General features: G+C 34.6%; 11 protein-coding genes across 15 annotated transcripts; 3 read left to right on the top strand and 8 right to left on the bottom strand.

Annotated features, from left to right (window-relative positions):
• Positions 1 to 5076: 5076 nt before the first annotated feature.
• LOC125057818 (protein singed) lies at positions 5077 to 29149 on the top strand. Its single transcript, XM_047661729.1, has 11 exons — positions 5077 to 5313; positions 15249 to 15473; positions 18140 to 18248; positions 20848 to 20995; positions 24940 to 25125; positions 25377 to 25605; positions 27270 to 27426; positions 27558 to 27719; positions 27802 to 27929; positions 28013 to 28077; positions 28158 to 29149. The coding sequence occupies exons 2-11, from the start codon at positions 15254 to 15256 to the stop codon at positions 28296 to 28298; spliced, it is 1545 nt and encodes a 514-aa protein (XP_047517685.1). The 5' UTR covers positions 5077 to 5313; positions 15249 to 15253; the 3' UTR covers positions 28299 to 29149.
• Positions 29150 to 29730: 581 nt separating this feature from the next.
• LOC125057815 (epsin-1) lies at positions 29731 to 46812 on the bottom strand. 3 transcript variants are annotated; one of them, XM_047661723.1, is made up of 14 exons: positions 46452 to 46812; positions 46040 to 46378; positions 39657 to 39746; positions 39056 to 39347; positions 37734 to 37906; positions 37453 to 37661; positions 36109 to 36247; positions 35964 to 36002; positions 35020 to 35118; positions 34155 to 34278; positions 33849 to 34066; positions 33441 to 33672; positions 32766 to 32866; positions 29731 to 31313 (listed from the first exon to the last, which is right to left on the bottom strand). In XM_047661723.1, exons 3-13 carry the CDS (start codon positions 39723 to 39725, stop codon positions 32772 to 32774), a joined length of 1689 nt encoding a protein of 562 aa, XP_047517679.1. In that variant the 5' UTR covers positions 39726 to 39746; positions 46040 to 46378; positions 46452 to 46812; the 3' UTR covers positions 29731 to 31313; positions 32766 to 32771. The 3 variants fall into 3 exon arrangements, with proteins under 3 accessions (XP_047517679.1, XP_047517678.1, XP_047517680.1); XM_047661722.1 differs by lacking the exon at positions 46040 to 46378; XM_047661724.1 differs by lacking the exons at positions 35964 to 36002; positions 46040 to 46378 and having other exon boundaries at positions 46452 to 46810.
• A 277-nt stretch (positions 46813 to 47089) lies between these two features.
• LOC125057811 (nuclear pore complex protein Nup85) lies at positions 47090 to 51924 on the top strand. The gene is made up of 9 exons (XM_047661718.1): positions 47090 to 47261; positions 47340 to 48029; positions 48649 to 48771; positions 48901 to 49113; positions 49194 to 49300; positions 49404 to 49621; positions 50513 to 50707; positions 50930 to 51029; positions 51261 to 51924. The coding sequence occupies exons 1-9, from the start codon at positions 47190 to 47192 to the stop codon at positions 51463 to 51465; spliced, it is 1923 nt and encodes a 640-aa protein (XP_047517674.1). The 5' UTR covers positions 47090 to 47189; the 3' UTR covers positions 51466 to 51924.
• A 312-nt stretch (positions 51925 to 52236) lies between these two features.
• On the bottom strand, positions 52237 to 53119 carry LOC125057836 (oxidized purine nucleoside triphosphate hydrolase-like). The gene has a single exon (XM_047661751.1). The coding sequence runs from the start codon at positions 52801 to 52803 to the stop codon at positions 52300 to 52302; it is 504 nt and encodes a 167-aa protein (XP_047517707.1). The 5' UTR covers positions 52804 to 53119; the 3' UTR covers positions 52237 to 52299.
• Positions 53120 to 54162: 1043 nt separating this feature from the next.
• Positions 54163 to 59426, top strand: LOC125057812 (ecdysone oxidase-like). Its single transcript, XM_047661719.1, has 4 exons — positions 54163 to 54484; positions 54780 to 54927; positions 55662 to 55795; positions 56124 to 59426. The coding sequence occupies exons 2-4, from the start codon at positions 54801 to 54803 to the stop codon at positions 57717 to 57719; spliced, it is 1857 nt and encodes a 618-aa protein (XP_047517675.1). The 5' UTR covers positions 54163 to 54484; positions 54780 to 54800; the 3' UTR covers positions 57720 to 59426.
• Positions 59427 to 59437: 11 nt separating this feature from the next.
• On the bottom strand, positions 59438 to 64399 carry LOC125057823. Its single transcript, XM_047661735.1, has 8 exons — positions 63732 to 64399; positions 63303 to 63439; positions 62849 to 63209; positions 62042 to 62195; positions 61798 to 61897; positions 61476 to 61571; positions 60638 to 60736; positions 59438 to 60232 (listed from the first exon to the last, which is right to left on the bottom strand). Exons 1-8 carry the CDS (start codon positions 63892 to 63894, stop codon positions 60188 to 60190), a joined length of 1155 nt encoding a protein of 384 aa, XP_047517691.1. The 5' UTR covers positions 63895 to 64399; the 3' UTR covers positions 59438 to 60187.
• A 3686-nt stretch (positions 64400 to 68085) lies between these two features.
• LOC125057829 (macrophage mannose receptor 1-like) lies at positions 68086 to 78329 on the bottom strand. Of its 2 annotated transcripts, XM_047661743.1 has the most exons (7): positions 77570 to 78323; positions 76748 to 76946; positions 76091 to 76204; positions 75530 to 75670; positions 71528 to 71722; positions 71192 to 71446; positions 68086 to 68313 (listed from the first exon to the last, which is right to left on the bottom strand). In XM_047661743.1, the coding sequence occupies exons 2-7, from the start codon at positions 76800 to 76802 to the stop codon at positions 68135 to 68137; spliced, it is 939 nt and encodes a 312-aa protein (XP_047517699.1). In that variant the 5' UTR covers positions 76803 to 76946; positions 77570 to 78323; the 3' UTR covers positions 68086 to 68134. The 2 variants fall into 2 exon arrangements, with proteins under 2 accessions (XP_047517699.1, XP_047517700.1); XM_047661744.1 differs by lacking the exon at positions 76091 to 76204 and having other exon boundaries at positions 77570 to 78329.
• A 1568-nt stretch (positions 78330 to 79897) lies between these two features.
• LOC125057828 (macrophage mannose receptor 1-like) lies at positions 79898 to 88053 on the bottom strand. The gene is made up of 6 exons (XM_047661742.1): positions 87909 to 88053; positions 85976 to 86089; positions 85615 to 85755; positions 81656 to 81850; positions 81315 to 81569; positions 79898 to 80137 (listed from the first exon to the last, which is right to left on the bottom strand). The coding sequence occupies exons 1-6, from the start codon at positions 87961 to 87963 to the stop codon at positions 79959 to 79961; spliced, it is 939 nt and encodes a 312-aa protein (XP_047517698.1). The 5' UTR covers positions 87964 to 88053; the 3' UTR covers positions 79898 to 79958.
• Positions 88054 to 97557: 9504 nt separating this feature from the next.
• LOC125057827 (lymphocyte antigen 75-like) lies at positions 97558 to 99721 on the bottom strand. The gene is made up of 6 exons (XM_047661741.1): positions 99582 to 99721; positions 99209 to 99322; positions 98725 to 98865; positions 98344 to 98538; positions 98009 to 98263; positions 97558 to 97793 (listed from the first exon to the last, which is right to left on the bottom strand). The coding sequence occupies exons 1-6, from the start codon at positions 99634 to 99636 to the stop codon at positions 97612 to 97614; spliced, it is 942 nt and encodes a 313-aa protein (XP_047517697.1). The 5' UTR covers positions 99637 to 99721; the 3' UTR covers positions 97558 to 97611.
• A 2883-nt stretch (positions 99722 to 102604) lies between these two features.
• LOC125057826 (C-type mannose receptor 2-like) lies at positions 102605 to 104767 on the bottom strand. Its single transcript, XM_047661740.1, has 6 exons — positions 104640 to 104767; positions 104283 to 104396; positions 103781 to 103921; positions 103356 to 103550; positions 103013 to 103267; positions 102605 to 102839 (listed from the first exon to the last, which is right to left on the bottom strand). The coding sequence occupies exons 1-6, from the start codon at positions 104692 to 104694 to the stop codon at positions 102658 to 102660; spliced, it is 942 nt and encodes a 313-aa protein (XP_047517696.1). The 5' UTR covers positions 104695 to 104767; the 3' UTR covers positions 102605 to 102657.
• Positions 104768 to 117146: 12379 nt separating this feature from the next.
• Positions 117147 to 119255, bottom strand: LOC125057819 (protein ALP1-like). 2 transcript variants are annotated; one of them, XM_047661731.1, is made up of 3 exons: positions 119080 to 119255; positions 118564 to 118994; positions 117147 to 118006 (listed from the first exon to the last, which is right to left on the bottom strand). In XM_047661731.1, the coding sequence occupies exons 2-3, from the start codon at positions 118972 to 118974 to the stop codon at positions 117194 to 117196; spliced, it is 1224 nt and encodes a 407-aa protein (XP_047517687.1). In that variant the 5' UTR covers positions 118975 to 118994; positions 119080 to 119255; the 3' UTR covers positions 117147 to 117193. The 2 variants fall into 2 exon arrangements, with proteins under 2 accessions (XP_047517687.1, XP_047517686.1); XM_047661730.1 differs by having other exon boundaries at positions 118564 to 119255.
• Positions 119256 to 123124: the final 3869 nt, after the last annotated feature.

The raw sequence follows: 123124 nt of genomic DNA, 5'->3' as shown, positions 1-123124 counted from the left end.
GGCATAAACACCTCTTTGACCAATAATCGATGTGTATGTGTCGAATAACTAAACGATCCTTATTTATTGTTACCCTGGCAACCCGCCGTGTTTGTTTGACAATAATTGATCTTGTGTTTTTTTGTGTTGTCGAAACCTCTAATTATTAAATGAGTACAGAAAATAAAGTATAAAGGGTGCGAGCCCCTAGAAGCGTTCTGCAGTACAAAACTAAGCCACGATTAATGTCAACCCTCAACAATCATAATTAAATTTTTAAGGCATCTGAAATAGTGGAAAGTGCCAAACTCCGCAATACGGCAGAGTTCCAGTGTTTGCAGGAAGACCATGAAACAAAACTTATGCAGATGGCTGAAACACAAGAGCTCATAATCAAGCAACTTGCCGAAGCTCACGAACGGGCTAGACAGGAGCATTTACTGAGGCTCAAATTATTAGAGCAGGAATTAAAAACTTATAAAAAAATAAAATCCCTGTTTTAAATGAAATATAAATTTTTATTTATTTCAGGTCCTTAACTATCCTCGCCTATGTAAATAAACAGCCTTAAAAATATGTTTCTATTTGACCAATAATCGATGTGTATGTGTCGAATAACTAAGCCGTAAAAATATGTATTGCTAGTACTGGTACTATATATAATTTGGCATTTTCTAATGAAACTTAGAAGTCATGAAGAAGACATCTAAATCGTTGCTTCCAAATGCCAAAAAACCGTTCTATTGTATTCCTTGTTCTTATATGGGAATGATTGTATGCCTCCTCTAGTGGTAAACTCGGTTTTAAATTGGTGTGAATAAATATGGAGTCAATGCATGGCCTGAATCGCCAAGAAGCCGTCCTTGGACCTCTCCACTGTCCATTCTTTGTCTGAGTTGACTTTCTCTAAAGATACGGCTGTCGTGAGTACTGCCTCTCCACCGTGCCACGACATCCAGCATTTTGCATCATAGCAGCAGTTGCATCAAACACACACTGTACAGTGTACATTCAGGGATACACATCCTTTAATGTTTATGTAGAATTGCCCACTTTCACCGCCAATTCTTTTAATTCTAACATGTGTGCAGTCGATAGCCCCTACCACGCCTCTAAATCCACTTATGGTCTGCTTTCAATTTGTTCAGTCAAGACATATCACCAAAAAACGCCAATAGTAATAATTTGTCTTTACTCAATTTCTGATTGCTTATATCTTAATTAAAATCGTCTCTATAAATAATCAAAAGTAATTTAAGTTATACTTCCTACCAGACATCTTACTAGCGTATCGAAAACTGAGCTATGCTTCAATAACAATATTTTTAAACGAATATTTCTTTCATAATAATCAATATTTTACCGATAAACAGTAAAATTACAGTTTATCCGAATATCACCCAAACAGCTCTGCAAGCGATACTGATGAAGTTTTTAATTAGACACATAATATATCGCTTAAGAATTATGATTCCGAAGGTTTCAAGATTTTTACTGAGGTGATCCATGCTTCATATCCCGAATATCTTCATTTGAAGATATTCATTGACATTTATATACCTATTGCATCTAAGTGTCCAGCGTGTACTATGAGTACAGCATTTTCAGCTTTCAACAATTATGTTAATGTGACGGCCGGCGCACGCGACGTGCAACTACTTTCCGAATTCCGTGCGATCATGTCATAATCTCATTAAACAAAATTGGAATAGCTCTTGGTTGCCAGCCGCAATTAAAAGCATCCATCATTTTTCCTTCGACTTCGGTTTTATTAAAAAAATTAAAAAGTGCGTGCGTACAAAGTACACATACAAATCTAAAAATTTCCAAAACTAGAGGGAGGGAAAAAGGAAGATATGTTAGAAGTTTTTTCCAATTTTTAATACAAATAATAAATTTAATTTTTTAATTTATTTCTTCCATAATAAAAACATTTTAATTTACAATTCGTCATTTGAGATTTCAATAAATTATATTTATAAGAATATTAAAAGAATTTCTATAAGGTAATTCACCCTTCTCACTCTCTTTTAATCGGTCTCAATCGCTCTCTCCCTTTTCTTCGACAAAAACGCTGCACATCTTCGTGACGATACGTAAAAATTTTACCCTTATGGACCTAAAGAAGTTTCACTTCAAAAATAGCCTTTATTCGAGTACAACTTTAGATTACATTAAGTCCATTTCATTAAGTTTTACATTAGTAGGTACTCAACCTCCAACCGAGTGAAGGCCTCTTCTTCCTCTCAGGCCTCTCTACTTGTCTCTATTCCTTGCCAGAATTCTCCTGCCCCGTTATCCCTTTTATTCCATCTTCCCAAGATTCTGGTGCGCGTCCTATCTTTGGGCCAATTCACGTAAGGGTCTTTTTGACCCAATTCTTATTAATAGCATTTAAAATACTTAGGACAAATAATAAACAGATAATCGTCAATGGCTTTATCAGGATAATTAGAAACGGCAGGCCCGTCATTATAGCCTCAACAATCACTTGACATTCAACAAGTGCAAGTCTTCAACTCGATGGCTTTATATTGATCAACCTTTGTTTTTGCCGACGCTTCATGTTAAGCAGCGAATCAAAGATAATTTCCTGTTAATAAGCTTCATATTTGTCGCATTTACATTAAATAACATATACTAACTACCTTATTAAATAGTAGTATCTTTTAAAACTTGCAAACAAGCTGCTGTGGTCTCTGGCATAATGACCAGCGCCGTGGAACAGTCTGCTCCTCAGCATAATGCTGAGCCAGGACCAATTACAACCACAGCACACACACACATTACATAATTAAAACGTACCTTGTTCTGTAAAAGAAAAAAAAAAATATATTTTTTATATAAAAAAGAATGAAAGTTAACAATAATTACTTACTGATTACTGTTATTTTGTGTGTGTGTTTTGTTTTGTTCGTAATAAATGTAATATCTATATCAAATTAAAAAGGCCACTAACGCAACCGCAACTTCCCAGCGCAACAGTTTAACAATGGCTATTTCATTTTTGTCCCAGCTGAAGCAGACAAAGTAAGCAATAAAAAGATGCAAAGACAATTAGCTCGTTGATAGTCCTCGCTTTTTGTAAGCCGTCACTAGGGATTGCAATCCGGCGTCATTTTCAGTCCGGCCGGCTACGACCGGATTCCCATCAATCCGGCCGGATCCGGTCGGATCCGACCGGATTGATTAAATCAAGATGATTTTCGCTTTTTAGTACAAAATAAGTGAGTTCTCAAGTATCACTGCACTTATATGTAGGTAGTTTATAAAAAATAAATCAGAAATATATAAAATCGACTTTATTTCCTAACCAATGTTAAGACAAATAGACAACAAGAAAACAATTAAAATTCAGTAGTGTAGGTAACTAGTAATAATTTTACGACGTAACGAGTAGCTCAGTCTTTCTAGATTTCACTTTCACAGATAGATCAATTTATAAGTAACAATATTAATTATCAAGTAACTATTATATCTACTAGATACAATTAACCTTACGTAATTAACTGAAATGCGATCAAAATCATTATTAAAGTATTTGAGAATGCTAACAAACAAGTCTTATAGGTATTTATGATTATGACAGATACCATCATGATTTGATGAATCTGTCGAACGAATGAATGGCAAAAATTATCACAATAATGAGTTTAGAACTCTTTAGTTTAATCAACTTACGATAAATAATTATTTTAAGTAATAATTGTAAAAAAATATACGTATTAAAAGAAAATCAATATTGATTTTGAAAATAAGATCGTAGAAAACAAATATTGTTAATTGTGTCATCAGCTAAACGACTTCTAATAGAGCTGCAAATATAGCCTGCGGCCGAAAAGGCCACATTTTCCCATAACCGCTAGCACCGGATCCGGTCTTCGGATACGGTATATTGGTACCGGATCCGGTAACCATTAAATTATGCCGGATCCGCCGGATTACCGGATCCGTTTTTCCGGATTGCAATCCCTAGCCGTCACCCTGCAGTTCATAGACAATTAAGTTTTTGAAATCAAGTCAAATATAAGATCCACTCTAATGACAATAAAAACGTTAATAATAGATGTGATTGCGAATGTTCAGAAAAGTCAATTAATATAAATTAATATTTTTAGGTAAGAAACGAGTTGAATAACACAAAAAAATCTTAACTAAGATTTATATGACAATAAAAATGAGCCAACAATGATATAAATAATGAGTAGCATAAACGTGCCTGCTTCTGGGATGAAAATTGAAAAGCGTTGCATTCACAGCATTCATTGAGGCTAGCTTTTGGAGTCGAGCCAAATCTGTCCGATTGTCTACTTCGACCGTCTGGCTGCGGATTCGATCGATATCATCAGCGTTTATTAAATTCACTTTGTAGTTAATATAACCATGTAAAATAAAGAACCTTGCAGTTTTTTGTGATGAGCACTTTACCTAGATTAAAACATTTAAAATGTACTTAGTAAGGGGAATTTTTAGTGAAATGTTTTAGTAGTTAACCAAATAATATATTGTGAACAAAAATGCTCTAGAATTAAAAAAAAAATTGGTTCAATCTTGTTCGACTAAAAAGCTACTCTACAGCGACTGATTATAGTAATGTGTATACAATATAACATATGTATAATATTATGTACTATAATATACATGTATAAGATATATAGATAAATTATCACATTATACAAAATATTTCGGATGTTACCTTTTTATTGTATTAATTGCTATAATTTAAAAAACAAGGATACAATAAGTCTAAATAAAAATCTGAGGAACGATAAGTTATAAGTTTTTCGGCAGGAATGATAATGATATTTACAAGAAATCTAAAAAGAGTAGGTTCGGCATCTTGTAGAGGTAATGACCGTATGTTACTGTTATTTTTAATCTCTATATACTGTATACAGTAAACCACAATTTATTTTTATTACATCGCGTAAAATAAAAAATGAATGAAGACATTTCCCTTCAACTTTCACGTTGTAGTCGGTATTCAACTTGCGTTTTAATTGGTCTGCCAAAATGTCGGGCGTTTTGATTGGATGAAATTATTTAAGTGTATCGTGGCTATGTTCACTCCAGTCAGCAGGAGCGAAAAGCTTACTAAGTTCAACTCGTTCAGTCCGCCGCGAGCAGTTGTAGGGGATACATTGTTGCTTGATACGCGCTATCGCAACGACAGTTTTTTAAATACTATTTTAATAATTGAATAATAATAATTGTATCTATAAAACGTGCTACTGTAAATTTAGATAAGTGCTTTGTAAATTAATTATAAGTGTAATAAGTGGTCTTCGCGTTGCCCGCGACTCTTCCTTGGTAAAATCGCTGAAGTGTAAAGAGGTGAGTTTTTATGTATGAATTTAGCGAGACTGCGTGTTTCTCGGGACTGTCGGCTAGCACGGCCGGTACACGTCAACCGGCAGGGGAGCCATCAGCCAGGATCGATTGACCCGGGCGCGGCGTGCGCTGCACTCACCACCCTCATTTTCCTTCTCATTCGTCACTTCAAATGTTTAAATTCAATAACTTTTGTGGTTAAAAGTAAACAACAGTGAATTTCCTTATAAAACTATAAGTAGGTTCATGAAGTTGTACTCGTTCTATTACTAGACACGTACAGATTTGCATTCCTGGCTGGTGTTGCATTTGCAGGGTGAACGTACCCGCTTAGCCTCAAGGACAACAAAATACACTCCAGACCTGCAATCTGACCCAAGGGACTTTATTTATATAAACAAAAGATTAACCGACGACCGAATTAACAACTGCAAATAGCTGGGCTGTCGGAATTCTTTATTAATAATAAGGCATAATAACTTCTATATACCTTCCTAGCTACCGATATGAAAAAAAATACGGATTTCAATTCGTTATTTTGTATGCTTCCACGTTCTAGCCATTGGGAAGATATAATCTTGAATGAGTTTTGGTAACTTCACCTGTTAAAACTTTAACCCGGCTAAAGCACAATAGTTTGTATGAATCTTTTTAAGAAATAGGATTTTTAGTTTAAAAACTTTGATTTACGTGAATCGGTTGCTGGGGGTATGTTTTTATTATTATCGGACTGCTAGCTGACCCGGCAAACGTTGTTTTGCCATGTACATTGTACATATATATTATTTCTAGGAAACAATTTTTTTAGTTCAATAAAAATAAATAAAAAATAGGGGTTGATCGTAGAGGGGTGAAAATTAGTTGTATGTTATATCATAAAAAAATAAAAACAAAAAAATTTGCCAGAATTTAAAAATAATTTTTTTGGGGTGGGTTTGAAATATAGGTAGTAGCCGATTCTCAAACTTACTGAATTTGCATAAAAAATTTCATAAGAATCGGTCGAGTCGTTTCGGAGACGTATTTATAGAGATATTATGTATAGAGATGTGTCGCAAGATGTTGTCATGGGTTTGATGTACCGGTAGGTATCGCAAGCTAAAGAAGCTTTCAATATAAAAGTATTTGAAAAATTATTTGTTTTCAAATACCAGTTAAAACTGAAAAGGAAAAATATTGCGTAAACCCTTTTTGATTAAGTAGACGTTAAGAAGGAAAGTATACATTAATTCACCACTAAATACACACGGGTACAAATCGTCATGAATAGGTATATTAGATCTCAAACAACGAGGCTTGACATGTATGTATTATTGTAAATGGATAATATTTAAATTTGATGAACTATATAGGTCAGTCCATTTGTCTACAAATTTCTCTGAGACTCAATCTTATGTTTGTCTAATTTTATTTAGATCAGTTAAAATAAAGTTGTAAGGAACAATTCATACACTCAGTAGTTTTTGAAATATGGCTTTCTTCGCATTTCTGGATGGGATACATTTAATATATAGATCGATCTCCTGGTGAATACCTACTGTTGAATATATCTGTCGTAGTCGATTTAAGTTTTCTAAATTAATTTTATTCGTATTTGATACATACACAAGACAGGAGGGTACAAGACTAGACTTCTAGACAGATATACCGATTCAATATTTGTCATATTCTTAAGGAATATTTACTAGTGTTTCATTCCATATCAGCACCGATAGAGAAATTTTCCTTTTAACTTTCGCCATAGAGCAGGAGGTAACTTACCTACTAATCAGGCCATAAACAAAAAAATCTACTTTTAAAATAAAAAAGTGCCTGTGACATGACAGCAATTGCCTCACTATACTGCGATCGCTGATGTGCGTGAAAAGCGCCACTTCAGAACGGTCTTCCTATATATTTTTTAAATACCTTTGAGCTATAATGGCCTGTTACAATTAATGACTGCATGGAAGATATATGAAATAATTATCGAAGTGAAAGGCGTTGCTTTCAAAAAGTGCCACAGAATATCACAATTAAAGTGCGCCGTGATGCGTTGCTTTACACTTGATAATACATATTTTAATTGCAATGCATGTCTCTTGAGTGAACACTCATTTCGTTACTAAAGGGTTTTTAAAACCTTATAGAATGTTAGCAAAGGTTTCTTCTTTTAAAATGGAATGTTCTGCAATGAGAGGTGAAAGTGATATGTTGTATGGGAGTCTATAGAAAGAGTTATTGAGTGTGTAAACTTCTCAATTAGATGTATCAGCAGATAGCATATCGGATATCACGCGTATCGATATGCTTATTAACATTTCGAGTGCTCGAATACAGACAGTTTTACTTATTTTTTCACTTATCATATGTTGTAATATCTCTTTACAAATCATCATACATACAAAAGCCACTTCCTGCGAATTCGTTTTTGTGAAATAATATAACAAAATCATCTAAATATAATTTATTCATATAGTTAAAACAATGTAACGTTATAAGCGCAAATAAATAAAAGCGGACGAAAATAACTGAATAAGCAATCAGCCACTGTGCAACAATGATCCACTATTATCCTTCAATCCATCGGACGGAATTTTTGATGTATAATTTAATATGTAAGGGGCAAGGTTTTCATTTGTTAAATTTTAATACAGCATCCCTCATTAGCTGTTCTATTACAACATAACATAATATAAGGTGGAAGGGAATATTATAGTGGCGGACTAGGTTGCTTTGTATCTTCAACCTCTTTGCAGTTTATGAAAATAAATATAGTTTAAGCTTATCGTGAAACCTAACAACCTCTAGTAAAAGCTATATCAAATAATAAAATTTTATATAATTAATAGAAAATAATATCTACCGTACTAACGGTTCTTACCGGCCATATGGTTTTGCTAGAATTTTCTCGAATAAAATTTAGAAAGTATTCGGATTATAGAGCAATTTATCAAAACATTTTTTGAAGTTAATGAGCACATTAGCAATTCATATCGGTTAAGGTACGTTAATTCGCGAATAACATTTTAAGATATATATATTTTTTATCGTAGATATATAGAATTATTTCACGGTAGACAATGTGCCAATTGTTGGTGAGTATTGACACAAGTGTCTTTTTCACACGAACATATATAATAATTCGATTTTGAAGTAGGCAATAATGGCACCGACAGAAATAGAGCAATGGTTTTCCAAATACAGATAAAAGAAATAAATAAATCACGGGTACTTCCGCTTGGAGGTAGACCGAATACAGCGTGACCTTAACATTGATATTCCCTTATTGGGTGATGATTCACGCAAGAGATAACTGCCGAGTATGGTGAGACCTTCGCCAATCGCCTTTTAGAGGAACAGTCTTCGGAGTGATGCATTCCTACATTCCTACATTTCCTACACAAGAACACATAAATTAGGTAAAAGGTATCTGTTATGGAATACGCTCCCCATACTTCATATGATTGGCGACCTGTCATACGTCTTTTAAAAGTCTTCTACATAAACACTTCTTAACCATATCCTATCATGCTCAATCGTGACTTTGTAATTCATAGACATAACATTTATTACTAACAAAACACACAAAATAACCATACTAAAAAATATAAAAAAGAATGAAAGAATACATTTTTTTTTCTTTTAAAGAACAAGGTACGTTTTAAATGTGTAATGCGTGTGTGCTGTGGTTGTAATTGACCCTGGCTCAGAATTATGCTGAGGAGCAGACTGTTCCACAGCGCTGGTTATTCTGCCAGAGACCACAGCAGCTAGTTTGCGCCTCAGTCGCAAAAAAAATGTAATAATAATAATACTTTGTAGAAAAAAATAATATTAGTAAAAGTTAGCAGTGTACGTAATGAAGACTTGTGTAAAAGTATATAGTAAATAAAATAAAATTAAAAATAAGATTTATTGTTAAGAAATTGATAAATAAATATTTTTGGGCGGATTCAAAACTAGATTTCGTGGGATTTGTGAGATTAGGGTTTTAGTTTATTTTATTATTATTTTTTACATTAAGTTTGGTAATTGTATAACTGTTCAGTCTTACTTTTAATTTTATTTTTATTGATTTGGTTGTGTAGTTCTTGCACTTTACCCTTAATATTTCTTTTTTAGTTTTTTCCTTACTAGAATAGCCGGAAGAGATAGCTTATCCGAGTTTAAATAAATAAAATAAAATATTTGGATTTTAAATTTAGTTTTAGAGACAAACATTGCTATTCTGTGATATTACTACCGCGTGTACTCTGCGTTGTTTATAACACTAGATTTAGTTTAAATTAGAACGGTCAGATCGCTTGCGGTTTTCCTTCTACAAATACCGCTTTTAGTCTGCCTCATTTCGACGAACTAATACTTTAGGCACACATTTAGCGGTCTACGTGCATATAAATGTTTTAAATGTGCTCTTTTGGTCGGGAATATCGTCTTAATGTGTTTAAAGCGTCTGTCGCCATGTCCTCCACAGTCTGTTGTATGAATGCACTTCATTTACGATGCGGCGCACATCGCCTTGTGCCTTTTGAAGGGAAATTATAGGGTTGTGCACGTTTCATTGGGAACTATTAGCCTATGTAATTTATCTGCGTAATACAGGCCTTTTGGGTAAATGCCGTCTTCAAGTGGCTATTAATTTGAATAAAAAAAGTGAAATACAAAACTAAATTGTAATATAAACTAAATCAATAAATAAATACTGATTACTACTTCTAGTTACAATAATGATGTTTATAATTTCAGTAAACTTATTTTTTTTTGTAATTTCTCGTTACTTATAAGGAAGTAAAATTACTTATAATAATATGTTTAATAGAAAGCTGTTATTCCATATTTACGATTATTTTAGTTAATACAAAAATAAAAACTGAGGCAGCCCTAGGCTCAAGTCCCTGGTAATGTCATTTTAAATGCCGTGCTGTGCGTTGACTGTCATTTGATATGATTTACTTGTAGCTCGTAGACAATGCCTCATTGACTTTAACGTAATGTATGGTACGACAATATATACAAGTACCGACTGAGATTATCTCAGAAAGGGCAAATTGTTACTACGATATGTGGAAAACTAAAAGCTATACGACTTTCCCATTTTACAACTTTTACGATGTTGAAATATAATCAGATATATAGAAATGCAGTTGCCGACACGTACTAAGGAGGAGCAGGGCCGTGAGCCCTATAAGGGAATCGTAACAAAGTAAAAATAGAAATAAATCAATGAGTCAGCGATGGTGGTGTCGCGATGCAGCTGCGATTCGATTAAAAATAAAAAAGTCAACGCACTCGGCGCGCATCGCCGTGACCTTGACACTGACGCCTGCGCGCTTCCATTTTCGTATAATAGGGTTTCACCAAAACTTGATTTCAATGTTGTTGTCTCGATAATAATGTTGATTTGTATCATGTGTATTACGTACCAAATAGGTACTTGATAATTCTTGACAAGAATAATGTTTGTTTTATCGATCGAATCGATAATTCAGTCTCATAAGATATATTCATATTCGCAGAAACTTGTGACTTAAACTTGTGACAGTAAACTTGTCGTGTAAGTATAGCTTTATAAATAATTAAAAGCCTTATCCATTAAGCTAACATATTTTCTTTATAAGTCGTTTCCACGATATTCTTATACATTAGGATTTGTTAATTACCTGTAAAGCGTAAACAATTTTTGTGAAAGCCATGTCTATTTGTTGGCCTAGTGGTTTCAGCGTGCGACTCTCATACCTGACGTCGTAGGTTCGATCCCTGGCTCAGCACCAATGGACTTTCTTTCTATCTGCGCATAAACCATTCGCTCGAACGGTGATAGAAAATATCGTGAGGAAACCGGCTTGCCATAGACCCAAAAAGTGGACAGCACTGGAGGCTGACAATCTACTTGCCTATTAGATTGACAAATTATCATGAAACAGATTCAGAAATCTGAAGAACAGACCTAAAAAGGTTGTAACGTCACTGATTCATTTATTTTTCATGTCTGTTTATTATGGTATTGTATTGCTTTCATGGATACCACAATGTCGTGTACTAAATAGACAATGTGGGCCTATTTATACTCGTCCCATCAAATAGCAATGCGGCGAAACGTCTGGATGCCGGCAAAACAAACATTATGTTTTAAATATAGCAGCGCACGCCGAGATAAATGCACTTTTTATATTCAAAGCTACGTTTCATTGTTTTATTTATATAGCTTTTAATAGGCCCGCTCAGTTATAACATAGCAATGTTTAATTATGGAAGTAGGCTTTCGGATGAAGACGGAGTAACGTTTACGTGCGAGATTTCGTTTCGCGTACCAATTAGTGTTTACGAGGATAAGCATAAACTTTCCCTGACTCCGTATCTCATATTAAGAGACACAAATCTGATGCGAGAAGACGAGTTAATTAAATTTCGGAATAATATAGCCGTAATTACGCTTATCCGAGGTAATTAGCGCCTTTTCCGCGACGCGGTGGTGTGCATCCATCCGACTGCGTCACGGCCCGCTTCCGCTGCCATTTGGTGCTTTTTGCTTAAATTCAGGTGCCATCTGCATGCTGATGGATGGCACATACGCTAGAAAGTGTCGTGCTCCATTTTATTACTATTTTAGTTTGGCGTTTTCTATAAACGCTTCTTTCATGGGTGAGTTTTAGTGATGACTTTTGGTTTATCACAATAATATTCAAATGTGTTCAACAAACAAAAAATAATTTTATTATTAACTAGAAATAATATATTAAAAATAATAACAAAAAAATTGATTTATTCCTTTAACTTTGTCCTCTTCGGTTTAAGTCAGGGCCATAACCTAACACCGAAGTAACCTTTAATAGAAATATGAATTGATAAGGTATCAGAGCAATGTCTGAGGCTGCGGTCGGCGACCCCGTGTAACGGCGCAGGCGCATGTTTCGCGTGAGGGCGATACTGCGCACGCGATATCTAGCCCACTCTATCCCATATGACGCTGACATGATTTATATTTTCAACATTAATCATATAACATACTTAACGTAAACAGCGCAGTAGAAAAGAGTCATATTTTTAACTATTTGATACGACATCTGCAGGCAAATTCATCTCATATAAGCCTGTCTAAACGACACTAGAGTCATGTCAAGTCAGACTTGATGCAATCAACGCGTTATTCCTTCTTTGGTTTGAGTAAAAACAAAAAGCTCGCGCTTGGCTGTTTGTGTTTGGAATCTCGCTGTGAGCATTATTTAAAAGCAGATCCAATTCGCTAATACGAATCCCGTTCGGTACACTCGACCGGTTTAACGACATTAGCTTCCTACAAATTTCCTACATTCGTCACGTATATGCGTTTGCATTGATATCTCTGTTAGATTTAGCCTTGTTAACATTTAAATACTCTTTAAAAGACGCTTTTGGACATAACATTCTCAAAACAAGAAATTTATTCCGAGTCAAAGAACTCAGCCACGATCTCTAACGCATTCGATAAATTTATAAATAACTTATCGTTGCGATTCTGATTCAGTCGGTTATATTTAACATTAACTTGAACAAAACATTGTCAAGTTTTAAACGAACCGTCGTGTTTGTAAATAATATTGAAAAATTGAGAATTTTTGAATTTCATGCAAAAAGAACCTATTTTAGTTTTATTGTATTAACACATTTACTAGATATAATTGATATATGCGTATTGACGTGAAATTTAGCAGGGCTTGCGATTCGGTGCGGTGGGGGGGTCGCGGTCAACGCTCTGACCCCCCACTTTGCCCCCAGGCGTCTGTCAAAATCTGTGCATCTGCTGAATCACTGAGCCATGTGCGTTTTGTTTGAACCGATTTACAAAATACACCTGCCGCTCCTTACAAATGCTAAGCGAACTTTAATATAAACTGAGTCCGAGATAATGTAGGAAATCACTTCTTAGCTATTATAAACAATGTCGACACAAAGAAGTTTAGAATAGAAAAGAGAGGTAGGTAGCATTTAACTGTTTCACACAGAAACCAATAAATTTGTCCCAGTTCTGCGACACCGTTACTCCGTCTTCTTATAACAATGGCTAAGCGCACCTCCTTTTTAACCATTTATCCAAGAATATTCGTAGATTCGTGCGTAATCCTCAATAAATTTATTTAAAACACATTATTACTACACAAAGCGAGACTGTCACGCTCGACGGAACGGGTCAAAGACATATTTACTAGTGTTAATTTTCAAGCACTGTACATGTTTATAGAACCCTGTTTTTAGAGATTGTTTAAAAGCGCTTTGCTCAGCGTTACAGGAAGGTAGCATCAGTGCTCTGATATATTTATCATGATGGGTTAGGTGTGTCTAGGCCGCAGACGAAATAAAGCCGCAATTGACCTTCCGAATAACAATGGTGAAACCCCACCTGGGCTCGTTTGATAGATCATCTCTTGTTCTATTATAAACACGTAAATAGGCAAAGCCGAGGGTAAATTTGGTTTGATAAAATACCTTATTCGGTAAAACTCGGGAGTTTACGGTTAGACTTGGGTAAAACATTAGATACTAAAATTGTATTTAAATCCTGCGGGTAATAATCATAGATTCAGTCCTGCCTAATCAAAATAAAAATGTTCACCCCGATTAAGTAGACATAAATACAAATTGTAGTGTAGAAATAAATGTTCTTAAGTGCAGATACTAATAAAAGAAAAGACATGACAACGTGAATGGCACATCGGCGGATATTGCGTGCGTTTAACTCTTTCTCTGTGTTATATTTCATAACAAGACGACTCCAATATAAAATTAATACATGTTTTGTCTGACCAACTTGCCCATGATATCGACTACTAAAAGATTCATTTTTACGCTACCATAAGAAGTGGAACACACAGATTTGATTTTAGGTTTAAAAGTTTAGTTGTTGTTTAGTTTGATACATCAACATATTGAAAGAGAGAGAAAGAAGTCTTGATTTATATTTTCTTGAGAGAATGATTCTTCTTCCAACTATTAAGCGCAATGGACCACCACAAAATCGATTGATTGCAGTATCTGTAGCGTTGTTGAGATAAACGTTATTTGAAAGTAGCCGTAACTGAGGAAAGAGCCGTTACAAGTCGGGATGACGAATCGTTTTCTGTTCACCTTTAGTACTTTCTAGGTTACCTAAATAAGCGTTTGAAACTATTGGTACTAGACATTATACAGTTATGTTTGTCGCAACAAATAGCACCTTAAACGGGTGTTAAATCTCTAAAAACTCAGTTGTATAAAGTTTATAAATCTAGATTACCTACGCCTTGAACTGAAGCACGTCGTCTTTAACCAGAATCTCCGGTTTGAATCTAGCGATTATCTAAGCGCCTATTAACTCTAACTGGCGAACTGCTTCCGCATACGGTCTTATACGAAAGTGGTATATTTACGTTTAGTGGCGTTAGTTGGAACCGTTACGAGTTAGTAATAACACCAATTAGTAGTTAACATTCCTCGTAATGTCAGTTATATGGTAATTCAGAAGATTGCAGTTCACTCGAGCATCCGTCGATACATTTAACTGTATCAGTCGTCTCGTATTGATCAATCTGTTTATAATAAGAGTATTATTTCATTGCAAAGCGAAATCGCATCTTAAATCACATGAGTCCTTGTAAGTTTACCGGAATGCAGTACAAAGACCAAATGAACCGTAAAATGTCAGGCCTTTGTCTAGGCCCCGTCGACCGAGTCTAATTACACATTTGCATATGTTATAATTTAGCCGTTTGGCAAAAGTTTACTCGTTACTTCGCTTCATAGAGTTATTATGGGACGAATATTCGTGCTCCTTTGAATTATCTGCGTTGCGGAGAAACAACGGCACGGGGCAGAAACATTTGCGTCTATTTCATTATATTCTTTAATATTTTACGTGTACGTTAACCACTAAGCCACGGTGACTTAACTATCCAAATATACGACAGGTGTATGCCCAGTATTAATAGCTAACGCTTTTGCAGACAAAATGAACGGCTTAAACGGTCACACAAACGGCGAGATGAACGGCGCCGGCGACATCATCACACAGAACCAACAGCGTGGCTGGTGGACTATCGGCCTGATCAACTCGCGATACCGGTACCTCACCGCGGAGACCTTTGGCTTCAAGATCAACGCCAACGGCACCAGCTTGAAGAAGAAGCAGATTTGGACCTTGGAGCCCGCCTCGGGGAGCGCTAACGACAGTGAGTTCATTTGTTTATTTATAAGTGATATGTCTTGTTTGTAATTGAAATGTCTACAAGCAAAAAGTTTTAAATATAGTTATTGTTAATTACTCGCAGTAGCGACACTAATTGGGGCAAAAACTCAGCCCACCCTTTATTGGGGCTGTAATTGGATTATTTCGCTTGTTCCGCACTTTATTTACGAGTGACATCGTTCGAATATCTGAAATATTTTACAATTTTATTACAGTTTTGCGTTAAATCGCATTGTAGCATTATTGTTGTAGTATTGTAGAGTTATCCCCCAGGCATTAGACCCGGACCGCGTCATAGGTAATCGCGTTGAAGGAGTATTCTCGTAAAACCGTTTTTTTTAAGAATTCTAATACTAAGAACACAAATTGAATAAATATTTTTTATAACAAAAAGCTACGCAAAACTAATTTGACAAATCATTATAAATTTCACACTACAAAAATGTAAATTGAGAAATCTCCGCGTAGGTATATGGGAAGCGGAAATCGCGTTATACGAAAACGTGTTATAGGAGTACCGCGTTATACGGGGATTTACTGTACTGTATAAGGGAACAAATAAAACGATTAACTCATTTGAGAAAAGTGACGAACATTAGGTGCTAAATCCAAAAAGCTAATTAAATTGTTAAATTAAAGAAAACAGTCGAATTGCATCCAAAAACAAAACACGACATCGTAATTAAAACACCTTCAATTCAAAGGAAAGCCGAACAGAACATTTACGCGCATATGTAAAGTACCCTCGCGTAAAGCTGCGGTGCTAGAGGGAAGCACCCCACGGCCAAGGTCTAGCCAGACCCTCACCTGATCGATACGGACCTCCCTCCGACCCCCGCCTACCACCGCCCGGGTCCCTGACAACCGATCGACTCTTGTTTATTTGTTGAATTTAAGCTTTCTCTTTGACTTTTGCTCATTGGATGAACTACGTTTCAATTGAAAGCTCTCAGGGTGAAAAGGTTTTGTGTTGCTGTTTCGGAAATCGAACTTAGCACCTCCGGGTTTAATGCATTCAATGAACTTTTAACTCTTAGCCACGGCAAGACAAATTTGGTAAAACTAAAATTAATAGTTAAACACGTAAAAGTCAAAAACCATTTATTCATGTAACACAATGTACAGTTATGAACGTCAAAAAAAGAAATATACATTAAACGCTTCTAATTTTACATGTACTGCCAGTTCTCAAATCGTAAAATATAGAGAAACAAAGAGCTAGTACCATTTAGTTCTGGACACAGGTTAACAGAGATGAGGTAAAAGGTTTCAAGAATAAATGGTAAAGCAATTCAACCCATGAAATGTCCGATTGGTGAATGGAAATCCAGTGGGTTCCCACGCGAAAGTAATGTTTATACAATCATGAGAAGCATGTTTACCTACAATGACATACAATGTTCGCGTTTTCACTGAGATTTTTATATCACAAACAGTCTCATAGTGTGAGGCAATAGGACTAGGTTGGGAATTTGCGTATATTATTAACAATATATGGTAAACTTTGATAGCTTCAGAGTAACCAATGTCCGAAATGATATATGTCCGATAGTCACTCGAAAGCAACAGCCGTTTAAATCAATTATTTATGATAACAAAATCTAAAAGACGTACTAAAAACGCTACTTATTCAAAGCTCGATCGTGGGCTGATCAATTTAAAGGCCGATTTACATTATCTTAGTGTTTAGGAGAGTGCTTTAGTACAACTTGAAAGGCAAGTTCTTTAGCGTAGCGTTTACTAAAGCAAGTAGCGTTTACATGTTTCAACTAAAGTACTATCCTAAAGCACTCTCCTAAACACTAAGATAATGTAAATCGGCCTTTAGTGCTTAGGAGAGTGCTTTAGGATAGTACTTTAGTTGAAAGATGTAAACGCTACTTGCTTTAGTACGGTTCGACTTGACTTTCAAGTTGAATCAAAATAGAATCGCTTTTTATTTTTGTTTCAAGTGATACCCCTCCCGCGCCCGCGCACCCCCCGAGATCTTCCCTCGTTGTGTGTAAACACGTAATTTAGTAAAATCTTTAGGAAAGTGCCGTGAAACGCGTGCTTTTTTTTTTTTTTTTCAAAGATGGCTAAATGGTCGGAAGATACAACTATCAAATTTGTGTCTGAATATGATGTTATATGTACATATGTGTTGTTCACGAATGTTTGTGGAACGTTAAAAACAATTTATACAAAAACAAACAGGCTAGGCATTCGGCATACACTGCCTTAAAAGTTTATTATTTATATTTAGTTTATTTATTTCGAATAAAATCTCGTCTTCTATTTGTTCCATAACTACAGTTAGTATTTTGCGTAGAATAGAGCGTAATTGCCGACGTGGTTGCGCGTTCATTGTGGCGCTGTAATGATACTCTACTGGAAGAAATGTAAACGTTCACTCGCAACGCACTAAGGTACTAAAGAACTTGCCTTTCAACTTGTACTAAAATACTCTCCTAAACACTAAGATAATGTAAATCGGCCCTAAGAAAGCGTTGATAAGCGCCTATCTGGTCCCTAATCCGCATTGTAAAGGAGTCTTTATGTTCACCGTCACTGTCATGTATTTTAGAATAGATAGATTGTAACATATTCTGTAGATAATGCGTTATATATATGATGTGGTGTATTTTAATAAATAAATAAATGGTGCAGGCATGATCTACCTTCGCTCCCACCTGGACAAGTACCTTGCCGTGGACTCATTCGGGAACGTCACCTGTGAAGCTGATGAGAAGGAGCCCGGCAGCAAGTTTCAAATCAGGTAACAGCTTATTATTTAATTACTTGCCAATTAGGAAAATGATGACTGTCGTCTTTTGTGAATCGTGATCTGTCTTTAAAGCTTTAAACTTTTCGTTTTCTCTGGAATCGAAACTAGGACGTTTGGCTATACTGCTGTGCAGATTGAGTCCGTGACCAAATGAAAAATATTTTTGATGTAACAGACACTTTCCATTCCCAATCTAGTAAAGTTGAGAAGTATTTGGTTATTGTGTTAGGTTCAAAAAAAATGTGGAATGATGTGAAATAAAACAGGCGTGCGTATTAGGCTTTTGTTCACTAAGAACTGCCTGATGAATCAAATTTTTGTAATACAATTGGACAGTATCAAAACCTCAGAATGATCAATGCCAAAGCCAAAATAAAGTATGTCCCGTTTTATCGCGCCTCGCCCATTAATCGTCTGTTGACTGCTGACGCCAGGATACAGAAAATAAATCTCACGCGACTGTTTCGCGAATACTAATCGCTGACGCACAGGATGTCACTTCAGGCTTTTGGCTTCAAATATATTCTTTCGATATTACAAGCAAAAGCTTATATGTATAACAATGTTTATGTTTGTTCTGTTAAGAGCCAAATATACTTACTAAACAAAATATATTATATAACTTTTTAAGATAAATGTTTTGTCACTCGCATCAGCAAAAAGTGTAAAACAATTGTCGACTGTCCTCAATCTTACCATAAACAATAACGAGTGGCGACACAAATGAGATGTGCAGTTTGCACTTTGCTGAGCTCGTTAGTCCAAAACTAGGTCGAATCCTGGATATTTCATTAGATATTGTGAGTTAAAACATCGTTGAACAATTATAATATGTCTGCTTGAAGTTAGTCTGACCCAGAAGAACCATTTATATTAAGTAGCTTCCGCTGGCAGCATCGTAGCATAGATTTCGTGTATTTTGGCAAGACTTTTTATATCAATTTGCGTAAAAGCGTAATAGATTATACACCTAAACTCGGCATAGGATTCAGTTTCTTTGACGCGACGCGACGCGACCACGGGTCATTATTTTCTAGATATTATAAGGAAACGTTTACAGAAATTTATTATCTCGCAATTGTTATGCTGCATATGTAAACAGAGCAACATAAATAAACGGTATCGATCTGATTGACGCACACTTCCTTCAGACATCTTAGGTGACTCATCTGCTGCATTAAATGTTGGCTGACTCAAGTTATTGTGTTTTGTTTAAAGGCTTCTTAACGTATAGAACCGGGTACCCAACTAAATAAACAATTAGTTATTTAATATACTATTAAATACCAACAATAAATTAAGAAAACTAAATACTAACACAGCTAAAGTAATGTTATTTAAGGTTGGCAATAAAAGGCTTTTGAATTTTGAATTTAAATTTTGAACGTATAGAAAACTTAAACATCCATTTTATTGAATATAGCCACAAAAGCCTTTACAGGCAGAATATTGAGTACACATCGAAACTGTCACCCTAAGCAGGCATTTGCCTCCAGTATTTGTGTTTATCTAAGGCTATACGTGAAGTAGACAATGGAGGTACGGTAAAGGCAGGCAATCTACCTCTGCCTCATCAGAAGAGGGCTCCACGAAACAATCCCTTTTGTGCACAGGTCATTGACTTACACATTACAAAGCTCGTGTCATAATCAAACTGAGAGGGGCTAAAATAGAATATTAATGAGTGCTAACGCCGTCTTGAGGGATGCTCTTCATAATAATAGCTTAGAACAACAGGGGTGCGGCTATTTGCTTAGGCATTTTGTATATCAGTGTATGCGACATGTGAGAGAAATGTAATAACTAATACCGCGAATTATTTAAATAAAATAGTGAATAATTTTAATTCAAAAATAATTTATTCATAAAAAATAAATATATATGAAATGCTTCTAATTTTACATTTACTGCCAGTTTTCAAATCAAGGGCGTAGAACGGAAGAGACGAACTGGCAATAACCAAACCGCCACTCTTTTTAATCGCAAAGTTTTATGTTTTACACAATGTTTGTATGGAGCTGCAACCATTACACCATAATTGTATCTATACATCAAGGGCAAAACTCAAATTATTGTATACGAGTAGATAATTAACGTTACAATAAATCAGCTGACTCCCCGGCTAATATGGATTTCGCATTGCTCGATTCGTTTTCAAGCAATGACAGGTGGTCCATGGCCTATAGCGTTTCCGGTTCAGTGGCCGCGCGGTTACATCCGATACGAATCAATTCAATCGGCTAATTAGCGCGGTCAGTGCTTCAGAACGATAAACATCTTTACGTCGCCTGTGGTGGTCTGTCTCTTCCCCTATTGAGATGACGTGTGTAGACATTATTAGGAATATGCCTTAAAAAGGAATGCGGTGTCACCACGCTATCAGAGACTATATACTTGACTCGGCTTTTATCTGTATACCTTCCTATATTTTTATTATTAAACTTAGTCGAAGCGCAATTATAAGTTAATTTTGTAGAAGTGTTACACGCAGATTGCAATCTAAAATAATAGTAATTTCCTGGAAATAAGAGTTTTATTTATTTACGTAAACCACGTTGGAATTTATTGAATATTTGTTTAATTGTTGCAGTGTCTCTGACGATGCTTCTGGTCGTTGGGCGCTGCGCAACGTGGAGAGAGGCTATTTCCTCGGCTCCAGTTCAGACAAGTTGACCTGCACTGCGAAGGTTCCAGGAGATGCAGAACTTTGGCACGTACATTTGGCTGCCAGACCACAGGTTAGTTGTCCAACTATTGGTTATTCCCAGTGCAAATACAATTTATAAATTGTCATTGTGTAAAGACGAATACGGAAAAGTTTAGACATCTTTATAAAGAGTTTATTCGCTATGAAAAATAGTTTCACTTTCATTTAGAGAGGTGTTAAATTATGATTTATGATATTCGGAATTATATAAATATCAAATATTATGTTTTGCTATAAATAAACGCGATACCGTTTTTAGAAACGGGAAAATACTTTCTAAATTAATTATTTTCACTTGCTCAACTGCATATAATATGCGATCAAACATTATTCATAAATATCCACACTCCGCTGGCTCTGCCTAAAGAGCCTTGGACTCCGAAACGAGAATCTGATAAGTCCTTTACAGAATTTAATCTTTGATGTCATTGATCTTGTCAATGTTATCAAGAGTCTAATTAATTAAAAGACAATGATGCAGCACAGTTATATGTTAATAAATAAAATAATAAAATAAAAAAATAAAATAAAATTTAAAGAAAGGAAGGACATAGTGAGCCTCTCTGTGGAACGCCTTATAGAAGTATCTTGTGTGGAGCTGGAGCAATTTATCATTGTTAGTTTGTATAGCCCTCCTTCAGCTCAATATGATAGTTTAGAAAAAATATTGGAGCAGGTTCTGTACAAATTGCAAAAATCCAAGAAAAAATTAATCTTTAGTGGAGACTTTAATGTAAATTTGCTTGACAACTGTAGTTCAAGTAAACGTTTGCTAAATCTGTTTAAATCATATAATTTAATTAATACTTTTATTGTACCAACTAGGGTAACAGCCACCACGGCAACATGTATTGACAATATCTATAGTAATATAGTTCCTCTCAACGCCTGTATTATCAACAAACTTACATCTGACCACTCTGGTCAATTGTTTGAATTTGAAATACTAAAATGTAAAGATCAAAAAAAGAAAATATGCACAATTCCTATAACAGAGGATCGGTTAGATAGATTTAGGAAAAATTTGATATTTAAAATGCCATTTTTGCGTAGTAACCAATGCCCTAATAATTTATATAGCACATTCTTTGATTCATTTATTGGTGAATTCAAAAATGTGTTCACTCCAAAGACTTTTTTGGTCTCGGAGAAACCTACCTTTTGTGACTGGGCAACTCCGGAGCTACACAAAAAAAGGCTAAAATTGTATGAGTTGTATGATGAAAAACAGTATAATGACAGTGAAGAATTTAAAACTTATGTTAGGATATTCTCAAAAAGTTTTAGGCAAGAGTGTAGAATCGCTAAGGCGAAACACTTAAGTCTTAGAATAAACAACAGCTCTGATAAGATAAAGGCTACTTGGAAAATTATAAACGAGGAGACTGGAAGAACCTCCAGAAAGGATACTGAATTCAAAGTGAACATAAACGGCAAAGTAATTAGTTCCGACCTCGAAGTAGCCTCTGCATTTGAAGAGTTTTTTACTAACATTCCTTTAAATACAACCAGCGTTTTAAATTCTTCACCATCAGCCGCCCTTTTATTATTGAAAAAGAATGTTCCTGTATGCAATCATAAGTTTGTATTTAGCCGCATTAGCTGCAATGACATTATAAAAACATTTAAACAGCTAAAAATAAAAAAAACTAAAGATCTTTGGGGTGTATCTGTTTTCATTTTACAATCAGTAATCAATACTATCAGTTCAGAGTTGGCTATAATATTTAATGAATGTATAGATTATGGAGTCTTTCCAGACCAGATGAAGATAAGTAAAATCACACCGTTATTCAAAACGGGCAGCACTTCGGACCCCACAAATTTTAGACCCATATCTGTGCTGCCGGCTTTGAGTAAAATCTTTGAAAAAATCATTCTTGAACAATTATTGACACATTTTAATAATAATAAAATTATGCATAGCCAGCAGTTTGGTTTTACAAGAGGTCGCTCCACAGCAGATGCTGGCATTCAATTAATTTCCGAGATTTTAAATGCTTGGGAAAATTCTCATGATGCCATTGGAGTTTTTTGCGACTTATCAAAGGCTTTTGACTGTGTCCATCACGAAATCCTAATCAAGAAACTTCAACACTATGGAATTGGCGAAAGGGCGCTAAATCTTGTGGAATCATACCTGAGCGATAGAATTCAAAAGGTAAATGTAAATGGAGCTATATCACAGGGATCCTCTGTTACTATGGGAGTACCGCAGGGCTCCATACTTGGTCCCTTCTTATTCCTTGTCTATATAAATGACCTGCCATTTCTTGTAAAGGAGCTTCACGAGATAGTACTGTTTGCTGATGACACTTCGCTTTTATTTAAAGTGAAACGACAAAATCCATCACTTGATAACGTAAACAGTGCCATCTCCAGTGTAGTTCACTGGTTTAATACAAATAATCTTAAGTTAAACGAAAAGAAGACAAAATGTGTTAAATTTGTAACTACAAATGTAAAAAGTAGTCATTCTCAAATAATAATTAAAGACGAGGAAATAGACTTTGTTGATAATGCGGTGTTCTTGGGAATTACTTTAGATAGTAAACTCCAGTGGGGCCGACACATAGAAGGTCTTTCGAATAGGCTAAGTTCCGCAGCGTTCGCAGTTAAAAAGATACGCGATCTTACGGATGAGAACACAGCAAAGCTTGTTTATTTCAGCTATTTTCATAGTATAATGTCATATGGTGTTATTTTGTGGGGTAATGCAGCTGACATTAAATCGATATTTGTAGTGCAAAAGCGGGCTATAAGAGCGATCTGTGGGTTGTCCCCACGGGAGTCGGTCCGAAGCAAATTTAAGGAATTACATATTTTGACTCTGGCAAGTCAATACATTTATGAGAATATTTTGTATGTGCGGAAAAATATAGATATCTTTAAAAAGAATAGTAGCTTCCATAATTATAGTACTCGTAATAAAGACAAAATTAGCGCACCAACCAGAAGGCTGCATAAAACGAGTAATTCTTTCCAAGGCAATTGTATACGTTTTTTCAACAAAATCCCTAGTGAGATACAAGCGTTGTCAATAAATAAATTTAAATCGTACATTAAAGTAAAACTGCTTACTAAGGCTTATTATAATATAAATGAATATTTAAACGATCCTAGTGCTTGGATATGAGTTGCTCCAGTATATATTATAGGTAACACGACTGAATCTCTCGGCTGCATTTCCAGACTCTGGGGCGATCGTCAACATCCACGACTGTTTTAATGTAAAGTGGGAACAAACCGTGATCCATGTGGTATCCAATTATTTCAGTATTATTATTATTTTCTTATGTAGCCAAGTCCACATTTCAAGGATCGTCATGCTCGCTTAAATGTCATTGCTTGTGGCGGCGTCCATGCGTCGGGTTGTCTCTCTCCCTAAAATATGGCGAGGGGGCCGATGGCTGGCCATGCGTCATACTCGTGAACGGGTGCTGCTTGTGGTGACTGGTCGTACGTGAATTCGTGTATGCGGTGATGTTAATTATTTCGACTATGTGTTTGCGTGTTGTTCCCACGAGAATGTAAGTGCGTGCTCCTATTTCACCATGTCTCCTGCTGATAGGGGACAAGTCTTTGTTTTTATTTATGTTCTTATTATTAATTACTTAAAATGTCATGTGGAACATGGTGTAATGGTTGCAGCTCCTTACAACCTTTGTGTAAAAAAAAAAAAAAAAAAAAAAAAACATGGCGATTAAAAAGAGTGGCGGAGAGTTTATTGCCAGTTCTTCTCTTCCGTTCTACGCCCTTGATTTGAGAACTGGCAGTAAATGTAAAATTAGAAGCATTAATATTTATATCTTTAATGACGAATCACAAGTGTACATTGTGTTACCTACGTGAATAAATGATTTTTGAATTTGAATTTAAATGTTTTTTGAAATCACATTTTATTCCTATACATTGGTTTGAATACTTCAATCCAATCTTAGAAGGTGCAGGAAGATCATGTAAATGTGTTTGCAGGTAAACCTGCGGTCGATCGGCCGTAAGCGATTCGCTCATTTGTCCGAAAGCCTGGACGAGATTCACGTCGACGCCAATGTTCCATGGGGTGAAGACACCCTCTTCACATTGGAATTCCGCGCTGATGAGGGTGGCAAGTACGCCTTGCACACCTGCAACAACAAGTACCTCAGCGCACCTGGAAAGGTACGTTATGCATACTAACTTTTGATTTTATAGACTAGGGGTCAAACGGCAGGAAGCTCAGCTGATACCGTGTAGTGGTACCGCCGCCTATGGACACTTAATGCGAGTGGGCTCGCGAGTTCGTTGCCGGCTTTTAAACTGTTACTTAATTGAAATTAGTTGAAATTTCCAACATTACGCCATCAAACATTGATAATAACGACACAAGTTTTCTTATTTCGTGGTTCAATTGTACGAGTGTATCGTTCCAGCTGCTGGACTCGTGCAGTGCGTCGTGCCTGTTCAGCGCGGAGTACCACGCGGGAGCCCTGGCGCTCCGGGACGCCGAGGGGGCTTACTTGGCGCCCATCGGGTCCAAGGCCGTGCTCAAGACGCGCTCTACTGCCGTCACCCGCGACGAGCTCTTCTCGCTCGAAGACAGCCTGCCGCAGGCCGCCTTCGTGGCTGCCCTCAACGACAAATATGTCTCAGTTAAACAGGGTCAGTGTTCACTACTAGTACTACTCATAGACACTTTGTAATAATACCTATGGTGTACGAAGAATAGGAATCCTTTTATGTCGGTTCAAAGCACATGAACCACTAAGGCTAGATATAAATGGAAGTCAAGAGATCAAAATGCAACCAAGGAGTATCTAAAGCGAACCCGAGTGTAATTTAATATAGTGATAATAAACAGAGGTAGACTATACAGTATAATGTAGGCCTGAGCGAGAGCCTCGAAATTACTATCTTGAAGTGCGATGTAATCATTAAAGTTGCGTCAAAAGCGTAACCTTTAATCGAAACAACGCATCTCAAATGTTGCATGCATTAGAGCAGTAAGTCTTCCGTCGATCGGAAGTGAGTCGTCAATGAGATGCAACATCACGCATGCGCCAGCGCACACATTGTTCTCGACGCATTGTTCTTTTGACTAACGCATACATTTTATAGCGCCGTATACGAGAAAGTTCACCTATTTTGAATATCTTGAAACCGGATTATTTTTAACTGCATTTGTTAATAATATATCAGTTACAGTTAACTCTCGGCCGGTGTCGCCCAGCAATAACTGTAATATAATGAGATGCATTCATATGCTTCGAGAAAACTGACACAACATTACTATTCGAATTTATAATTGATGACTTTTCTAAATTCACATTCACGGACATATTTCAATATCATCGCCATACCGTTATTTATTAATGCGTCACGAATAGCTTCAGGTTTATCTCACGTATTAGTAACATCATTATCGGAAAAATATTTACACGCTTTCTTATGAATTATTTCGTCCGAGAAAATCTAATCAGGCCATGCTAAATTTAATGAGTACAGACGTAATCTCACTTAGCGAAGAGTAAAAACTTGTAAAATATAACCATTTCTTAAGATAATTAATCAAAGTTAAATGCGGCAATCAGAGCGTCAGCCTGTCAGTGGGGCGATGGGATCAATCGGCGCGGGCGCAGGCATCCGTGCGGAGAAACCGTAGAAAGCCAGACACAATAGCGACGTTTTTGCGCGAATAACTGCGCGAACGCTGCCCGGTGGGAATCCTCTACAACAGATTTGTGTTTATCATTAGAAGCCCACTGTGTTGAGACCCACTTTTCTCACAGAAAATTACACTATGTACTCAAAATCTATTTTTAATCTTAAATGACAGAACAATAACGAAATATCTAAAGAATTTTGCAGCTCGACGAAAGATATGGGGTAATACCCCATATCTTTGTGTAAGTTGAATGTTTAGCTTTCAATAACATTTACGGTTATTCTATTGACATCTTAACTGAATGGTATAAGTGATCCTAAATTAACGATTCTAATTTTAAGTAGGATTTACCTATACCTCAATATATACGTACGAAGAAAAGTTAAATTGAAAAACAAATCGCATCTGATCTCACCAAACGAATACTTGCAGTGAGGTCATTTAAGCGCGCCACGCCCGAGTGAATCGCTGACAGAACGATTATCTCTTCTCACAGCCACTGAATCATTAATCGGCAATTACAGTAAAACAAGCGAAGCAATACGAAATGTCCATTCAAGTATGAGATGACTGGGAGAAATAGCTTCCTAATAGTTGCGAGTCTCAGTTGGCGATTGGTGTATTTTCGTTCGCGGCAGGTAATATATCGGTTACGTTCCAGGCGTCGACGTGACGGCTAACCAAGACGAGATTTCCTCGCACGAGACCTTCCAGCTGGAGTTCGATTGGGCGACGAAGCGCTGGTACATCCGAACTATGCAGGACCGCTACTGGACTCTCGAGACCGGAGGCGGAATACAGGCCAGCGGAGACAACAAGTACGGACTTAGTAGTTTAATTATTGTGCCTAAACATTGTACATGATTATTCATCAATTCAGGTGTACTATATATCAGGTGCAAACGATTACATTAGACGTCTGGGTGATAAATAGGTGAACGGTTCGCAGGTCTTCGAACGCGCTGTTCGAGCTGGAGTGGCAAGGAGGTGGCTCCGTGGCCTTCCGCGCCAACAACGGCAAGTACATCACGACCAAGAGATCGGGACATCTCTACGCCAACACGGATACCGTCGAAGACAACTGCAAATATTACTTCTACCTCATCAACAGGTGGGTTTCATTATACTTTATTTCTTTCTTTCAAATCAATCGAACGGTCCGGGGAACTTGACTCAATAAATGTGTGGAACAGGCCGATCCTGGTGCTGAAGTGCGAGCAAGGCTTCGTGGGTCCGAAGGGAGTGCGCATGGAGTGCAACAAAGCCAACTACGAGACCATTCAGGTGGTGCGGGGACCCAAGGGAGCGGTCTACTTCAAAGGTGATCTCATCGCTAGTTACGTGAACTCTGAGAGATGTTCTACCGTTAATGTTACTATATACTAATATATGTTCATTCGACAGGTTCTAACAACAAGTACTGGCACGCGGACAGCGAGGCCGTCACCTGCGATGCGGACGCGCCACAGGTGAGGGCCGCCGTCTTTTAAAACATAGCGGGTGTGTCCGATGTACGAACATTTCATTTAAATCTTTTTTCAATTTGCAGGGCTTCCACCTCGAGCTGCGCGAGCCGACCCGTTTGGCGATCCGGTCCGCGGAAGACGGGCGCTACCTGGCGGCCGTTAAGAACGGCAACTTCCGCCTCGCCTCCGCCGAGCTCTCCTCCGCCACGCAGTGGGAGTACTAAGCGCCCGCCTGACTCCCGGCCCCCGCCGGGGGATCGCGAGGGATCCTTTTGCGGGAGCGACGAAACCTTATATTCTTGGAAGTGTTTTTATTCTTTGTCGATACTCGAAAACTGCGTGTAAAATATTAATTAACGTTTTCAAACGTCAAAATACTCTTCCGATAGCTATTTAAATCTAAATTATTGAATATTACGTTAACGCGAGGCGCGAAACTTAATTTAATTTCGAAGTACGGGTGCGCGGCCGAACGAGCCGAACGGCCGATTTGCAAAACAATCCGCTGTGTCTGGGGAAGTTAAGAGTGAAACGGGAATGGCGGCGATGCGGGCGGCATCGTCGTTTCGCATTTCTCTAAGAAGTAAACTGAGCGCCTCTGCCCGGATGCATTTAGTATGATTAAGGTATATTTATCGCAGATTTGCGAATGTGATCGTATGGAAATATCGCTTGTCTAATTTTATTATTATAATTATAGAATATTTTATCGCTAGATCTGCCTTCGGGATCGCTTACGAATTATTTTTGTTACGGGACGCTTAATTTATATTTGTGAATTCGGGATCACACATCCGAGAGTGGGCCCTCGTCTATCGGACGGTCCGAGCTGCTCCGGCGCACGAAGTCTGTCGTGACGTGTGTAATTAGTTAAGTTAACGTAAGCGACGTCGTAGATTAAGACAACCGCTCCGAGAGGAGAGGTCCATTCCAAATTTTTTACACGTATTTTAGCCGATGCGAGACGTTATGGAATCTGAATATACGATGTGAATTACACTGATCCTACATTTAAAATATTTGTACGATAATGTCTTTTGTAAACTATTAAGTGAATAATAAATTATAATCATTTTGTGAAGTCTATTATTATTTGCACCTGAACCCATTCCTCCTCGTTGTGTTCGAAGGACTACAGGCAAAGCGTGTATAAGTAATGTATAATTTGTCCAAAATAATATTAATCCAGAGGCGCTACAACTCTAAACTTTTATATCATAGACAAAGTAGGTGATCTGTCTTGTCTGACGTGTCGTCGATTTACGGATTTGAAACATACCGTTTTCTTCACGTTGTTTACCTTCACCGTCCGAGTGTCGAATGAGCACTTAGAAAAGTTCACTGTTGCAATCTGGGGTCGAACCACACTGATGAAAAGCTGCACGCTGAAACCACTAGGCCATCACTGCTTTTATCCACAATATCTCCTGATATCCCCAAAATTATGTTACGTTTCCGTAGGTCACGTCTCATTCGAAGTCGTTAGATAAAGAGACCACTCTGATTCAGTCCATTTTGCAATACTCAGTGGTCCTTTTTATAAAATGCCTGCTTAACCTATAATAGTAACGACATTGATTATCGACATACCTGTTTTTTTATAAAAGTCACACATGAATAATGCCTAATTCGTGGATAGGGACTAAAAAATAAGACTTTACTGAAAAACTTATATATTTTAATTAAATAGTTACAATAATCTTTACAGTTCCCCTAGCTAAATGACATTGGATTAGCGTCGATGCATTTTATTGGTCAAAATTAATAATATATTAAAATAATAATTTAACTAAATAACTGATAAACAATAATCGATAACCATAAAACCGCTACTCATAAAAATGTAATAAGCAAAAAAAAACATATACAAAGAATTTACGTAATATATTCTCAAACAATTACATAAGCATATTCCCGCCATTTTAGCCCCGAACAATATGGCGGCCGTCGACTTGACGTTCCAAAATCGAATTTGATCTATGACTTCATAAAACGAAAATACCGAAGGTAAATTAGCACAGACTACAAATCGTAAAAAAAATATAAAGGCGCGTCGTTACAGAAAAACAATAAGCTTAATTAAAATACTGACATTTCTAACTAAATATTAAACGACGATTTTCCGCAGATTAACAAAGTTTGTTTGTGGGCGAGGTTACAAGTACCAAACATAATCCAAACACGATTTAGACCCGTATTCTAAAACGTAAGCGTGAAACCTAATTTATTAAAAACTAGCGATTTTCCACACAACATATAGAATTTCACATTCACTCAAAATTGTATAAAAGAAAATGTTTTAGAATACCGGTCTCGCTCGTGACGAGTCTGACGATTTGACAAAAGCAATTTCTGCCGAGACGAGTGAAGGCCTTAATCGAAATTACTCCGTGCGGCGTAACACAGGGAGCTCCGGGCCAAACTAATAGCTTACGGTAATCAGTCCTATTACGAGAGTCGGGAGTGAAGCGAGTTGAGAGGAGTGTTTAAGGCACGTTGACTTCTTCCCGTTCGTGAGGACGTCGGCGGAGGCGGGGCGTCTCTACGAGACTGGTTTTCTTAAAGGAGCAAACGAGCCGACGGGATCTCCGGTCCCCACGGCCCCCAGACACCCACGACGGCGGGGGCTTTGAGGGAGGACGTTTTTTTCTCTGCAGGGCCCAATACGCAGGCTGCGAGAAACAAAAGTAATGATTGACGCTTACGAAAGCGCAGCCGCCGACTTCCTCGAAACTGATAAAGGCCGAGTCGTTCTGGACTTGTATATTGCTATTCGTTAAAACTAGTCATTTACATTAAACCCTATAATATTACCGATCGAACGTTATCTGCGATTTCCGAGCGGTTAACAACCATTTTGCGAGTTAAGTTATCTTAATTGGTGTTCTTCATAGTCGGACACTCGGCTTTATTTACAATTAGAGAAGGCGATAAAGAGAAAGGGATTTAAGTTCCCGAATCCGTCGGTCACTTCTTAACGACACGACGGCGTCGGGAGGGTTTGAAATAATCGAAGAAGCTTAGGGTTCCCAAAATATTGGACACTTAAGAAGTAAACTCTCGAACCGCCCGACGTCCGCGGGCAACCCTGGCGAGTGAGTGCGGTGAACGGTGACGCAGTGAATAAATAATCAGGTAAATATAAAAATAGCTGTAGCACTGGCGCGGTGTCTGTCCGTTCGTCGCTCACGCCACGCCTCTCTGCATCACGACCGGCTTCGGGTCGCTCCGGCCTCAAACTGAAGGAGAACATTTAACTGAGATTTAAGTCTCGTCGAAGTGTTTCACCGGATTTAACCGACTTCAAACGAAAGGTAATACTTAAATATGGAGCTGGCAAAGACTGTACGTAGTTGGTCCCAAAGTTCTGTCATTAGCACATTATTTCTAAATTTCGAGCAGGATTTTATAAAAAAATTATTGCATTCTATTTTGGAATGTTTGATTATTGTTTTAAAACAAAAAACAATAACTTTCCGTAATTTTTCACGATGGAGTGGACATTGAAAGTAAACCGAATAGTTGTTATTGCGTTGTACCGCTGTGGATACTCGCCGAGTACTATTTTCAAGTTGCTCAAAAATTTGAATATAACGCTTAGGTTTGTGTACGGTACTATTGATAGGTAGTACCTTGAAGTCTCCAGTGTTGAGGACAAGAAAAGAACTGGCTGGTCACGCTCCGCAAGAACACCAGCAGTAATCAAAGCTATCAAGGCGCGGATAGTAAGAAATCCTGTCCGAAAACAGAAGTTGATGGATTTGCAGATGGGTGTCAGTAGGAAAACAGTAAAAAAGGTTTTAAATGAAGATCTTGGTCTACGAGCATACAAAAAAAGAGTGGGCACTTATTTAATGCTCGTCTAAAAGCAATAAGGCTTAAGATATCGCGGGTGTTGTTTAAGCGGTACGCGAAAAACCGACACCGTGATATCCTCTTTACGGACGAAAAAATTTTCGATATTGAAGAGAAGTACAATAAACAGAATGATACAGTGTACGCTAGGAGTTCTGAAGAAGCTGAAAATAAAGTTCCAAGGGTGCAACATGGACATCATCCATCATCAGTTATGGTCTGGTTGGGAGTGTCCTATTACGGGCTAACTGAGGTGCATTTTTGCGAAAAGGGGGTCAAAACCAGTGCTAAAGTGTACCAAGAGACGGTTTTGTATCGCCTTGTCAAAGACCTGTCCAGCACCCCATTTGCGAGACATCACTTCGTGTTCCAGCAGGACTCTGCGCCTGCATACAAAGCCAAGACCACTAAAGCCTGGTTTGAGCGTCAAAACATCGACTTAATTAGACATGAGGATTGGCCTTCCTCCAGTCCGGACCTTTATCCTTTGGACCATAAATTTTGGCAGGTCTTAGAGGGGAAGGTCTGTGATAAACCTCATAAAAATTTGAAGACTCTGAAGTCATCTTTAAAAAAACCAGTGACTGAAATCGACACGAATATGGTGCGTGCTGCGATAGATGACTGGCCGCGGCGCTTAAGGGCCTGTATTAAAAATGAGGGAGGTTATTTCGAATATTTTAATGCTTTTTTTATTCCTTAATTAATGTACTATAAATTGATATATCACTCATTAGAAACTGAGCAGTACTTTTGTTTTTATCATTATTTCCATTTATGACAGAACTTTGGGACCGACTACGTATATACGTATAGAGCGTTAAGAAAATATTTACCCGTGGCTAGGAAAGAAAAGGGTTGGGCGTGTGGCGGGCGGGGGGCGGAGACCACGGAGACGCAGCGCGAGCCCCGGACGGGGACCACGGGTCGGCTGCACCTGCAACGTGTTAAGACCACTCAATGCTACAGAAAATATTCAAAGGTACCGTTGGGCCTAAAAGGAACAAATATTCATCTTAATCTTGTTGTAAATTTGCAAATTACATAATTCATAGGGATTTCATCAGACACAGCGAAAAAAAAAAACGTGTAGCACTCGGGGACTGCCGCGGTAAAGCTATTGCATAGAATCATTTTGATTAACTAATGCAATTATAATTATTTATTTATTTTTTATTCGTGCAGTATTTTCTTTGATACTAATTCAATCTACCAGACTAAAACGTCTATATAGTATGTCTCACTCTAACGCGTACCGGCTGCCCCGGCCGCGCTCACGCTACGTCACCGATCTCGTCAGAGAGATGGGAATGCGCAGTATGCGTTCTGTCCCACTCTAACGCGTATTTGCCGCACCTATATTACGTCATCGTGTGTTAGGTTTTTTTCGTTACGGAATTTCTCGATTCGGTCGCCGCGCTCAAAGCCCGCGATAAAATCTATGCAATAGCTTAAAAAATATTTTACTCTGACTTCACACAATTGAGGGAAAAAATGACACTTTCACTCACCTAAAGGCGCTCCGGAGAGTGGAACCCCGCCAAGCGGCATATTGCTACCTAACGGGGGCATAGTGCTCCCCAAGGGGGGCATCGTCGGCATCGACCCCATGTTATTGGGCAGAGGAGGCATGGGGGCGGACATGTTCAGAGGCGCGTTGAAGGCGGGCGAGGAGCTGGGGAAGTTCATGTTGGAAGCCAGACCCATTTGCTGCTGCTTGATTTCGTTTATTGATAGTTTTGCCTGGAAATTATTATCATTAGTGTTACTCTCCTTAATGGGGCCCGGGAAGGACTCATTTTTGGGGCTTTTGCGTCGGTCTTATTTGAAAGTGAGTCTATTCATTGTTTCGCTGGAAATCAAACACCCGACCTTCGCAACGGACGAGACACAAAGCGGCGTATTGTAAAATAGCTCACCGGCTGCGGCTGCGCGAACATCTGTCTCGGGGTCTCGGGCGCTTGGGGTCCGAGGGGTCCGAGGGGGGCGAAGGGGTTCGGCGCGGCTGGGGGCGCGGCGGCCGCGGGCTGCAGGAGACGCTCCAGGTTCACCAGAGACGAGTTCTCGCCCAGGAAGGCCGACGGGGACTTCTTGATGGCGCCCGTGCCGCTGGATATGGGCGGACTCAGTTTGCCACCTGGAAGAGAACGATCACTTTTTAATAATCTCTTTCTTCTTCTATTCAGCGACGTGTCGATTCTTTTCGATAATGAGCAACAACTGACCCAGCCCGGAGAGGTCGAAGGGATCTTGCTCGTGGTTGTTCTGCGTTTTCTGTCTCTGAGACAAAGCGTCGAACTGCTCCAAGTCCGAAGACGGAGAGGAAATCACGGAAATCGGACTCTTGCTCTGCAAAATACAATTTTTTAACATTAAAAGTAGCTCGAGCAATGTTATTTTGCCTTCTTTGACTTAGTCGCTTCGCCGGAGTCGAACGTCACGGTATTCAATATTTACAAGTATTTATTATAAAATTAAACTTGCATTTTGATTGTTTGAGAGGTCGCAAGCAGCAAAATGGGCGCAATTCATTAAATAAAAATAAATATAATTTAATTTAACATTTGTGTACATCAAATCGCACCTTTATTTCGAAACCGATATTAAACAAAATAACTAAATTTTACAGGAGAAAGAATTTACGATTTTTGCATCATTATTTACCTTTTTATAAAAAAGATATTTTAAGATGTGCAGTCATATAATTAAATATTTTCTATGATTACTTTTTTAGTAGTAACACTTTTGCAATAATTAATATTTCAGTTACTATATTCAAAATCTAGTAAATTTTGCATTGATGTCTAGTTGACTAAACTAAAAAACACACAAAATCTGCCGAAGATAAACAAATAGTCACACTATTTTTATAAACTTTAAAGTGACACAACCGGTGTAGTAACGGTTTCGCTAATAACTATGTTTTAAATTTCAGTTTAGTTACGTTTAAATTTAGCACCATCTACCTAAATACTGGGAATTAAATATACATTGCAAATTCGTTCTGTCGATTTTGACGGTTTCGAAATAAAGCTACGGAATGCTAATTAATGAAACGTTATGCTTATAATGTTAAAAAGCGACTCATACCTGTGCCAGCGGGGCCCAAGGGTCGGCGTCGGGGGCGGCCGGAGCCCAAGGGTCCCGGGCCGGACTGTTCACGCCCGACCACGCCTCGGAACTCGTGTCCTGGAAGTCGAATATTAACTAATGAGTAACTTGAAAATCATTCTTTTAGATAGAGATTAAATTTTGTGTAATATTACAACGAATTAATTCAATGGAGAATATTCTCGTATTTTCAAGCATTTAATTAAGTAAAATGTAATGAAACTTTTAAATATTTACTTGGGTAATAAAAGAAATGGATTTAGCCAGATTGATGAATTTAGGCAGCCTACGCACTGGCGACCATAGACGCGGCCAGGCCGCCGCGACCATGGTCGCTGGTGCGTAGGCAAGCGCGACATGCGGACATCAAATGTGAAAATCGCGTGGCATCAAATTAGACGCCGCGGCCAACGGTGGCCGCTGGTCGCTGGCCGCAAAGTGCGTAGGGGCTATAGCGATGGCCATATAAAGTCCAGAATTCACTGGCCGCCGCGGCCAGGTCGCGGCGACCATGGTCGCCAGTGCGTAGGCAGCCTTACACGAAAATGTAGTAAAAGAAAACTAAAGATTAACTAGCATTTGTACCGGCATAATGGCATTAGGGGCTTAGGGCTCAGGACGAACGTTACATCGGCCTCGGGGCAATGGGATTAAGACAATCTCGTTACGGCGTTACGCAAACGGTCTAGCATATTTACTTCCAGGGACTTTGGGCCTTGTTCCTGAACGAAACTCACACTTTAAACGCTTTAATCAAATGGGACGAAAATTTATAACGAAATTGTAAAATTTACGGGGTTTAATGTAACCCTGTATATTGTTCGTGAGTAGCAAGTTATTCTAAATTGGTTAAATATTAATACAATTTACGTCAAGTGACTTGAGATGCGTTTAGGAATGTGGCCACGCCCGCCACTTCTTACCATCGAATCCGTAAATATACTGATATCCAACGTATCAGGCTAAAAGAACATTGTGTATTATTTTACCTCATTATTTCTAGAAAAACTATGTCACATTATTAAGTAAAGCTTCAATTGTATATTAAGTTCGAGAGGTAGGTCGTACCGGTTTAGGTTTCTCCCCCGGCAGGCCCCAGGGGTCGACGGTCGGCTGAGGAGGTCCCAGCGAGACGTCCAGCAGGTCCAGCAGGTGAGATTGACCGTTGCTCGCGGGCTTTTTCTCACCGCCTGTCGCTCCGGGTGACCTGGAATGAAAAAGTCATACATTAGTTTCGTAATTGTTATTTTATCCGGCTCGAAGAACCGGAAAGTATCGCTCTCGAGTTTAGGATAAAATTAAAATGATTTCCACTATTTTATATTGCACGTAAACTAGTAGTTAGTATTTTTTTTAGATAATCGGCCGCTTAAATAACTAAACTAAATGTCATGTCAGCAAAAAAGCACCGCTTTGAGTCGTAGACATCAATTGTTAAATGAATTAATTAATAATAGTTGAACAAGCAAAAACTGAAGCACCGTAGCACAGCGCTGAAAATCAATGTTGGCCCATTTTTGATTAAGGTTATTGTGTTAGTATTTCTTTCTTTTTTCTTCTTGCAAAACTTTAAAATCTTTATATAAGTACACGCAACTTTGCAGGCCTAGTAAAGTGTCAAAGATGTCCAAGTTGGAAATAAAACTTATTCTTAAATATTTAATAAAACTAATCGTAACTTAATATTTTTTCTAATAAATAAATATCTACTTTTCTACGCAAATTCAACCAATGATCACTAACTGAATTACTTTCGTATAGATTTCGTAGTATTCGTCCCACGCGAGGAGTCGGTCCCGCATCGGGGCAAGGGCCGGACGCAATCGGGACATCAGGAACTGGGGCGGTCTATTGGGAGCGGATTCGAGGATTAGGAGGGTTAAAATGGTATTTTTCTAACTAAAACGTTAACTTAGTTAATCTCTCAAACCGTTTTTCTTTGTTAATTCTGGACATCCGAAGGTGCCAGAGGTCGTGGTTATTATATTATTATATAGATTATTTTTTTTTTCTTACCGTCTCTACGGAATATAAGAAAATTGACAAAATAATGGTAATTTCCAGTGAAGATTTACATTCAGTAGATGCATGCCTCGAAGGTCTCTTACTTATTATTTTCACTTGCCTCATAGCAGTCACAAAAACTTTTAGCGAATGCTATAGTAAAAAAAACATGGCTATTAAAAAGAGTGGCGGAGGGTTTATTGGCAGTTCTTCTCTTCCGTTCTACGCCCTCGGTTTGAGAACTGGCACTAAATGTAAAGTTAGACGTTCATAATTGTACATTGGTTACCTATATGATTAAATGATTTTTGACTTTGGTTCGGGCGATTAAGACCACGACTGCCGCCCGGAACGTGTTCGGCGGGACGTAAGGTAAGATTCAGAGGTAGAGGAGTCGATATCACTCACTGGAAGTCGTTCTGCGACTGACTGATCGCGAGCTGCAGCCGAACGTCGTCCGACCTTCGCCGCTTCTCCTCCCGCTCGGCCTCCTCGCGGGACATGGCCAGGGCCAGCTGCAGCTGCAGCTCCTCCTCTCCCGCCGTCAGCGGCCGTGCCAACTCCGACTCTCGGCCGTTCCCGGGACCGCCGCTGGCCCATTCGCCGCTGCCGCTTAGCTACGGGAAATAAATAATTTAATTATTAACATAATCAATATAAATAGAGGGTTGAGCCGTCGAGGGTCTCACCGCGGGATAGGTGGGGCTCGAGGGCGTGTCGAGCGCGCCATCGCTGCCGAAGGCGCTGGCCGTCTGAGCGAAGCGCTGTTTCGCTTTGAGAGCGCGCGCTCTCTCATTCTTCAGTCTCTCCTCGTCTTTCAACAGGTGCACCAGCTGTTTCGCCTTCTCTCTCACGTTTAGACCTGGAATTTGTACGAGTGTGTTTTAAGACATTATGTTCTTGTAGAGTCAAGTCGAGACACCTCTTTACTGATACTGTGTACTGATATTTATTTATAAGAAAATTCTACATATGACCCGCAAAACTTAAAAATTTTAGATAAATAAGTAGAAATTAAAGGTAATCTATATAAAACATGGATTCAAAAATCATTAATTTATCAAATAATTAAAGATTTTGTTCTTATACGTCAGTAAGGTGATTCAAAACGATCAGGATTAGTCAAAAGGACGATGACGTAGCTGTCTTGGGGTTCATTTCGTCGTATTTGTGAAATTAAATATAAATCACAAAACGATAATTAACACAATTAAAAGCGCGTTACGTTTTAGACGGTTGTAAGAACCGTGTATATGTTTTATTTGAATTTTAAAGAAAATACGAAAACAAATTTAAAATAACCATTTCTATAGGTTCCATAGTAAATAATAAATAATCTGAAAAGCTCTCTTTTTAAAACCTTATCAAAAGGCTTCTTGGAGGTGATTCGCACCTGCCACGCAGTAAAGCAAAACAATTCATAAACAACGGGAAAATGTTTGTTAGATTTCAATAATATTCTAATGAAAATAATTATTAATAAGTATTTAGAATATTAATGAATCGGAGACTGGTTTCGGCAACATAATTGTCACCTTGTGCCAAATTTCATCATTAGCTTATCAATTGTGTAATGGCTGTCAATGCAATCAAGATTCGATTTCATCAAATTATATAATAAAAAATATAATGCACCACTTAATACTAATTAGCATTACTCTTCCCTTAGGATAGAATGAACTACATTAAAATTTATGGTTAAGCATAATTTTTATCTATTTTTGTTAGAGAATAATTCACAAAAGTGGCTAAGATCTTTAATGTGAAATCTGCTGCAATGTCGCACCACGAGGTTTGTATGTTCGCCATGACGTAACCAAGAAATGACTAATAAAGTAATTGATACCAAACGAGCAATCGAACTTTAAACTTAATAAAGCGATTAGCGCGTGAAGCCTCCCAAGGACTGATCGACTGCAGCTCCTCGCCATTCGGCTGCTTCGGTGTTGTATTACTAATTACGCATGCGAGTGGCGCTGAACACTTAGCTAAAAGTCAACTCACAACCGACCTTGGTCCTTCCCCTCCTCCATATACTGGAAGTCCTTGAGGGTGTGTATGGCGAAGATGTTCTCCTTGCACTGCATGGCCACCTTCTCGCTGCCGGTCTTAATGAGGTACTCCATGAGGACCAGGGCCTTGTACACGTGTCGCCAGTTCTTGCCGTGGTCGTTGAGGCGCTTCCAGATCATCTGCATGATCTCGGTGAAGGCCATCACGTTGTAGGTGAGGTCGGCGATATCCGCCATCAGAGTGCTGGATGGGCCCCATGGGTCGTTCGATGTCGCTTCGCGCACTTTTACCTGAGGCACATTAGTACAAAACTTTAAAAAAAATGAAGATATTGTTAACTACGTCGTCGTTAGTTGTCAGTGAATTTTTTTGCATGAAACATATCGTACAAATCCGCAACACGAGACTTGCAACTCGAATGTATTCACTTAGCATGCGTCGAGCGAGTAGGAAGCGTTGTTTCCGGTTATCACAGCTGACGCCACTAAAGTGCCAAGCTCGTTTTATTGTAAGGATATTCCGGTTTTGGCCGTTTAATATGTGTATAGCACACTTCATAAGATACAGATATTCCAAGGTAAATAATTAAATGTATTTACCTGAGCATCAGAGTAGTTGTGCGCGAGGTTCTTAATATTTCTCCTTAGCCCCGCCACGTTTACTTGCATTTCTTCCCCGTGAAGGGAGGCCTGAAATTACATCGTGTCTTCGTTAAAAAACACTTTCGACAATCTCGTAGGCTGAGTTCTTAATCAGTCATAATTAACAGAAAAAAACAGTTTCTGCAAATCGAGATAATATTGTAGAAATTATTAAATGACCGCTGTAATATATAGGAATATACAAATGACTATGTAATCGAACAATAGTTGATATGTAAAATATTAGCTTAAAATACAAAGTTTAGATTTTTTTAATAAATTGGCAAACACAATTGCTTTTGCAGAACTGTGGCTTATCTTTAGCAATAACAAAGAAAGTTGAGCAAACGTCTGGGCGTCATAAACAAGCCACGCTACGTTTAGATAAAATTTAATTTTACAGTGCCATTGACCTGCGCAAAACAGTTCGTTACGCTTTGGTATCGCGGGATGAGATACGGTGACTGGCGATCACACCAATACACGACTACCTTTATTTACGGCTTCTCTTGCTCTTTGTACATTCCAATATGTACAACAAGGTTACCAGATACCTTTGCTTCTCTTTGAGAATCATTTACGAAGTGCATAACCAGGTGACCAAAACAGGGGGTGAATTTCATCTCAAAAGCGCTGCTTACAAATAATATGTATTTCGTTCTCGAAAACGTTTAATCTGTGCAAATATATCAAAATTTGCAAAAACGGTATAAATGTGTTGTTAATTCATTTGTTTCAATACAATGCCATCAACTTATCTAGCTCGGCATTACCATATCAGAGATATAATGTCATCACTTTTACTGATGAACAAAGAATTTAAAATTGGTCTGTTAATATTAGCAATATTTGCTTATATAAGCGCTTTATTTGTGAATTTTTAGGAGTAACTGTAACTTATAAACACATTACGTCAACATACTCGAATACGCTGTCACTAAGCTGTGTTGTTTCGACCTATGTCTCCGATACTGCCGCATTTTGGCTTTAAATTTACGGTATAACTAACACTAATCATATAACTCGAACTATAACTCGCTTAATATATAGAAAGATCGAAGAATTGTGTTGGTATGGGACAATTGTTAATAGTGTTATGTAACAAGTGTTTGCAGCCTGATAAAGTGGGTGGAAACCTTTGCAACTGTCGCCGGGCGGTCAGGTTATGACATTGCTCTTATATAAGCTGAATATTAGGTGACCTGATTAGCCAGTACTGACCACTACTCAGTGCTGACCACCAATGTTTCGTCAGAAAAAAATCAGTCGCGTTACAACCTTTTTAGGTCTGGGCCTCATATTTTCGTATCTGTTACATAAGTATTTACCTATCTAATAGGCAAGTAGGTAATCAGCCTCCTGTTCCTGACACACCGCGGCCGTCGACTTTTTGGGTGTAAGGCAAGCCGGTTTCCTTACGGTGTTATCCTTCACCGTTCGAGCGAATGTTAAATGCGCACATAGAAAGTAAGTCCATTGGTGCACAGCCGGGGATCGAACTTATGACCTCAGGGATGTGAGTCGCATGCTGAAGCCACTAGGCAAACACTGCACTACCAATGTTTCACCAATTCGAAATCAAAAGAAGACTCAGTGTTTAAGGAAACACAGAGTCTTCTTTTGATTTTAATAAAGGTATAAAAACCGTATTGAATTAAGGTACAAAAAACAGCTTATCTTTTAGATAACGAAGAGATAATGTTTATTTCCTAATGACTCACCTAAATAATAATAAAAAATAACAACACAGATGTTCAATAATTAAAAGTATCTATTAGTTATATATACATTCTAAAACGAATGTATGCCTATATTTACCCATTTTTTGATGACTTCTATGTCTATCACCAATAATATAATAGATAAAGTAACGTATATATTGTGTAACAAATTTAACTCTCACATATAACATAGCACATATAGCAGATAACACATTACGTAAGGAAGGCATCTAAAGCGAACCAGTTTTACCTTATACAGGTAAAATTGTATAATCATCAATAAGCGTTCAAGATTAATCGTAAGTGAAGCGTCAATCATTCTCGAGATTGAAACCAACTTCGCCGTTTTTCTTATACTATTATTAACTTACAAATCTTGCTAGAACTATTTTTAGACTTTACAAAATTATGTGGTACGATATAGGGCGCTGCTTTTAGATAAAGCATAGGGAATTTGTAGACGCACTGTCAAACAACAGAAAAATTTTATAATTATACTAAGATTCTATGTGATGCTACGATGTTACATTACTAATTTTGGAAATAAATAGGCAACGGGATCCCTTTCCATTATTTACCTTAACATAATACCTATCTATCTATTATTAATACGACTTCGAGTATTTCGAATATGACGTCAATATCAAGGAACTCATGTTTCGCGCATAATAACGGAAACAAAGCAGATAAAAAGGACTATTTGCACACACCTACTGTTACATTACGGCCTCGTCAACCAGGAAGCTGACGATTACGATACGTCACACATACAACGTATGTACAACTATTGCAAAACCATCAAATGCAATTAAATAAATAATTAATAAATCAGTGGCGCTATAAACCCTGTAGGTCTTGGCCTCAGATTTCTGAATCTGTTTCATGATCATTTTTCAATCTAATAGGCAAGTAGGTGATCAGCCTCCAGTGCCTGACACACACCGTCGACTTTTTGGGTGTAAGACATGTTGGTTTCCTCACGATGTTTTCCTTCACCGTTCGAGCAAATGTTAAATGCGCACATAGAAAGAAAGTCCATTGGTGCACAGCCGGGGATAGAACCTACGACCTCAGGTATGAGAGTCGCACGCTGAAGCCACTAGGCCAAAAATGCTTTAAGGCCGTTAAAATGCTTTATATCCTTTTATTTCAGCGCCACAAATCAGGTAAATGTCAGAGTATCGGACGTTCACCTCGATCATGTGTTGTATCGTACAAGACACGTCCGTCGTTCTATTGTCGGTTTGTGTCATATTATACCGTATTATTAAGCGCTTGTTATGGGAGACAATGGTTTTACTCTTATCTCGTTGTACAGTGTCGGAAGAAAGTCACTGATAGATCGCTGGTCAATTAATTATTATGTAACGATGTTGTTGGACCTTGCTGGAAACATCTAGAAATTCACATTTAAAACAACACCAATATTAGAGTAAATTTTATTTGCCAGACAACAAAGTATGGTCAAAATAATAGAGGAAAAGTTGAGTTTTGTCTTTTATGAATGCTCTTTGTGATCGCTATTGTTACAACATTTAAATATTGTTTTATTCATCCACCTCGCGGCGCGACTATAACAGCGAGGAAATGCCTTGTAGATTACAGGAAATACTTATTTTTTACAAAGGAAGCAGAAACTCGACATTTGATTGCCTATTGGAAATGGTAAATCACTTCGACGGGTAATTTGTGTATTTTGTCACAACTATATTATATAATATATATTTTGTGTAACATTTTTATCACTAATAAAGTTTATTATTTATTTATTAACACTTCGTTGCAGAAACATAATACAATTAACATAATGAAATAAAAAGGAGGGCAACTGGCGGCCTTATCGCTTTCGAGCGATCTCTTCCAGGCAACCACTAATCTAATCCGTTGCTTCGTTGTTGCATTACAGTCACTGATAGTCCGGTCAATTTAGACCAAAAAATTAGAGTGAAGTTATATAAAGTCCCAACAAGCTGAATTTCAGTGAAATTGTTCAAAACATAATACTAATAACTAATTTTTTTGACCTTTGCCCTTGAATAAAATTTTTTCCTTACACGGGAATGATGGGGAACTTCTAGACATTGTTTATAATTATGTTTTGAACAATTTCACAGAAATTCAGCTTGTTGGGACTTTATGTAACTTCGAATGTCTAAATTGACCGGGCTATGACAGATTGTTAGGAATTTTTAACTTTATTCCTGAGCCAACCATTTTTATTCGGTACTGAAGCAATATCTCGTGACGTAGAAGATGACCGCTCTGATAAATGCAACCTTGTCGTAAGTGACTCATAATTTAGTGCCATTCTTTATCAAAACATAAACACCGAAAACGTTATAATACTCCTAAAGGTCTTCTTGAAACTGAATACTATACACTACCTGTCGAGGTAAGTAGTTTGGTGCTTTCTACACATGGACGGGGTCCAATGGGATCGCTCTTTTAAGTAAATATTTCTTATCACATATATACGTAGACAGAACTATGTACGACACGTACAATATTTTAAAAGATAAACCTCCGGTTGTAAAGGCAAAACCAATCTTATATTTCAAAAACACAAGATATACCTTAATATTCTTGCAACGTTTTTTAACATTCAACCTCGTGGGCTAAGGTTACAATACCGCATCGATTTTCCAAAAATTCACCTCGGATATTTTTCATGTTCTCGTTTACCTAGAACGTAATCGGTATAGGTAAGGTAAAGATGGGTAAATCACAATTACATAGAAATCCTGTATGACTCAGATTTCTACGTAAATTATAATATCAGTTATCAGCTAAATAATTTTCCTTATTTAAAATTTCGGATAAGTGTTAAATGATAAACGTATTTAATACAAAGTGGAAATAAATCGTATAAAACTAACGATTATTTAATTGTAATTGAATAATTTCCAAAAGTACATAATAATTTCGTCCAATTTTTCTGAGTTTTTTGTTATATTAATTCAAACGTGAAATAGAAAACAAAATGAAAGCGGTTTGTAACCTTTAGGCAAAGCATTAGTTAGCCTTCAAATACCTGAATAGAATAACTAAGTGGCGTATCACGTGGATACGGAAGGAAAACAAACTAAATATAGTGAGGATCGATTGTCCTAGGGCCGGTCGAGGGTAACCTTAACCCTGACTTTACTCATTTAATTATACTAAGTAGCTGCGACCTGTGGCTTCACTCGCATACATCTATTATACGTACATATTCTCTGGTCATTAATTAATCCCTTAACTGTGTCATAACGCCAGATGAGAATGAAAGAAAATGCGCGCCACAAAAACTTTCGTCCATTAAAATAAGCTAGAAAATTTAATAAGTTTAAGTGTGATGGTTTTAAGAGCAATATTATTAATAAACTTGGTGACTTATAATATCGGTAGTATTTCACGTCAACAAGAGCCATTTAATGTGACGATAGACTAGTTTAGATAAGGTGAGACAGGTTTTCCTTACAGTTAGATCGTGAATACGATGTCACGCGTTAGGCGTATCTAACGAGCACAGATTCCTCTAAAGGGTTCTGTAAAAGTAACAGTAACACTTTTATGAGAGAGAATGTGTAAGATACTAACACAATAGTGTTGCCATTATGAAAAGTAATTATTGTACCTAAAATATAAAAAGCCTTTTACAAGAATATCAACTTTAATAACAATATTTATATTGATTTATACACTTGTAAATAAATATTGATATTATATGACACACGAAATTAGTGATATTTACTACTGCTGTACAGAAATTAAGGCAAAACAATGTCTGCAAAATCAAAATTACATGAATATGTTTATATTTGCTTTGTTGCATCTTCACATGACCTTATTTTAACTTGTTTAGGTACTTAGTAGTTAATAAATGATAATAGGTTATGTTTATTAGTTTAGTACACAATAAGAAACAAGGGGCTATTGAAATATACATACACAAGTGTGTTCTGAAAAATATAATGTTATCTGAACGTCTGAATGTTATCATATCAAATTAATAAACAAAATATCTGACTTGATAAATGAATTGAGTTTTAAGAACAATAATATTATATTAAATACACTAATACTAGATTAACATTAAGGGTCTTAATTAAACTAAAGACAAAGGTATTCTAAAAAGTCGCAAATCTGTGTTGCTATCAGACAATACAATTTTCAAATGTACAAACAACATTATAGTTAAAGAATGAAACAAAACATTATTATATTGTATTAAATTCTTATAATTTTGTACTTTTCACATATTTTTTACATTATACGTCTTTCAGATTTTAATAAAGTAATTTGAAACAGTACTACTCTCTTCTTTATGTGAGACATGGATGTACTTTATATTTGAACAAAACTTCTGAAATGTAGACATGAAGTCAGATATCATTTACTATAATGTTTACATTATGTGTTCATATCAACTAAAATGATTATATTTAAACAATTAAAAAAGTTACACACAACTTAATTATTAATATTGGGTTTTAAAAATGTATAAATAAATAATATCTATTATAGTTATGATGGTAAAAGCTGCGGTGAAACATCAAAATCTTTAGCTGTAATGTTCTTTTAAAACAGACCTTGTTTAAGAAAAAGTATTACTGAATTAATACTGATAAAAACTCTTACCTTAATGAGCTAATCAAGCGTAATATCACAAAACTAAACACTTAAAAAATATATTATATGTCTTGAGTCTACACTAAGAAATGAGGCACCAATCTAAATCATAGCTATCAGGTATAGATAAAGTTTTATCATATCGCAAACTGCACGAATACTAAGATTTTTCACCTCACAGCCGGTTGACGTCACAATACAATAATCCAAAACGTAAATACACAAACAAACACTATAATATTCACGGCCTAAATATAATTTCCTTTCATGTTAACTGGCACGTCAAAGTCGTATAAGAGCAAAGCGGATTCATTATAACACGTTCAGACGAGGTGAAGGTCCGTCGAACTGTGCATGAAACGGTGACTAGGTTGAATTAATACTTAAAAAGAGTAACAAGAAATATTAACGCAACACTTACCGATATCTACGAAGGACCAAAAAGTTTCTTCTTATTAAATCTAATAAAGTAAATATATATCAAACATTATACTATTATCACGGTACACAGCACGTTATCACTAGATTTTTACTATATAATTTTGTACAAATCTTTCTAAACAAAATACTTTTGACGAATAATTGACAAAATCGCCTCCTGACAAATCAACATGTCTGCCAACAGTATATCCGGTCAACTAAAATTTAGTTTATTTTTTTTACATAAGAATCTAAAAATATTTAATATAATATAAACCTAAAACAAAATTTAGGTTTAGTGAATATATTTGGTTTTAAAAGTTATTACTAAAAAGATATACTTTGACTCATATTTATAACAGGCACTCAATCAAGTAATTACTGTCAATTCAACAGAATACAGATAATAATTATTTTTACCATAGATTCAGATTTAAATATTATTCATTAGGATTTCATTTTTCATGTTTATTTTAATTAATAATTTTTCTTATTTTTTATATCGAACTGTACCTCGATTTGTTCTTATAGTTACTTCGCCCAGTAGCTAGAAATTAGAACCATTAAAAAATACAAATACTCTTTGTCATTGATATTATTCGGTTAACGGTTCTGTCCTAGTCTGTGGCCTGTGCTTGCCGCTGAAAAATATACAGATTACAGAAGTCTGAACGGTTTACATTTTTGCGATAAATTTTATATTACCCTATTCTCTAGCGAAGTTTTGGTAAAATAAACGATGAATTTTCGGTTTTCGGATGCAATTCCGAATTCTCATACCATATACACGAAGAAACGAGTAAAACAGTTTGTAAGTGCTTTACTAAATATTACAATAAAGGTTATGTTTGAAAAAATATATTGTTAATTACTTAGAGATTTATTTCAGAATCTACCACACAAATGTTTTGAGAGAAATGTAGCATGCGCTTGGAGACGAGGGAATAAGATTGCTATATTTCCGGGTAGTCAAACAACGAGTAAAACTATTGAAAATTGTGATAACAACATTTTAGATATCCGCCAAGAAATATCACTATTTACTCCTATTTTGCGTAAATTAGTAAATGAAGCAAATGGTGCATTTTTGTCTCTGCAAAAGGCTTCTGATATGTCAAAAAGTTCTGATAATCAAGTGGAATATTTGAAACTATCTCGTCAATACCGCTCTATTGTGAGGGTATGTCTGGAGAACTTACAAGAGGCTACCGAAAAGGCTTCTGATGCCTTGGAAAGGAACAGCCTTCAATCTTTTACAACTATCTTTTATTCAATAGAATGTATTTGGCATTTGTGTGAAATTTTATATATAGATGTTATTCCTGGAGAGATTGTCTTACCATATATACTAGAGTGGGCTAGGTTTCATTTTCCGTGCCATGAGCAGACTGCAGCATCAATTTTAGAGGCATGTGAAAAGGGCTCCGAAGACAATCCAGAATATTGGAATGCTGTCATTGGAATGGTGGTACAAGGCAGAATTGATGTGGCTAGAGCTCTATTAAAACTCCACTCATCTTCTGATAGCAGTGAATTTAAATTGCTGGATAACTCAATGCGTGCTATGCCTGTTTATAATGTAAGTCTTTTAGTTACTTGAATGGCTATTTCTTTTGTTAATTAATCTTAAAGCATGTGGCCTAGTGGCTTCAGCATTCGACTTTTATTCCTGAGGTAATAGGTTTGATTCCGGCTCTACCCCTATGAACTTTCTGTCTATTTACGCATTTAACATTCGCTCAGTATATATATATACATAAACAGTAAAGGAAATCGTTGTGATTAAATTGGTTTCCCTTACACTTTAAGTTGACAGCATGTGTCAGGTTCAGGCTCATCATATACTTGCCTATTATATTGATGAAATAAAATAAAAAAAACATGTGTGTACATGTGTTAGAAGTAATACTTCTTTTGCATACAAGATAAAATCTTTTCAAAATGTTTATTATAAGTTTGTAGAAAAAACAACACTTACAATAGTATAAACTAAAATGTACACTATAGCTAACTTCAGGGTGACGGTGTGCGCACATTGTAAAAATTTAGCCTCATTATTTTTCCCTAATGTGCCAAAAGAAGTATAAGTTTAATAAGTATAGAAATCCAAGGTCCAGACCTAAAAAGGTTGTATCACCTGGGGTTCTTATTTATTGTTAATTAATCTGACATACTATTATTGTGTGATATCATTACAGGTTTATGGAGGAATATCTAGTGGAGAGTTTACAATATCTTGGAAACACTGGCATGCTGAGTGCAGGTCGAAGTATACTAGTGGCTCTCTGGCTCTACAGCCTCAACTAGAACTTATATTAAGGGTATTTTGTTTAATCATAAGTATTCATAAATATTTCCACATGTAATTTTCAGATAATGTATCTACCTAAATCATATCTCTATGTTTCTCCATTTCAATAATTAAAAATTTAATCTTGGCGGTCTTACAGATTATGATTGGGGACTATACTGCCTTTGAGACTATTCGCATCAAGTACACATCATGGTTTGATATGCTAGGAGGTTGGATTCTGTTTACAATGCCATGGGCAAAACGGCGGGAACTGGCGAGTGCTGCTGCAGCATGTGCTGGTCTCACACCAGGAGAAAAAACTCATTTAGATATAATAATACAAGCATTGCTTGAGGGGGATTTACATCAGGTGAAGATTTTGTGACAAGAATAACAAACTGAAATGGTTTTAATTAATACTATTGTAAAAGAGCATTTTTTGTGTTCTAGGTGATACATGAGATGCAACAAGTATCGGACAATGGCTGGTCTGCAACGCATCTCACCGACATGCTATATCATTGTGGTAAATTGCAGATCTTGGACAAACAAATTGAGTAAGTCACAGTTTTTAAACAAGTTTTTCATTTAGATCCATTTTCTACCGATAGTTTTTTATAAAACATTAAGTTCTCATTAGTTAATTGAGCATTTTTTTAGTGTTACAGCCCAAATTAGAGACAGTCTTATCTTGGAATATGGGACATTACTGATGGAACATAAGTCTCTCTGGTCTGCAGGTCTCTCGTACCTTGCTGCTACCCCACCCGAGGGTCTCAAGAGAGCTGAGCTATTATTAGAAAGGATCCCAATAGATTCTGAAGCCAAGGCAATGAGGATATTGGCAGAGGCTAATAAATATGGATTGCCAAATGTTGGTAAGTCAATCTTTATTAACATCATAAATCATTGAACATAACTCAAAACTTTTTTAAATCTGGACTTACACTCAGAACTCTGTAATTTGTTTTAATCATATAAAAGAACTAAATTATATATGAATAATATAAATTTTTGCATTATAATATTTTACTTTCAGCTTTCAATATCTCAATCAACGCCTAACCAAACGCATAAAAATAAAATGTAAAAATCTGTTATTATATGCTATGACATATGATATAATAATAAAGTCCATGTACGGTCCCTGGGTCATCGGGATGCTTTAAATAATATTTACTCTATATCAACCACTCGTGTACAACATTAAAATATAAGTGAAATAATGAAATGTTAATTGCTATGTAATGAATGAATGCAACGTAACAGTTGAAGAGAGTGCCTACGTCTGGCTAAACTCTCGGGGCGTAACTTCGACAATTTAGGAAATCGGCACGCTTATAAAACTAAGAAAGCCTGAGTGAGCAAAATGTACAGCCTTGGCTCGTTCAATTTATTTCCAATCAATTGTGAACAATTTACATTTATTATAATTAGCTTTTTCTTATTACTTGTTGTAATATTTTCTTAGAACCACATTGATTGGAATCCTCATTTAGATATCGACATTTGTCGTCTATCAAACTTCATCTTTCACGACGAGAGTTTAATTTTTTATCATATTATTAAAATGATAAGTTTAAATAAATAGAGTTTGTGCGGTTAAAACACTGACGGAGAGTTTATTGCCCTGCCCGTTCTACGCCTTTGAATTGAGAACTAAATGTAAATTTTATATAACTTATACTTATCTATATAACTTTATTGATTATATCTGCCATTGATTTATTACATCATTAGAATTATCAGTTAATTATTTCTATTTTTAGTGCAAACAGTTTGTGGTTGTATGTCAACGCGACGTTTAAAAAGTGGGAATTCGGGTGCCGCTTTAGCGTGGGGAGGCCGCACTCGTTCCACTGAGTTGTGCGCGCGAGCAGCCGAACAGGCCTTACGGCGGTACTGCGCCGGGGCTCCATTGCCACACGCCGAATTGCTACTGACTGGATCCACTGTGCTACTCAGTCAGTAAACAAATATTTTTTTTGTTATGAAAACAAACTTAACTCTGGCCTCTGTATTAAAATAGGTTACTGCAAATTCTGGAATTATAAAATTCACAGTTTTGACAGTATATATTGAAATATACAATGACCTCCTTAATGTCATACACATTATAGACACAAATATGTCCATATAGTCAACATTTGTTGCTGTTTGTTTTAACAAAATTGTTTTGATTTCAGGTAAATACTGTGATTTCCACATCCTGTATAAGAACAGGGAGTTCAGAAAAGCTGCCAAGTTATTGGTTTCTTTGATTACTTCAAAACTATCTCCAGATTTGTAAGTATAGCCTTTTTTATCCTGAAAAATGTGCCAAAGATTTTAATTGTTATGGTTGAAGCCTGCGGAGTTAGACTACGTAATTAATTAGAAATGAACACTTCAACCACATCGAGAGTTGAAATTTTTAGCCATTTCATAAGAAAAGATAAAAGAAAATAGTAGTTAAAATTTTTAATTATCTTGTTTTCTTTGCTTACCAATAATATAGTGCTTTAAAACATATTTCAGTTTCTGGGAGACTCTTCTCTTAGACACTTTACCGCTGCTTGAAACGGAAACACCAGTGTTATCAGCTGATGACACATATGAAATAATGCTGTGTTTAGAATTGCATTCTTGTGCTCTTACTGGTAAAAAAGCAGATATGCTAAGATTTGCTCTTGCTAGAAATCTTGAACGGACTGCCCTTCTCAATCTACCAGATGAGGATTAGTATTAGTGGTGCTGTTTTATATTGATTCATAAATATCAATAGTGTTGACAGACTATTTGTATGTTTGCTACATTAAGAAACTGCTAGATTTTTTTAACAGATTTACCAATTCATAAAATTATATGTAAAACTACTTACCATATTATAGATAAGTTTTCCCTGAACTGTTCCATAATTTATGTGTAAAATAATAAACTATTTTTTTAATACTTTTCTTTGTAATAATCAACTTTTTTATTAATTGTTCCGGTTTGAGAATTTCTGTCATACATACTATGTATTTGTAGTTTAACATACCAGTAAAGATTTTATAAAACTCTTGTGTTTTTTTAAATGGTAATTGTTACTGTCTGGTTCCGGAAAGTATTTTATTAAGTTTGTAAGTACAGTTTTAAGCATAACATGATTCCATAGTTATTAATGATGAGCTACAGTTGTAAATTATAATTTTTTTTGATACAATGTTGTTTCATTAAAAATGTAATTCATTCCAAACAAATTGTTAAAACATGGCATGGCAAATACTATCAATATTTGCTACGGATCAGAGGATAAAATAAATTCATAAAGAATTGCATGTCTAAAATTATACATAAATATTTTATGATTAATAATTTATTATACAAAACACATTTTGTATCTGAAGTTATGATGATAATACTTTTACAGTATATGTTTTGCATGATAAAACTTACTGAAGCTATATTAGACTGTTTCTATTCTAGAAAAAGCTCAATAATACAAAAGCCTAGAGGAATAATATAACACTTGTTTATCACAATTGTTTTTAATCACATAACTATGACACACAAGTTAGAATAAAAGCCATTCCATTTACTTATGTATTTTGTAGAAAGCTTCCATTGATTCTAACTCTTGAATGTTATAGTTTAATATTGTATTGAATCCTTTAAAATGGAATATTCCATAAAATAATTTGTCACTTAACATAAGTGGGAACCAAATACTATCATCAGGCCACATGTCATTATAAGGTATTGCATTAAGTTCAAACCACTTTGGTATCATTTCTTCTGTCTCTTTAGGTTCACCTTGGAAAACATTTGCAGAAAATACTCTTACATCCATCATAGTGGGATCACCTTCGAATGTAAACTCCAAATGAGCTATATTTCGCAATTCACTAGTCTTAACATCAATACAAGATTCTTCTTTTAATTCCCGTGCTGCTGCTTCAAGAATAGTCTCATTAGGCTCGACTTTCCCGCCAAATCCATTCCATTTGTTTACGCCAAAACCTCGTTTCTTGAGACCCAGCAATATTTTGTTGTCTTTTCTTAGAAATACAAGAGTGTACACTTTTTTTAAAATAGTCATGTTTAGTGACAATTAAATTTCCATCGACTTGTAACTATTTCTTTTCAACTATTACCGATTTTCTTAATTTCTTGTAAGTAATACTTATAATTTGTAGGAGTGTTGAACAGATCTTCACAGTGAATTGAGAGAATTACCAGTCACAGGATTTGTGATTATTACACATTTTATCTGTTTTAATAAAGGAAATTTATATTTAAAACTAATAATATTAGCTTTTATTTAATTCGTTTTATCCCGCCTTTGGTATTGGTTACTTAGAACACGACTTATTATATATATTTATTTTCCACCACAGATATAGGATACTTAATAGGCCACTTGCCATAATTTGATACTTGTAACCACAGATTACTTTGAGTTGTATACTATCACACATTTACGCACGACGTGACGGAGCTAGTGAGAGTCTAAGTGCGGAAACTGAGTCCACAAGCCATATACATAATATACTGCCACACTTGGTGCTCATATACTAAAGAATATTTAACACTATATTATAAATACGAATATGTGTGCACTAGACTAGCACAGTAGAAATTCAGATTTTAAAGACTGCTATTTTCAAACTCTGTACAGCGAATGCTAACGAATATAACGGCATAATCTTATTTAAAAAAGGGGCAAAGTTATGACCATGAGAATCTCTATATGTATATGTATTAAAAAACCCGGTATAAATACTTATATCAGACGGAGTATCCTTAATGAACATAGACAGTCAGAAATACTACCTACTTCGAAATGCATGAATCTGAATAGTGCTGACCCATTAATTCAGTTAGGGTCAAACCCGTACAGCTGAACTATATAAGTGTGTAGAATGCTATATACAGGTGGCCAAAAAGTCGTGGATCAAACCGAAAAACCGGATAGAAAGATAGTAGAGAGACTCATGACCATGTGTAATACCTTTTCAGAATCCCTATTAAATGCGCCAAAACTTGTAATACAGAGTCACTTTTCGGTAGAGTATTTTTTTTTTCACAGTGGGGTCTGAAGTTAACAAAAAGGTTTGATTTGAAAAAAAATTAGATCGTATAACTTAATATTATCTTCAATACACTCAATAAAGAACTATAAATAGTATGTCTAACGCAATAACTCATCAGTAACAATCTAGTGGATATTATGAAAAAGATACAGCATGTAGATATTTTTTGCAGATGATGACCTCATCTATCCCCTATTTGCGTTTGATTCACGACTTTTTGGCCACTCTGTATATAAATAATGATTTATCGTGTGATTTTTTCTATTTTAGCATGCAAGGGCAAGTTTACAATTCATTAAAGTAATAATTTAAATTTTATAATGGTATTGGTATTAATACCGAGCATGGTACCATTTTAAATTAGGTATTCTGTTCCGAGTAAATAATTATGATACATAGCTACCAATCGACAGTTCCTTTATATTAAAATAATTGTCTTACACGCTGACACATCTTGGTTTGGTTCCTCAAAAATTCTAAACGTAACTTTCCCCCTACCAGACCTACGCGGGTCACCAGCCCAGATAATAATGATTGAACATATCGAAAGTGGTTATACTATCTGCTAATCTACATTGTATAATAACTAATGGGTGGTTTTATTTACATAAGTATGATAAGATAAATTACAAGTCACTTAATATTGTCGTCGTAACTCTGTTTGTGGCTGGCGAAGTATTGATTAAAGTGAGAAAAAAATAAATAATAATTATGCCATATACCCATTATCTAAAAACTAATTAATATTGTAAAAATACTAGTATTTTTGTATAGAACAGTGCCTACGTATTAAATTTAATAGAATTTACTAACTTTAGTCCGCTTCATAACTTAATGATAGTTTATTATTGTTAACATATCATTGTCTTTTAATTACTTTTAGTAGAAACATCTGGAACACAATAATTTAATATTGGGAATATAAAAGTGTACCTATACATAATGTTAAGACATTGTGAGACCATTTATTTGTTTGTTGCAGCCATATTTTTGTCAGAGTAAGATGTCATGTCCAGAATTGCTCCAAGGAGCAGCCGGGTCTTCTTTTACGAATTTGGTGACACATCTTCTAGCTGCCCAATGCCTCATCACAGAATCCTGGCCCAGGGATCACGGGGACCTGATTTCAGGTATAGCTCTAAGCATGTGAGTCTTGCTATTACGTCTAGTATTTGTCATTACGTCAGTAATATTCGTCGACAATCCAAAGAATGCGCTTATTTGTTCGTTTGCGTTATTAATTGGTGACTTTTTTGTCTATTCGAATCTTAATAGGAATCTTAATTAGGAAAAATATCGCATAATGTCCTTATAATCTGGTTTTTCATGTTATGAATAATATCTGAGTTTTCATGTTTGGGGGTTTATTGTTCTTACCTATGGGGGCCGTGACATGGTGACCTACCTTAATCAAATCTATCTTAATGTTCATTCCTGGTTTAAATAAACATTTAATGAAACTTCGTTACATTAAAAGAAAAACAAATAACATAAATTATTAGGGATACAACGGGCGGCCTTATCGCTACAAAGCTATCTCTTCCAGGCAACCCTAAAATAATAATAATATAAGTTATTTGTTGTCATTAAAACTGTATTGTTTTATTTAAGCGTTTGTAACTCGCAGAGATATTAAAAATGATAATAATAGAGATTGTGTGCACCTATATTTTGTGTGGCAGGTGCTTTCATACTACGTGGACTAAAAGATATCATTGCTTAACAAAACTTACCTCCCTTATTCATAAACGTACTGTATCCATTAATAGCTTTTGAATGTTTTATCCTGGCTACACTATGTAAATGAATAATTTAGACAAAATATTCCTACGGTTATAAGTATCATTGAATTGTTTTATTTCAGATGGAGATTCATTTGATTTTATTATTGTCGGTTCGGGTACAGCTGGATCGATTGTTGCCAACAGACTTACAGAAGTGTCGAATTGGAGGGTGTTATTAATAGAGGCGGGTGGTGATCCACAAACGGATTCTATTGTATGTCATAATATATATTGTTCATTTGTAGCCATAATTTTATTATTGACACTGGTGGTTTTATATAAATAATTGTTTTCTTACAGTTACAAAGTTTTTGACGATCCTAAGTGTACATTGTGTTACCTATATTATGATAAATGATTTTAACTTTTAGGCATTATAAAAGTATGACTCCATTACATTACATTTAATTGAAATTGCTTGTTCTATAAATTTGCGTTTCACCGGGAACGCAGGACTTGAAGGAGATATATCCTTGTTTACCAAAAATTAAACTAGGTAGACGTAATAATTATTGAAGCAGGTAATTTATTTCTGATTGCAGATTCCAAACTTTTCTGGAGCGACACACTATAGTAAAGACGCATGGCAATATTACACAGAAAAAGATGAGACGACGAACAGAGGATGTGTCAATGGCAAATCTTTTTGGCCTCGGGGTAGAACGTTGGGCGGTACCGGATCCATCAATGGCCTACTTCATATGAAAGGTAGCGCTTATGACTACGCGTCATGGCACGTTGCACCCAACGACGGGTGGGATTGGAATACAATAACAAAATACTTCATGAAAAGTGAAAAAATTATTGATCCATTTATTCTTCATAATTCAGAACTTCGAAAGCACCACGGAACTAATGGAGAATTTATAGTTGATCAACTGAATTGTCTACATACAGAATTTACAGAAACACTTACCATGGCATACAAAGATTTAGGTTTAAAGTATTTGGATGATCTGAACGGGCCTAGTCAAATGGGATTTGGTAAAATTCGAGGAGGTAACTTTAAAGGACGAAGAGTAAGCACAGCTACAGCTTTTCTAAATAAAATCCAGGAGCGGAAAAATTTATATATTTTAAAAAACACATTTGTTAATAAAGTAATATTTGAAAACAAAGTAGCCAGGGGTGTCGAAGTTACCTTGCCTAACAATAATGAAGCTAAATTTTTTACCAGTAAAGAAGTAATATTAAGTGCTGGATCAGTAAATACACCTGTTTTACTGATGCTATCAGGTATTGGACCTAAACTACATTTAGATACTTTAGGCATCGAGGTTGTCTCTGATTTACGAGTCGGAGAAAACCTACAGGATCACGTTAGAATTCCTATACCTGTGACAATTAATACGGGGGCTTTGGCAAAAAGTGAAACATTTTGGTTGAACGCGGCTTTTCAATATTTAACAGAACAGAAGGGTCCACATGCAACCAACTACGACCAACCAAATATAAATGCATTTCTATCTGTTCCAGACGGTAAAAGTCTTCCTGATGTACAAATAGACCATAACTATTTTGTGCCAAACACATCTTACGTATATTCAATGTGTAGAAATGTAATGTCGTTTAATGAAGATATATGTAAACAATATTCTAGAATGAATACAGGCAGCGAATTAATAATTTTCTTTGTATCTCTGTGTAGGCCTTATTCTAGGGGAAAAATTTTGATACGCTCCAACGATCCCAAAGAACATCCAAAGATTTATTCGAAATACTTCAGCCACCCGAAAGATATGGAAGTATTTGTGAAAAGCTTGAAAAGAGTAATACAAATTGTTGACACTGATACTTTTAAAAAAGCAAACGCCGAGTTAAAGAGAATATACTTCAAAGATTGTGATCATTATGATTTAGGTAGTGATAGCTACTGGGAATGCATGGCCAGAACGCTAACATATAATGTTTATCACCCAGTAGGTACTGCAAAGATGGGGTCTACTGCGGACTCTACCTCTGTCGTGGATAGTCATTTAAAAGTTATTGGCGTCAGTGGACTGAGAGTGATTGATGCAAGCATTATGCCTACGATTCCCAGTGTTAATACCAACGCTGCAACCATGATGATAGCTGAAAGAGGTTCTGACTTTATAAAAGAGAAATATTTAAAGATAAGCAGTAAGGACGAGCTGTAATTTCTGTTTAAAAGTTGAGTGGGCTTACTTTCCCCTTACACATATTATGAAAGTTTATAGGTGAAAACAATCTTATTTTAGTTTCGACATTTGGTGTGTTTAATATTTCTAATATGTACTATATGTAATGTAATCAGCTGGCTGATTGTATTTCTACATAAAATATCTGACAACATAATATAAATCAATTGATTTAATTATTGCTAATCCACATCATTTAAGACACATACATTTTTAATTTATACAGAATGTTCATAAAATATATTTAAGTATACCATAAAATCCTCATATTTAGTTAGAGTTTTTATATAAGGACTCACATGTAGAAAAGAAATTATAATGTCAGCTTCTAAAGAAACAATGAAAATATGTCAAATTGTTATAGCAGCTTCACGGTTCTTTCTTGTAATAATAATAATTAATAACATAAACACCTTATCGATTGTGGACAAAGGAATTTTGCCATTGACTAAGAACTCTGTAGCTCTACAGTTCTATATTGACATTGAGAATAATAGTCGCTTAAAGTTATGTAAAGTGCGTGCTTCACATCAAAAGTGCTGTTTAGCGGGACAGGAGAAAGATATTTGTAGAGTTTTGGATATCTATCCACCGTCTGATGATATTATTAAACCGAGGGATAGAAGGACTTTTTTGTATATTTCCCCATTAATCCACAAACATGATTTAGAAGGACATTGTAGTTTCGAAATACAATATCAGTGTAATACAAAATTTGATAAATTGAATGTTAATCTTCCATTCGACACACGAGTTAATGAATGTTCGAAGAAACTCTTTGGTGATTATTTACGTAACGAAAAAATATCTGCTTGTGATACATTAGACCAGGATTCATTAGATTTTTGTTTACCTGTTCATTGTGATCTGAAGTATCTGGGTCATCGAATGCACTACGATAATGATTATAAATGCGTCGATATTCCTGTCTGCATGGGAAATCTTTATAAAGAATTACCAGATATAGTGTATGTGCCAGATTCAAATTCATGTAGAAATCTAGAAATGCCCATAACCGTTGAAGATATTTATGCCATTACATCTGGATTAGGCATCGCGACGCAAACCACAACTGAAGATAATACTTATCTCGAAGTAAAATCAAACTGTTCCACAATTTCACAAAATATTAATCTAATAAGAGATTTAATGTATGGAAGGCTGTATCCTTATACGAAAGATAAATTTACTGATTTTAGTAAATGTTTTAAATCAGCAATACTCACCATAATACTATGCATAATAAGTATAACTGCGCTTTTGTTTTCTTTTATATGTTGTGTTAAAACCACAATATGGTTGTATAAAAAAGGATCCGAAGGGGAAATAAAAAAACATTGGCAATGTGTTAAACGTCGTTTTAAAAGGAAAAAGAAATGTAAAGATAAAAGTGTGACCGATACGGAAGTAAGGAACGCGTTATTAAAGGACGTGATTGTAAAAGATATTCCCATGGAGCTCAGGGAAAGTGTGGTAAATATATGCGACAGGATGGAGAAAGAAGTAAGTAAGAGACAACGTTACAGAAAAGAAGATATCGGTAGTCAGATAAGTTTACTGCATGGAAGTTCATCGATGGAGTCTGATGGTGAAGAATAGTCTTAAGACACTTTAACGTTATTTATGTAGATTGTATGTTGTTGCTCAAAAACTACAAATTTAAATTTAATAAAACACTCAATGTTACATTTGTTTAGTGATAGCTAGATGAACAAATAAATAATTTAAAAATCAAGGTTTACAATTCAAATATATATAGTGTATACAAAGTAAAGCTGAAAAAGCTTAATTAAGTATAATAACAAATCTATACTATAAAGAAACGTTTAATTCTTTGAATTTAGTTTAGATGAAAGAGTGACATCTCAGTTAAATGTTTCGTTATATTTCTCTCTAAGACAAGAGTTTCGACTTAAAACCTTTCAGTTTTAATTAAATATGAAAGTTTTACTTAAAGATTTACATTAATCTATTTAATTAATTAGTATAAAGTAAATTTTGTCCGACCTCCAACAGTGAGTAACTTTATTTATCATTGTTGCAAAGATATATGATGAACCACAAAAGCGTTAGACTACTAAAATGTTAGAGTGTCACATCCTCCATTTAAACGTGATAATTAGTATAAGTTCACATGAAAAGAAACATATTCAAGATGGCTCTATTTGGTTGACTTCCATTTAGTTATATTACAACGGCATATGACGTTGACCGCCGAATGATATCAATCTAACGATATTCCATGCCGTCAATGGTTATTATTATGTTGTTGGAAAAGGCTTTCCGAAATAGAGAGATCCACATTTTTCCTTTATAGTGGAAACTCTGACATTCGCAATGCTTATGGACAAATAAACAGATATAGAGAAAGCGAAAAGTGGAATTAGGCTTATATCAAAGTGCTTATATTCTTAGAAATGTAAAACACCTAATCAGATTATTTATTTTTAAGATATCATCAAAGTATACACGGAGTAAGCTGTCTGCATTATCTGTAAGAATACACAAATCATTATTTATTATTTGTGTCTTGTAAAAACTGATATGGTGAGCCAAGGTAAAGGCTTCGAGGTTGAATAATGCCTCCCTCACCACTGACGCGCCTTAGACTCCCATCAGTATTTCTCTTTAAAGGCAAGGATCAACCTTTCTTCTGTGTAGGAAATAAGTCGTGGATTATAATGTCTAAGACACCACTTACACATTATAATCTACTTACACTCAAAGAAATATAGCGTTTAGATACTTCATATTATGTTATCAAGTCCAGCGTTTCTTGTTTGTGGTATACTATGAAATATATTGGTAAGGGTAAGATACTGTATTTATGAACTTACCGATACAAAGATTTCCAAACTAATAGTAAGCATTCCGCATGCCGTAAAGTGTACAGGTACCTGCGAGCACGCCATCATTATGACAATGGATCGACGGATGCTGGTGTCTGGAACTGATTCCCACTTGCAGTCATATAAGAAGTTGCACACCTCGCCCGCCTGGACCAAATCATAACAGCCGGCTAAGTTTGAGATAGAGCCAGTGGAGCATTTCAATAAAAGTGTTTCGAGGACATAAACGTGAATTTAATGCATTATTTTTGAAAAGCTCTTTTCGAGTGTTTATAGGTTTCAGTCAGCGAGAGAGATTCACAATAAAGAAGAAATGGTAATGTAAAAACTGCATTTTACAAACGTGCCCCAAAATCAATTAGTAATTGACTTATGTTGGTCGTAGACCGCAGAAATGCCCCCCTCAGAATACGAAGGGCAGTCTGTGCGTCCATTACCCACCACGCGTCTGAGCGTGTGGTAAGGTGTAGTTGCTGTTTGTTCTGCACCATCATATTTTTGCGGGAAGGGCGATGGGCTTCGGGAATCTCTCTCACCGCAGGAAATTCGAGTACAAACGCGAGTAAAGCGAACTTATTCACGTCGATGTTCTGAGAGACAGTGGTACTGCCCCGGTATTGCCTGTCCATTTGGCTGAAGTACGAAGGCAACAGCATAGCACTCCCACTAGGAAGGGGCTGATAAAATAACCTCTGTCACAGATTATTTCACCAGTCGATGGGGTCGTCAAGTCCCTTTTCTGGAGTAAAGCGAACACAATAAAGCGTGCGCCTATACGCCCTGCCACTAATTTATGAAGATTCTATATTTGTACTACATACTTGCATTACTAATGATGTCAGGGTTACCTACAAATAAAATCAAAGGTTTCCGTTTTAAAACTTACGGTGGATGTGACATCCGATGCGACATAACAGGGTATGAAAATGTTGACCGAAGCCACAGTGGCGAATATAAAGTAAATTATTGTATTTTCACTCCCCTGCAATTATTTAATTGATTAAAAAATTTACCATAAGAACAAGATAACTAACTATTATAGAATAAATTTAAATAACAGTTAATTGTATTAATAAGATCTTGAAAATAATAAAACGTGAACGTGAAACTCTTATGATACGGAATCGTGAATAAAAAATACTTGTCGACTTGTAAATCTTTGTTTCATATTCCAAGACTGAAAGTTGCGTGATACTGTGTTGCCTTACCGCTTTCGTCTGACTGAGGCCCATCGAAATCTGAATAATAACCAGTGTGAAGACAGAGGCCAGCCAGAACTGATAAAATGACTGAATTTCTTTAATAAACCTGCAACACATGTAAACCATAAACACTAGAAAATTTTTAAAAAACCACAAAGAACAAGAGTATTTTCTTAAACGATATCTCAGTCAAGATCTGTGTATATATGATTTCTTTGTCGGATATATCATAATATAAAACGTTCTCTACCTATAAACATCACATTGTTCTTTTACAATAATTCCAATCTTCGCTTTAATCGTTGGAATGTCTTCGTCGTCCATTAGGTGGGTTATCTTGTGAGAATAGATTTTTATTTTTAGTGATGCATGCAGCACTGTTATGTAGAATAGTCCATCAAAGCCTAGAACATTTCAATTCAACTTTGGCAGGTAGTTTGGATTGTAACTTGTAACAAAATACATCAATATATAATTGTATATTTTTTAGCGACGGGGTTGAGAATTTAAAGCAAACGACGAAATTGTGCGTTTCATTCCACTCCATTGTGATCTTTTAACAATGGAACCAACACACAGCTATACGTCCAATCACTAGCGAACGCAACGATTCTTCTTGCGTCTTTCTTTCCCCTTCATTACTTCCAGCCCCCGGAACAGGTACTTAAGTATATAATCTGAAAATGATGCCTTGGTGACTGGGTTCGATTTCCACTCGAATTATAGATTATAATTGACTTTTTCTCCGTCTCTTGTGAGTTGTAAGGACTCGTTTACTATTAATGCCGTTTGGTAAAAAATGTATACATTTGTACGGCATTAGTGACATTGTTCAGTGAAGACTTTTGTCGTGAGAACACACAGAATGCCCAGTGCTTCTGAGGTACCTAAGATAGGCTTTTGGGGGTAATTAAACAATTTAATAGGTAAGTATATTTCAGTTACATAAGAGTTACGTCAAAAGAACAATAACTTTTAAAGTTATAATAAGCCAATTTGATTGTTTCTTTTATTAATGTTTAAATAAAATAATAAATAACTTATTTGAAATATTTACCTGTATATGCAATTACTACGATTGTTACGATATAAATGCCATAAACAGTCAGAATTTCGAAATAAGGTGTTTCATACTTCAGATCCTCGATAATCGGAATAAGTGACTCATGTATCAAATATTTTCTCGGTTCTTCGGAGAATTGGGAAAGGACAGTTAACACAAAAGCCAGCAGGATAAAAGCTAAACCGGTACATATCACCATTAAAATCCAGATAATTTCCAATTTCTTGCATTTCTCTATTGTCTCTGTGACAATGACGTGGTAGTCTTCAGGAAGATGGTTGTAACTTTCGTAGTCTGTGGATACTTTATCTATTATTGCTCGGAATTTCTTATTGTGATTTAGCGTTAGAAATATCTAAAAAAAAATTATACACAAATGTTCAAAAAGTATTAGATTCATTTAAATATTTTAGTAGAGGGTAAGAAGCTATAAAAATATAATGATTACCTTAATATAGACGTAAACAAGCAACACGGTGATGATAAGCTGACGAAAAAGATTATCTGTGTCTTTGATTTGTATTCGCTCTCTGATATCGCATAACATTATAAAGAGTTGTGGGGCACAGAGAACTCCGATCACACCTATAAAGTTCACCGAAATAAAAGAAAAAGTCGAGATATTTAAATCCTTAATTAATGTACACTATTTATCTATGGTTTCAGTGATGTAAATATTTTTTTTAAGAGTATTATTATTAGTAACGGAGTATTATTCGTCAGGGTTCGAATGATGTTCGGATTGAATGCCTCAACCACTAGGCTAAAACTGCTAAAACGTATACAGTTTTAAGCTTGTATCTCTATTGTTCTTAAGCGATAGGATTAATTTTTAACGAGTCCCGTAAAACCATTCAATAAGAGAAGAAAGACTCACCAAACCCGATTGCCCTTTTATAGTCTTGTCGTGGATTAGGATACATCATGCTTGCGATTAGGAAAAATGTGATGAGTTCGTATGTTGTATGCACGCATTTAAACTTATTTTCTGAAACTGACAAAAGGAGATGTTCAGTAATTACGCTTAATGGTTCAAACATTATTCGGCACCTCGAACATTTGACCCTACCCGTAGGGGTCCATCTGATACCTTAGGTCTCTTGGTGCAGACTTCCCCTATTTATTTATATATTTATCTGTTCACTATAATGTTCTGTAATAAATAAATAAATGTTTTACGGATACATCTGTAGGGCTTAGAGATCCGTAGGGTTGTTAGGTTCTTACATCTCACCCTCTCATATATTTAGTTAAGTACTGACTGGCAAGCTGTACAGGAGGTATTAAAGTGCTAAAAGAATTTAGTAATGCATACATACATAGGGATAAATTCAGAAAAACTAAATATTTTTATTTATTACTGATCTTATGGCGAATTGTTGCCTATGGCGTGCCCTGTATTATGAGGTGAAAAATTGACAGCGATATAGGCACGTCTCGCGGGAAATTACTTCCGTATCGCAGGTGACGTCACGTAGGAAATAAATTTTAGGTAATAAATCTACAACATTAACTATTTTAGCCCAGTTTTAACATTTGTATATATTATCAAGTCCTTATTTCTAAACTAAATGAAGTAAGACTCATTTATCTAATCTCTCTCTCTTTAAACAATAGCGTGAACTCCATGAGACAGATAAATTGGAGATTTTTAACTTTATAATTTTTGTATCATTTATAAAGCCAAAGGCACTTCTGTTTTTGTTTCTTGTTCCACATTTAAAGAGTAAAACAAGTTACAGATGTAACTTTAAACAGTGTAAAGTACAAGATGAAATATTTTAAATGAACATTGCAGTGGGTCAATGTTTGTTTGTTTTATTTTTGTTGACTTGGTTATGCACTTCTTGCATTTTATCCTTAATATTTCTATTTTCCTTACTAGAATTGCCTAGAAGAGATCTCTTGTTAGCTATAAGGACGCCCGTTGCATCCCTAATAATTTATGTTTACCTATTTATATGTTCGCAGAGTGAATTCACAGTAGCGATATTGTGTATACCTATTATGTTTTTAATATTATATATGTACCTACTTTATTATATTTTATTTAATGTTTCTCAATATTATCGTATTGGCATAGTCTGTAAGGATAATGTATGTATTTCTGTAATAAATAAATGTTATTTGTTTTTCTTTTAATGTAAAACGAAGTGTAAATAAATAAATTTGAAAACTATGTAAAAAACGTGGTTTACGGCAAAGAAACGGATGCGTTTTTTAAAAATTAAATAAATAAAATCACATTAAAAAGATAATGCTTACTCATGACTTCGATGTTGTCTGTTCAAAATGGTAATGCAGTTGAAAAATAAAAGCTCACATTGAACATAATGATTGGTATCGCTGACAAGTCATATCAATCAAGCTTAAGCTATAAATTAATTTGATACAATAATTTATAAGTAGGAAACGTTAAATAAGGCTTTAAAGTATTATTAAAAAGTTTCGCCATACGTATGTGTTCATAATAATAACTACTAATGGTGCATGATGATGATTTTGAATCTTTTGCTTTTAAAGAGAGTTCTTTGTCGGTTCTTCTTGCCTGATCTTCGCTTTTCATTTTAGATTTTAACCTTCAACTTTTTTCTATAGGTACTGACGTTAGTACGTACTAAATAAATAAATAGGTAGCCAAATATTTCTATTAAAACTAGCTGACCCGGAAAACGTTGTACCTATTGCCAAGTATATTATTTCTGGGAAACATTTTTTTAGTTCAATAAAAATAGCTATCTCCTATACTAAAAATAGGGGTTGATAGAGGGGTGAAAATTTATTTATTTATTTATTTTCTCACAAAAATTACACTTAGGACATAAACAAGTGACTGTTATAAATTAATAAAAAATAATATAAAGAAAATTTAGGGTTGTTGTGATGTATCATAAAAAAATAAAAAATTTGTCGAAAAAATATTTTTTCTGAAGGCTGGACACCCCTTATCACTTAGGGGTTTGAAAGATAGATAGTAGCCGATTCTCAGACCTGAATATGCATAAAAAATTTCATAGGAATCGGTCGAGCAGCTTCGGAGGAGTATGGGAACGAACATCGTGACACGAGAATTTTATATTTATAGAGATAACAAATCCAAATGTGACATAGTGTATAGTTTATTATTAAAGTCATTTATAAAAATAATACTAGTTACTCGCTGTTGTTGGTAGTCGTGGAGATGTGTTTTAAATAATAAACAGAAACTCGATTCAGAATAAAATATAAAATTCTCTTTGGAAGAAGCAATTTATGAAGACTCAAAGGAAGGATTACGGTTGTCGTGCGCATGTCAAGTTGCGTTAGAAATGGGTTACTTAATTAAACTAGCGTTATTATATATATATATATACATTTAAATTGTATGGCTACGTCGGTCATAGGAATTCCATAATATCTGTGATTCTAGAGTATTTATGCAAATACACGAATAATATGGACTAAACGCTACCTGCGACCCGTAATATAGTATTAAAATAGGTTCATGTATATTGATTTTTTAATGGGAGGGGAGAAATCGAGCAGGCCGATCATTTGAATAACGTGCTAACGGCCGTCCATGAAAACCTGCAACGCCTGGTGTGCTGTCTCTTTTCTTAAAGGTCTAAGACGAAAAGGTTCGGATAAACCTTTACTGTCAGCTCGTTCCAGAAAGAGGTGGTACGCGGCAGAAAGTGCCTTAAAAAGTGTAGAATTTTGCATTCTGACTCGAATCAGACAATAGAATAAACATTATTTTATGATTATCAATCATCCAACAAGTTCCAATTACTTGGGTTAATCAACTTTTATTTTTCGTTTATGGACTCACGGGATGTTACTGCGCTTCTGCATTGGATGCTTTCTTCAAATTGAAAATCGCATTCTTTATTAATCACACGATTTTTGAATAAACATTTATTAGCTTTATTATAATATAACCTGCATAAGTGGTTTTATATCAAAAGCGATACCTCTCAATCTTGTCTCGAAAGTGGAGCCGAAGGGCGCCATTATCTACGAAATGTGATTTCCCTCTAATAACATCATGTCAGCCATTTGCATTTTAAAAATTCAATTTTATCTTACAAAATATTTCTCGCTTGTATTAAACAAGAGTTCGTGTAACAAATATTACTCTCTCATAGAGAGCCAAGACGGTTCTCACCGATATTACTTTTCTCCAGTTCACGTTGAAGTATCATTTGTAGTACTTTTGAGGCGAGGTAGAGGTAAATACAAATTTTGAAGGAGCAAGACCCCTCTGATCCGCGTACGATGATATCAGATTTGGTTTCATTTAGGATCTGTGTTTTAAATTAGCCTACGACTACGACACTATTGTCTACCCGGTCATTTTATATTTTATAATGGTCGTGTTTTATCAAATTATTGTAATTTCCAGCGGTTAACGTAAGTCAACACCATAATCGCAGCCGATTCACGAAGAAATAACAAAAACTTTACTTTAATGAAACAGCCACCCTGCTAAGTGGTTACTGGATTTGTAAATGTAAATCGCTCAATACACTATGTTTACTAGACCTATTTAGCTGAGGCACAAGACAGGACCTCTGTAAACAAAGTCAGGGTAATTGAATTGTTGAAACGTATAGGGTTAATGGTTCTTGTCGAACATACACAATATGTTCATAGTGTAGTCATTACGGTAACTTACTAGTCAAGTTTTGGGCAGATCAACGAGAAGTCTAAGCTTGTCTAATTACAATTTGTACCATAAAGTTATTTCGTCTGACCTACAAAGTTGGTTATTGGCACTACTAGGTAGAATATTGCGAAGTCATTTCTAACTAATTTTTATAAAAGAGAAACAAGATTGACTCTAAGTTGACTATTAAATAGGGGCAGTTCCTATCGAAAGTTGTATCTAATGTACGTATATAGTTATCCAGGATATTACAATGAACATTAGATTATATAATAGTTACTAAGCAACAAATTAAACTTAAAGTTACAAAAAAAAATTGACAAACAGTTTTATAGCCTTTTTACGACCGGAATCAGAATAAAAAAGGTAATAAAGTCGTAATTACGAGGAATGAAAATTTAATTAAGCATTTAATCAATTAGAGCTTGAAGTACTTCGCAAATATTGTAATGTTGTGAAAATCGCTAATGTTTATGGTTTTAATTAATTTCTAATTACCTACCATGTATATTGCGATTCTGCGTATAACTATAGACAATTGAATAAACGTTTGAATATTGAAAGCTATGAATAATACAGATTATTTAAACAAAAGATATAATTACTGAAAATATATTATAATTTCAGGAAAATTATTCATTTTCGTCCAACAGGCTATCTATCGACTTTTCGCATATGAAAGCCATGCTGTGGCCGCACCAGGAGTCATCTAACTTGCCTGACCTGAAGAAACCTCCACAGTATTCCCAAGGAGAGTTCCCGTCTGGCTGGTTAGCATCGAAAGTGTTGAAACCCATTTGAAGTGATTGGCCTGTGAAAATATCAAACACTTTTTACTTTATACTACTTACAAAATACTTAGTCTGGCTAATAGACCAGTGCCGATAATTTTTGAAACCTAAAAAAATTACAGTAGGATGAAACCCATTAGAAAAGCTGGGGAATATGATCAAAATGAAAGGAAAAATAAATTACGGTCGATCTGAGGTCGGGAAGGGGTAGGGGGGGAGTTTTAAGGGTAAAAAACGGTTTATCTCGATTTCCGGCAAAACTACAAGTCCTATCGAAGAAAGTTAAATAGCAAAGTTGGAGGTGATAAAAAGATCTAAAACTTTTGTATTCACACATTTTTCACATAACGTCAAAATTTATGTGAAAATTTCAAAAAACCAAGTTTTTGGTTTTTTATTTTTATCTTTAACAAAAATTATTTTTTTTTAACGAAATTTGGTGAAAACTTACCTTTCTATGTCCCAAATACACTGTAATTTATTTGATTAAAAATATTTATTTGTTCACCTTATTTTGAATTAATATCGAAAAAACACCCTAATTTTCAATCGAAAATTCTGACGTCAAAATTTCAGCTTTTTTCAGAAAGTTGATGTGCTTTCAGTTCGTTGAAATCTCTACTTTCCTATGGTAAAAAAATATATATATATTACCATAGTAAATTTTCTCAGAAAACGCAAAAAATCGTATACAGTAACGCCCAGACCTGTCATCCCCTTCCTTACTTCTCTATGAAATACGAAAATTTTAGCCCATCTAAAGGCTAAATTTTTTTTTAAGTCACTCAGGTATATATAAATTATCTTAAAATAATAATAAATAGCCATCTGATTATAATTTAAAGAAGATTCATAGAGAAGTAGGGAAGGGGATGACAGGTCTGGGCGTTACTGTGTACGATTTTTTGCGTTTTCTGAGAAGATTTACTATGGTAGTATATATATATTTTTTTACCATAGGAAAGTAGAGATTTCAACGAACTGAAAGCACATCAACTTTTTGAAAAAAGCTGAAATTTTGACGTCAGAATTTTCGATTGAAAATTAGGGTGTTTTTTCGATATTAATTCAAAATAAGGTGAACAAATAAATATTTTTAATCAAATAAATTACAGTGTATTTGGGACATAGAAAGGTAAGTTTTCACCAAATTTCGTTAAAAAAAAATAATTTTTGTTAAAGATAAAAATAAAAAACCAAAAACTTGGTTTTTTGAAATTTTCACATAAATTTTGAGGTTATGTGAAAAATGTGTGAATACAAAAGTTTTAGATCTTTTTATTACCTCCAACTTTGCAATTTAACTTTCTTCGATAGGACTTGTAGTTTTGCCGGAAATGAAGATAAACCGTTTTTTACCCTTAAAACTCCCCCCCTTCCCCTTCCCGACCTCAGATCGACCGTAATTTATTTTTCCTTTCATTTTGATCATATTCCCCTGCTTTTCTAATGGGTTTCATCCTACTGTAATTTTTTTCACTTTTTATTTATTTTAAAGGCTATCTGCACTGGTCTATAAATACTGTTACAATTGAAAATTAACTAAATATTACATTTGAATTTAGAATCTGTAATTTTTATATGATTGTTTATTAGGTTTTCTCATTGTGGCGCCAATACATTGTTTCCCGGTATTAAAATGAAGTAGGGTGATAAAGAGAACCGAATCGCAATCTTAGAATGCATTTCGCAAAGTAGGTATGGAGCCAAAGGCAAATTTTTAAACTTTCCATACGCTTGGTATTAGTAAAATGTTTGTGTACCGGCCTATTAATAGGTAGAAGGAGGTCTCCTCTGTTTGTGATATAAAAAGACCTGGTGGTCCGACCGTGAAGATAGCACATGTCGCTTATTTTAAAAGTTGACTTAGGACTTGTAACCTATAATAGACGAGAGAGACTGAGACTGGTCATTTCTTAACTAATAATTTAAAAAAGAATAAGGTGGTAAATCCGAAACAACTACTGAAGCGGTACGCAAAGGGAAGTCAGAGAAAAATATTGTTTATGGATGAGACAATTTTTACAATTGAGCAACATTTTAACAAAAAAAATGATCGTATTTATGCTCAAAGCGTTAAGGAAGCTTCCCAATTAGTCGACAGAGTGCAACGTGGATACTATGCGACTTCAGTGAGGGTTTGGTGGGGTATAAGCTATGAAGAAGTGACTGAGCCATACTTTTGTGAAAAAGGTATCAAAACGTTTGGCACAAGTGTATCAAGATACCATTCTTGAGAAGGTAGTGAAGCCCCTTAACAACACCATGTTCAATAACCAAGAATTGAGAAGCAGCATGACTCGCCGCCGGGTCATAAAGCTCGGTCTACGCAGTCTTGGTTGGAAACGAACGTTTCGGACTTCATCAGAGCTGAAGACTGGCCGTCGTCTAGTCCCGATCTTAATCCGCTGGATTATGATTTATGATCAATTTTCGAGAGTACGGCTTGTTCTAAACGCCATGATAATTTGGAGTCCCTAAAACAATCGATTTCGATTGGCAGTGAAGAATTTACCATGGAAAGAGAGCGTGCTTCTATTGATAACTGGCCTCAACGATTAAAGGACTGTATTGCAGCTAATGGAGACCACGAATAAGCTTCTGATATTTTTAATTATTTTATATTTATGTATTAAACTAACACACTGTAAAAGTAATAAATGTTATTTGCAATAGATTTTTTTTTTCTTTGTTTCAGTATTTATGGCCACAAATGCGCTTTGACGTGGCTGCACGTGCTGCGTGGACGTAGTTAAACATATTACGTAAGCTTAATCAACACTTGACTTCAATATATATCTTCCATCAATGACTAATTAAAGGTAATACGTCCAGAGTTTGTCAAAATAATAATAAAATTAGCAATTAAAAAGCTTGTATTGGCTTGTATAAACATACCATGTATAGTGGTCCAGACATTTCGCTCACCCCAGTCTTGGAAACCCACGAAAGCGATATTCTTGATACTGGGAAAACGTAATTCAGCATCTGGATATTTCGCGAACAGCTCCTTCAAGATTTCAGCTTCGGCATCATTGTTGATGATTGCCAGATAGGCACCCTCTGCGGCACATGTCATGAAAGCGCGAGTCCAGTTACGGGCTACGAAGTGGAACTTGTAGCAGCTGCCAGTCCGAGGGTCCAGATGATAATCTTAAGATAAGAACAATTTCAAGTCGTTTTAAATTCCTTGGTCATAAGAATATGTTTTCGAGGCTTGGGATTCCTTCTTACCCCTATCAACAGTGCCGCATTCAGTTAGCACCTCGTTCTTAGACTTCTTTCTGTAGCAGACGTAGGGGAACACCTCGTTGCAGTTGACATCAGCGATTGTCCCATTGGAATGCATCACAATACAGTTTTCATTATTGTTTTCGTTATCAGGCTCGAAAGGCATCCATTGTAGCGGCATTTTTGTTAAAGGAATACCTGTAAGCAAACAACGTCAAATTTAAAGTAATAAGTAAATACAAGTCCGTTGAAAATTCCATTTAAGATAATTATGAAAATTCACATCAAAACCAAAATTTGTTCCAAAAATCTGCATTTAGAATTATATTGCTCATTTTAATAGCCATATGACCACGGAGTAATAAAATTGATTACCCATATTAGACCAGTGCCGATAATTTTTGAAACCAAAAAAATTTACAGTAGGATGAAACCCATTAGAAAAGCAGGGGAATATGATCAAAATGAAAGGAAAAATAAATTACGGTCGATCTGAGGTCGGGAAGGGGTAGGGGGGGGAGGTTTAAGGGTAAAAAACGGTTTATCTCGATTTCCGGCAAAACTAAAAGTCCTATCGAAGAAAGTTAAATGGCAAAGTTGTAGGTAATAAAAAGATCTAAAACTTTTGTATTCACACATTTTTCACATAACCTCAAAATTGGTGTGAAAAATTCAAAAAACCAAGTTTTTGGTTTTTTATTTTTATCTTTTACAAAAATTTATTTTTTTAAACGAAATTTGGTGAAAACTTACCTTATTATGTCCCAAATATACTGTAATTTATTTGATTAAAAATATTTATTTTTTCACCTTATTTTGAATTAATATCGAAAAAACACCCTAATTTTCAATCGAAAATTCTGACGTCAAAATTTCAGCTTTTTTCAAAAAGTTGGAGTGCTTTCAGTTCGTTGAAATCTCTACTTTCCTATGGTAAAAATATATATATATATATATTACCATAGTAAATCTTCTCAGAAAATGCAAAACATCGTATGCAGTAACGCCCAGACCCGTCACACCCTTCCCTACTTCTCTATGAAATACGAAAATTTTAGCTCATCTAAAGGCTAAAATTTTTTTAAGGTCACTCAGGTATATATAAGTTATCTTAAAATAGTAATAAATAGGCATCTAATTATAATTTAAAGAAGATTCATAGAGAAGTAGGGAAGGGTATGACGGGTCTGGGCGTTACTGCATATGATGTTTTGCATTTTCTGAGAAGATTTACTATGGTAATATATATATATTTTTTTACCATAGGAAAGTAGAGATTTCGACGAACTGAAAGCATACCAACTTTTTGAAAAAAGCTGAAATTTTGACGTCAGAATTTTCGATTGAAAATTAGGGTGTTTTTTCGATATTAATTCAAAATAAGGTGAAAAAATAAATATTTTTAATCAAATAAATTACAGTATATTTGGGACATAATAAGGTAAGTTTTCACCAAATTTCGTTTAAAAAAATAAATTTTTGTAAAAGATAAAAATAAAAAACCAAAAACTTGGTTTTTTGAATTTTTCACACCAATTTTGAGGTTATGTGAAAAACGTGTGAATACAAAAGTTTTAGATCTTTTTATTACCTACAACTTTGCCATTTAACTTTCTTCGATAGGACTTTTAGTTTTGCCGGAAATCGAGATAAACCGTTTTTTACCCTTAAACCTCCCCCCCCCCTACCCCTTCCCGACCTCAGATCGACCGTAATTTATTTTTCCTTTCATTTTGATCATATTCCCCTGCTTTTCTAATGTGTTTCATCCTACTGTAATTTTTTTCACTTTTTATTTATTTTGAAGGCTATCTGCACTGGTCTATATATCAATTGTAGTTCCGGTGCTCAAAGCTTAAGTGTCGTGGTAGTGCAATCCTCAAACTTATTGTGATTAAAAATTGTTGCGAGTAAAAACTATTTTGAGTAAAAACTATTGGGATTAAAACTATCGTGATTAAAAATTAATAAACTGTTGTGATTAAAAATATATAAATATACGAATTAATGGACCCGGTGAATAGTGGAAAATACGACTGAGCATTATTAGAAACGTCACAGTGATATCGGCTACATTCAATTCTAAAAACATGGAAGATCAATTTCAAATTCTGTTCGACAAGATGAAAATCGAAATGCAGAAACAGACAATGGAACTAAAAGAGTCTATAACTAATTCTGTCATGGAAAAAATAGATGAAAAAATAAAACCTATTATAGCAGAAAACAAAGATTTAAAGAAAAAAATAATGAACCTTGAAAAGGAGTTGGAATATTTGAAAAGAGATAAGAAGGAAAACAACATAATTATTTTTGGATTAAAAGAGGAAGAAGAGTCTATGTCAGGATTAATTCAAGTGGTGAAGAAGATTTTTAATAAAAACTTAAATATAAACATTGAAGATTTTGAAATAAACAAAATTTATCGCATCGGAAAGAAAAGCCCAGACGGAAAACCGAGACCCGTACTGTTTTTCTTTATCAATTCATGGAAGAAAAACGAGGTAATGAAAGTCCGGAAGAACCTCAAAGACATATATATAACAGAAGATTATTCTAAAGAAGTTTTGGGGAAGAAAAAAATGTTACAAATTAAATTGAAAGAGTAAAGAATGAAAGGCAACTTTGCATATCTTAAATACGATAAACTTGTAGTAAAAGAAACTAATTCAAACAAGGAAAAAAGGAAGAGCGAAATTTCCTCGTCGCCGCTAGACAATTCACAAGCTAAAAAGCAGCAAGCCCGGACATTACAAAATAATAGGCGCAATGCCTTTGATGTCATGAGAGGCAGATCTAACTCCCTCTCCTCCTGTAACGTGGATAATAGACAATAACAATTAGATATCGGCAACTGGAAAACACAACAACAACATAAAAATATAAGAAACTAAATAACTCAAAACCAACAACCTCCCCCAAACCGACTGGTCCTCGTGGGGGAAAATGACCACGACCCTCTAAAGATAAGAAATAACAGGAAGACAAATGACGATCTATATATAGCAACTATAAATTTCCGATCACTAGGAACCATGGAAAAATTACAAGAACTCAAACGAAAAGATGGGAAGACGACTTCAACAAAATAGCTGGTCCGGTATGGACTCGTTTAGCAAAAGGCAGGAATACGTGGAAATCTTTAGAGGAGGCATTTGTCGACAGACAAGCTGTTCCAGACAAACATCCAGTTGCCGAACATACAATGATTAAACCAATTTAATTTTGTAAGAACTTCGAAAGTAATTTAAATTTAATTTAGTAGAAAAGTATTTAGAAAGTAATTATGTTAGGCATGTATTAATTAATGAGTATTATTGTAAGATAGAAACAGCAATAAAGGCTATTTTATTTTTGGAACGAAGTTCCTTATCGCGCGTTGCGAAAGGGGACTAGACGGAAAAAATTCTTACGAAAAGTTGTCACGACACTTTTTTGCTATTTGCTATTGTAATACACCGGTTCTCGTCCGATCACCGAAGTTAAGCAACGTCGGGCGAGGTCAGTACTTGGATGGGTGACCGCCTGGGAACACCTTGTGATGTTGGCTTTTTTTTTCATTTTTTGTTGCGATAAGAAATGAAAATTATTTTTGGAATCACTTAACTAAATTAGTCATAGTAAACGTACACCAGAATACCTGTACAATAATAATTGCGGGGTCCCTAGTTTCCTTGCAAAATACAATACCTTTAAAAAATATTCATTATAATGAATAAAAAAATAATGTTTTCAGGAAAATGTCATGAAGTTCTGCGAATTCAAAAATTAGTGAACTATTATCACAACGAGAACAGCTTATACAAGGAGATGAACCAGATAAGACTGAATTAAATAATTAAGATTGGTGTCGAGAAAATCTATCATACTGTTATGATACCAATTACCAATTAACATATAAATTAATCGAAAGGAATTTCGTTCCATCCGGGTGTCCCTTGACACCTCTAAAGTTTTTTTTTTATTTATTTTTATTTATATTGCTCATAATATAATGCGTCTCACCTTCTATAGAGTGAAAATCTCCGTTCGAGAATGTCGCATGGATGCCCGTGAAGATTCCTGTGCGTTCAGCATGAGTGTTCTTCAACGTATTCTTTAGTACTGTCACGAATTTGAGATTTTGGGGTGAGCCTAAATTGGCACCTAAAATAGGTATATTTAAATAAATAAATAAATAAATCCTTTATTTGCAATGATAGTGGTACAAAATAAAATAAAAACAACAACAAGAAAAGTCCGCACAATCAGCCATACAATAACAGGCATGCAAATGTCATAATAAGAAGTCATTTATGAGTAATTGTTAAACTTATATTCTAAATACATTTTCTGGTCAAGCAAATAGATTGATATAAATTAATAGTTTGTCAAATTTTAAAATAAACGCATTTCAAGGCGTATTTACAGCCTTAGCATTGGCACATCAATTTATCTGCACGGGAAAGCTGCTGTACCAGATTTTAACACACAAGTGTGTATATGACACATAATTATTTTAACTATAAAAGCTAAATTTGGGGCAAGTAGGATAATATTATTCCTCATGGATTTAGGGAAGTATACCTTCAAGATGACATCTCAGCCTCGCGTCCGCCCAGGTGGCCGGCACTTGGTGCAGTTTGATCCAACCTTGGATATCTTGGTTAAACTTGTAATCGTAGCGAAATTGACGAGACTCTGTCAGTGAATATTTTAAAGGTATATTTAAACCCTATTATTAACCATTACTTATTAATAAATTAAACATATTTTAGAGAAATTTCATGCAGATATATATAATATATCATCACAGCGCTTTGCCAGTGGTGTTGAGTTACTAAAAATTAAGAATTATTTCCATTCTAAATAAAATAATTCTTTTGTATTATTGTATAAAAACTTATAATAGTCTAAATCATTGTTTCCCAACTCTTTTTGTGCCATGCCCCACCTTAGCCTACGTAAAGTTCTGATGCCCCCTTTGTATATGTATAAGTCATATTATATTAAAAAGAATGAATCGTTTACTTGAGAAATTTTAATGATAGGTTTTAGGAAGAAATCGCTAGGAAAATGTTAACGAAACAATAGATACATTTTTAAAACATAATAAAAATTCCAAATATTACTTCCAAAGATTTTTCTATATTATTTTAGTGAGATCCTTGTACTTGATACTTGCTGTACAGAGATATCAGTAATTCTGCAATTATTAAGTTCAAATTATGAATAAATACTTACCGACGAGGCGGAGTGCTAACACCAGGAAAAAACAGGACGAAAAGCTCAGCTCCATGATTGCTTGCACGAGTCAACAGTCGATAGGGAAGTGATTACATTATTTTGAATTTTGATATTTATATATAACTTCATTTATAGCATGGGCTATATCTTCATTCCTTTTCCTGGTACAGTTTACTTTGCAGCGGACACACTAAAACTGTTAAATACGCTTCTGAATTTGTATTCTCAAGAATTTGTAAGGTTTTTAACCTTTGATTTTTTTTATATGGCAACGTTAGCAATAAATTGTTACATGATATTGTGCATGGAGCTCTGAAGTAGTATACATCTTTATTAATTCAGAAGTACTGAGTGAGTAGCCATCTTTAATGTCAAAATCAATAATTATATTATTAGTCGTATTAGAGAAATCAAACTATACTTCTATTTTTGAATTTATGTGTTTTAAATGAATAAATTGTAACCAGCCTTGCGATTCTGTAACTCACTTTTCGAACCCGCACAGCGGTTTTCGCAGCGGCCGCGGCGGTCGCTCTCAAATCAGTCGTGAAGCAGTCATTTTACGATTTGGCATTCTGATAAGGAGTTTATTGTTTATCAGAATCGAGTTACAGAATCCTAAGGCAGACGTCATCTATTTCCGTAGTTTTTACCTATATTTATATATAACATTATGCTATATTTTAATACACGGAATAATAGTTGAAGAGGTCACAAGAGATTTGGTAGAATACACGAAATCAAAGCGGGCGGAAGCTGGATAAAATACTTATATTTTAAGGAAAATGTCGTATTGTTTTTGTTATATTATCTACATACCTAATTAGTTAATTAAATATTATTAAACATATTTTGTCCAATTGTCCAATCCATAGCAAATTATAAACTCGATATCTTCGAAGTCGGTGGAAGGGGATAGTCGTCCTGGTTTCTTATCTCCTTCGATTTTTTAATTATTTCTTCATAATCACACTGCCTAAACTCAAAATTAGTTATACGTTTTGCTATATTATACATATCTTATTAATCTTACTTTATGAACTAGTTTTAACTAAAATATTGATTTTGTTATGTACGAGTATTATTTAAATTATTCTTTAGACACAGGGATACAAAAACCGATAGATGTTTTTGGTATTAATAGAAAATCTCATATGAAAAGATAATCTTTGCCCCAATAAGTCCACGCCGGTATCTCCAATCCCTTTAAGAATATAACCATTGTTTAAGCTCCCTTTGGTAGGCTTATAGTAATTGAATTGTGTCTTTTTGGATGAAAGTATTTTACTCGAACCGAGTTCTTAGTGAATATAATTGCATTTGTTTTTGTCTCATCGCAGCTTAGTTGAACGTACATGCTACGTAGATTCAAATCCCGCCTGAGTTAAACGGACAATGTTTATATTTACTTTACCTCGACAATATGCGTCAAGCACCTACTAGCCTATGACCGAATCATGAATCCGAAACATGCAATCTTAAGTCAGGAAGCCTTTATAGCTTTATAAAGAGGGTTGTATTACCGAATTATGATTACGAGCTGTTTAAACCTTTTTGACCATTATTTAAACATTTTTTTTCAATTACAATTAAGACGGTAGTTCGAGAAAATTTCGTTAGTTAACTATTGTTTAACTTGTTGAAAAATTAACTTTAAGTAAAATTTCCAACGGTAATAAATTAATTATAGTGTTCAGAACACACCATAATTTTTTCAAATTTAAAAAAAAATATTCAATACCTTAAATAAATTAATTAATGTGCCGTACTTGCTTTTGACGCCACGCGCGCATCCCAGAAATGTCACGCGCTGACCTATTTTCAGCGTTAAATTAAAATTATAAATAATGCATATAGAATTCCGGAAGTCAGGATTTTTCTATTGGAAATTTCCTCTTCTTTAACGAGCCTTTTTCAAAATTGCTTAAATGTTAATATTTTTCGAGTTATTAACAAAAAACGAAATATCATTTTTTTTTCATCTTATTTTGTTAATAACAAATTTTTAACCTGCACCAAAATCCTTTTTCTACACTAAAAACATTTTTCTAGAGGTGATTCCGAATCGAATGAGCCATCGCTCATATTTTTAGGACCTTTATCGCTATTTTTCACGTTTTTGAACTTGTTGACTAGACTATAGGGATATTTACACAACATTACACAAGTCTTAGGTTCCCCAATAACATGTTTGATGTACCTACTTTCTGTTCAATAATCAATCTAATTTTTACACAATATATTAGTAAACAATTTCTTTACAAGATAAACATTCATTAGACATTTAACACTTTTTATAAATAAAATGGATTAATTGTCACGATATTCATACACTTGGTAATTCAACTACAAACTCCCTCCAATTACCAAGACAAAAAATGAAATCGCTTAACAGAATGCCATGAGAACCCAAAAATTAGGTGAGTGAGTATTTAACAGCAATCGTGTGGAATAGTTGCCTAGGCTTGTATAGTTGACTCGATCATATCTCTACAAAAAAATTATAAAAAAATTACACATCGAATGGTAAATGTCTGCATTCAGATTTTTTTAATTCCGTTAAAAATACATGATACATAATCAATAATTAAATTTATAAAAAAGATTAAGTAATTAAATAGGTGAAGGGCAGTTCCTACAGAAAGCTAAAAAAGTATTCCAATGCCCTACGCGTCTGGAATTACGTTTCGAAGTAGAGTTGCACCATTCTTAAAAGTATAAATTATTGTAGTAAATCTATAAAAGATAGTGAAATGGTGCTCTCTGTTGTGCAGTGCTGCTGTTATTGTATTTCAATGTTAGAATAAAGTATAATGAAAAAGGTATAATTATCAGGATATTAAAACGTACACTAAGAGATACTAAGCGACAAATTATTTGACAAACAGTTTTATAGCTTTTTTACGACCGGGATTCAATCAGAATAAAAAGCTAATAAAATCGTAATTACGAGAAATACAAATTTAAGTAGATATTTAATCAATTAGAGCTTGAAGTACTTTGCAAATATGGTACCTAAATGTTGTGAAAAGCGCTGATGTTTAAGGTTTCAATTAATTGCTAATTACCTACTATGTATATAGCATCCAATTCTGCTAATAACTATAGACAATATTGAGTAAAAATTTGGATATTAAAAGCTATGAATAATACAGACCATTTAATCAAATGATATAAATACTGAAAATACAGTATAATTTCTGGAAATTTATTCATTTTCGTCCAACAGGCTATCTATCGACTTTTCGCATATGAATCCCATCCTGTGGCCGCACGTGGAGTCATCTAATTTGCCTGACCTGAAGAAACCTCCGCAGGATTGCCCAGGAGGCTGGTCGTCTGGTTGGTTAACTTCGAAAGTTTTGAATCCCATTTCAAGTGATTGGCCTTTGAAAATATCAAACACTTTACACGGCCTACTTTATACTGCTTACAAAATATATGTATATTATGCGCTCTGACGTGGCTGCAATAACAAGTTCTAGTAATATATATTTTTCTTTAATGAGTAATAAAAGGTTATATACGTCCAGTGTTTGGCAAACATAATAATACATGGGTAACACTGAAAATGTTTAGAACTGGCCAGTGTTTCTAACATTGCTAATGAAAACTTTTTTGAATTTCAATTTTACAACTCTTTGGTAATAGGTTACCAAAGAGTATGTAGTATATTGCATTCATTTGTCATTTGTTTCTGTGAATTGGCGGCAAATCTAAAACTCTTGTTACACGTGAAAATGAAGCTAACATGCTCGTCCTTTAACAGCGACTACTGAACATAACATCAGTGCTGTGCGACGCATTATAGTGGAAGATAAGAGATTGACCTATCAGCAGATACGGGCAAGCTTAGGCATTGGTATGAGTTAAGTTCAAACAATATTACACGAACATTTAGGCGTCAGGAAGCTTTGTACCAGATTCCTTATACTTTAACCGACGACCAGAAACACCTTCGCATGGACTGGTGTCGCCAAATGTTAGATAAGTTCAAGTTCAGACATCGTCACACGTGATGAAAGCTGGATATATTGCTACGAACCCGAAACCAAAAGACAATCAGCTCAGTGGGTGTTTCCTTGCGAGGATAGGCCAACTAAGGTAAAGAAAGGAAGTCAAGGAAAAAATATGATTGCCTCATTCTTTGGTCAGAAAGGTCATTTCGCGACAGTTGTGTTAGAAGATGGAAGGACAGTTACTGAAGACTGGTATGTCAATCGCTGTTTGCCTGTTGTTTTGAAAAAAAATCGATTTTTTTCATTCAATGCGAATTTCATTTATTCCCAAGAACTAAAGATAAAATTCGAGGTATTCGCTTTACGAACCCTGAAGATGCGGTGAAATCATACGAAAATGCCATACAAGAGACCGCTAAGGAAGATTGGGCCCACTGCTTTTCTCAGTGGTTCAATCGAATGCGACGATGTGTAGAGAGGAACGGAGATTACTTTGAAATACAATAAAAGTATTGGGAACTTTTTACATTAAGCCGTTTTTCATTTTCTAAACATTTTCAGTGTTACCCAGGTATAAAGCTTGTATTGGTCCCAGATGAACATACCATGTATAGTGGTCCAGACACTTCGCTCGCCCCAGTCATGAAAACCCACGAAAGCGATATTCTTGATATTGGGAAAACGTATTTCAGATTGTGGATATTTCGCGAACAGCTCCTTCAAGAGTTCAGCTTCAGCATCATTGTTGATGATTGCCAGATAGGCACCCTCTGCGGCACATGTCATGAAAGCGCGGGTCCAGTTACGGGCTATGAAGTGGAACTTGTAGCAGCTGCCAGTCCGAGGGTCCAGATGATAATCTTAAATAAGAACAATTTGAATATATTTTAAATATTTGGTTGGTTATCATGAGAATATTCTTTCGAGGCTTAGGATTTCTCCTTACCCCTATCAACAGTGCCGCATTCAGTTAACACCTCGTCCTTAGACTTCTTTCTGTAGCAGACGTAGGGGAACACCTCGTTGCAGTTGACATCAGCGATTGTCCCATTGGAATGCATCACAATACAGTTTTCATTATTGTTTTTGTTATCAGGCTCGAAAGGCATCCACTGTAGCGGCATTTTAGTTAAAGGAATACCTGTAGGCAACCAACGTTTTTTGAAGTGAAACTTCTTTATTGGCGTTAGAAAAAAAATTACCGTCACAATTTCCGGTTACGCGTCACATTTTTCCGTTACGCGCCATCTTTTTCTTGTCCCTACCACGGTTGATTCGAAGAGATTCGAAGCCATTAGTAACAAAAAAATATACAATAACGATAACAATGATAGCAATAATTCTATTACAATTAGGCTATGTTCACATGTAACGCGCGATCAAATTTGAAGAGAGTTCAGATGATGAGCGCTAATGCGCGTTGCGAGAGTACTCAGAGAGTAGTCAGTCTAGTTCGGTAGAACGTAGAAAATTCTTCCCAAGCACGTCGTTTCAAAATTTTGTTTTTATAGGATTCCGAACCTATATTCCAAATTGCTGGCCTTTTTTCTACTTAAGTCGATGTCAATATCTTCAATTTCACTCATTTTAAATGCGAAAACAAAATATAATTACGAAAATTAACAAAATTACATGCGATCGCGATGAAAGCGCGCGCTCGCTAACGCGCGCTCATGTGAACAGTTGTATGAAAATACCACAATGTCTAGTCGCGGTTTGAATTTATTATTTATAACTTATTATTTATTATTTATTATTTATTATTTATTATTTATTATTTATTATTTATTATTTATTATTTATTATTTATTATTTATTATTTATTATTTATTATTTATTATTTATTATTTATTATTTATTATTTATTATTTATTATTTATTATTTATTATTTATTATTTATTATTTATTATTTATTATTTATTATTTATTATTTATTATTTATTATTTATTATTTATTATTTATTATTTATTATTTATTATTTATTATTTATTATTTATTATTTATTATTTATTATTTATTATTTATTATTTATTATTTATTATTTATTATTTATTATTTATTATTTATTATTTATTATTTATTATTTATTATTTATTATTTATTATTTATTATTTATTATTTATTATTTATTATTTATTATTTATTATTTATTATTTATTATTTATTATTTATTATTTATTATTTATTATTTATTATTTATTATTTATTATTTATTATTTATTATTTATTATTTATTATTTATTATTTATTATTTATTATTTATTATTTATTATTTATTATTTATTATTTATTATTTATTATTTATTATTTATTATTTATTATTTATTATTTATTATTTATTATTTATTATTTATTATTTATTATTTATTATTTATTATTTATTATTTATTATTTATTATTTATTATTTATTATTTATTATTTATTATTTATTATTTATTATTTATTATTTATTATTTATTATTTATTATTTATTATTTATTATTTATTATTTATTATTTATTATTTATTATTTATTATTTATTATTTATTATTTATTATTTATTATTTATTATTTATTATTTATTATTTATTATTTATTATTTATTATTTATTATTTATTATTTATTATTTATTATTTATTATTTATTATTTATTATTTATTATTTATTATTTATTATTTATTATTTATTATTTATTATTTATTATTTATTATTTATTATTTATTACTAAAATGCCACGTGTACGTGTTCACGTAATCGAAGAAATAAATTTAAGATTAGTTTGCCAAAGAAGTTTCACTTCTGACATGTGTACTTTGTACGCACGCACTTTTATTTACCCACCCCACCATGGAAGGTGTATATGAACACGTTAAATTTTAAGTAATAAGTAATTGCAATTCCGTTGAAAAATTCATTTAAGATAGATACGAAAGTTCACACCAAAACCAAAGTTTGTTGCAAAAATCTGCATTTAGATAAAATAAAATAAAACAATATGTTTATTATGGAACATAACATACATGTAACACTTCATTAAATTTGAATTTGGTGACATCCCTACTCATCGGCAAAGAAGACAGAGGGTGTATAGTCCAGTCAAATTATGGCTAAAAACGGGTTAAATAAACATGAGCGAACACAGTTTGGGGATTTTGAGGATCGATAGGGGGGTGTATTCTGAGCATAAATTCCAATTTGAGGGGTTGTACTGAGGTCAGCTCAAGGTCATTTCGATGGAAACGCGTTTAACTCGATATCTCGAGAATGGTTAGTGTTAGCCGAAAAATTGTAGAGACCTTTTCTTTTCCTAACTAAATTTACTAACTTTTTTATTTGAAACTTTTTTTTATAACATTAATATTTTTCAAGTTATTACTCCCGCAAGGCAGAAATTTTACTTTTTTTTCAATTTTTCGTCGTTTTCTCCCCAACCATTCAATTTTATTAAATTTTACCGATCATCGAAGTGTAGATCTTTTAATTATGAACAATTTTGTTCTCAAACTTTTTTCCGTAGTGCCAATACCTTCGGAGTTATAGATTACTTTACCGAGCGAAATCCGCGCCATTGTCGCAATATAAAAAGGTCAATCGATTAAACTATTTAAAAATTTGGTATTTAATATTCATGGGTTAATTTGGGTAAGAAGTAAATTAAAAATTAAAACTGTTTCACACATTTATTAATAGAAAAATAGGTTATAAAATTCGGAATATTAAGCACCCGAGGTCGCTGGAAGTGATTCGTGAATATTCGTGGTCCTGACGGTATTGGGGCATACGTCGTCCTCGTCCATTGCGTCAAGATCATCATTCGAACAATAGTTCTCTTGGCAATTGGTGCAAATCATTGAGCAAAAGAGGCCGGCCTTTCTGCATCCGCACGCTTTGCCGCATTTGGTTTTGCATTTGCACGCAATCGATCTCAGTAAATTATTAATCATAATATATGATTAATAATGATAATTAATCAGTAATTATTAGCCGATAGCGATGTCATTGAAACCAGCTCCGGATAATTTACGTGCGGCAAAGCGTGCGGATGCAGAAAGGCCGGCCTCTTTTGCTCAGTGATGTGCATTAATTGTAAAGAGAACTATTGTTCGAATGTCGCTAACGTTATCGACGATGATGATCTTGACGTAATGGACGAGGACGACGTATGCCCTGATACCGCCAGGACCACGAATATTCATGAATCACTTCCATCGACCTCGGGTGCTTAATATTCCGAATTTTATAACCTATTTTTCTATCAATAAATGTGTGAAACAGTTTTAATTTTTAATTTACTTCTTACCCAAATTAACCCATGAATATTAAATACAAAATTTTTAATTAGTTTAATCGATTGACCTTTTTATATTGCGACAGTGGCGCGGATTTCGCTCGGTAAAGTAATCTATAACTCCGAAGGTATTGGCATTACGGAAAAAAGTTTCAGAACAAAATTGTTCATAATTAAAAGATCTACACTTCGATGATCGGTAAAATTTAATAAAATTGAATGGTTGGGGAGAAAACGACGAAAAATTGAAAAAAAAGTAAAATTTCTGCCTTGCGGGAGTAATAACTTGAAAAATATTAATGTTATAAAAAAAAGTTTCAAATAAAAAAGTTAGTAAATTTAGTTAGGAAAAGAAAAGGTCTCTACAATTTTTCGGCTAACACTAACCATTCTCGAGATATCGAGTTAAACGCGTTTCCATCGAAATGACCTTGAGCTGACCTCAGTACAACCCCTCAAATTGGAATTTATGCTCAGAATACACCCCCCTATCGATCCTCAAAATCCCCAAACTGTGTTCGCTCATGTTTATTTATTTCGTAATTTGACTGGAGTAGTAGGCCGAGAGAAAAAGCCGACATAAAAAACTCTAGATATGATTATATTGCTTATATGGTTGATAATGCGTCTCACCTTCTATAGAGTGAAAATCTCCCTTCGAGAATGTCGCATGGATGCCCGTGAAGATTCCTGTGCGTTCAGCATGAGAGTTCTTCAACGTATTCATTAGTACTATAGCGAATTTGAAATTTTGGGGTGAGGCTAAATTGGCGCCTAAAAATGTATTTAATAGAGATTTATTATCTGAACAAGCTAACACATTGATATTTCAATATGTAAATTAATAATTTATCAACATATTAAGTAAACAAATTTCAAGGCGTATTTACAGCCTTGGCATTGGCACATCAAATTATCTGCATGGAAATGCACAAGCGTGTATATGACACATAATTATTTTAATATTATTCCTTCTGGATTTAGGGAAGTATACCTTCAAGATGACATCTCAGCCTTGCGTCCGCCCAGGTGGCCGGTACTTGGTGCAGTTTGATCCAACCTTGGATATCTTGGTTAAACTTGTAATCGTACCGAAATTGATAGGACTCTGTCGGTTAATATTTTTAAAGGACCATATTATTAACCATTATTTATGTGATCAATATACATAGGTATGGACACAAGATTGACATGCAGTATCATCGCACTGCTTTTCCAGTGATGTACATATGGTCGGTTATCGAAAGCTGGCGCGTGCACAGTACTCAAACTAATGCAATTTCACTATACAGTATGTTTAAAAATATGACTTTTTTGCCAAGCCATATATTTTAGTCTACTCTGGGTTTAGTAAGGTTGGGTGGGTTGTAAATAAATAAAAATGTGTCAAATACATATAAATATTATGTGCATACGAGGGTGGATCCAAAAGTTCTAAGCCCGACCAAGAACGTATAAAGCCGGGTCCACATTTGTAGCATTTCGGTGTATCGTATCTCCGTTGCGTGGCTTCGGCGCGTATCATGATCGTTAGTTTGGACGCAAAATGATACCCGTTTATGATACATGCCGTATCGGATACGGCCCGATCCGCACTAAGCGCGTATCTTGATACACCTCGTATCCGATACGCGTATCACGATCGGTGGTATGGACGTATTTTGATACTGTATCACGATACTGTATCGCGATACGATACTTGATACACCCCGAACCATCCTGTGTCGGTTTTTTCGCGATCATCAAAGGGAATACACAACATCAATGGGTGATATGCGAGTAAAATTTTTGTATTTTCCGCTGGTATGCTGAAATTTTAAATCTCGCATCAATGGTATTCCACCATGTTTGTTTCGGTTTCTAAACACTTCCAGCGCCTGGATTTAACTTTTTTTGAAATATAACAGGCGCTAGTCACCGCCAAACTGTGAGCAATTGCTGACATGGCTAAACAGTTTGGGAACGAAGACATGACTGAACCGTACGAGAAGGGAAAGGTGCACTGAAAGACACGCGCATCAGGATACATCGGAAAAAAGTGAAGCGTCTATATTTGTAAAGTTAAAGCCGATACACTGACATGATACAGCATTTGATAAGTATGGACGCGTTTTTTACAAGATACGCCTTAAAAATACGACATGGACAAAATGAGCGTCCATATTTATCATACAAATACTAGATACGATACGACTGATCGTGATACGTCAACATGCTACAAATGTGGACCCGGCTTAAGAGTAGTTTGTGTAAATAATTTTTCATTTTTCGACATAAGCTCCATCTAGCTCAACACACTTCACTTTTACTTCACTAACTATTTTTTCAATACTCCTCTTAGAAACCCCAGTCGCATCTGATGTCAAGTGAAATATAAAAATTTTTCATTAAACTGTTTTTATTAAGATGCTTAAAATAATTAAAAACATTGTGCATCATTTCTCGAGATTGTCCTGGTAATGTTTCGACGGAATATATTTCATAAGACATTTTTTCAAAGTATTCTAACCTCCAACCGAATAAGTAAACAATCACAGACAAAATAATAATAAGAAAAAAGATCAACATGTACAGTAAAGATCAACATAAACAGTAGCAAAAGCAAAACAATAACTGTCTCTTTTATACTCATAAGCTTGACCGAGCGCGAGAGAGACGGACAGTCTTTTCATGATGCATATTCAGTTTGACATTGACAGTCGCGCTTATTCACAGACACTACACAAGCACAAAGTGTAAATGTGTTGAAGCCGCCAGCTTTAGATAACATACCAATAACACTAAAAAACTACTAAGAGTTAAGAATGTTTTCCATTCTAATTAAATATCTCTTTTATTACTGTATAAAAAACGTACAGTTTCGACAACTCAACTCAATTATCAGTAATGATGCAACTATTGAGTAGAAAATATGAATAAATACTTACCGACGAGACTGATTGCTAACACCAGGAAAAAATAAAACAAAAAGCTCAGCTCCATGATCGCTTGCACGAGCAGTGAAAACCGGAGTGATTAAATTATTTTGAATTTTTGTTATTTATATGTAACTCGATTTATATAACATTGGTTATATCTTAATTTATTTTACGCTAACCTTTCGGTTTAGTTATCTTCGAAGCGGATACACTTAAACCGATAAATACGCTTCGAAGTTTAGCAAATCGGCAAGATTAACAATTTATAAACCTTATCATCATTTGGGAATTTTTATTTATAGCAAATATAGCCAAATTAAGTCCATTATAAAAGATTTTTTTAATGACCAATTCCCTTCCTATTTAATAGAGGAACGATTCCGTCATAGTATATGATCCTTGATGGGACCCAGAATTTGTATAATTTTTCAATTAGAATATTAAGGTATTACATCTCGTGAACTTTTTTTTTAAACATAACTGTACCACAAAGTAACCGTTCTTCGGTGGCCATCGATACGAGCTCAATTTATACTAAAATAATAAGTCCTGAGTGCATACCTCGTTACGATGTATCCTTACCAAGAAGAAAGGTACACATTTGTCAGTCGTTAGGATTTGGAGAAATTGTATTAGTTTGGGAACAAAGAGAGGTTAGTCTGATACTGATACCTTGCCTCACAATAGTTCACAAAAACGCACAATACACTCACTATCAAGTTATAAATTGAGGACGAAACTATTAACAAAAAAGTTTAAATAAAAATAAAAATGCGTTTATCATAACCCGAGTAAATCTCAATAATGACTACTAAAATAAATGTGACGATCCGCCCAGTAAAAATATTTTAGTTCACCCTCATCTAATTTTATTAAACTAAAATTATGTGTTTCGAACAATAACACTTAATTTACATCCATATAACCAGTCGTTACCCATTTACAGCGATATTAATAGTAATAATCTTTATAACGCAAAACAACGTTTGCCAGTTAAATATGACGAAATCAAGTTTTTGTTTTTTTTTTAAATTTGCATAAAGAGAAGATGTTTAGGAAAATTGTTGAATAAACATGTACCAGGAGTACGAGGTCGTTTGAACCTCGTTTACATTATATGAGACTTGACAACTGCGTCATAAATGTAGGTTTTATAGCTTGATTAACGTGCTAAATAAATAACAGAAACGTCGCGAAGTACCGCCATTTCTCAAACGAGAGCATGACGATTTACGTCAAAATATACTCTAATTTAATATAGAGTTTCTTCAGCAATTGGATTTTTAAAAGATTTATTAAAAAATAGTAAATACATCAACATTGATTTTTAATTAATGGAATATTAAATTGTGTATGTTGAAAGTGACATTGCCATAACTTATTATATACATTCAGATGCGTTAATATTTAAGAGACTTTATTAGCATTCTCTTTATGGATCGCAGCCACAGATTTGTTTTATTAATAATTGTTTTTAAAATCTTATCTAAAGGCTTATTGTCTAAGAAATCAAGGTTTTTTTAGGGCTGATATAATGACTTGGTTTATTTATCATATTATCGAATATGTTTTCAAATATACTTTACATAGGAATATTAAAATGTCCCATATAGTTCTTATTAAAACCTGCATTAAGATACTACACTCCAATTAAGTTTATCCTTTTTTAAGATTTATGTGTTTTGCGTCTTTTTATTATTTTCCTATGCTTAACTATAGTTAAATTGGTACCCAATATTATGGTCCCCATATACTTAGATGCAACCAAACACAAACAATAACCATTGTATTACAGCCATCAGCGGTAGTTGTCAAGAACGAGGAATGTCTCAATGCTTACCATCCAGTAAATTATACTATTTAAGAGCAAGCTTTTAAGCTATTTGACAACAACTTTATTTTTATATGCAAAATTTCATTACCATTTTTAAGTGTTACATATTTATTGAATAGTATAATTTATTTGTTATTAGTATCTAAAAATATTGTATTAATAATAAAATTAATAATCTATTATTCATTTATTGACTTCAAGTATGCTTAAAAACAATGTAATATTTAATGAAACTTAACTGCCAGTCATACTATCAATTTATGGAGTAACCATGTAAATCATATTGCTGCAGACATTTGATATAAATAAGCCTTGTCGTTTTATACAGCCTAAGAAAATAACAATATAATACGTTGCACATTTCATTTTATGATAAAATTAAACTCTACTACACACTATCTACACACTATTTAAGTAACTCAAACTGTAATATTAACTTTGTTAAGAGTAGTATAACTAAAATATAATAAAACAAAATTATACCCCAGCCTTATATAGAGCTAATTCATAACATCTACCTTTTATTTGTACATAAATACATTCATTAGATTATAAAAAGCAATAGGTCTGAAAGATAAAACAAAAAACTTAATAAGGACATAATAATGTTATTTCATACATAAAATGTAGAAGGATGTTTGTATATTTTTATAATATAAATATTTATAAAATATACAAACGTAAATTGGGTTTTGAAATAGTTCTCACCGATGTTATTTTTTCGAGTTCACATTGAAGTATCATTTGTAGTACTTTTGAGGCGAGGTAGAGGTGAACCGCGTACGATGATATCATATTATTATTATGATGAGATTTTTTTCATTTAGGTTCTGTGTTTTAAATTAGCCTTTAAGTTATTAGACCAGTGCAGATAGCCTTTAAAATAAATAAAAAGTGAAAAAAATTACAGTAGGATGAAACCCATTAGAAAAGGAGGGGAATATGATCAAAATGAAAGGAAAAATAAATTACGGTCGATCTGAGGTCGGGAAGGGGTATCGGTAAAGGTATCACTAAGGTCACTCAGGTATATATAAGTTATCTTAAAATAGTAATAAATAGGCATCTAATTATAATTTAAAGAAGATTCATAGAGAAGTAGGGAAGGGGAGGACGGGTCTGGGCGTTACTGCATACGATTTTTTGCATTTTCTGAGAAGATTTACTATGGTAATATATATATATTTTTTTACCATAGGAAAGTAGAGATTTCAACGCACTGAAAGCTCATCAACTTTTTGAAAAAAGCTGAAATTTTGACGTCAGAATTTTCGATTGAAAATTAGGGTGTTTTTTCGATATTAATTCAAAATAAGGTGAAGAAATAAATTTTTTTAATCAAATAAATTACAGTATATTTGGGACATAATAAGGTAAGTTTTCACCAAATTTCGTAGAAAAAAAATTTTTTTTGAAAAAGATATAAATAAAAAACAAAAAACTTGGTTTTTTGAATTTTTCACCTAAATTTTGAGGTTATGTGAAAAAAGTCCATAGGACTTGTAGTTTTGCCGGAAATCGAGATAAACCGTTTTTTACCCTTAAAACTCCCCCTCCCCCCCATCCCCTTCCCGACCTCAGATCGACCGTAATTTATTTTTCCTTTCATTTTGATCATATTCCCCTGCTTTTCTAATGGGTTTCATCCTGCTGTAATTTTTTTTGGTTTCAAAAATTATCGGCACTGGTCTATATTGTCTACACGGTCATTTTATGTTTAATAATGGTCGAATTTTATCGAATTATTTATATAACCAATTGAAACATTGACGCTCCACAGTTAGCCGACGCAAGAAACCTGTTCTTGACGAGAATTCTCAATCGAATACAGAATGTATTCCTATATTCGTATAAGAATTAAATGAAGATGTTGTCTGATTAGCATAATGTTTGTTATGCATAATTGTTTGATTTATATAATAATTTTTAAATTCAATTTAATATTGTTTCTTGTAATATTATTAAGAAATGCATCTGTTAGTGAGTTTATTTAATTTGGAATAAGATAGTCTAATGTTTCTTTCCCACATTAGAAATAGAAATTAGATTTTTAAGCTTTTTTAAAAACAATAGAAATCAGTTTTTTAAGCTTTTTTTGCTACTATTTTTGTAAATTGGTCGTACTATACTTGTTTTATTAGGATATTGTCCAGTATACATGCTCGTGTTAATTAGATTAGCTATGATTTAAGAGGGTTAATGAAACAGCCTGCTGGGTGGCTACTGGACTTGTAAATGTAAATCGCTCAATACACTATGTTTACTAGTCCTATTTAGCTGAGGCACAAGACAGGACCTCTGTAAACAAAGTCAGGGTAATTGAATTGTTGAAACGTATAGGGTTGTTGGTCCTTGTCGAACATACACAATATGTTCATAGTGTAGTTGTTACCGTAACTTACTAGTCAAGTTTTGGGCAGATCAACGAGAAGTCTAAGCTTGTCTAATTACAATTTGTACCATAAAGTTATTTCGTCTGACCTGCAAAGTTGGTTATTGGCACCAGGGTGAATATTGCGAAGTCATTTCTAACAGCTTATTTTGATAAAAGGGAAACAAGATTGACTCTATGTTGACTGAGAAAAAAATTATTTGCTTTGATTTACCGGAACTTTAACTATGCCTTAAAAAGGAGTAAATGTAGGTTACAGTTAGTACGAAGTAAGAATGTGCCTTGATTGCCCGCTGCTTTGAATAATTAAATTAAGACCTTTTTGGATGACATCCTTTAAGTGTTCGTAGTTATAATCTAATAAAAGTATGTTAATAATAATAATAAATTAATAATAATTATAATAATTAATTATAATTAATTAATTAATTATTAATTAATTATATAATAATTATATTCTAATAATCTAAAAAAAAAAAGTTGTCAAAGTGACAACATGAAAAATATATTTATGAGAATTTAGAAATAAAAATTGATTAAATTAAATGGAATATGATGCAAAATGATGATATTTAATGCGTAAAAAATGGAAATAAACAAAATCAATAAAAAATTAAATTACGTAAAGTCTAAGAAACGGACAATTTAATAGTGGTCAGACGAAATTTGCTTCTTCCTAAACCTGAACACTTTTTTCTCAGTGCTCTTGCTTGTGCTCTTTATGCTTTTGCTTGTGCTCCTGCTTTTGCTTGTGTTGTGCTCCTGCTGATGCCTGTGTGTTTATTTTATTTTCTTATTTTCTTTGTATATTTATATATTATTGTCATGTATTTAAGTTAATTTAAGGTTATTTAAGTTTTTTTTTTTGTTGACTTATTTTAAGAGTACTAATTTTGTATTTTTCATAAACGCGGAGTGGAGTGTACATATGGAAAATTTGACCTGTGACCTATGTAAAAAAAGTTTTAATACAATCCGGGGCTTAAAAATACACAAAACAAAGATACACAGAGACACTATACAAAATTCACAACTTTCTTTTAATAACAGCACAGATAGACAATCAACACCAGACCACATAAAACTTCAAACTTTACTTTCGAATTTAAAAAAAACATGTCCAGTTGTTAAACGCATACCTCGAGGTGCCCGGATCTCCATCGCCTCTTTATTAGAATCATATATTACACAATGCATAACAGAAAACAGTACAGACTCATGGGAGAAACTATTTACTTTTCCGTATAGTTTCTTGCATGTACAGTCCAGTGATAACCTTTCGCTAACTCAAAAACTTAAAAACAATTGTAATGATCCCACATGTATAAATCCATTTTTAATTCCGGCTATTAGAACCTTTCGAAAAAGACCAAAATGTGTCTCAAAAATAGTTGAACAAAAAATTAACGATGGAGATCTAAAGGGGGCCGCCAGACTTCTTTTTTCAAATGATGTACTGGCCCCTGACACCCCGGATACACTTGCAGCTCTTACGTCAAAGCACCCCAGTGCTCCAGACACACCTTTTTTTTTAGACCCTCCCACAGACGTCCAGGCCTGCCTTCAAATTCAGTCTACGGATGAAATTCTAAACGCTATAAATTCGTTTAAACCAGGATCAGCTGCAGGCTTGGATGGGCTGTCACCCCAACATCTTAAAGATTTAACTTCATTCAGTGTTGGTGATACAGGTGTTCGGCTTTTAGAAGCTCTTAAAAAACTCGTTAATAAAATGCTTTGCGGGGAGATAAACCAAGCTATTGCTCCTATTTTATATGGGGCAAACTTGGTGGCTCTTACCAAAAAAGATGGTGGGGTGAGGCCAATTGCTGTAGGTAGCACTTTTCGCAGATTAACCTCGAAAATTGCAGTAAAACATATAATTAGTAAATTGAACAAAATTTTTGAACCAACACAACTTGGCTTTGGCACTAAAGGCGGCTGTGAAGCTGCTATACACGCTTTGCGCACTCTTTTTTCTAACGAAAAATTTGATGTGTTGTTGAAAGTTGACGTCAAGAATGCATTTAATTCAATCAGCAGGGACACCTTGCTGACTAAGTCTTTTGAAAACATTCCAGAAATATATAACTATCTTTTACAGTGTTACTCAGAGCCATCAAAATTAACATACAAGAGTTACGAACTCTCTTCAGAAGTTGGTTGTCAACAAGGTGATCCTCTTGGGCCGGCTATTTTTAGTCTCGCAATAAATTCTTGCATACAAAATTTAAAATCAAATTTTAACGTCTGGTATCTTGACGATGGTACTCTAGGAGGTAACGCAGATGTAGTACTTTCAGATCTATCTAAGATAATATCAGATTTTAGTTCAATGGGTCTAACTTTAAATTTTGATAAATGTGAAATATATCTCCATGGTGAGAATATGGACACCGACCATACAATAAAAAAAATTAATACCTTAGCCCCAAATATAAAAATAAAAAATAAAAAATCGCTGTACCTCTTAGGAGCACCGATTTTCAAAGAAGGTTTTGAAGAATACATTAACTCGACAATATCAAAATTTAAAGATCTTTCTCACCGTCTTCTGGATATTACAGCACACTCAGCTTTGTTCATTTTAAAATTCTGCCTTTTTGTTCCGAAATTAACTTACGTACTTCGCTGTAGCCCTCTATGGAATCATTCGGTTTTTTTAAGGGATTTGGATAATCTTTTAAAAACTTCTTTGGAATCTATTTTAAATGTTCGTTTTGATACACCTTCTTGGAATCAAGCATCGCTTCCTGTTCGCTTCGGCGGATTAGGAGTACGCAAGATAACAAGTGTAGCTCTTCCAGCGTTTCTCTCATCTGCTCACAAATCTAGCAGTCTGGTAGGTAAAATCCTTAGATCTTTTTCTACAAACTACGAGATTGCGGATTTGACAGATGCAAGAAACGTGTGGATAGCATCCAACCCAGGCTTGAGTTTGCCTTCTGGCGTCAACTTTCAAAGGAGCTGGGATGATCCTCTTTGCAAAAGTGAATTCAAAAAGTTATTAGGTCACATTCCAATAACAGACCGTGCAAGGTTGATGGCTGTGGGGTCTAGGGAAGCTGGGCATTGGCTTAATGCTTATCCTTCGCCAAACACTGGCACCCTTTTAGACCCTGAATCACTTCGAATTGCCATCAGCCTCCGCTTAGGAGTGCCCATATGTACTCCCCATAAGTGTCCCTGTGGTTTTGAAGTAAGTAGCCTTGGACACCATGGCCTACACTGCCAAAAGAGTGCAGGTCGTTTTTCTCGCCATGCCGCGCTAAACGACATTATACGCCGCTCTCTTGCCTCCGTCAATGTTCCAGCAATTTTGGAGCCAACAGGCATCGCAAGAGACGATGGCAAGCGGCCAGATGGAATGTCTTTGATCCCTTGGAAAATGGGACGGGCTTTAGTATGGGATGCTACCTGTGTAGACACCTTTGCCCCGTCTCATCTCCTTCGGACAAGCCAAAAAGCTGGCGCGGCCGGAGTCTTTCCTCCAACTTCAATTTTGTTCCCTTTGGAGTAGAGACTCTTGGGCCGTGGGGTTCAAGTGCACAGGCGCTTATTAAAGATTTAAGTTGGCGCCTGGTAGATAGTACCGGTGACCGCAGAGCTGGCACTTTCCTGGCTCAAAGAATAAGTCTCGCAATACAGCGAGGAAATGTTGCCAGCGTTAAAGGTACACTGCCACAGGGACCAAACTTTTTAAATTTGTTTTAATTTTAATTTTATTTATTTTTAATTATTTTTATTATTACTTTATAGGTTAAGAAAATTGTAAATACTGTATTTGTGTATGCCGTAGAATAAATAGAATTTAATAATATAATTAATTATGATTATAGACTAGTAGCGCTACAACCTATGTCAATTTGTTAACCGAGTAGATGCTCTAACGGCTTTTAATTTATGATTATAACTGAAATAAAAGTATGTTATTTCCATACATGACACGCAATCATTAATGTATATTGAAGCCTGATTTTAGTTTGGGCACAAGGCCGTGTTTTAACTTTATGGCATACATGTGAAAATATTGCCGAGGCGAGTACCTGTAGTTGACTCATTTATAAAACTAAAGCAAACAAACACAAAATTTACACTTCGAAATTCGAATGGTAAATCTTCGCATTCGGATTCTAATGTCGGTTACACAGTCATAAAATACACAATTTTATTTTATTTAAAATTACTTATTAATATTTAATGGTGCGTAGTATATTAGTATTAACCACGCCGAAAGAGTAGCCCTATACCAAAGGGAGCCCTTTAGGATTAATGAAGCCCCATCTCGTGCCATTATTTACAATTGGTTTAACGAGGTTAAGCGTGGACGTAGCAATCTCAATGATGTTCCGCGTGAGGGACGTCATTTAACAGCGACTACTGAAGATAACAGTGCGGCGCATGAAAGAGGAAGATAAGAGAGTGACTTATCAGCAGAAACGTGCAAGCCTAGGCATTGGTATGAGTTCAAAAAATATTACACGAACATTTAGGCGTCAGGAAGCTTTGTACCAGATGGATTCCCCATACTTTAACATAAGACCAGAAACACCTTCGCATGGACTGGTGTCGCCAAATGTTAGATATGTCAAGATGAGTCATCCGCCATACAGTCCTGACCTGGCGCCATGCGACTTTCAATTATTCCTAAGAACTAAAGATAAAATTCGGGGTATTCGCTTTATGAGCCCTGAAGATACGGTGAAAGCATACGAAAAGGCCATAGAAGAGACCCATAAGGAAGAATGGGCCTACTACTCAATGGTTCCATCGAATACGACGATGTGAGAGAGGAACGGAGATTACTTCGAAAAACAATTAAAGTATTGGCAACTTTCGATATTAAGCCGTTTTTCATTTTCTAAACATTTTCAGTGTTACCTAGGTATTAGTTGTTTTTAAATAAAATCATAAAGTAGCATCTGTTTTTTTGACATTTACTACGCGGTTTAATTTTAAATTTCATAGGATCTTTTTTTTTAAATTGAATAATTACATATTATATATTCATACTAATTAATTGAGAAAGTGTGAAGTTTGGTTTTTATTTTACTCGTGGTCCTTATAATATAATATCGAGCGATGGCGCTAAGTAGTGATCTCGTCGAATTTCGCGTGGCCGTGGCTCATGTCACGGACGGTACAGTGTTTAGAGGACAAAAAATGAAGTAAACGCCAATTGTTTAATTTTATAAATAATTAATGGTTTTAAGGAATTGCTTATTACCTACTTATATCATCTTATTCTCCTTAAAGACAACTATAAAAAACATTAAAAATGGTAGTAAACGTGATGGCTATACGATTTATATTAAAAATATTCCATTTAAATTTACGCAGGGAAAACGCGCGAGGTAATTTTTATTCAAGCAATACCAAGCCAAATTAAGTATACGTTTGGTTATTAAAAGCTAGTAATAATACGGATTATGTAATTAAATATATCTTTTAATGACTGAAAATACATTATAATTTCTGTAAAACTATTATTCATTTTCGTCCAACAGGCTATCTACCGACTTTTCGCATATGAAAGCCAGCCTGGCACTGCACCTGGAGTCATCTAATTTGCCTGACCTGAAGAATCCTCCGCAGGATTGCCCTCCTCCGTGCTGGTCTGGCTGGTTAACATCGAAAGTGTTGAAGCCTGCTTTTTCTATTGTTTGGCCTGTAAAAATTTCAAAAACTTTAGTTTGTTTTGAGGGATGCGTCTTAATTAGTTAAATTAATTTTGTAGTTGTATTCTTCAATCAAAAGCTAACGCACCATTAGATAATAATTATATATATACCTTTAACGACTACCAATACATCCTATATTTTTTTGGCAAATATAATACTAAAAACAACGAAATCTTTTTGTATTGCTCTCAAATAAACATACCATCTATAGTGGTCCAGACATTTTGCTCGCCCCAGTCATGGAAACCCACGAAAGCTATAAACTTGACATGGGTAAAACGTATTGCAGTATCTGAATATTTTGCGAACAGATTCTTCAAGATTTCAGCTTCAGCATCACTATTGATAATTGCCAGATAGCCACCCTCTGCGGTACATGTCATGAAAGCGCGGGTCCAGTTACGTGCTATGACGTGGAACTTGTAGCAGCTGCCAGTCCGAGGGTCCAGGTGATAATCTTAAATAAGAACAATTTGAAGTTGTTTTAAATTTCTTGGTCATAAGAATATGTTTTCGAGGCTTGGGATTCCTTTTTACCCCTATCGACAGTGCCGCATTCAGTTAACACCTCGTTCTTAGACTTCTTTCTGTAGCAGACGTAGGGGAACACTTCGTTGCAGTTGACATCAGCGATCGTTGCATTGGAATGCATCACAATACAGGTTTCATTATTGTTTTCGTTATCAGGCTCGAGAGGCATCCATTGTAGCGACATTTTCGTTAACGGAATACCTGTAGGCAAACAACGTTTTTTTACCAACCTTTCTATGGAATGTGTATATGAATACGTTTAATTTAAAGTAATAAGTAAATACAATTCCGTTAAAAATTCTATTTCAGATAATTATGAAAATTCACATCAAAACCAAAGTTTGTTCCAAAAATCTGCATTTAGAAATGATTGATAATGCGTCTCACCTTCTATAGAGTGAAAATCTCCCTTCGAGAAGGTCGCATGGATGCCCGTGAAGATTCCTGTGCGTTCAGCAAGAGTATTCTTCAACGTATTCTTTAGTACTGTCGCGAATTTGAGATTTTGGGGTGAGGCTAAATTGGCCCCTAAAAATATTATTTATTATTTATTTTCTGGTCAAAATATTGATATTGTATGAATTAATAGTTTATACAAATATTAAGTAAACGCCTTGAAATTTCGCCTCGTTTACCTAATACAGCTACAATAATTATCTCTAAATCTAAGATGGAAAGTCTGATTCATTGTACCTAACATAACACAAACATAACAAAAGGTTGTGTAATTGGGACATCAAATTATCTGAATGAAAATGCTACTGGATTTTAACACACAAGTGTGTATATGTCACATCATTGTTTTAACTATAAAAGCTAAATTTGGGGCAAATAGAATAATATTATTCCTCATGGATTTAGGGAAGTATACCTTCAAGATGACATCTCAGCCTTGCGTCCGCCCAGATGGCCGGCACTTGGTGCAGTTTGATCCAACCTTGGATATCCTGGTTATATTTGTAATCGTAGCGAAATTGACGAGACTCTGACAGTGAATATTTTAAAGGTTTATTTTAATCCTATTATTAACCATTACTTATGTGATCATTAAACATAGTTTAAAGAAATTTCATGCAGTACATAATATAATCACACCGCTTTGCCAGTGGTGTTGAGTTACTAAAAATTAAGAATTATTTCCATTCTTATTAAAAATATTTTTGAGTATTATTATACAATCTATAATAGTCTAAATTATCAGCAATGATGCAATTATTGAGTAGAAAATATGAATAAATACTTACCGACGAGGCTAAGTGCTAACACCAGGAAAAAACAGAGCGAAAAGCTCAGCTCCATAATTGCTTGCACGAGTTAATAGTCGATAGGGAAGTGATTAAATTATTTTTAATTTTGTTATTACAGTTGTTTGGTTTATCTGTTGAGTGGGTGTGGGATACGATAGGAAATGACAATATTATAATAATATATGTGACATTGACTATATTTTGATTAATTCCTGGTTCTGATTACTGCGCAGCGGAAACACTGAAACTGTTAAATTATTAAGGATTTGTCTTTTTAACTTGTAACAACTTTGATGTTATTTAATTTTCTTTATATGGCAACATTAGCAATTAATTATTAGATGATATTGTGCATCGAGTTCTGAAGTAGTAAAAATCTTTATTAGGAAGTACGGGCTAGTAGCCATTTTATGTTAAAATAGTATAATGTTTAGCTATTTGAAAATGACGTTTCCAACGTGTTTTTCTTAAATTATGCCATAAAAACCGTAAATAACTAACTAGTCTGGCTATAAAAACTTTTCTTTTTTTTCAACTTTTTAATTATTTTGAATTTTAACACGTCTAAAAACTTCTTTTATCACTAGAAATGAAGATTCTAGCACTCTGTCGCTGTTGTTTTTTAACAGCACAATAGAAGAGGTGAAATTTGTGAAATATGCAGGGTCGTATCACAAGCATTGCGTAACAATGGGTTCTGATACAATAGATTTGTACTAAATGTAAGGAACAAAATAAAAAAAATGTCTGATCAGCCAAAAAGTCAGCACTCGCCGAAATCCCACGATAGTAGTAAAGATGATTTTGGATTGCTAAGGGATGAATTATCTCAATTTCGCCAGGATTTCTGGATACAGTGTAAAGTCTTTATAACGTCACTTGTTATAACAAAAATCTCTCTCAAAAATGTGTTGAATTTGTTTGGTTTAACACAAAACCCATACATTCATGTACCTACTCTTTATAACGCAACAGCCATTCTCTTTTACGACGAAATATTTTCATATTTAGACATCAACAAAATACTTAAGTGTAATTGTTTTCTTGTTTTTTATTATTTTGAAGGAAATAATTCAAGAATGACGAAAAATATATAATCTGACGGTTTCCACAAGCCGAAGTCTGAAAAATTCATCGATAAAGTTTAATACGTGCGGCTGCGTAATGCCTATATTTGTTTAAAAATATTGACTATAAGTAATATTGACATAAAGTGTGTATTTTGTGGTGAAACTACTTTGCTATCTATTCGTTAGATTTGAGTATAGTGTTATCGACACATAGTTCGATGTCTTGATTGCGATCTTTGACTCTTCCAGTTTCACTATCAATTATCTTCCAAGTCATTTTAGTTTTGTTGGTACTATTTACAATCTTGTTTTTGATATTTAAGGACTTGGCCGGGTTTCAAACTTTCTTAAATAATTTCGAACATAAAGAGTAAATTCTTCATTTTTTCAGCGTAAAGTTCATACAACCGTTGTCTACTTTTATAAATTCCCGCTGTCGCCCAATCACAAAACGATTAACACTGCGAATGAGAGATTTTCTTTGGGGTAAAGATGGTGTTGAACTCCTTATTAATACAATAATTTAGTTTGTTGTATTTTAACGGTAGTACCTACCGGTAATAAAGGTAGGTGTTTACCTATATTATGTCTAAATGTGTAGTAGTGTATGTGTAGCTTATATTCCAATAGTTCGAAAAATGACTTTATGCTATTATTTAAAATAAATTCAAGATTTATGTACTAAATTTAAAGACGTCATTATAGTAGGCGATTTCAATATGTATCCATGTCCTGTTAATGTTAACTATTATGATGAAAGTTACTTTAATCACTGGCAGTGAGCTTGCGCCTTTTCCCAATACATGCTCTGTAGTGTCCTCTACGGCCGGGGCGGCGCAATCATATTCTAGTGGACAATAGAGTACTTTTATAAAGCAGATTATCATCTAGTATTGTCTTTTATTAACATAACCTTTACACATTTAAAGAAAAACACTTTTTAACCGGATTAAAGTTATGTATTATTATAAATTTACAATAATTTTACATAATTTTAAATTGAAGAATTGAATTCAAGATGCAGGTAAAGGTCAAGGTTTGGCGTTGCCAAACAGATTAAAGGCCTGTATAAAAGCCAAAGGTGGCAATTTTGAATAGTATATTTTTTTTTTTTCTGAGACTTTAATAAATATGTAGGTATACGTTTTAATATTACATTACTTCTTTAAAAAAATGCATTATCATGTGTAACATAACTTATGGCTGCACTAGGTATACAATACTCAATACTCAATAAAGCATGTTCCTGCGTTAAATCTAACCGTACAATCGTACATTGCCTATGTAAAATAAGTTCAATATCATGGTCATTTAAATGTTGAGGTACATGTTACTAGTGCTAGATTCAATCAAGCTTAATTAGAGAGTTTAAATAAAAAAAACAAGAACCAAGTTCGTAAAAAGCGTGTTAAATGTATTAAGTGTTAAGTAAATACAAGGGTATTTCTGTCAGCTCTTCATTCCCTCTCCGTTCCAAGCCGACCTTTTGGGCTCTCTTTCGCGTCAGGCTTCCGGCTACTCGACTTTGGTACCAAGCAAGGGCACCTACCGACCATTTCGCGGTGACGCGCGACCATCGTGAGATTAGAAGGACAAGACAGTGTTTTGGGGAACATAATATATAAATGAACTAAACACCAGCTTTTTTTGAATAACTTGTAAAATATACAATATTTCAGAAAATTGCTAGTAGCAGCTCAAAATTTAATTATGAATTTATTTCATCATCTAATTCTCCTTGAAGACTATAGACAACTATAAACAATATTGAAAATGGCAGTAAAGGTAATGGCTATGCGATTTATATTTACAGTAGAAAGATCCTGAACCTTTAAAAATATTCTATTTAAATGTACGCAGGGAAGACACGCGAGGTAAATCTTATTTAAGCAATACCAAGCCAACTTAACTATACGTTTGGTTATTAAAAGCTATTAATAATACGGATTATTTAATTATATATATGTTTTAATGAAAGAAAATACATTATAATTCCAGTAAAGTTATTCATTTTCGTCCAACAGGCTATCCACCGACTTTTCGCATATGAAAGCCATCCTGACATAGCACCAGGCGTCATCTAATTTTCCTGACCTGAACATCCCTCCGCAGAATTCTCCATTTGGGGCCTCGTCTGGCTGGTTAACATCGAAAGTGTTGAAGCCTGCGTTTTCAATTGATTGGCCTGTACAAATTTCAAAAACTTTAGTCTGTTTTGAAGGATGCGTCTTGTTAAATTAATTTTGCAGTTGTATTATTCAATCAAAAGCGACTACAAATACATTCAATGTACCATTCTTTGGCAAATGTAATACTAAAAAACAATACTTTTTTTGTATGGGTTTCTATTAAACATACCATGTATAGTGGTCCAGACATTTCGCTCGCCCCAGTCATGGAAACCCACGAAAGCGATATCCTTAGAATTGGTAAAACGTAATGCAGAATCTGGATATTTCGCGAACAGCTCCTTCAAGATGTCAGCTTCAGTATCACTGTTGATGATTGCCAGATAGGCACCCTCTGCGGCACATGTCATGAAAGCGCGGGTCCAGTTACGGGCTACGAAGTGGAACTTGTAGCAGCTGCCAGTCCGGGGGTCCAGATGATAATCTTAAGATAAGAACAAATTGAAGATATTTTAAATTTTTTGGTTGGTTATCATAAGAATATGTTTTCGAGTCTTAGGATTCCTGCTTACCCCTATCAACAGTGCCACATTCAGTTAACACCTCGTTCTGAGACTTTTTTCTGTAGCAGACGTAGGGGAACGCTTCGTTGCAATTGACATCAGCGATTGTCCCATTGGAATGCATCACAATACAGTTTTCATTCTTGTTTTCGTTATCAGGCTCGAAAGGCATCCATTGTAGCGGCATTTTTGTTATAGGAATACCTGTAAGTAAGCAACGTTTTTATTACCAACCCCACTTTGTTATAGAAACTGTATATGAATACGTTATATTTAAAGTAATATTTAAATACTATTCCATTAAAAATTCTATTAAAGGTAATTATTGAAATTCACATCAAAACCACAGTTTGTTCCAATAAATCTGCATTTAGATCTTCTGTTATGGTTTAGCAAAAAACAGCAAAGCTCATATGGTTGATAATGCTTCTCACCTTCTATAGAGTGAAAATCTCCGTTCGAGAATGTCGCATGGATGCCCGTGAAGATTCCTGTGCGTTCAGCATGAGTGTTCTTCAACGTATTCCTTAGTACTGTCGCGAATTTGAGATTTTGGGGTGAGGCTAAATTGGCACCTAAAATTTATTTTATTATTTATTTTCTGGTCAATAGGTTGATATTGTATGAATTAATAATTTATACAAATATTAAGTAAACGCCTTGAAATTTCGCCTCGCTTACATAATACAGCTACAATAATTATCTCTAAATCTAAGATGGAAAGTCTGATTGATTGTGCCGACAAAGGTATTCATTGTACCTAACATAACACATACATAACAAAAGTTTGTCTAATTGGCACATCCAATGATCTAAATGGAAATGCTACTATACTGCAAAGAATTTTAACACACAAGTGTGTATTAGGAGGCATAATGATTTCAACTTAAATTGAGGCAAGTGGAATATCTCCTCCTGCTATAACTTAAATTATACCTTCAAGATGACATCTCAGCCTTGCGTCCTCCCAGGTGGAGGGGACTTGGTGCAGTTTGATCCAACTTTGGATATCTTGGTTAAACTTGTAATCGTAGCGAAATTGACGAGACTCTGTCGGTAAATATTAAAGGACCAAATTATTAACTATTACTTATGTGACCATTAAACATAGTTTAAAGAAATTTCATGCAGTAGATAACAACACACCTCTTTGCCAGTGGTGTTGAGTTACTAGAAATAAGGAATTATTTCCATTCTAATTAAAATCCCTTTGATTATTGTATACGTTCTATAATAGTATAAATTATCAGTAATGATGCAATTATTGTGGAGAAAATATGAATTAATACTTACCGACTAGGCTGATTGCTAATACCAGGAAAAAACAGGACGAAAAGATTAGCTCCATGATCGCTTGCGCGAGCAGTCAAAAGGGAAGTGATAACATTATTTTTAATTTTGTAATTTTAATTGTTTATCTGTTGAGTGGGTGAGGGATACGATAGGAAATATCAATATCCTTAAACTCCATATACTTATGTAACATTGACTATTATGTACCATAAATAACATCAGGTGATTTTACTGCCTTTTTGCCCCCTGTTATATAAAAAAAAACCTTGTAATCAGAAAAAGCTATATTCCCATTCCTTCAAACCTCCAAGCCAGAAACAATTGGCTCGAACGATTTGTTTGAATTTAGGCTTGAATTGTAAATCATTGTGTTGGATAGATTATTTATCGATTAACAAACGCGAGGCATACTTAGTTCTTACTATAAAACCCTAAACCATTTTAAATTAGATTTCTTTGTATTAATAGAAAATTCAATATGAAAAGATACCCTTTTCTCCAATAAGTCCACGCCAGGTATCCAAATCCCTTTAAGAATAAAACCATTGTTTAAGCTCTCTTTGGAAGGCTCGTAGTAATTGAATTGTATCCTTTTGGGTGAATCTATTTTACCCGCAGGGAGTTGTTTATGAATATAATCGCATTTGTTTAGGTCTCAACGCAGCTGAGATGAAAATCAATACAAAAATCGGTATAGAGCTAGTTATCGTTAGACTTTACATATTCATAGAGGATTGTTTTAATAATAATAACTGCTTTATTTTAGATTATGTCCATATGTTATGTGAGTTAGAAAGAGAGACAGTTTTTTATATTTTATTACTGGCTGGTGTGAGATGTTTTTGCTATGTAGTGCGTGATTCTTTATCCTATGTACGTTCGAAGCGCGGCTATGTAAAACCAACTGATTCTCATTTTATGTGAGAAATAAACCATAGCTCGTAAATAAAATTTACACTTTGTGAGAAAATCGGCATGTCTTAGTTCTGCTAACGCGTTCGTCAAGCACTAAGCCAATGACCGAAACATGCATTCAACCCAGGAAACCCTTTATGGCTAAATATGGGTTGTAGCTCTGCTTGATTTTTATTACGAGCTGATGTCGGTACTTCTGATAGAAACATATTTGATGTTCTGTTAAACAATATACAGATGTCACGACTTCGGAAAAATAAATTTGAATTAAAAGAATACACGGACCTGATTTAACATCATAACAACAACAAAAGTTCTCCACAAAGCGTGTTATTGTGAATAAAAAACGTTATTTCATTATTTACGTTAGTCGTACACTGGTACATTTTGCGTTTCATTAAACATCGGTTTATATGGTTTCCAAATATACGGCGAACTTTTACAATTGAAAACCACTTTGTTGTATGTTTTATCATAGTCATATGCATACTATGTTGTTTACTTATTTTTAAATAAATATTTTCAAATGAAACAGAAAGAACTTATGTGTAACTACGAACACGTTCCTAGAGAAGTAGAAGATTTTATATACAGTAATCAAACATATAACATTAAGCTAATCCACAATTGTATAAATACAATATATATGTTTATATAACATTGTGATTTAACCATTTTATGGATGAAATCTATGTCAAGTGACTAAATTGAGCGGTTTTACAGACCCAATAATTTTATATCTAAAACTCAGGTCGTACTATCCGACAAATTATTAGTGTATATTTCACTGGCCCTAGTATATAAGTTAGTTATTTAAATATGTTCGACGTCCTGGTGGACAGAAAAACTGTGTCCAGTTTGTGTTTCCACCACACCAACTTATTTTATATTTAAGGTCATGTATAAATATAAATAAATAAATTAAAAATATTTTCTAAGCGCGAGTTATAACATTAGTTAAGTTACATATATATATATTAGTTAATAATAATAAGCGTAAACCAAATGTTAGCAATCGTCATAGACTTGAAGCCAAAATGAGCTCTTTAGGTTTACCCACACACATAAATTGTAATACAACATTGTTGTTTCCGATGATGCCCAAAAACTTCGATTGTACTTGTATTGAAGTTTAGACTTAGATTTATGAAACCTTCGCTAAGCCAAGTTCAGCGTCGCCCCTACTCCGAATTTATGTTAGTTAAAAAGCTCATATTTTAAACGATTAAAGTTAGTGGCCACCCAGCTTCAAACAAAGTATTTCATTTAACATATTATATATGTATTTGAATATATCCATACAACAACCGCCACTGAATATAACTCGCGCAGTTAACATTTATTAAGATGTGTAGTAGTTGGCTCCTTGGTTCCAGTGCGGTGAGTTTGACTCTTTCATTTGAGGTTTCTAGCAGAGAAATCCTGAAAACTTTAGAAAATTAATAAATTATATAATAAGATTCCATTTGTGTATTGTTTTATAAATTACAATTTGAATGTTCTCCTTTGTTATGCTCCAACGCATATAATTTAGAATACAATCGTTAATCCACTTATAAAAATAGCAAATTGCTACTAATAAAGTGTTATGTATACCTAAGCTTAATTAAATTAATGTTTATGGATTCAATTTAATCGGCATTTAAAAGAGTTCGTAAAGTGTGAAAGGCGCAATCTCGGGAAACACCTGTTGGGGGTGGGGTTTTAAGTAAATGATACACCTTGTATGTACTACACGTCTGCTTTTACTTCTAAGTACCTTAGAAGCAAACATTACTAAGTAAGTATTATTCTAGGTTTAGGCTTATGTCTTATCTATATACACCTTGCCAATAAAATTACCTAATTACTTATTTTCCATCTCGTGGAAAATATTACGAATACCGTTTTTTTCAATTAGCTAAATTCTCTAACAATCGGTAAAAAAATATTAAATACTATTTAAAAAGTTGTAAGGGGGTTTATCTGTATGTTGAATTTAAAAAATAAATAATAGTTTAAAAGCGTGTTTTTTAGTTTTTTTAAACTATTATTTATTTTTTAGGTAATTTTTTTTTTGGATTATTGCATTGTCATCGATCTTTGACAGGTGCGCAAAGTTTGAATTAAATCTGTCCGTTAAAAGTGGGTCAAAATCGAGTCCGAAGGAGTCGGTTACATACATACATACATACAGGTGAAGCTAATATAAAGCGTGTAAAAACATTAAGTTGCACTGGTTCACAGATGTTTTAATAAAATTGAAGAATTAACAGTTACGTTAATTACGTGTGAAATATCGAAACCACCCGTCACAAGCAAGCAGAAAAGAAATATATAAAGATTGGATCTCTAAGGCTAATTGTAACTGTGATTTATAAAGATGACAAATAAATGTATGGGGTAGATTATTCTTTATAGATAAGTAGTTGGTGACTGAACTTTGAGTCTTAAAGATTCCGCTTTATTCACGATATTTTCCGTACCCATACGAATAAGTGCTAATTGCGTGAAAAACAGAAAAATGTAATTAGTGCAAGGAGTAAAAGCCAATGAAATGAATTTCCCGTAGATCATCAAACGTGACTGTTATCGAAAGGTGCTTTGCGATTTATGCTTTCTGTTATTTTATGATTCGCGCTCGGCAAGTATTAAACCAATAAATTATTTTTAAACATGGCTCCATACCGGGTGTATATCCCGGTGTAGATTGTGTGTGTCAACATAAAGATATTAAATCTAAATTAAATAAATAGACATAAGTGTGACTATGATGCGGTAAATACATTAAATATCCGTGTATATTATTATTACTTAAAATATATTTTTAATGTTCGCTCCAGACACCCCTTTTGGGTGTGGAGACTTGTCTGTAGCAGATACGGGCATAAAATATCGCCAAAGTTTTCTTCGCAGTTCCTGCACTTTGACTCGTCGGTTTCAGGGGCAGTTTAGGGGCCAGTAAGGGCAAAAGAAATCGCTATCAAAAAATAGTCACTTATACGTTAACTAATTTAGCCCCCTTTTTTATTTGTAAAGACACGAGAAAAAGGAGCAGTGTTGGCCTAGTGGTCGGCGTGTGATTTCATCCCTAAGTTCAATCCCCGGCACCAATAGATTTTCTTTCTATTTAACATTCACTCGAACCGTGAAGATAACCATCGTGAAAAAACCGGCTTGTCTTAGAGCTTGTCCAGAAAGGGCGAATTCTCCGCGATTCTCACGGGCGTATTACGCGCGACCGTTGCGTCCACAAGGTGCGTACCAACGCGCGAGCATTTGGGGAGGAATTAAGAAGGAGTTTTACTCAGTACGAAACATGGCGTTGAACGAAGCGGTCTCGTCGTGGTTGGCTTACCGTCGCTGGAAGAGACAAAAACGGAGGGAAAATAGGATGCATTTAGTACATCCAATTCTTAATGATAGAATGCCACAGAGTAGGTTTGAAACTTTGTATTCAAAATTAAGACAACATGCGAAGAAATTTTTTAACTACTTTCGTCGGACGTAGAATTCGCCTCAAAAAGCATGTGTCAGGAGGCTGTTCACGTACTTGCCTATTAGATAGTCAAATGATCATGAAACTGACACTGAAATCTTAATCCGATACCTAAAAAGGTTGTAGCGCCACTGATTTATTTTATTTTTTTTACAATAATTGATTAATTTAGCTAGGGAAACGTTTAGGTATTTAACGCCTATGGAAGGTTTGTTGAGGGTGTTAGAGTTATTTTATTGTATTCAGTGAACCTTAAGAACATTTTCAGAAAGCTTACCCTCGATCTGTTATTGGCTTATAACGCGCTATCGACCAATTCCTGAGTAGCGTGGTTTAACGTTGGAATCCCCTGAAAAATACAAGGAAAATTCTTTATCTGTGATCTGAAATTTGTAACAAGATTTTCGAGTATTAGGCTGAATAGGAATTGGTTAAATTGTTCCAGTCGAAGTAATCTTTATAATCATGACATTGCCACATAGAATATCCAATTACTTGTGGATTACTATGGATTAGTTTCCTTTTAAGAAGAAAAAATGCGTATTCAAAGTTAACGAAAATGGTTATAATTAAGAGATTTAATTCACTACAATTTTTTTATAGCTTTGTATTCATCAATGCAATATTTGTATCTTTTGACAGTTCGATTTTCCATACAATTTATGTAGTGGTACACAGGTATTCTATTTAAGATAAATAATCGTGTTTCTAGTCTAGTTTTAAATACTATATACGCGCTTCTCAAGTTTCTTTACGGTTACGAGCTATAATATGTTGCTTATTGTTCATGTTTAAGGCATCTGTACTTTTATTTAAAGGAACTATTCGAAATAGCAGTAACAAGGGCTGCCGATTCAAAAATATGGGTAGCTCTTGTTATTCTAAAAATATTTATAAGAGTGGATGACTCAACATGGTAATGTTACCGACGTCTGCATCTGGCGGGTAACGTATACGAATACCAATGCGCTAAGTCGATATGAGAAACCACAACCATCGTTTCTGTTAACGTAATATCTTGATTTCTGATATGTATAATAATATTTAAATTTCCAACAAATATACAGTGTTTACAATTTTCTTAAATTACATAGTAATAATAATATTCATTAAAAAGTTTGGTCCCTGTGGCGTTTATTTATTTCGTAAACCTACAGCTAACATAAATTATATATAATAACAAACAGTTACACTGAAAATATAGCCAAAGATGGAATACATAATACATTTTACTACAAAAAGGAACAAAAATTTACATTATCAAACAAACAAAAAATTATTCAATACATTCAACTAAGTAATACCTAATTTGGCTGTGTTGTGTGATGGTGTAAAAGTGAGGGTAAGTACGTGAAGGTGTGTATGTGGGGTATGCTCATGATGCAGGTGATTTTGCGCTATGTATATTCTTAACCTATTGCGATACTGATATACTTATTATTTTTCAATACATATTTAATATATATATATAATATATATATATATATATATATATATATTTCAATTAAGTTAACTAAAATCAATATTAAATGATCCAGAGAAAGTGCAATTTTCCATTACTTTTAACGAAATAGATACAAAGTAAAAAAAATACTGTTATCTATTAAATTCCTCAAAATGTGCATTTTACATTTTTCTATAACCTTTATACTCATATTTATCAAAACTTTGTCATTACAAACTAAAACAAGTGCTACAGTTATTGAAAGTTACCCCGTGTGTTAAGTTGGGTGGAGCTTGTTGGAGAGATGTTCAAATAAATTAAACTCTTTGTTTGAAGCTTAGTGTTCACTGGCTTTAATCCTTCTTTGTTTGTGTTTATCCGCGGGACGCGTCCGCCTGCTCGAACGTAAACCTGGATGACCGTGCAACGAAGTCGTTGATGGTCCCTAGGCGAAGGTCTCGGATTTAATCGTTTAAACTTTAAAACATGAGGTTATACTTAAAACATATAGTGGGGTTGCGACGATGGACTAACAAAAACTGTAATTGAGACTTTAAAACTAAGTGACACGTCTGTTACCTATAGGTTAGGGTGGGTCAAAATTTTTTTTTTAAGTAATCGATTTCTAATAGCGAAAATATGTTGTAGTTAGGTATTGTTATAAACCCTTTAAAATATTATTTAATTATTTTAAGTGGAACAGCCCGCGCAACGGCCTCGAAGTTTTGAGAAAAATAGCTCAGGTACCCACTTTTACACCTTAACCCAGATAAGCCTACTGTCCTATATTTAGGACAGTAGAAATAAAAAAATATATCAGAATACCCTCTTTATCTAAGATTATTTAGTCTTATGATTTGCAGTAAGAAACGTGTCAGCTTTATTAGAAAAAATAAAAAGACAGTTATTTTAACAGTTTTTACCTTATATTTTACCTTATAAGTGTGTAATAAAAGTGCGTTGCAGACATGGCAAATTACAGGTATGTATAAAAAGTTATATTTTACTCGTGAGTTGTTTTTTCTGTGTTAATATCTAGTTGATAACCTTAACTTTTGTACTAAATAAATATTCTAGCAAAATAATATAAATAAATTACGTATAACTTGTTACAAATACTAGCGTACTATATATAGGACAGTAGGATAATATACATGATTTTAGTACAATAATACAACTTTTTCTTTACAGACCGTTAGCTGCGCATGAAATTTTAGATGCTTTAGAAAATGTTTCTGATAATGAAGAAGATTATAGAGAACGACTGATATGTATTCTACCTCCTCCTGTTGATCCTGACTGTCTCACTGACGAAGATTCGGGTGAAGAAGATAATGTAACTTTGAATAATTTGCCACGAAACATTCTGCTTCAACCGGCTGAAGTAATGATTCAAGGGCAGATTATGGTGAGTGATACAGAAGAAGAACCTTCTGATTCTACAGGTCGAACTAAACGTAGGCGTACCTACGCATGGAGAAAACGGGACTTGGCAAAAAATCCCGTGAATTGGCCAGATGTTCAAGGCACTTGCCAAGATAAGCGCCCAATTGAGTGGTTTGAAAACTTCTTAGATGAAGATGTTATTTCGTTTCGTTACACGTTTGACGTTGGGTATAGTTTAATGTTTTAATAAGTATCCATTAAAATACACATTACTTTTCTTATATAAACTGTGTTATTTATTAAAAGAAGATTTTTTGAGGTAAGTACATTCAGAGAATTCATGTATCAATGTGGCTAGTTTCTAGTGAAATGTTGCGAAATTGTAAACTATGTATTTTTGCTTAAGAACTTGGAAATCAAATTTTTCTATCATGTCAAATAATAGACAGTTTTACAAGTGCCCTATATATATTAAGAACTTTAGAAGATATAAAAGAAATCGTGTTATCAATATACCAGGATGTCATGAAATGTTACGAGTGGATAGACTACAGAAAATTAAAAATAGCAGTAAATAAGAGCCTGCGTTTTCCGAAATTGCAGAAATTGTAACTCAGAAAATTGAAGGAGAAAAGGCATCAATCCCTGTAGCTTTGCATACAACAGTCATTCAGCTCCTGAAAGCATTAAAAGGAACTGCGAAGGCCATTGAGGTATCAATAAACGCTTTTCTTTTCGCCAAAAATATAAGTACTGTTGACCTCCTGGCTATTTGGATGCGATGGAACAGTAACAAATACAGGTAAATTTAGTAGTGTCATAAGGCTATTTGAAAAAAGACTTTTGAGACCTTTGCAATGGATAATTTGCTTGCTGCATTGAAATTAACTGCCCTTGAGGCATTTGTTTGATTATATGGATGGTAAAACTTCTGGCCCATCTACGTACAATGGTCCTATTGGTATATTGCTGGATAAGTGTGAAACGCAAGCTGTAGTTGAATTGGAGTCAATACCAGGTCAAAACTGATGACTTAAGCACAGACCAAAAGTATTTGTATGAAATAACCTTAGCAGTAATTACTGGAAGAACTTAGCAAATAAATCACCTGGATAAATATCACATGCTCGTTGGTTGACTAAGGCAAACCGGATCTTGCGGCTTTACATTTCTACACTAACGCCATCAACTAATTTTATAATTTGGCCCAATACATTGTAAAAGTATATGCCCCCGAGTGGTTCCAAATAAAGACACACCATCATACAAAGACGGATCACGGCACCTCTGGACATTGATTAAATGTTCGCGATTTTTATCAAGTGCATTAAAAGCAGTCCTAAATCCTATTATTCACAGAAACACATATTTGCCCACCCTAAACATCTACTATTAGCGATGTTAACAGATAAAGAAAAGCGTATAAGAGAACTTGCAGCTAGAAGAATTATAAAAGTAGTTCATCTACAACGGGAAAACTACCACGCACTTTTGAAGTTCCTAAGCTTAATTTTGATGCTAAATGTTACATTGATCGAATAAACTGGCCAGAAACCAACTTTCATCCACCTATTCTAAGAAATCAATGACGAACTTATTCAGATAATGGAGAAAAAGGTGACGAAAGGATGTTGTTTATTAGGCTACCTTGCCATATTAGTACGGGAGGTAGCAACGTTTGAAAAAAAAGAATTTTAGGTCAGCTGATTTTGTGATATGTCTTCCTTCTTGCACTTCCGGGTAGAGTCTGGGCAATCTGGCTGGCGGTAGCGGTTGCGTTCATTAGTGCGCATCCTATCTGTCCAGGTAATAATCCTGGATTTTAAAAGCATTTTAAGAAGCGTAATTTTTAATTTTTCGTTTTTAAATACGTCTACCTGACATACTTTTTTTATTGCCAGACATTTTTCACGTTGCTAACTATGTGCCAGACGCGATTTTAAGTTTTATTTTTATAAAAATTTCAAAGCATTTTAGAATGTCTGTAATTTTAATATTATGTTATTTAAATATAAGAAAAACTGAAAATGAATTTGCCAGACATTAATTCGATTGTTAAGCCTTGAATTAAAATGATAAAGTATTGCAGTATGATGAAGCATTGCATTTTAAGAAGCGTAATTTTTAATTTTTCCTTTTTAAATACGTCTACCTGACATACTTTTTTTATTGTCAGACATTTTTCCCATTGCTAACTATGTGCCAGACGCGATTTTTAGTTTTTTTTTAATAAAAATTTCAAAGCATTTTAGAATGTCTGTAATTTTAATATTATGTTATTTAAATATAAGAAAAACTGAAAATGAATTTGCCAGACATTAATTCGATTGCTAAGCCTTGAATTAAAATGTAAAAGTCATGAAAAGTATTGCAGTAATAATGCTTGTAGTACGAGCATAAAAAGGAATATAAAATTAGATTAAAATTAATAATCAACACTTTATTTAAATTGTCCTAATTACTAAATGTAAGTTATGAATAATTAATATTAAGTTTTCAAGTTGTTTTAGCCTATAGTGACGTCACAAAAAAGAGGCATCTTCATAATCATCATCATCATCGTCGCTGTCTTTGTCGGTGTCATTCATATCATCTTCTTGGGAACTTTCGTTATCTTCTAAAACTCTATCAATTACCATCCTCAGTTGCAGATATTATTGTTCAAAGTAAGTGTTAAAATGCAATGCTTCATCATACTGCAATACTTTATCATTTTAATTCAAGACTTAACAACCGAATTAATGTCTGGCAAATTCATTTTCAGATTTTCTTATATTTAAATAACATAATATTAAAATTACAGACATTCTAAAATGCTTTGAAATTTTTATAAAAATAAAACTAAAAATCGCGTCTTACACATAGTTAGCAACGTGAAAAATGTCTGGCAATAAAAAAAGTATGTCAGGTAGACGTATTTAAAAAGGAAAAATCAAAAATTACGCTTCTTAAAATGCAATGCTTCATCATACTGCAATACTTTATCATTTTAATTCAAGACTTAACAACCGAATTAATGTCTGGCAAATTCATTTTCAGTTTTTCTTATATTTAAATAACATAATATTAAAATTACAGACATTCTAAAATGCTTTGAAATTTTTATAAAAATAAAACTTAAAATCGCGTCTGGCACATAGTTAGCAACGTGAAAAATGTCTGGCAATAAAAAAAGTATGTCAGGTAGACGTATTTAAAAAGGAAAAATCAAAAATTACGCTTCTTAAAATGCAATGCTTCATCATACTGCAATACTTTATCATTTTAATTCAAGACTTAACAACCGAATTAATGTCTGGCAAATTCATTTTCAGTTTTTCTTATATTTAAATAACATTATATTAAAATTACAGACATTCTAAAATGCTTTGAAATTTTTATAAAAATAAAACTTAAAATCGCGTCTGGCACATAGTTAGCAACGTGAAAAATGTCTGGCAATAAAAAAAGTATGTCAGGTAGACGTATTTAAAAACGAAAAATTAAAAATTACGCTTCTTAAAATGCTTTTAAAATCCAGGATTTTTTTATTACCTGGACAGATAGGATGCGCACTAATGAACGCAACCGCTACCGCCAGCCAGATTGCCCAGACTCTACCCGGAAGTGCAAGAAGGAAGACATATCACAAAATCAGCTGACCTGAAATTCTTTCTCGAAAACGTTGCTACCTCCCGTACTATAAACTTTGAAGCTACTTTTTATAGTGCACTACAACATAATATTACTATTAGAATTTGATTCATCAACTTTTATTTTTTTCCTAACTAGAGTGACCCACCCTACTATAGGTATTTATAAATAATATAAGTAATAAAAAAGGCTAAATAAAGCGTTAATTTATTACCAAAACTGACGTTTTACAATGTATGAGCTTCAAATTTCAGATGATTGTTTACATCTTGTTTGCGCTGTTTATTAGTAACTTATACCTACTAACGTGAGGTAAGATAACTCGTGTTAGGGGACCAATGCACCTGAAAGCGCTTCTACATGCGTCTACACGTTTCAAATTTCCATTTTATCGACGGCCATACTGACACCATAATGTATTACTCAATTTATTATATTGCTGTTATATATTTCATTTTATATCGTTTGAATTAATGACTACATTCAAAGCATATTTCAAACGAAACTTATACACTTTTTTAGCTTATGTATTTTTTAGTAAATGTCTTTCACAGTTTTTCACTGCGCATTATGTCGTAGATACGCTAAGCTAATTTAATATAAACGACTCTACCTACCGACCGATGTCCAAAAGACCGATGTTCAAAAAATATATAATATAAATTAATTTAGATTTCTTTTGTAATGCTTCATGATATCTTTATTACTTACAGTAGTGGAAAATTAGTAATAATAGATTTATGAGGAAATCAATATGGTACCAAACATTTATTTATTTATTCACAATAATACAATCATTATCCTTATAGTAAACCACTACGATAATGTCGATAACATAAAAATATTAAATGCACAAGATATCCAATAGCGGCCTTCACACGTACAGTTCGATCCGTATGAAACAGTCCGCGCCATTCCGATCTGTCGTCCAATCCGTCCGTGTAGACGTGACAAGCGCGTGGTGGTTTGACATTTCGATTCGGCGCATTGGTGTGTACGAACGTTTGTACAGTTTTATGCGGGTGCCTCGTGTGGATGACAATTATTTCAAAATGGCAGTTTGGAGCGTGGAAGCAGTGACAGGTTTTATAAGGATATATCGGGAACATCCATGTTTATGGCAAGTTAAAAATAAGTCGGCTTATACAAACCGTAATTTAAAACAAAAAGCATACGGCGAACTCATAGAATATAGCAAAAATGTTGGTTTTACAACGGCGAACAGGGATTTTGTCACGAAAAAAATACAAAATCTAAGGGGAGCATTCCGCAAGGAGTTAAAAAAAGTGTCTGAAACCAGAAATAAAAGCGGAAGTGCACAGGATGATATATATAAACCAAGTCTTTGGTATTATGATCAAATGTTATTTACCAAAGACCAAGAATTGCCGACTCCAAGTATTTCCAATATAGACATAGAAAATGAAAATTCCCAATACACAAACGTCGCTTCACAGTTATTTTCTCGAACTAACTCAGTATCACCTCCACGAGATGTCTCACCATCACCACTACAGGATACTACTAATATAGCATCGCTACCAATTAATGCCGAAAATACAAATACTAAGGTAAGATAATAAATACACGTTTTTCACAGAAAACCTTTTTATTACGTATAAGTAAGTGATTATTATCATTTAAAAATTAAATTAAATGATTATTACATAAAAATTAAAGGTTTGTCCATATTAACAGCTATGATCTACCAGCGTTTATCATAGTTTCTTGCCAAGAAACCTTACCTATTGTATTGAAATATGTTTTGTATTCATCTCTACTCTGTTTAGCTAAGGAAGGCACATTTCTGGCCGAATATCTGTCCAATGGAGTTAGTTCAGAGCTGTTTTGGCGCCAATCTCCGTTTAAAACAGTACTCGATTCAATATTTTCTCTGTCCACGGTTGATGCTGACATATAAAAATTACTTCTCTTTCTTAAAAAATTATGAATACTACATATTGCTAGTACTATGTAACATATATTTTCTGGTTTCATGTTAATAGGTGTACGTAGTATCTGAAATCTAGAGGCAATTATGCCAAAAGTATTTTCAACAACATTACGAGCACGTGAGAGTCTGTAATTGAAGATTCGTTTTTCATGATCAAGTTCTCTTTGCGGGTAGGGGGTCAAAAGGTTTTCATTCAATGCAAAACCTTCATCACCAATGAAAACGTAATTTAAATAATGATCATTCTCGCTTCTCTCGGGTAAATTTAATTGTCCTCTTAATAATTTGTTGTAAAAGGTTGTGTATTCAATAACACCCCCATCGGACATCCTGCCATTTTTACCAACGTCAACAAAAATAAACTCATAGTTTGAGTCTACCAGAGCCATTAAAACCATACTATAAAAGTTCTTATAATTGTAATATTTTGCTCCAGAATTGGCAGGAGGAATAATTCTTATATGTTTTCCGTCCAGTGCGCCTCCACAGTTAACAAAGTTCCAATGATCATGGAAACCTTTAGCAATTTCCAGCCATTCTTCTTTGCTTGTAGGAAACTGTAAAAAATATTCATTTTTATTACATTTTTTTCAGGAATCAACCCCTACTCCACGGGGAACGAAGAGGAAGTCAAATATAATTGACACTCAAATTAAGTTCATTAATGTATGCACAGAAGCACTTCAAAAAAATAGCAGACAGATGACAGAATATGAAGCTCTAGGAGTGACAATTTCAAAAAAATTTGAAAAAATGGACAAAGTCCAAGCTCTATATGCAGAATCAATTATACATACAGTTATGCGCAAAGGCATTTTAAAACAACTAACAGAAACGTCTGATATATGTGATAAACAATGCAATAAAGTTGTATTTCATACTAACATTTCTGGGCCATCGTCATCGTCTACCCCACTTCAAGAAAACTCTGATATAATTTTATCTGAACCTCAACATACTCATAACACAGAAAATACAGAATCCATTCTCAAAGAATACTACCATAACTATGATGACGCTAACTTTTGAATTCATTTAAATTTGATTATGTTAATTTTGTCTCGTATTCGTAATTAAAAAGGTAAATTAATTAAAATAGTGTTTTAATACTTACCCTCATGTAATCTTTCCTCAACGTTTCGTAAATCGCTTTACACGTTTCCGGTATTATCTTGCTTAGAGCTGATGTAGAAATGCCAGAAGAAAATTTTAAATCTTCAAATGAACGTCCAGTTGCCAGATATCTTAATGTTGCGGAAAGACGTTCTTCTGGTGTTATGCATTTTCTCATAACTGTATCTTGCTTAGTAATTCTGTGACGGATAAGTTCCAATAAGCAATCAAAATTATCGCCGTCCATCCGTAGGTAATTTTTAAAATCTTCTGGATAGTTTTCTCGTATTTCTTTTAACATGGGTAAATGTCCAAATTTTCGTCTATATTTCTTAACCCATACACGTCTCCTTTTTAGATTATTAAAACCAACCACAAAACCAGCTAACGCGATCACTAGACGTGTATCCATTTCTACTGCACCGGTTAAAACTGAAAGAAAACTTTTAAAATTGGTCGACATTCCACGCGCCATTCCATACTGCGATCTAAACTCTCGAAAAGCATTTATACGTACAGTTTTATCTGCAGGAAAGCGAAATAGACAGTTTGAACCGCAGTTCAAACTGTTATTACAATTGAAGCGTAAAGTAGAAGCACAGATCAGCGCGCGGTCTAGTCTGCACAGATTTATCTGCAGATTGGTGCGCAGTTCCAGAAATGCCATTCCGAACTGCACGTGTGAAGGCCGCTAATATCGTGTACAATACTGTGAAATACTCTGCGAACATATGAAGATATCGATAGTGACGGAGACAGCAATCATCTTTGTCAACGGGGATCTGTGCAACAGACTGGTTCTGGCCCTTGGTATCGCAGAATATCTGCGAGGTACAAGGTACAAAGTGTCCAAGTTCTTGAAAAACACTCGGGTTGCCCACATCTCCCGGCAAGATTTTAAGTAGATAGTGGGAATGAAAAAAACCTGAGGAATAATACTGGGTATTCCTCATGTTCTGATTGGTTTGTAATCAAGTAGTTTAATATATAAGTATCATTTTCCATTTTACTTTTAATTGCAAGAAATATATAAATTAACAACGACGTGGTAACGACCACAGGAGGAAGAATAATTATCGCCTATGATTTCCTTAGAAATAGGAATTTCTCTGAAACAGTAAAATAACTTTCTATCAGCAAATTGCTAACCCATGTCATGTCCTCGTGTCATACCCAATTTTCGTCCTATTTTGCCCCCGGCATTACTTGACTTTTGGGTTTTTCGATTCGAATAATGGAATAAGCGATAAACGTTTTTTATTTCCATTATGCTAATATTTAAAAAGGTATCTTATAAATAAGTTAGTACTTCTATTCCTTTAAATAAAATTGAATAACTAGGTTATTAGTGATCATAACAAACAAATATTCAGTATTCACAATTTTCATAACCTATGTACCTACATTACTACATTACTATGTACTACATTATTACCTAATAATAATAATAATAAAAAAATAATAAAAAATTTGGTCCCTGTGGCAGTGTACCTTTAACGCTGGCAGCATTACCTCGCTGTATTGCAATACTTATTCGTTGAGCAAGGGGAGTCAACAGCTCTGGGGTCACAGGAACTATCTACCAGGTGCCAACTTAAATCTTTGGTTAGAGCCTGTGCACTTGTTATTTTTATTGATATTTTCATTATTTTAAATAATAAATTAACTTGGTGTCAATACGCCGAACCTACTTACTACGTATGTTAAACCTGAAGAAAAGGGCCTATGATTTTCTGTACTACATTAGTTAATGATTACATAGGTTAACGAAGCTTTTTTATTGTCTGTTGAGTAAACTGACAGAAGTTCTATTATTTGTAAGTGCCTAGAGTAATTAGTTAAGTTTTGCATTATGTAATTTTTTAGCCTGTTTTTCCTAATAAATTTCTTATATTGTTCATTCTTCAAGTCTTTCTCTGAGTGGCAATTCTGTCCTTGACTGTCCCACTTGCACAAAAAAAAAACATGGATACTTTGCGAATCCAGACTTCTGACTCAAAAGTTTAGACATTATTTTGAAGTCTACACAGAGTTGCCAACAATAATAATAACAACTAACTGGAGCATTAAAACTAGCATAGAAAATATTCTAAAGACTTAGACTTAACAAGTATAAATTTAAAGAGATTGCTTTGATTTTACCTTCTTAATATACCTAAAGGTATAAAGTGAACCAGAGTTATAATAGTATAAAAGAAGCATTCTGGAATCGTGAAATCAGAAATATAATTCATAACAAAATGTGACACGTTGCAAAGTGGCAAGTCTTGTGAACGGAATCTACGAGCTGTATACAATTTAAATCGAGCAATAACTCCTACACTGACATTATGAATTTCATTTCATCTCTCTCTTTATGTCTCTTTTTATAAAGGGTTTTTAGGTAAGGCTTAGATTACTTATAAGAGCAGTGATAGCCTAGTGGCTTCAGCGTGCGACTCTCATCCCTGAGGTCGTACGTTCGAACCCGGCTGTTCACCAATGCACTTTATTTCTATGGGCGCATTTAACATTCGCTCGAACGGTGAAAGAAAACATCCTCCCTTATACCCAAAAAAGTCGAGTTGGCTGATCACCTATTTGGCCATTGATTGACAATGGTTCATGAAAGAGATATAGAAATCTGAGGCCCAGACCTAAAAATGTTGTAGCGCCACGGACTTTTATGATAACTAAAAAGATCGGCGATAACAATGCTACATGCATTCATACAGATCGTATTATCACTACATATATAATATTTAAAGATCTATTAGCAGAAAAATATTAAATTCCTACGAAATATTATACACCGAGGATAAAATAGTATTTTAAAATACGTGGGCGTGTCTTTAAGTAAACACAGCGCCGTGTATCTTCTTAAAACCACTGTTGAACTCAGCTGTTAACGTTCTTAGCACTTACATTGTGAATCTAGCATTCAAAGCATTTTATCATCTCTGTACATTTTGTTCATAGATATTAAAACATGTTATTTATTAGAGTGATTGTCATAATAAAAATCTATTGCCTATAACATAACTTCTTCATAATTTCAAAATAACATTTTCTATATTTTATAGTAAAGCTACTGATTATGAAGACGGTAGGTAAATCAAACAAAAGTCGAGACATAAAAGAATGATCTTCAAGAAAATTTGAGTTTCATAAATGTGTGCGACATTAAATGTGTGGTAAATCCATTGACCACACAGGGAAGACAAAGCACTTAGTTTACAAAGGACTTGAGAGCCCTCAGTGAGCCCCAACCTTACAGACTCAACGGGCCTTACAAATTATACACAGGATTCTCTATGCGTTATGGAAAGGTTTGTTGTATAGCCCGAGCATATAAGTTACTGGTACTGGTAGGTGTTGTCCCTGCGGCTTGCAACTTTTTAATTCTACCGTAATTTCGAAACGTTTAGCCGCGGGAAAAAACTGGATTAATTTAAGACAAAAAAAATAATATGAAGGAGGCAAAATACCCAAAAAGATATGTACAAATACAAATACTAGAACACTAACACAACTATTATTCATACTAAGAAATCTGTCCTAAACAAGGGATGTATTAATTTATTAATAATGATAAGATATATTGGAATCGAATGCAGTGGAAACAGTCGGGGAAGGACTATGCAAAAAGACATATTATGTACACGCCGAATTTTTAATTTAGTAACTATGTTAATATTAAATGGAATTATTTTTGTGAATCGATTAAGTTGTACATCTGTTGTAAAGTTGACTGAATTTCTATTAATGGTCATTTAAAAGAAAAATTAACAAAATCCCTGGCACTACAACCTCTTAATGTCTGGGCCTCAGATTTCTGAATCAGTTTCATGATCATTTTTCGATCTAATAGGCAAGTAGGTGATCGGCCTCCAGAGCCTGAAACACGCCATCGACTTTTAGGGTCTAAGACATGTCGGTTTCCTCACGATTTTTTCCTTCACCGTTCGAGCGAATGTTAAATGCGCACATAGAAAGAAAGTCCATTGGTGCACAGCCGGGGATCGAACCTACGACCTCAGGGATGAGAGTCGCACGCTGAACCAACTAGGCCAACACTGCTCTCGAGTTCGATGAAAGGCCATATTATAATTCGTCAAACAAAACTTTGAACAAAATCGGTGCGTATTTGTTTATGGGTACATACGACTCGACTCTGGAAACTGGATTAACAATTTACTTTCATTGGCAACCCTAACCCTGGGAGAACTGTTCTTTATCTCCTAATGTCTTTATCAAAAGTTATTACGATCGGTTTAGTGAAGAAAGAAAGCAATATTGAAAAATATTAATTCATTGATATTTAATTACCTACAGATAGTTAGGCAACATGGGTACTAAGGTCTCTGACACCATTCAGCTGGAGATCGTCATAAATGGAAGCAGCAGTGCAGTGCGGGGTTGGGAGCATCGCGACGTTCAACAGTGAGCAAGCGATCGGTGGAGGAGGAAAGCGTTTCACTTAAATGTAGATAAAGTAGATACAGTCGAAGTTTTGTTATATGAAGTTTTATTATGTTTAAAATTTACTATACATTAAAGCACTAACAGGTTTTTAGAGTATA

Source organism: Pieris napi, chromosome 17 (assembly GCF_905475465.1).
Source record: "Pieris napi chromosome 17, ilPieNapi1.2, whole genome shotgun sequence".
Taxonomy (NCBI): domain Eukaryota; kingdom Metazoa; phylum Arthropoda; class Insecta; order Lepidoptera; family Pieridae; genus Pieris; species Pieris napi.
Note: the sequence above shows the minus strand (reverse complement) of the source record. Positions and strands in the feature narration are given on the sequence as shown.

Excerpts from the sequence above, each read along its gene's own strand:
- LOC125057828 (XM_047661742.1), bottom strand. The coding sequence starts at position 87,963 with ATGGAGCTGAGCTTTTTGTTTTATTTTTTCCTGGTGTTAGCAATCAGT. Across the intron at positions 81,851-85,614 it reads AGATTTTCACTCTATAGAAG|GTATTCCTTTAACTAAAATG; the intron begins GTGAGACGCATT and ends GGTTGCCTACAG. Across the intron at positions 80,138-81,314 it reads TGTCTGGACCACTATACATG|GCCAATCACTTGAAATGGGA; the intron begins GTATGTTCATCT and ends ATATTTTCAAAG.
- LOC125057819 (XM_047661730.1), bottom strand. The coding sequence starts at position 119,229 with ATGGCATTTCTGGAACTGCGCACCAATCTGCAGATAAATCTGTGCAGA. Across the intron at positions 118,007-118,563 it reads TGAGGAAAGATTACATGAGG|TTTCCTACAAGCAAAGAAGA; the intron begins GTAAGTATTAAA and ends TATTTTTTACAG.
- LOC125057827 (XM_047661741.1), bottom strand. The coding sequence starts at position 99,636 with ATGGAGCTGAGCTTTTCGCTCTGTTTTTTCCTGGTGTTAGCACTTAGC. Across the intron at positions 99,323-99,581 it reads GTTAGCACTTAGCCTCGTCG|AGTCTCGTCAATTTCGCTAC; the intron begins GTAAGTATTTAT and ends ATTCACTGTCAG. Across the intron at positions 98,866-99,208 it reads GCTGAGATGTCATCTTGAAG|GGGCCAATTTAGCCTCACCC; the intron begins GTATACTTCCCT and ends TAATATTTTTAG.
- LOC125057818 (XM_047661729.1), top strand. The coding sequence starts at position 15,254 with ATGAACGGCTTAAACGGTCACACAAACGGCGAGATGAACGGCGCCGGC. Across the intron at positions 25,126-25,376 it reads ACCTCAGCGCACCTGGAAAG|CTGCTGGACTCGTGCAGTGC; the intron begins GTACGTTATGCA and ends GTATCGTTCCAG. Across the intron at positions 27,930-28,012 it reads GGGAGCGGTCTACTTCAAAG|GTTCTAACAACAAGTACTGG; the intron begins GTGATCTCATCG and ends TTCATTCGACAG.
- LOC125057823 (XM_047661735.1), bottom strand. The coding sequence starts at position 63,894 with ATGTTTGAACCATTAAGCGTAATTACTGAACATCTCCTTTTGTCAGTT. Across the intron at positions 63,440-63,731 it reads TAAAAGGGCAATCGGGTTTG|GTGTGATCGGAGTTCTCTGT; the intron begins GTGAGTCTTTCT and ends TGAACTTTATAG. Across the intron at positions 61,898-62,041 it reads GAACAATGTGATGTTTATAG|GTTTATTAAAGAAATTCAGT; the intron begins GTAGAGAACGTT and ends CATGTGTTGCAG.
- LOC125057815 (XM_047661723.1), bottom strand. The coding sequence starts at position 39,725 with ATGCAAGTAAACGTGGCGGGGCTAAGGAGAAATATTAAGAACCTCGCG. Across the intron at positions 37,662-37,733 it reads CGAGCCCCACCTATCCCGCG|CTAAGCGGCAGCGGCGAATG; the intron begins GTGAGACCCTCG and ends TATTTCCCGTAG. Across the intron at positions 36,248-37,452 it reads CAGTCGCAGAACGACTTCCA|GTCACCCGGAGCGACAGGCG; the intron begins GTGAGTGATATC and ends TTTTCATTCCAG.
- LOC125057829 (XM_047661743.1), bottom strand. The coding sequence starts at position 76,802 with ATGGAGCTGAGCTTTTCGTCCTGTTTTTTCCTGGTGTTAGCACTCCGC. Across the intron at positions 75,671-76,090 it reads GCTGAGATGTCATCTTGAAG|GTGCCAATTTAGGCTCACCC; the intron begins GTATACTTCCCT and ends TACCTATTTTAG. Across the intron at positions 71,447-71,527 it reads ATGCGGCACTGTTGATAGGG|ATTATCATCTGGACCCTCGG; the intron begins GTAAGAAGGAAT and ends TCTTATCTTAAG.
- LOC125057812 (XM_047661719.1), top strand. The coding sequence starts at position 54,801 with ATGTCATGTCCAGAATTGCTCCAAGGAGCAGCCGGGTCTTCTTTTACG. Across the intron at positions 54,928-55,661 it reads TCACGGGGACCTGATTTCAG|ATGGAGATTCATTTGATTTT; the intron begins GTATAGCTCTAA and ends GTTTTATTTCAG. Across the intron at positions 55,796-56,123 it reads ATCCACAAACGGATTCTATT|ATTCCAAACTTTTCTGGAGC; the intron begins GTATGTCATAAT and ends TTCTGATTGCAG.
- LOC125057826 (XM_047661740.1), bottom strand. The coding sequence starts at position 104,694 with ATGGAGCTAATCTTTTCGTCCTGTTTTTTCCTGGTATTAGCAATCAGC. Across the intron at positions 103,551-103,780 it reads AGATTTTCACTCTATAGAAG|GTATTCCTATAACAAAAATG; the intron begins GTGAGAAGCATT and ends GCTTACTTACAG. Across the intron at positions 103,268-103,355 it reads ATGTGGCACTGTTGATAGGG|ATTATCATCTGGACCCCCGG; the intron begins GTAAGCAGGAAT and ends TCTTATCTTAAG.
- LOC125057811 (XM_047661718.1), top strand. The coding sequence starts at position 47,190 with ATGAATTTTCGGTTTTCGGATGCAATTCCGAATTCTCATACCATATAC. Across the intron at positions 47,262-47,339 it reads AGAAACGAGTAAAACAGTTT|AATCTACCACACAAATGTTT; the intron begins GTAAGTGCTTTA and ends GATTTATTTCAG. Across the intron at positions 49,114-49,193 it reads TTGAGGGGGATTTACATCAG|GTGATACATGAGATGCAACA; the intron begins GTGAAGATTTTG and ends TTTGTGTTCTAG.
- LOC125057836 (XM_047661751.1), bottom strand. The coding sequence starts at position 52,803 with ATGACTATTTTAAAAAAAGTGTACACTCTTGTATTTCTAAGAAAAGAC.